We start from the raw sequence: 144,179 nt of genomic DNA, 5'->3' as shown, positions 1-144,179 counted from the left end.
GTTAAAGTCCTGAGGTGGGGAACAAGCTGTGACACACACCAATGTGATCTTGGCTGCTATCCACTACATAATTTATATTTTGTAGAATATAATCATTTCTAATACTACTTGTTTACGGATGTGTCCGGATATTAAAGGTTGCTGAATTCAATCTAATATTTCTGTCCAAATTCAGACATTTCATTTTGTTATGTCACAGGACACTGGAGTCAACATTCTAATGAAGACCCAACTCACCTCCTTCACTCATGGCAGACGACTAATGAACTAATCTTGCTCATCTTTAGGATGTTAGAGAAGACTGGGGTACCCTCAGAAAATTCTCACTGATACCTTTTGTTTTGTTTACTGTATGTCAAAGCACATGGAAGAGCAATTTGTTAGTCCAGTTGTCCCAGAGGATTTTTTTTCCCTGCTTTAACGTTCCTGTTGTAGTAACCTGAATGGTAAATCGTAATTAAAACTTTAAAATACTGGACTTCTTAATATAAGAGCAAAAAGTAAAATCCCAATATATTAAAGTGAAGGGGGACTGTTCCTTTCTGTTTCTTGTTGATAAATTACAAAAGTTGCTCATGTTACACTAGTTCAAATTGATCTGTAGTGATTGGTTGTGTGCTATGCAACAGGCTGGAGTGCCTTTCCTATTCTGTCCCCAGGATACTCTAGGTGACCCTGAATTTAACAAAGAAGTTTTGATACTGGACAGATGGGTGGGTGAATGGAGGTCAACTAAAACCAAATCAGGGTCTCTTAAATATGAAATGATTGTTTTTCCTCTCATAAGAAGTGTAAGTAATTTTTTCTAGACTAACAGACTTACCAAAATAATGAGAGATGTTTTGTTGCCGACACCTGTTCATCTTTCCGTAGAAAATAAGGAAAAACAGATGTGTGAAAAATTCAAAAGCATTCTCTTGGTTGCACATATGGGAAGAAAAAAAGCTATGCATACATTTATAAATTAGGTATACTCTACACATATATGAATTAAACACAATAAAGCAATTTAAAACAAAAAAAAATGCAGACAAAAAATGTTTTAATAGGCTGGAAAGGGTAGGTTAGTGCAATATTTTTATTAAACTTTCATTATTATTATTATTATTATTATTATTATTATTATTATTATTATTATATATTTGGTAGACAGCTTTATCCATGGTGATTTACAAGATCAGTATTCCTTTCAATTGACTGCATACTTTTTCTTTATTGAATGCACCAGAACACACAACTCCGATACACATGCAGAGCATGTTAAAGAATATAATATGAAAGTAGGAAAATTCGAAGTATCAAAAAAACGATAATAGAGATTGCATTAGCACAAACAAACAGAAATTATTACTCAGTGAAATAATGGAACAGCAAAAAGAGATTGAATATATGGACATAGGTGATATGTCAGAAGTATGTAGATATAGTTCGGCATTAAAGTTTAAGTCGGAGACTTGTAGATTATCTAATTCGTGTTGCCATCAGGGAAAAGTAGTGTTGCCTCCCGTATCCGTGAGAATTACAAGATTTGTTGTTTGGTGAAAGTGAAATCCACAAACACTACAGGCAAAATATTCGAGTCTACAATATTCTTTTCACGTTCGCATCATTCAATGCTCAAAATTTAATTTAATAGATTTGTGTAAATAGATTTACACAATAATGGACCATATGCTATGAGAACCTGTGGTCCCGCAACAATTAAAGCTACGACAAGTTTAATTTCGAAGAAACCACAATTAGGTCAGGTTTATATTTATGAACACGGAGAAGCGATGCAACATAGAACTGAAAGAGAATGTAACAATTCCCATTAAAATAACAATCTCTTTAAATTGTATATCCGATTAACCAAACCCAGGGGTGAGCGAGCAGGGGGCAGAGTCCCCTAGTTTATTTAAATGATAAGATTAAACTATTCTCATCAGTTGAATTTTTTTCCATTGGTGCTTGTCCTAACCAACCCTAGATGGAATTCCAGTACAGTGTAGGGCATACCAGCTCATTCTGGGACAATCTGTCATATCATTTTCTAACGCACTTAATGCAGATCAGGGTTGTGCGGCTAATGCCTATCCCAGCTTGCATAGGGCTCAAGGCAGGAACAAACCCTGGACATGGTGTCAGGGCAAACACAGACACAGATACACACACACCAACACACACTAGATCCAATTCAGCATTGCCAATTCACCTAACGTGCATGTCTTTGGACAGTGGGAGGAAACCGGAGCACCCAGAGGAAACCCCCACAGACACAAGGAGAACAGGCAGACTCCATGTAGAAAGGACCAGGGATATAGACCCAATTTAAAATTAGCATTTTGACCCAATTTAAAATTACCAATTAGTTAAAAACGGAATCGGCATGTAGGAGGAAATTAGGGTACTGATAGAACCATATTGCCTACAGGTTGATTAAGAAATAAGGGCATCTTCAGCAAACATTAATCTTATTTTTAAAAATTGTGACAGAAATCCTTTGTTTTGTCCCCTGTACTAACACGGATAAGGTGTTTTCATTTGTGAAGTCAGAACAGTGAAGATGTGCAAATGCAACAAACTGTCTGTGCACTGTAGGCCTGACAATGGACTGGAAGGCCATCTATTCTCACAAACTCAAACTCTCACCCAGACTTGTTCTCTCACTATCTATCTCACTTCTACTTTGCCAGCAGGCTACCGGCATCCCTTCCAGCTCAAGGATCACTATGCTGCGGCCTTTGTTCACCTTCTTCTGCCACTTGAACAGGGTTGAGATGCCTTCAACAGCTACTTAGAATCTTGGCCAGACACAGATGAATTTGTTTCTTTTTATTTTGGTCATGGAAGATTTAGTGGTGGTGAAATCAATAACAAGGATAAATGTATATGTCATCCATTTTATGACACCGCTTCTTTTGATCTTATAATCACACCTTCATACTCCTTCACGGCAAGTTCAAATTACTGATCAATGTAGTATGCGTGTTTTTGGGGCATTAGTTAAAATAGAAAGCCTTTTATTGCCATTGTAAAATAATTTACAATGAAATTACGAGCGCCACTTCAACTGGGTACAAAAGCAAAACAACACTACTTTTGTGAATGACAAACCAATGCTACCACACACAATACAAACAACAAAAACAAAAAAAATATATAAAACAGTAATATTAAATGTAAAAATATATTTTAAAAGAAATGAGTTAAAATAACAATAAAACCAGTAGTAATACAATAAATAATACCATTTCACTGGGCATTAGCTGCACGAGAGCAACAGCAGGAGTCTATTTCCCAGCACTGATCAAAAATTATTTAAATCGCCTTAATTTGTTTATTTTTGTTCAATGTATTTATGACCGTTGTATAGAAAGTGTTCCTGAATCTAACAGTCATTATTTTTAAAGATCTATAACGTCGACCAGAGGGCAACAGCTCGAAAAGATGGTGACCAGGGTGTGAAGGATTCTTAATGGTGTTTGTATTCAAATTGATAAAGCCAGGCATTTCATTAAGGATTTTAGAACTTTGAAGCAGCACCATTAACAACTGCACCTCAGAGCTACATGCAATATTATTAGTGTTACTGAAATGTATAAATCCTGTTGTTGTGAGACTCTACTTTCATCGCTGGTTGTTTTTCATAACGTAGCTCCAGTACATGGTGATATTAACAACTTGTCAAAATTGGATAGGTACGGGAAGGGCTGTGTTAATTAATTAATCCCGTATCAACATCGGGCTCCTTTATGAAGGTTTTCAGCATTGAACAGTATCTCATCTGCTTATCCTGAATCTTCTGACCCTCATTAGTTTCTAATATTGGATTAAAGAAGCACTCCTGAAATTCTTTATGTCCCTGTCTATGCTAATTCTGTGCCTTTTTCATGGCTAAGCTGTATGTTAATACGTTAATAGTTGAGAAAGGGTGTATTAGGAAAAAGCAGAAATTGTGAACAACTAGAGTATCATTAATGTTAGATTTGCCAATCACACCTTTACTGCAAGTCTAAATGAAAGTTAAATAAAGTGTAAATGTTTCTCCCCTACATTTATGTTATATCTAGTAACATGACTGATGATTATGAAAATGTAGAAATCCAAACTCCTTGCTTCTAGCAATTTTAAACGTGTTCACTGTATAATATGAATAATTCAATAAATTACTAAAGCCCCCTAAATCAAATGCACACGTATACAAGGGGCCTAACAATTATGTTTATCTATCATTGAATTACAAATGGAAAATGCATTCAGCCAGCTGCTGAAAATGTCAAACAGTTCAGTGAACATAAGGATACAAACATTTCACGTTGTTGTAATCACTCAAGGAATGCAAAGGTGCTTGAGTGAAGCTGACAGAATTATAATAAATGCACTCCCCTAAACGAACCCCAAAATAGAACAGAATGTGATATGACAGCTGCTTCTAATCCTATTGCTGTGGCATCATTCCCATTATACAGTATTGGAGATACTTGTAAAGATAGCAAATTAAGTAAACAAGAGCAAAATACTCATTGTTGTCAATTTTTCAAAGCCATCTGCAGTTTATTTTTTGCCTAAATTGGATTTTTGCTTTTTTTTTTTTTTTTACTTTTCTTTTTACTGTGTTACTCTACCACAAAGGTTTCAGGTATTGCAAGCTGCTGTGCTCCCATACCTCATATGCAGCAGTACATTATTTCACTCATGTTTGGTTTATTTTTAATTAAATATTGCCAATGGTTTTAGTGTCATGTTCATAACTGGCTCAGCTTATTTTGATTTGTTACTTCTCTCATAGGGTTCTTCACCATCCTAACAGAGTGTAAAAGTAAAATGGAAAGATAAACATGATATACAGCTATGTCAAGGAATGGAAATTAACATTTAGAGCAAGCAGAGCAGAATAAAGCACTTGTAGTGTTGAAAGCAGCATAACTACGTCATGTTTTAATTAAGAAAATAATCAAGTTACTGTAACCTGTAGTCAGTGTTGCATAAAGTATCCAACAGCCATACTTAAGTCGAAATAATAAAGTGACTGAAGTAAATGTTACATGTACCCATGAGCAAACCTAACCTCTCAAGTAGACGTTTTAAAATATCCAATGATAATTGTACTTAAGCATCAAAACTACAAGTAGATTCTCTCAGATTACCTTATTCTTGTTTAGGAGTTGCATTATGATCACTAACATATGAGCCGAAAAACTTTTCTCCATAACTAATGTAAAATATCAACTGTCGACAAAGTGGAATATAACAAGAAATGGTCTATTACATTTCTATAATTGGAAACATCTTTTTGAAATGGGAAGTTTAGTGTTACTTTAGTCAAAAAATAATATGTATGTATTATATTTGCAATAGACAGTACACATGGACTAACATCCCTACCTGGATATGCTCCAGTCCATTGTCTGGCCGGGAGGCCAGGGGAATAAAACAGCAGGAAAAAGGAAGGATTTTCTGTGTCAGAATCTGGTTATGGTGGCATCCCAGGTTCAGGTTCTTTACATGTCCAGTGGTAGAATCGGGGCTTGTTATCCATACTGTATATTTATGAATATTCAGCAAAATGGATATTCTTTGGAACCAATTTGTTCAAAGTCAGTAGGGTTCATGTCAGTCTATTAAATGTGAAGTCAAAATTACACTACAAAATTACACTACTTTTTCCTATTTTATACCACATATGAACTAAGAAAAAAAGCATTTTACTTTTATATATTATATACTGTACAACTTGCTCTGTCTTGCCACCTCATTGTTCAGGACTAACTGAGAAAACAAAAACTCTAGTGGTTAGCCTGTATATAGCATTTTAATATCAGTCAGTCCATTTTAACTTCTAGATTTTTCCAATCAGGGCAACACAGTCATCACTGAATATCCCAAAACAGGTACAAAACATGAGCTCATTAATGGAATGCCCATTATGGCACACATGGATGTACTTGATTAAATCAGAATAAACCAATTAACCAATTTGCAGGTCATTAAAATACTGTATATAGCAAAGTTGTTTAATGGATACAAATCTAATTGCAGGATAGGAATGTCTTTATTGGTACTGACAGTGACAACCTTGTAAGCAACTTCTCAAAGATCAAGTTTTAAATGGTTTCTGCCACTTACAACCCTAAATTCCTAAAATAATCAGCAATTCTTCCAATGTCAGTAATGTGGACTCATTTACATTCTCCCAACACATCAAACAAATAGGCACAGACTTTTTATTCTGGCTCGTGTCCCCGCCGCCATTCCTATGCCATTCCATGGGGTGCCGCCAAGCCCTCTCTCCACTCGTACTTCTGCCATTACTTGGCTCCTCCACAATGGTTGCTCCTGCTACATGGTTGCTCAACAGGAACGATCCCTCAGTCCCCTCCTAAGCACCAGCCACATCCGTCTGCTTCCTCCCGTCTTGAACTCACTCACTACTGCCTTTCTCTCAATTCCTCTTTAACACACTTACACACACCCACACCCAAAAGAAACCTGCACCTTCTTGAGACACAATTATTTATTTAAAAATCAAACACCTTTTTCTGACCCGTGAACCCGCTGTATACCACAAGTACTTATGAAACAACTAGGAATCTCCAATTTGTTCTATGTGTCCAAAATAGGCAATCCCTGATCACATTTCATGAAGATGTACCAAGTTCCTAAAAGAGAAGTGGTATTGGTGAGAAAATAACCAAGGCCCAAAGGAAATTGGTAAAGTGGTTACCACTGAAATTTAGGAAAATTGGCATATACAACCATCTGTAAAAGGTATTGCTCATGTGCAAGATGTGAATGGCCTAGTTCTTTATATAAAACAGTTTTAGGAGTCTTACCTTTTTCCAGAGATTGGCAGTTGTTGCATTTTTTCCATCACCCACACAAGCTTATGCTAACTGTAATTTGATCATTTTGAGGATGTTTTTCTAACTAAATATTAAAATCACTTAATGTCAGAGCAGGAGGTTAAAGCTCAATTGGATGAAGAGTTTTCCACCTTTTACAAGTTTTAGGGTACTAGGACTATAGGAGACTGAAGGAGGTAGATGCAGAGAAATTAGTTCATGCATTTGTCTTTAGTCGGCTAGATTACTGTAATGCACTCCTCTCAGGACTCCCCAAAAAAGACATCAATCGTTTGCAGTTAGTGCAGAATGCAGCTGCTAGAATCCTTACCAGGAAAAGAAAATCCGAACACATTTCTCCAGTTTTGATGTCACTACACTGGTTACCTGTGTCATTCAGAATTGACTTTAAAATTCTGCTTATGGTTTATAAAGCTTTAAATAATCTCGCCCCGTCTTATATATCGGAATGTCTGACACCTTATATTCCAAATCGCAACCTCAGATCCTCAACTGAGTGTCTCCTTAGAATTCCAAGAGCAAAACTTAAAAGAAGTGGTGAGGCGGCCTTCTGCTGTTATGCACCTAAAATCTGGAATAGCCTGCCAGTAGGAATTCGCCAGGCTAATACAGTGGAGCACTTTAAAAAACTACTGAAAACACATTACTTTAACATGGCCTTCTCATAACTTCACTGTAATTTAATCCTGACACTCTGTATATCCAATTCATTATAATAACTATTCATTCAAAATTTGTACTAACCCCTACTCTCTCTTCTGTTTCCTTTTCCGGTGTCCTATTGGTGGTGGCTTGTGCCACCACCATCTACCCAAAGCACCATGATGTTCCAACAATGATGGATGGATTAAAAGCCAGAAGTCTGTATAACCATCAGCATCAAGTGACTCCGTGAGAACCCTAACTACAAAGAGGACTATTTCATTTATGTTAGGTAGAATGCCCAAAGGGGACTGGGCGGTCTCGTGGCCTGGAACCCCTACAGATTTTATTTTTTTCTCCAGCTTTCTGGAGTTTTTTTTTGTTTTTTCTGTCCACCCTGGCCATCGGACCTTACTCCTTATTATGTTAACTAAGGTTGTCTTATTTTAATTTCTTTTTTGTCTTTTATTCTTCTTTTCTTCATTATGTAAAGCACTTTGAGCTACTTTTTGTATGAAAATGTGCTATATAAATAAATGTTGTTGTTGTTGTTGTTGTTGTAACTGGGAAAAAATTGGGCAAGAAAGCCTCTGGTTTCAAAACATTAGAATCACAGGAAGTTAAAGTCATCCAGACACAAGTGAAGGTTTGATCAGTTATAGCCAGCTTGCCTGGCAGGATAGTGTATGACAAAAATCCCAGATGAACCCAGGAATATCTCCAAAGACGTGTCTAGGACCATCAACAGCTTCTTACTTTATCCAGCTGTGCATCTCGTCATTCCAGACTTATGTTGTTCAAACTATATTTTTATATTTTCAGAATGAGAAAGGACACAAAGTATAATCAAAGACAACACTAACTCAGGTAACCATCTCTTCCAATAATCACTATCATTCAAAAAGATGAAATGTTTTGATTTATCTAGGTCTCCCCAGAACTACCTCATCATCACCATTCTCTCAATTCTGACTTTACTTCACAAAGAACCACAGATTACAATGCATACCTATAGCTCTACAGTGGAACCTCGGTTCACAACCATAATTCATTCCAAAACTCTGGGCTTAAACCGATTTGGTCATGAACCAAAGCAATTTCCCCCATAGGATTGTATGTAAATACAATTAATCCGTTCCAGACCATACAAACTGTATGTAAATATATATTTTTTTAAGTTTTTAAGCACAAATATAGTTAATCAAACCACAGAATTCACAGCGTAATAGTAAACTAAATGTAAAAACATTGAATAACACTGAGAAAACCTTAAACAACAGAGAAAACTAACACTGCAATAGTTCGCGCTATAGCACTACCAACCACTGGCTAAAAACACTTTTTTTTAATGAGTTTTAAGCACAGGGAAAAAATGAACAATTGAAAAAATCTGTAATTTAATAAACTGCTAAGAAAAGTAACATTGCAACAATGCATGCTACGAACAGATCACTGTAAACAGAAGTGAAAACAAAATCAAGCCCAGTACATTCTTTAACTGCCTTCCTACCTTATGCATCCAGCCCCCTCTATCTCGCACTGCCTGTGTGTGTGCGTCTGTCTTTCTCTCCCGCTGCCTGTGTGTGTGCGTGTGTGTGTCGTGCTCTCTCGCTTTCTCTCTTTTGCTCGCTGCACAGGAAATGCACAGGGAGAGACTGAACATGTACAAACCGAAAGGGAAACTGGCTTGTTCGTATACCGAGTGTGTGGTCATGAACCGAGGCAAAAGTTTGGCAAACTTTTTGGTCGTAAACCAATTTGTACGTGTACCGAGACGTTCGTGAACCGATGTTCCACTGTATATGATAGATAGATAGATAGATAGATAGATAGATAGATAGATAGATAGATAGATAGATAGATAGATAGATAGATAGATAGATAGATAGATAGATAGATAGATAGATAGATAGATAGATAGATAGATAGATAGATACTTTATTAATCCCAAGGGGAAATTCACAATGATGCCACTGTATATAATAGTGATGGCTCTGAGGCGGGTTGCCGGTTCATATCCTGTTAGTGCCAGAAGGCAACTTTGTTGGGCCCTTGAGCAAAATGCTTAACCTGAAAATTGCTCCAGGTCATGTGAAAAGACGCAATCCCCCTTTGGGATTAATAAATTATAAAAAAAAAACCAAAATGATGTAAAATATTGTATTTGTATTACACACTACGTATTTGTCTCTCTGCATTATGCCATTATTGTTATATCCGTGGCTGTTTCACTAAGATTAATTCCTGGTAACTATAGGACATAATGTTAATTAACTCATTCATCAATTTATGTAAACTAAATAATCATTATAAAATAAAATTTCTCATTGCCAAAATGGTTGCCCTGTCTGCTTCATTTGCTCACAATATTCTTTTGATAAAAATTTTAAAAATTCAAAAATCATTCATAAAGCCTAATATTTTTGTGTGTTGCGTGCATTTAGTAACAGTAAAAGAATAACAAAGGAGCACATCTGTATAATGGAGCTTATAATCTAATAAATTAGCAAGAAAGTTTGCCTGTCCCAATGTTCATCACAACACAATCACCAATTGAGAGGAAGAGTAAATATCTAAAAACTACACTTTCCGTGATTAATAAAAACATTTAAATGCGTGTCCATAATTCGAAAAATTAAGGAAAATCCTTAAAAGTATCTCATTTAACAAAAAATAATATCAAGGTTGTGAGAACACTGTCATGTCATCCACAAATGATCAAGGCTACTATTCTAACTGGAATCGAAAAGGGAGAGGACATTTTCATTCCATGTATACCTATGATTTCCAAAGAACTCCCTTATGAATTCAAACGACTTCAATTTCCAGTACATCTTTCATTTGCGTTGTCCATAAATAAAGCACAAAGACAATCACTTAAAGTTACTCAAGTTTGTCTCAAAGAATTGTGCTGTTCACAGCAGTACATCACCTGTTCCAGTGTAGGACGAAGAAATACTTTATACATTCTTGCTGCTAATGAAGAAACGAAAAATGTCATGTATCATAAGGCACTCAAAATGATTCATAGTAACTATAATCTGTTATTAGTTAATAACTGCAGTTTGACTTTTGAACAATATTCGAATAATAAATTAATTGCCAAATAATAAATGGAAACTGTTTCACTCTTTTCCAACCAGAAAACAGTCAGGTGTCCCTGATAGTTATTGTAAAATACAACAACAACATTTATTTATATCGCACATTTTCATACAAATAATGTAGCTCAAAGTGCTTTGAAATGAAGTAAATATTTTGTGTATTGATTTGTTGTATTGATACAGTATTTATGGATCTCTTTTGCATTTACATTTCAACCTTTTTTTTTAATAATTTTCAAGTCCTTGACATTTTTAATGAATGCCATATGGTCCAGTTTTAAAGTACAAACTAAAGTACATTGGTAGGTAATACAGCATATTGTAATGGCACAATAGTTTTGGAAATTATTACAATTGATTAACTATATGAAGTGCACTGACTGTTTTTTTTCATCATATTAGGAAGTAAACTTTATTAATGCTCCATCATTTGCATATAAATTGCCTTGAATACATGCCATACATTACAGTACACTTGAAAATCAAACAAAATGGATGCATACAATAAGCTTCAGTGTTTCTTTGAAAGGCTAATTAGTAGTTAGTTGATCATTTTAATGTTACACTTCCAAATTATACTTCTTAAGATCTGAATGTGTTGTGCCACAGGAAGAGAATGAAAAGCTGCATTCTTTGTAATTTATTTAATAATTTGTTGTTAATTGCTGCAAATTGTAAATTGCCCTAAGCTGAAAAACAATGGATAATCTTGATTAGCAGAGAAAGTAGGGCCATTTGTCAGTAATAAAAATGAGGGAAATTTTAGCATGACAAGAAAAGATTAAGATAGCCAGAGGCAGATTGCTTAAAAAACATGCTGTATTGTTGAAGAACCTTTAGGCCCAAATCAGTAAGAAAAATAGAAGCATCACAGCATAATTGACTTACTAATTTTATATGAATTTTTGATTAGTAGGTGTGTCGGTGTAAGTGAATTTTTGCACTATAGTTTACATTCTAATAATTTTCTGAACTCTGTTCTCCATCACAGGGTTGTGGTGAGCTGAATCCTAAAACAGGCCGCATTTTGACAACAGGCAGGAACCAATGTAGACTGGGACTACTGCTATTCTCTATGTCATTATTTTGCACATTGTGATATATTATAAAAATTAACCTCTATTAGCTGTTGAGGGGTGTTAGAATATTTATACATCCATTTCATGAACATGCTAAATCTAATTAAGGAATATAGGGAAGCTGAACCTTAATAGCATAGGATGCAAAGCAAGAACCATCTCTGCACTGAACACCAGTTTATTGCAAGGCCAATTTAGAACCACCAATCATCACTTTGAGAATGTCTCTAAGATGAAAAACAGAAGACATGGGGACAGCATGCAAGCCCCCCACAGATAGGACTGGATTAGAATTTGAACTTTGTCTCCTGAAGCTGAGAAGCAACAGCACTGTGCCATCATGCGATTCCAATGGCTCTCATCACAATTCACAACTTTCTTGCAGTTTTCAGTCATAGCCCTCATTTATGTAATCAAAATGAGTCATGAATAGCATGCCTATGACAACCAGTTGTCCAATGTGACATTCCCAGTGACTCAGTCATAGCGCTCTGCAACTAGCCATGACAAAATCACATGGGCCCTTTGTGTGCGATACTTAACAAACCAATGAACACTGAGCTGGAAGTAAAATCCATTTGACCCTGTTGTTAATAATAAAACAAATGTAGTATTTTTCAGGTTTTACAATGTTGTGTAATCAGTCATCCCCTTTGATTCCAAGTTGTTTAAATCTAATATATTTAAGGCAACAGTTCTGCCTTGGATGAAATGTAAGGACTAAAGGTAAAGCCTGAGACTAGGAAATAAAGTCAAAAGATGATAATGGGTAAAGAAGTAATGATCAAACCTGAAAAGGACATGGAATTAAAATAAGAATTGCAAGTTTATGACACAAATTGTTGTCAAAAACTTATTGTGTCCCCCACACAAATGACATAAACGTGATGTGCAGCCTCCAAAATAGTCAGGAAAGCAGCACAGAGTTTCCACTGGTCTGCCCAGAGAGGGAACACTCAACGGCAGCTTGAGATCAAGAAAGACTGGCTGGCTTTGGCCTACACCAAGGCAAAAATGTGCTCTGAAATCAGATTTCAAAAAATATATTGTTGAATGTCCCAAAATATCCAAGAAGGGATAATTACAAGTCATTGCCTAGGAGATGCAAAGGAGCAAACAGATAGTCTTTATAAATAAAAGATTTATTTTACAAATTTGCTCTTAACAAAATAAGGCTCCTCAGAGCACAAGAGGCAAAACCCGAAAAACAAAGGCAAACAAGGTCCAAAACCAAAAACAAAAAGTATAATTTTAAAAAGCCATGAAATCCAAAGAATAAGCAAAAGCAAAAAAGGAGGCACTCACCAACCAAGCGCATTTAATTGCACCTTAGGGAGACTGCAATTTCCATGATCTCTTATAGGGCTGGGAGCAATCCATCAACAGAAACTGACTGGTGGCTCTGCCTACATACACAAGCGACATTGCACACATAGAAACCAAACAATTAACAAAAGTGACAAAAAAATACATAGGTGTAAAATGAACAAGCATAAATATCAATACTGCGGTGGGTTGGCACCCTGCCCAGGATTGGTTCCCTGCCTTGTGCCCTGTGTTGGCTGAGATTGGCTCCAGCAGACCCCCGTGACCCTGCATTCGGATTCAGCGGGTTGGAAAATGGATGGATGGATAAATATCAATAATAACACAAATGGTAATAATTAAAACATTAAAAATGAATGGAAAAGGCATAAAAAAAGAAAGTTAAACTTAAGCCTGACCCTGGCTTGCAGATAACAAAATCGGACAAAACTTGTAGAATCCTAAAGTCTTTAAATTGATATCAACACTCTCTGTAAAAGGCTTGCATTTATCCAAAAATGTGGACAAATGGAAAGCACTTAAATAGCCCCAAGATCATAATGTCATGCATTGGCATTTCTGGTCAGTGGCAGCAACTCTGCATCATTTCAAACAACAAAATGCCTGAATTCACTGGAAATAATAAACATGTTGGCGACCAAAACCCAAAACAAAACACAAAATGGCAATGTGTAATCATCATAAAGAAAATTTAAAATTGATTTTACTAATAATAACATAAGGTTCAAAGCACAAATTATACATAGAAAAATGACTTAAAAGAGTTCAAAACACTAAACTCATGATAGCAACACAACCCAGCAGTGTGACATGTCCTTAGACTCAGGGTTGTTTTGTGTGATGCCAGCCTTAGTGTCATGTCTACCCTATGAACTTATGCATCCCTGGATGCTGATTTATGGTCAGAATAGTCTGCCTGTCTTTAACTTGATCTGTAATGATGTGACTCTGTTAATGGTTTTCCTGGCTTGAAAACAAATTTCTCTTTCTTGTTTTTTTTAGAGGCGTGGGTACTACCAGAAATCTCCATCTTGTTTTTATCGGTGTTGCTGTACAGTTGCTCTCTTGCTGGAATGCATGTAGCAGTTGGTTGGGGGTGTGCATCCAAGATTATAGATAATACACTCAAACAAACTTTAGCAGTGTTCTGGTGTGACATATGTTACTAGTTACAAAATAATATGATTCCTTTGAAGTAGGATTATATATTGATATATGGTGTGTTATTTGATTGCAATTTCTGTCATGTTCGTCATGTGTCACACATGTGCGACTAGGAGTCAACGAAAGGGCCGGAATAATGGCAATTCCACGTCCGACTAGGGGGTGGCGGGGTACACTAACTGTCTTTCTCGATCCCTTGCAGACCATTCTTGGGAAATCCCACTGGGTTCTGGTGCATTTGGTGACGTCACTTTCCATCCCAGCCTCTAATAAGATCATTTCCAGTCACCGCCTCTAATGAAGTCGCTTCCGGTTCCATGGCTCTGATGACGTCACTTCCGCTTCCGGCCTTGATGACGTCACTTCCTACACTGGCCTTTAAAGCAGCCATCTTGATTCAATACTGGCAGTTCTATTTTGGACTCAGTCTTGTGAAGAACTCACAATTTTTAACTAACTTTTTGCAGCCAAGGTACATTATACAGGTGACTGCCCCAAACCTTTATGATGTCTGTTTGTCGTTCTTGTGACAATTCTTAATCATCTTTTCCTGGTAGCTTTGAGTCGGGCATAATGCCACCTCTCTAGCTGAGTAGCCTGGCAACTTTAACTATCAGACAATCATGAAGTAATCAAGATGGACATTTTTAGGCCAGGCTAACTCATTCCAATGGTCTCAATCATTGTTTCTTGGTTACATTTTGTTCTTTAATGAAGCTGTCCACCATTTTCCTTTCCATTGGATTTCTTAATTAATAATTTATTTTGTTTTCCTTTGTCTTTTTTAAGATCTAGATCTATCAAAATAGAAGATCCATTTCTGTTTCAAATGTGGTAAAAATCTTTATTCATATCTTACATATTTTGTACATAGGAATTCCACTACTTGGCCATATATTTATATCAAACATTTATTTTTTTATTCTAACTACATGGTCTAGGTATGAAAGAAAGTGCTGTGCAGTCATGAAAGAAAAACACCTGCTTGCATGATGTGTTTTTGTGCTTTGTTATGTGCGTGGATACCATAGGAGATTTCTAGCTGAAAAGTGAGCTTTTCTCCCATTTTGTGAATTTATTGACATCACATCTATATTTAGAAAATATAGCTGTTTGTGAGAGAATTTCTTTTCTTGATATATTCATTTACAGAGAGATTAGACAATGCTTGTATTTCTTCTATGCACATCAAAGTTATTTAATGTTTGATTAACCTTGTACTATACCCTTTTAGTGGACATGCAGAGAACAATGCAAATAGAAGGCAAATTCATTAGAATAAAAGATTAATCTTATTAAATTGCTGCAATAGGACAGAGTCCTACAATGAACTGATTTCTTGTTCATGATTAGTTTCCACCTAGAAGTCAGTGTTGTCAGGATAGACTACCAACCTGAAAAGGTTCATCTGACCTTGGAAAAATGATTTTCTAGTTCAGAATGGATGTATGTTTCCAGCTGAAACATCCATCCATCCATCCATCCATCCATTTAATCAACCTGCTTAATCAGGTTAATAACCAAGATGAAGGCCTTTAATGACCTCTTGGGCACAGCCATCAGCAGTGTGTCTGTCTGCAGAGAAAGTGTCAACCTCGTTGAGAGGTTTACTTACCTTGGCAGTGACATTCATGTGTCTGGTGACTCTTCCTATGAAATGAGTAGATGGATTGGGAGAGCATGGGGGGTCATGAGGCTGCTGGAAAGGGGTGTGTGGTGCTCCCAATATCTATGTAAAAGGACGAAGGTCCAAGTCTTCAAAGTCCTGGTGCTGCCTGCTTTGCTATATGGTTGCGAGACATGGACGCTATCCAGTGACCTGAGGTGAAAACTGGGCTCCTTCAGTACTGTGTCTCTTCGGATAGTCCTTGGGTATTGCAGGTTTCACTTTGTGTCAAATGAGGCGGTTGCTCATAGAGTCCTGAATGAGGCACATTACCTGCATTGTGAGGAAGCATCAGTTACGGCACTACTGCCATGTGGTGTGATTCCCCGAGCTGATCTGGCTCTCAGGATCCTCATTATTGGGGCCCCAAGTGGCTAGGCAGGCCAAGGGAATGCCCATGTAACAACTAGCTGTGGCAGATAGATGGTCATTTCCAGAGGGTGCGATGGGACCGTATGTCTGCCTAGGGGGCTGCCAACCAGGATCCCAAGCTGTTTGGTGGGTGTGGTAACACACTGTACCAGTGCATGCTCCTCAACCTGACCTATCCTGACCTTATCCAGGACAAGGTTGTGGAGAAGCTGGAGCCTATCCCAGTAATCAGTGGTCGCATGTAAGGAACAACACCTGGACAGGGCACCACTCCTGAAGATGAAATGTTATACATTTTGGTTTAGAGGATTTTTTCTTACTTTTTATTTTTTATTATAAATTAAAGGTAATTATTCAAATAATTGCATAGACAATTATGTAAACTAAGGGGTCAGTTGCAGTGTGCCATTTGCTACAGATGATCCTGTGCTAATGTGATCTTAGTACGTATTTACGGCAACAAGACTAACTTTCAGGTTTAACGATATTATAGCGTGCTTTGAAACTGCAGACTAGCAGCGGATCGAGTCTGGGACTACGTGCAGCTGCAATGTGCTTTTTGGAGTCAGAAAGTACTGTTATCCTGCTATCCTACTGTTATCCTTGTACATGCCTTGGTAACATCTCACATTGATTACTGTAATTCTATATTGGTCGACCTTCCTAAAAAGTTTTTCCATAGGCTTCAGGTGGTTCAAAATTCTGCTGCTCATGTTATTACACGAACCACCTCCAAAGAACACATTACTGTGGTTCTTTCTAAACTTTACTGGCTTTCAGTGAAATACAGTCATATGAAAAAGTCTGGGAACCCCTCTTAATTTTTGTTTATCATTGGCTGAGCTTTCAAAGTAGCAACTTCCTTTTAATATATGACATGCCTTATGGAAACAGTAGTATTTTAGCAGTGACATTAAGTTTATTGGATTAACAGAAAATATGCAATATGCATCATAACAAAATTAGACAGGTGTATAAATTTGGGCACCCCAACAGAGATATTACATCAATACTTAGTTGAGCCTCCTTTTGCAAATATAACAGCCTCTAGATGCCTCATATAGCCTTTGATGAGTGTCTGGATTCTGGACGGAGGTATTTGTGACCATTCTTCCATACAAAATCTCTCCCGTTCAGTTAAATTTGATGGCTGCCGAGCATGGACAGCCTGCTTCAAATCATCCCATAGATTTTCGATGATATTCAAGTCAGGGGACTGTGACGGCCATTCCAGAACATTGTATTTCTCTCTCTGCATGAATGCCTTTGTAGATTTCGAACTGTGTTTTGGGTCATTGTCTTGTTGGAATATCCAACCCCTGCGTAACTTGAACTTTGTGACTGATGCTTGAACATATCCTGAAGAATTTGTTGATATTGGGTTGAATTCATTCGACCCTCGACTTTAACAAGGGCCCCAGAACTAGCCACACAGCCCCACAGCATGATGGGACCTCCACCAAATTTGACAGTAGGTAGAAGGTGTTTTTCTTGGAATGCAGTGTTCTTCTTCCGCCATGCAAAGCGCTTTTTGTTATGACCAAATAACTCAATTTTTGTCTCATCAGTCCAAAGCACTTTGTTCCAAAATGAATCTGGCTTGTCTAAATGAGCATTTGCATACAACAAGTGACTCTGTTTGTGGCGTGAGTTCAGAAAGGGCTTCTTTCTCATCACCCTGCCATATAGATGTTTTCTGCAAATTGCGCTGAATTGCAGAATGATGTACAGATAAACCATCTGCAGCAAGGTGTTCTTGCAGGTCTTTGGAGGTGATCTGCTGGTTGTCTGTAACCATTCTCATAATCCTGCGCATATGCCACTCCTGTATTTTTCTTGGCCTGTCAGACCTGGGTTTAACAGCATCTGTGCCTGTGGCCTTCCATTTCCTGATTACATTCCTTACAGTTGGAACTGACAGTTTAAACCTCTGAGATAGCTTTTTGTAGACTTCCCTTAAACCATGATACTGAACAATCTTTGTTTTCAGATCTTTTGAGAGTTGCTTTGAGGATCCCATGCTGTCACTCTTCAGAGGAGAGTCAAAGAGAAGCACAACTTGCAATTGACCACCTTAAATGCCTTAAATGCTTTTTCTCATGATTGGACACACCTGTCTATGAAGTTCAAGCCTTAAAGAGCTAGTAACCAGTATCGAGCAGTTCCAAGCATTAAAATCAGCAAAATTACAAATTTTTGCACAGCCACTTTTTCACATTTGATTTGATTTCATACAACTAAATACTGCTTCACTAAAAATCTTTGTTCGGAAAACACCCCAGTACTCAGATGTTCCTAGGAAATGAAAGACATACCACTGTTATCTTTTTTGTTGAAAGTAGAGTAAATTATTATGCAGGCTGAGAGGGTTTCCCAAACTTTTTCATATGACTGTATTGTTATTGATTTTAAGAGTTTGCTATTAACATTCAAAACCCTTTATAACGTGGCACCACTATGTCTCTCGAATCTGTTACACATTTATATGCCCGCTTGTACTCTTAGAACTTCTTATTCAAATCTGCTTTTTATGCCTTCTGCTTGTTTATCTACCATGGGGTATAGATCTGCAGCTTTGATTAATTTCCCAATTTCAAATCTAGACTTAAAACTTATCTTGTCAAACTTGCCTATTCCTCTGATTTTGTTTTTTGATTGTATGTGTTTTTGCACTTTTTGACCATAGTTTCATAAGGTTATTTTATTTTTATTGTTTTTATAATACTTTTTTCTTTTGCTTATTGGAAGGAGTCCTTGAGTGCCATGAAAGGTGCATTTAAATAAAATGAATTATTATTAAAAGGGGAACAATGCAAATTTGAAATGTAAAATTGCATACTAACAGACCACGTTGGGTTGTCTTAGTGCGGTGGGTAATGTTACAATAATGAATTCTGCACTCTTCAGAAAGGCTGTTATGGACATGAAAAAGTACTTACATGCCATAAAAAATATGGAAGCTTTACTTTGTTTATATTTGGACTGAAGTAAAGAATGATACTGAATCAAATATATATACAGTATAACTCAATACCACAGAAAAAGACAAGCGATGAATAAATGTATTTACATTGTGAAATATAAGAAATTGAACAATATGGATCTACATACATTTAACCATTAATCTTTGGTAAAAAGATGCAGAGCTTATACCACTAATTAAGAAATTGTTCCACCACATTTCGGAAGTGTGTATTGAAAGCCGCTGCCAGTTTCTTCCATGCTCTGTTCCTTCAGAGTGCCATGGAGATATTCTACAGATCTGACATGAGATCTTTCACAATATGTACAGTATTACACAGAGCTTGCGTTGTACTGCGAAGCTTGTGTTGTGATGAGACATGTTTTATCAATAATGTCCTGCATCTGACTAGGTGTTTTATACGCTTTGCTGACTGCTGGATTAACTCAATTATTAGGAAAAGGTGGGCGCATTATGAAAGACAAGTATTAACTCTTCTGTATTATCTAAGTAATTAGGGAAGATTGACAGCAAGGTCAAATTTAAATCCCCCACAGGCCCCAATGTTTCACATGTGTATATTTACATTCCATGAATATTTCATATCAAAATAAAACGAGCGGGATGGGGGCAGACACCCTTGTAAATCTGAGTGCGGTTGTTCATACATTACATCAGCATTCCGCATAGTACATCTGCATGGAAGCGTATTAAAGTACTGCTGAAACAGAAAAATGCCACCTTTACTTTTTATTGCAATTAGGGCCTCAGGTCACCCATGAATTACAGAGAGGAAATTCTATTTCAGGTATGACTCTAGTAAATTGTACCTGTCACCCTCATTACTTTACATATGTGGATTTCAGGGCCTTAGCATATGAGAAAAGTGAATAACGTTTACAATAATGACCGCAATTTGTTAAATAATTGCAATTATTTTTAATAAGTTTACATGAGGATGATCTTTTTCCCTGTGCTCTGTTCCTTTAAATTGAGTGGAATGTGTATTGGTTTGTCATTAATTAAGATAGGGCAAGCCATTAATTACCATTAACGGGCAATAAGACAGCCAGTTAAGCAAACTGAGCAGAAGCACAGGGCCAAGAGTAACTGCAGATGAGTTCAACTTGGTATTGATCTTGTTCTGCTGTACATTGAGAGAACATTTAGACCAGAAGATCATCACTTCTTAATACCGTACTACGTAGTCTGACCATGATCCACTGTTAGTGTGGTGCTATCTCAGCTACACTGCAGCTTACCAAGGATTTTGATCTGCGACAGGACCAGGTTATAAACTACGTAATACTAGTCTGAAGATGGTGTCAGAAGAACAAAAGAGATGATATTTATTAAGCCGTATTCTATGTGATAATACTGTAGAACTGTAAAGAAAATATTTACATTCGTTCAGTTCCAGGAGGTTTCCTAAGATAAACTTAATTATAAGTATTTATATATCAATGTGAAAATTTATGAGCATACTAAGCATTGTTTTAGATGTAAAGAACTTTGTGAATTAAAGCCAATATGCAGACTTACAACTACTGTAAACAGACAGTTACACAACAAGCTAACACATGTGCTGGATTAAAAGATCTTTCAACTGGTCACCCATAACTGACTGAATATGTCAGTTTTTCTATCACTTTTCCAGAACAGTCTAAGCTGCATATGTATTTTATTTTATTTCAAATCATTTCTACACACTCTGCATAATATTGACTCTACAGTTAAATAAATCTGTGTAAATGTGCATGCTTGGAAAAGTGTTTGAGGAAAGGTGGGACAGTTCTTTCGTTTCTCCAATGGAGAATTGGCTTATACCCTTTTGGAATTCTACAGGAAACTGTAAAAGTTCTACAAAGCCCTCTTTGGGAATATAAATAAAAAGGGGAGGATCAGGAGGCACAACATTAAAATAAGCATCATGTTATATATTAGCGAATCCTCAGAGGAAACATGTGAGTATTGGACATTGAATCAGACAGAAAAATCAACGGGAGTACAAAGTGACATTTGAGAAGTGCAAGGGATTAAATAAAATGTGAGAAATGCAAAAAAAATAAGACTGATGGAATAGAAAGAAATGAAACTGAAGAGTGGATAGCAATTTATTTTTGTATTTGTGACCCTGAGTCTTCACATTGCATACCGTAATGTAAAATGGGGCATATCATTATATTTAAGTCAAATGCCTTTAAATATGTTTTATTTGGTTTGTCTAATATCTAAAAAAACTGCACCTTTTTCTCAACTATTTTCATTTTTGACAAATATTCTATTTTGAAATGTTTCAAATAATCAGTGGATTATCTTTCAGTAGACGCGAGCACCAGATGTTCCTGGCTGTAAGATTTTGAAGCTTGAAATGCAATGGCAGGATACTGCATGGTTCTTGGTATGCATACCCATGTGTACTTGTACTATGAAGGGCTTTGTGACCTTCAATTGAATGTACGTTTCTACCTTACCGGCCACCATTGCACTGAGTGAATTAATTAGTTGTCTCATCTTTATACTGTAAGTAACAGAGATGAAGTCATTGATTTGAAAGCTGAGCCTTCTTCAAATTGCATCTTTTAACACTTACAACTCTTGTCAACTGACACTACACCTAAAGGCTGATTGATACTTCTGTGTTAAGCCAAGGCTGTAGGCTTGCCATCGAAAGCAGTTTATACTTCTGCGCTCCAAGGGCTCGGGCCTGAGCACTAGTTGGAGGTGTTTGTAACACGCAAGAAAAGCGTATGATCCATTAAAATGCAGGCAGTTTTTGTATTCCAGGATCGCTGCTACTCTGGCTACACATTTTCTTCTGTAAGCAAATAAATTTGCCCCTCACATTTTTCCACTTTTTCATACATTTTCCGACTTCCAAACCAATGTTAGCCGATATTTCCTGACTCACAGTGGCCGCCATCTGATTGTCTTTGTAGTATTGTGGTATAATATAAATGTGTATAATTACTAGCTTCTTCAACAAGTCTTTCCTCAATCTTCTATAGGTTTACTTTAGAACATCGGAATACAAATGGAAGCGCATTTCAGGAAATACAGTACATAGTTACCAAACTGGCCAATCAGAGTCAGAGGGGTCTGTGTAGGGTCATAGTCAGCAAGATGTGTAGTCACATTTTTGAGGAGGTGCTATGCCGTAGTTACACTTTAGGCTCTGTGGGCTATGATGTAGGCTCAATGTGGAAACATCAATCAACCTTAAAATTTGGTGCTGCAACATGCAGGGTTATGGCCTTGGAAACAGGGTTATGGCCTTGGAAAAGGAAATTCTGGTAGTTGACCTGCAGCAAGAATGACTCAAGCCAGGTAAGAATAAGCTTTTAAAAGCAGTAGCCTGGATTCAGAGGTTCCATTTTCCTGGGAGATGCAACTAGAGTAGCTACTGTTATTTAGGGCCTAGCTACATTACCTATAAAGTGATAGGTAACAGAATAAATTTAAAAATATTTGCTATCTCTTGCCCAACTTTCAGCTCCTTTCCTCGGTATGTTCGCATCTGAACCTCTCTTGACCAGTGCTTCATCTGTCAAGCTCATTCCTGCAAAGCCTGCTTCTCAGACTGGCATTTCGAGGGGTCTTTCTCACCTCATTTACATTTATTTGCTTGGCAGACACTTTTATGCAAAGTGACTTACAAAAGAGATAAATATAACTGGGCGGCACGGTGGCACAGTGGGTAGCGCTGCTGCCTCGCAGTTGGGAGATCTGGGGACCTGGGTTCGCTTCCCGGGTCCGCCCTGCGTGGAGTTTGCATGTTCTCCCCGTGTCTGCGTGGGTTTCCTCCAGGCGCTCCGGTTTCCTCCCACAGTCCAAAGACATGCAGGTTAGGTGGATTGGCGATTCTAAATTGGCCCTAGTGTGTGCTTGGTGTGTGGGTGTGTTTGTGTGTGTCCTGCGGTGGGTTGGCACCCTGCCCGGGATTGGTTCCTGCCTTGTGCCCTGTGTTGGCTGGGATTGGCTCCAGCAGACCCCCGTGACCCTGTGTTCGGATTCAGCGGGTTGGAAAATGGATGGATGGATGGATAAATATAACTGAGTCACATTAGGCTCAGGCCTCAGCAAGTGTAATAGGACAGGTAACAAAGTTGATTGCCACAAATGAGGAGAGGTAAAAACTAATAATTTACAATCAATGATTATAATCAATAAAGCAATTAAAATTAAACAACAAATTAACGAACAATATACAGTAAACTATCACCAAGTTTTTTTCTCTTTTCAATTAGACAGATATTCACAGAACAGAAGGGTCTTCAATTGTCCACTTTTGTCTCTTGTCCATTTTTTTACTTCCTGTTTTTGAAGGCGACACTCAGTGTGACTCCAACTCCTTAACTCCTCCTTATGTGCCTCACATTAGCATTTCCTTTTACAAGGGCATCACCATAATAGATAAAGAAGTGACCTATGGACTATCACATGTGTGTGAATAGGGAACATCCTTGTAGCACCATTAAGGTAAGGTCACAGAAGCCAGTGACTGGGGAAACATGGCTGCTAACTGCCTCACTTCTTTCTTCCATGGCCTGGGGAAGAAACTCATTGACATCACTTCTGGCCCAGAAGAGCTCGTCTTTCCAGCCCCTCTAGCTACTTAAAGAACAACATTCTGGGAAATGGAGCTCCTTCATAGACTTCCTGATATACTGTAGCCATAACAGACAAAGAGGTATTAACAGACTTGCTACATCCTCGATAATTTACTATGTCCTTATTTACCCTTTTCATTTTTATCCAGCATTAAACAGGGTACCGGCTGGTCCCCCAACCCTTTACCCTCTATGTTGTGTTTTTTTTAAAAGGACAAATGCGGAAATTGTTTCATTAAGTCAAATTTTTATTTTCTTCTTTTTAAATTGGTGTACCTTCCCTCTGGTTTTATTTAAGTACACTCTATATGAGTAAAGTGATTTGAATTCACCAATAAACCAAAGCTTATTGACCTTGGAGATGGTAGGGTGAGTGGAGCTCACTAAAAGAGAAAAAAGTGAATTTGTGTGAGTAGCAAGAAAAGTTACATCTTTTATAATGCACATATGATATATATGTCTTGAGCAGGGAAGTGTAAATCATTGTTGAATCTCTCTTATTTGTAAGATTAATAAAAAGTAACAGGTAAAGTAAAATATCAGTGGTTGTGAATTGTATGGCACTAGAACTATAAAATGACCCATAACACTTTGCATTACCAAAATGCCTGTGACCCTTCAAGAATATAATCTCTTTGGTGACTTTACTCCAAATATCTGAAAGTAAATGAATAGGTGGACTAGTTAGCCGTTCTCATGTGCACCTATTAAGGATAATAAATTCCAAACATAAAAGTTACGGCAGGCCCACTACATTGATTCTGAAACACATAAGTTAGTTCTCAACAGATCTTAAAGAAAGAAGAATGGAAAGTTAGTTCACTTTTGGAAGGTTTCCAGCCTTTGGTTTAGTGCATGCATATTTAGAAATGTCTTCTACATTCTTTTTATCTTCTGGGAAAAAGGGGAATCCCGGAAATTATGTGCAAAGGCCTGCACCTGCTGTGTGGCTTTTTGCATTCCCAGAATCCTGTCTTTTGGCTGACTTTGAGATGACTTTACAACACTCAACAGACATTCAGAAAGAAAGACAGGAGATTTGGTTAACAAAAGAGATGTGACCACAAATGTTATCTAATTAAGAAATTTATTTTCCCCCACCTTTTGCTGGATGATTTTCTCAACAGCATGCTGAAAGCTTTGTAAAAATAAATAGCTTCACGGAGAGTCAGCAAGAGTAAGAGTAGTGTCCTTAAAAATGATCATTTTAATTTAACCAGCCTCAGAAAGTAGCCAAACTGGATTTTATTAAAACTGTTATTTCAGTCTAATTGGCAGTCCTCAAGAAGCCAAGAGATGTGCAAAACTGCTGTAGCCATTTCTTTTTTTTTCCAAAACTGTCTGAAATTAGTAGGAAAATCTGCTGAGTTTTTGTTCTCAAGAAACTACTGATGGGAGTTCAATCTTCAGTCATTGAAGAGCACAGGGTCACTGGAATATAGAAAAGCTCAGGAATGAAAAAAGGCCATTTGGACCATCATAATCAATGTCCCTTTTAAGAGATAATTTCGCATTACAATACCGGTAAGCCAAGCCATCTTACATATTTGAAGGCATTTGCTTCATTATCCCTATAATAGGATGTGGAGCTTTTTCTCTTTACATTTTTGCCAGAGGCCAACACATGAAGCTTTCTACTCGCCATGCAAGTGTTTGATTGCTTTTAATGTTCCTAGTGAGTCCAGGTCAAAAGAAGGTTGTGGTTAAAGTTGTGTTAGAGACAGTGGTGCAGCAGTACCGCTATAATCATACAAGTGACTTGATAATAAACATTGATCAGCCATAACTGTCTTTTATCATGGTGCAGGCCTGGTGCTTGGTCTGTCAAGTTCTGAAGACTTCCACAACTTTTTCCATGCAGCTGAAGAAAGAAATATGAACTATCACTATATATCTTATTTTGTAGATTTGCCTGTGTTGTGTAACAAAATGAAAACAGAAGCCTCATGCTGTAAGCAGTAAAGGAGAACAGTGATATAAAAATACATACACAGGCCTACTGTTGAAAACTTCATTTTGACACAGAACATACACAGATAAATACTGTAATTGTAGGATTTATTCTCTGCTTGTTGATGGAAGAATAAATCGTTCAGGGTGGGCATCCCACACAGCTGTTCCATTGGGCTGAGCATGAATCTTTTTGTGATGACACCTCACGTGTCGTACCTAACACACAACAGTCTGATCAATTATCTTAAATGAAGAAAATGTGTCTGAGTGATGTGTTCCACTTTTAGTACTTCTCTCTGTTCCTGACTTCAAGAATATATGAAGAAGTGATATAAACAGGCAGATGAAAAAAGAATATTCTGAAAAAACTGTAGGGAAAATAAAAAAAGCATGGTCATAAAAATATGAAAGTACCAAATCCATAGCATGTGAAGAACCAGATAGTATGATGGGCCTTCTTTTTTTGTTTTTTTTCCAACTTATAAAAATGCACAGTACTGCCCATAAACCATGACTGATATGAGGTCATCTTTAATTTCAAGTTCTTTGTCTGATTAGATGCATTCTTCACAAACACAAGCTAGGATGTAGCGGTATGTAGCAGTAACCCGGGTGCCTCCTGTGCAGCGTAGGCGCACCGCTTTTAGCTTGGAAGTGTGGGGGCGGCAGCAGTGGCATGTTGACTTGAATGGCTGTTTCAGTATTGGGCTGAAAGAGATGAGAGGCTCTGCCCTGGAGGTCTGGCCACAGCGACCTTCACAGCGTGCAAGAAGGACCATCTGCAAAACAAAGGTGTGGAAAAGCGTTAGCAATATCATTAGACAAGTTAGTTAATTTATTTCCTTTCCTTGGAATGATACACACATGGCAGAGGTAACAGAAGTTCAACCTTTGTTTACATCGAAATAGTATATTGATAGAGTTGGAAGATACTACCAAGTAGGGCTGGGAAGTGCAATACCACAGTAATCGATACTTCGATAATTAAACTGTACTCATTTGGTATCAAGTACCATTCAAAAATGTCAATTACTACTTTTTCTGTAAGAAAAGGCATAGAATGTATTAACACACTTTCTGTGCTCACATACTGAAATAAGCAGATGCGCTGCAATGCAGGAGCACCTCTGTCCTCGGCCCTCTTCTCTTCTGTATTTATATACTTCCCCTTGGCCATATTATTCGTAGGTATGGACTGGGTTATCATTTTTATGCAGACGATACTCAACTTTATTTCAATGTTAAAAGTGGAACTTCATCAGTGCTTTCTCAGCTCACAACCTGCCTCAATGAAATTAATACCTGGATGGAGCAGAACTCTTTAAAATTAAACTGCAACAAAACTGAACTTGTGCAAATTGGGACTAAAGTGCAAATTAATAAAATGAGCTCCTTCCCAGTCCATCTTGGCGGTAATCTCATCAGACCTACCTTACTACTGCAAAGATTCTTAGTGTCATTTTTGATTCCTCCCTTTCTTATTCAGCCCACATAAATCACATTAAGAAACTTTATTACTTTCGCCTCCATAACATATCACATGTTCGCTCCTTCCTCTCCTTTTCTAACGCTGAGAAACTTGTCCATGCTTTTATCACATCCCGCATCGATTGTTGTAATTCCCTACTGGCAAGTGCCCCTTCTAATCTTATATCACAGCTTCAGCTTATTCAAAACTCAGCTGCAAGAGTCCTTACACGGACCAGCAGCAGCGAGCACATCACACCCATCCTGCTTCGCCTTCACTGGCTCCCTGTATCTTACAGAATCGAATATAAAATTCTACTAATAACTTACAAAGCCTTAAATAACCTCGCACCAAACTACATCAGTGACCTTCTCCATCACTATGTGTCTGCCCGCCCACTAAGGTCCTCTGATTCTGGCAATCTTGTTGTACCCCACACTAATCTACACTCCATGGGTGACAGGGCCTTCAGCTGTATAGTGGCCAGACTCTGGAATGACCTACCGAAATTAATCAGGTCAGCTGACTCCATGAATTGTTTTAAAAAACAACTCAAAACTCATCTGTTCAGGAAGGCTTTTAGCTCTAGATGACTTTACTACCCTTCTTTCAGTTTACCTCTATGTCAAGATGCTCATGTAACTTGTGTGTGCGTGTGCGCGAGACCATCAATTATGTTGTCTGTTAGGCTTTTTTTTTTCTCTGAATTTACCGTCTTAATCTTCTTTATTTATTTATCTGGTTTGTATAATGCAATACACTGTATACCCTGCCGTTCTATCTTAAATTCTGTGAAGTGCCTTGAGCATGGGAAAGGCGCTATATAAATAAAATTTATTATTATTATTATTATAAACCCATGTCCCTTGCACAAGCGCAGACTGTGTATGACAATGGCAGAGAAAAAGCATAGCATCTTATGATACCCACTTTTTACAGATGGAAAAGAATACAGCTGTTCAATGCAATATTTATGAGAAGAATCAGCAGTACAGTGATACTTATGAAACTTAAAGCCCGGTGTTAGCATAATGGAGGACATATAATAGTGTAAAGCATCACTGTCAAAGCATTTTGTCATGGGTTCTATCCATTTTGGTTTTTCTGCTAATTAAAATGAATGGTACAATATAACCAATGTACCTAAATTAGAATGTTAAACAGTCTTAACACCAAGCAAAATACTTAATAACTATGCCTAAATTGAAGATGAAAACTTTCACTGAAAGTAGTTTTTCTTTCCGAAAAATAAGTGTGTTTAACTTTTTAATAGTAACATTAATTACTTTGCAGGTTTAGTGGATTTTAAAGTACTTTAATTGCATTAGTAACAGCATCTAGTGTAATAAAATATATATTTTGTTTGCCTAATTTTGTATTGTTAAAATTGTATTGTGCTCCTGTTTCCTCCCACAGTTCAAAGACAAGCAGGTTAGGTGGACTGACAATGTTAAATTGGCCCCTGATATGTGTGTGTGTGTCCAGGTATTGTTCCTGCCTTGCACCTGCAGAGGCAAAATAGGAGTAAGCGTAAAAATGGCTACGTTATTTTTTCTAAATACAAATTTGAAACTTAACTAAATGTAACGTTTTCTCGATAAAACAGAAGGGCAGAATATTATAAAAAAATTCAAATATGAGAATATTCTTTTTTCGTAAATGTTATATATTGTAATAAAGTTGTTATGGTGACCTTTATACTGTGTTAAATGGCCCATTAATATTAGCTATCCTAAAATACTCTCATCATTTGAAAACAAATTCCTATGCTCTTTAAAAAATACTCAGTATCAGTATCGATTTCAAAAACAGTGGTATCGCCCATCACTACTACCAAGCTACTGTTATCTGTTAATCATTATCTGTTCATTCATGTGATATTTGTGTTTAACTAACTTATATTTGTCTGGATGTAGCAGTAAAATAGAAACTCCAGACTGAATTTAATAATAAATCATAATTCTTTTTGTATGCCTTCACTAGAGGAGACAAGTACCAATAGCCTAGGTCGATGATGCTCTTTGCTGTCATGATCTAGTTGTAGCAACTGAAAGCATGATTGGTCCTCTCTATTTTGACTTTTTTTTTCCTTACATGTTGTCTATTCTGTCATAATTCATTTTCAGAGTTACTTTGACTCCAACAGTGTCTTGGACAAGTTAATACGTTGTGGAGGCTAATTTTTAATCTTTCTTGTAATTTGGAATTTTTGCACCCAACTCATGGCCTCCATATTGCCAATTCTAATCAGCCTATATGGATTATATACAGTTAAAAGGACATGTTTATGTGAAACTTGAATACATACTTATATACATCACTTGATAGCCCAATGCACCTATCCACTATTTATAATTCACTAACTAGTTATAATGTATACATAACCAGAAAAGAATGCAAAAGAGAGAGAAGAAGCTTAAATCTAGAGACAAAAAAAAAAAATTGGCGAAGTTGAGACCTCCCTTTCATAATGGAAAATGTTCAATTTCTGTGGAATAAACTGGATTAATTGCAAGCTTGCGAGTTTTGCGCATTATAGCTATTGATGAGTGAAACAGAAAATAGAACTTGTAATAAAACTCTAAATTACCCTTTGCAGAAAAAATTATGCACATTAAGCACATATATTTTCAACTCATCTACAATTTTTTTCTCCATGTTCAAAAGCAGAGTAAAATTTATCCTGGTGCACAGCGTAGAAAATGGCTGGAGAGCACTTACCTACAAGCACTTTGGAGGTGCTGCTGAACTCCAGTAGCGTGAATACGCAGCAAACCAACAGCATCTAGAAGGATACTGGCTTTGATTAATTTACAGAGTTGGGGAAAGTGTTATATCTGACCCAGTTGCAGATTTAGGTATGGGTGACATGAGCAGCATCTTGCCAGAGGTGACATGGGTTGCTTGCATTAAAAACTTCAAAATGGTGATTATAGCCAGAGCCTGTCAATCCATTAGGAGTGCCATTTATGAAAGGGTTGTGCACTCTGGACACTGAGGGAAACCACTCCATTTTGTTATAGGCACTATGCCTTTCCCCTCCCAGTATAGAATTCCAAATGGGCTTTGATTGGCACTTCTCTGACCCCAAAAGAGCAGTGTGAGGTGGAACCGGAGATGTGAATATGCACAGAGGTAGTGTATGAGGCAGATGAGATTGCATTTAGTCACATAGAAGATTGTGAAGATTGAGGTGGTGTTGGAGGGCAACTGCATAATAACCCTTAGGGAGCAATACGTCTTGCTTTCCTATCAAAGAAACTTTACAACCCCTCAAAATGAACTTTTAGTGAATACCACATATCAAAATTGCAAAATCATTTGCACAATGATTTTTCAGGAAAATTTCAGGAAACTTTGTGTGAAATGAAAGTCTGCTGTTTTAGTCATCACTAATACCATCATTTGTAGAAATCTGGCAAACTAAAAATGGTTCTGATGACGAAATGGCTATTTACAGGTTTTAGTTCTTGTGGGTAGAATCTCTGCCATCACATTTTAAATATTTTTGGGCATTTTAAACATTTTACAAGTACAACTGAAAAAGAAATAGGGTATATAACTGCATACAAGACAATCCATTCATAAAGAATCTGCATGCCAATCATGCAAAAAGAAAAGCTGTAATACTAAAATCACAGTTTCAGAAACATCTAAAAAAAAAGTGTAGGTTAAGTCATGAGGAAAGTACCTCCGCAGAGCTGACTTTGAGACGTATTTGGAACACTTCCTGCATATTGTGAACATTTTTATTCTATTTGACTACTTATAACTTGCCAGTCACAATTACAGCATGAGGGATAACATGGTCTGTTATATTGCTGGTGCTGTATAATTGTGTGAAAGAAATCCTTTGCATTGCACTGCATCTACTGCAATACCGATTAATGTATTTTTTTCTTCCAAAGATACAAGATTGCATCTGTGATTTGATAGTGTTGCAAGATTTGTATGGCAAAAATTTGATCTTGGAAACACGTTTGCAGCTTTTTTTTTTCAGGATGCTTTTTGCATTACTCTTTCTCAGATAAACCAAAACCATCCAGATGGAGAGAGGCACTCTTGGAAATTTGAACCCATTGGCTACATTTATAATTTAGCAAAGCACAAAATGATTGACAGTGTGTTTACAATAAGTTTCTGCTTCAGTCAGACATTACCCAGTGATAATGTATGCTTTTCAGTTACCTTAACCAGCGTAAATAAGAAACATATGCATTCACAGTTGAGCTCTCACTTTGCAGGTGGCAGATGTATACTTGGAGAACCATTTTGACATTTCTGGGGAGGTACAGACTAATATTTCTCTCCAGAGGTGATCACCTCGGCACTGCCCCAAAGCAATGTTTACGTCTCGGTAAACCAATTTGTGAGCTGTTACCTCAGTTTTTATACTTTACTTTGGCACAGGTAATACATTTACTTTACTTCAGTAGTGTGGGGGTTTGCACAGTAACATCTACTGACACAGACACATTTCTAGCTTCTTAAAGTTAAATAACATAAGTTGGTAACAAGTTATATTTTAAGATGGAGGAAGAACAAAGAGACATATAGATTGACTAGGCTGCAAACTGATGTTGACCAGTATTTTGTTTTAGGCTTCCTAATAAACATGTCTGTGCTTATCTGAATTGTTAAAAGAGCAGTAAGTAGTGGTGAAAAGGTGGGATTGAATAGTAATCAAAAGTGCTTACAGTATACAATTCCATCAGTAGGAAAATGAACAAAACAGAAAGGAGCCTCGGTTGGCTTCTCTTTCATTACAAGGTGCACTTAAACTGAACGCTAGTGATGAGGTAGTGATTCAAGCAACACTGAATTTGCAGGGCAACTTGTAGTTTGGCTTCTCAAAAAATTTTGCTAAACTATGGTGTTGCTCAAGCGATCAGATTTTACAAAAATGAAACAGGAAGAAAGGTGTTTAACTCCTGTCTAGGAACCTACCCAGGCTTCCTTGCATGCAGGATGAGCCCCCAAAGCCCCACTCATAAGTGAATCAGCTAGGATGAGGTGGAGATGGCCAACTCCCGAGTTCTGATGTGATTTTTGCTGGAAGGAATTTTTTGTCCTCAAATTCTTCTACTATATTATTATGTCATTACATTTTTTTAATGAGTTTTAGCATTCTGCAATTTCAAAATCACATGCAAAATGAACTTTCATGTCAACTGTGCAAAACTTGCATAAACAACCAAACAGCAGAAGTCCATAAACCACACTTAGATGTGGAAAGAGAATAACATCCAAAATCCACACTGTATGAACCTCAGAGGAGAACTAAAATGTAATTTTGGTATCCGAATGATGTGAGACAAATGTTAAACCTTTTGTACCACCATGCTACTGTTAATAGTTTATATTGTGAAAAATGAAAAACAAAAACCTAAAGCTATAGATGTTCAGCCATCAAGTGAGTTTATGGAAGGGCTAGTAAATATTAGAGTTCGGCTGAACCTTTAATTTGCTTCATTTAACTGAAGTGTAAAAGTTACAGAAATGGAGAGAACATGCAAACTTCACACATGGATGTGAATTCTGGTTTTGTTACAAAAAGGCACTACAACACATTTAACTACATTAACAAACCTAAACCAAATTAGACAGTAAAATCTATACAAATAAAACAACACTCATTTCCACTAGAGTTACAGTGTTGTAGGTATGCTATCTTCATCCTCACAGGTGGTGCAGTGGTAGTGCTACTGCTTTGCAGTAAGGAGACTGCGGGTTCGCTTCCTGGTTCCTCCCTGTGTGGATAGCACTTTGAGTACTGAGAAAAGCGCTATATAAATGTAATGAATTTTTATTATTATAGCCTTAACCTGATTTTGTTCACTTCCAGTAATAACACCACAACAGATCCTTGTCAAACCTGCTTCATCCAATTCATGATCACTGGGTGCCAGAGCCAATCCCAGAAGCATCGGGTACAAGACAAGAGTCACCAAAGCATAGTGATCCAGTCCATTACAAAGTGTCTCACATACCGACCCACCATCACACTCACACAAGGCCAGTTTAGAAGTGCTAGACAACTGAAAGTTTTTGAGGAAATAGAAGGAAAACCCATGCACGTCTGATGACAGCGTCCACAAAGACATCACAAAGTCCCATTATGGGATTCAAACCCAAGATTCTGGATCTGTAAAAGCTGTCCACAGCAGCCATGTGCTGCCAGTGAAGACAACTGTCTGAGCTGGTTGACTTTCTCCTCATTAAGAGGCCATCTTACTCTCACTCAGGGTTGTTAAGTAAAAAAGTCTGAAGTTTCTGGGCAGATTTGTTTTGTCCTTAAATGGCTGTTCTTTGAATATGTCAGCATGCCAGTAGAAATGGTGAAAAAAAATTTGTTCACTTTATGAGAGGGTCAGTGCTGCCTTCAAATAATTCATTTGTCTTTAAACTTCTTTATCCTGGTTGTACAATGGCCAACCAAAATAGTGACTTGGACATTAATTTATGGCTTTTCTGTGGGACTAAGAGGGAAAGTGAGTTCTTTTGTAAATTTTCCTCTTATGTTGCTAGTAGGAGTACCCAGGACAGGCCGGTAGCACCAACTAAATGGATGAAACATAGCCTATGGTGTCCCTTGTACAAACTGGGCATTGTGCAGATTTTGGAGGAGATAGGTTCAATGGTGTGGACTAGCATATTGTACATATATTCACCTTTATTTACTAGATTAATGGATTATTCTGTTTGTTTGTAGATTATGAATGTTTTAATGGATTTTGAGTTTTTAAAACATAACCTTTTCTTTTGTTTCTCAATTTCTTAACTAGCTTATTAGTTAACTTTATTTTTTGTATTTCTGTCTCTCCTTGGATTAAACATTTAACTTGAACCGAGTAGCAGTTTTGGTGTTAGTGGGCAAACAGTCATCTGCCTTAATAAATGGACGAGTGTCTGTGTGTCTGTGTGTGTGTCCTTCTGGTTGCTATGTCTCTGTCATTCCAAAAGATGGCGCATCATGAATATTTTTAATAATAATATGCATTGCATTTATCATTAGAGTAGATGGCGCATCACAAATGTTAACATGGCTTTTACAAATTCCATACCAAATGGCATGAAACAGAGACATATGCATGGCTTGGTCCACTGCAAACATTAATGTCTTAGACAGGTAGCACAGCTGATTAACAGCTAAAGCTGTTGGTTCCATAGAACAATTATTATGTAAAAGTTTAAAGTCGTTACAAGATTACATACAGTTTATGGTACTAAGCATTTTCTGTGGAATCGGGAGCACACAGTATCTCAGTAGGCACCAATGAGACATGATAACACCAGCATTTAGTAGGCCATACTACAGGAGTTCAGCTGTCATTTTCACCATCATTTATTTATTTACATTGTGTTATCTTTCCTTTTTGCTTCCTCATTGTCATAATTTCTTTCTAAAAGCAAGAACAAAACCACTCTGAAATCACATAATTGAGAATACTTTATATGTGTGAAAGTTCTCTAATACAAGGTTGATACAAGATATTAATTATATTATTTTTTGAATTCTCCTATTAACTATAAAAGCATGATATCTGTGACACTGAAAATCCTTTCATTCACAGTGGTGGTGGAATTTACATCCCGGTAAAATCATTCCTTTTCCAGTGTTGTAGGAATACAGTAATCATCTGCCAAAAACACATTCATCATCCATTTTAATGTAAAAAATTTGGACAGTTTTATGAGCAGATAATATTATGGAATTGCCCCTTGTTCAAAAAACCAGACACAAGTACTTAGGTATGCTGCTAATAAAAAAAATGCCTGAGTTAAATTGGTCAGATTGACTTTGCAAATTTTCTTTTGTATTACTATTACAAGATGCGTAACATTTTATAATAATAAAAAAATAAATATTCATTCAAATATTCCCTTGTTTTTGGAAAAGTATTTCTTGTTTTTGGTAAGAAATATACAGTATGAAATTCTGGTTAAACATAAGAGAGAAATAAAATGTGCTATACAGTACATCAGTTCTATGTGATTTGGAATAGTTGACATTAGATATGATCATCATTGCAAAATGAAATGCAGCAAAAGTAGTTGTTGCAGGATGTCTATTCTAAGATAATAAAGATAATAAAATTATAAGAGGGAAGTGAGAGTAATCTTTGCATAAAAGAATGCAGGAGAAGGCAAGACAGTTCCAATATGGCATGCAGTGACAGTGTAGTAATTTCATAGTTGACATTTCAGTTGTGCTCAGAGGATTTAGCTTTGAGAAATATATTTTCAGAATTCAACTGTTCCGTTAGTTGTAGCATTACTATTTACTAACAGATTGTGTGTGTGTCTGTCTGTCTGTATACGTACATATGTGTGAGTGTGAGCAATTCAAAGGGAGTTTAGGCAACACTGAAAGTCTAAGGTTACCACCACTCTTTTCATTTGAAAATAGCATTTTTAAACGAAAATGATCTCTGTCCACACTAGTGTTTTTAAATATAATACACTACTTTTCTTAGAATTCATAAAAGCTCTTCTGTGAATACTGTACTGAGCACATAAATATTTTATTACTACTTCTATATTTTTTTAACTTTGACTATACTGAGTGAGTGATTGAGGAGCTGATGACTGTGAGAATGTGTGTGATCACTCACTCCTCACACCCTTTGATTATTGTCAGTGGGATGTCAGCATTGACCTATACACATGCTCTATTTCGTACACTTAGGATTTTTGTGTTTTCACATTTCAAAGCACTGTGGTGAACCGCTGGTGAGAACTGAAAACATGCGTCATCTGGCTCATAGGTAAGCATTTTTTTGTGGGAGGAGCTAAATGGAGAGCTCCATCTGATGGCCACTCTAAACCCGTCTCTGATTACGGTGATCAGTGTGCTTCCCTGGTGATGTCAGCTGCTATCTGTCTTTGTCAGCTCCCACTTTCTGTGTAACACACCAATACACTCCACCCAACCATAGTGCAAGTCTCACCCTTATCACCAACTGAATTGTTGTGGACACCACAAAGCATCTCAGTTTAAACATTTACGCTATGGTGAACTGCCAGTGGTGAGCTGTGAACCTCTTGTTACAGAGGTGAGCGCTTGACAGAATAAGCTAAATGGAGATCTCCATCTGTCAGCCATGCAGAGTCCATCTGTGAGCTATCCGATTCCCTGGTGAAATCAGCTAATCTTTCAGTGTCAGCCTCCACTTTCTCAGTGTAGCGTTGCCACTACAGTGGCCATCCGTTTTATCTGAGTAGTCAGTTAGGTTGCAATAGTACATATTACCTCTGATAACTGGGGTCGGTGTGTGCTAATGCTTTCGCTCTTCCTCTGCAGAACGGAAAATTGATGGCTGTTCAACCTCTGATGTCATTTCTGTTGTCTGCCCCCCTGGACATGCACCTTGCTTCTTGGAACCCATTTGACCAGCAGTTTGTCAATCTTTGATCGGTTCACTATCGGACTCCTGTCTGAAAAGACAACTACTTTATCTTTGTCATTATCCTGGGTGACTGCGGTAGGCTGGCACCCTGCCCTGGGTTTGTCTCCTGCCTTGTGCCCTGTGTTGGCTGGGATTGGCTCCAGCAGACCCCTGTGACCCTGTAGTTAGGATATAGCAGGTTGGATAATAGCTGGATGGATTATCCTGGGTCACAGACTTGCCCCAAATCGTTTTCTGTGTTGGCTTCTTGTTTCACTATATATATTTTTATTACTTATATACATTTTTATTACTCTTTAATTTAATATTGTTTTTTGTTTTAGTATGCTGCTGCTGGAGTATGTGAATTTCCCCTTGGGATTAATAAAGTATCTATCTATCTATCTATCTATCTATCTATCTATCTATCTATCTATCTATCTATCTATCTATCTATCTATCTATCTATCTATCTATCTATCTATCTATCTATCTATCTATCTATCTATCTATCTATATATCCATCCATCCATTTTCCAACCCGCTGAATCCGAACACAGGGTCACGGGGGTCTGCTGGAGCCAATCCCAGCCAACACAGGGCACAAGGCAGGAACCAATCCTGGGCAGGGTGCCAACCCACCACAGGACACACACAAATACACCCACACACCAAGCACACACTAGGGCCAATTTAGAATCGCCAAATATATATATATATATATATATATATATATATATATATATACAGTATATATATATAGATATATAGTATATAAATATGTACATGTATATGGAAGTGAATGTCTGTGATATGGTTTGCATATTTGTAGCTAGAGATGCACAAAGGGAGAAAAAACTATTTAAAAAACTATTTTAAGATACATGACTCGTTTTCTCCCTTGATGGATCTCTACCTACATATAATTCAGTCTTGTAACAATAATGGAGTAAATCAACAAATGGCCCTGTGTGAGTATTGGGGTATGGGGGTCTGGGGATGTGAGGTTGACCCTGTGTTGGACTTGTGCCCTCTCCTGGTTTTTGCCTTTTGCCACCTGCTGTATGGTTAGGCTTAACTAGGTTAAGTTTGAATATACTATGTTATGTTAAAAAATGAGAACATATTTAAGAGCAAATTGCACACTTTTCTGTCTTGCCAATACAAAATAAATTGTCAATATTAGCCCATTAACTCCAGAGACATTTTGTGCATAGACAGATGGTCACAGTAATAACACAAGCCCAGATTATCACGAAACATTCTAACAAGTAAAGTTTAGTCATTGCAATATACAACACTTGTGTATTTATTTTTACTGTGTACTATGTGTTCCATATTTCAGTTACAGAAATCAGTTAGCTAGTATGTCAAGAGTTATTAGTGTATGATGGCTTTTGTGTACTTGACTACTACCTTGCCATAATTTTCATGGTTATTCTTTCTGTCTGATCCAAAACTGCATGTGGAGGTGTCACCTTCCCTAAAGAGCAATGACATCCCCAATCCACATACCTTTGAGGACATGGCATCAAGTCTCATGCTATAATTTTACTTTTAATTTCCAGTATAGCAGTTTTACAGCATGGAAATCTATTCATGTGGCAAAGTGACAACAGCTGTGCAGCAGATGTATCCAAAGGCCTTTATTTTTAGGGCATAGTGCTGCTTTGCAGGTTGTCGGCAATGGGACTAACAAAGAAACAGCAACCCATGAACACCTTTATATTGTTGTTACACATTATTAACACAAAAAGTATATTGCTCATTTACCGTGCATTTAAAGGGGATATTAAATTACTTCTGTAATGAATCCATATGTGAATATATATTTAATTTATTATTACAGCAGGCAATTTCTTCATGTTTTGCTTTTTTTATTTGCCAAAGAATTTTTAGGAATTATTTCATGGCAAAAACTAAATGAGGATATTGTTTGGAATTGTGCAGTTTATACAATTATTTCTTACATCTGTTTTGTTTGATTGATTATGTTTTAACTTCAGCACTGGGAACATTGAGTTCCAAAACCAGCACTCTAATAAGGTAAAGTGGATCAAGCTTGACACATTGCCCAGCTGGCAATAGGTTGCCAGCAGCACAAGAGCCACCAGGATGGCATAGGGCAAGGTAAAGTCCAGCAGCAAACATATAAACCTGAGAGAAAGTCTCAAGTTGGCAAAAAAAGAGCTTGTGTACATACTATTATGGGAATACTGGGCAGCTTGGAGGCAGAAGACAGCTAAGTGAGAGAATGGTGCCATAAAAAAATAGAAGAGACAGCCTCCAGGACTGAGAAGTCAGGATAGAGAGGCCTGTGAAGGCTGTCAAGAGGCTACAAGTCAGAGACCCTAGCAAGGGAAAGCTGGGACAAAGCTGTCCAGTTAAAGAGGACCTCAGGGAGAATTGGCAGAAGGCATTTTCAGTAGCCTTTGGCTACTAATGGGCAACATTTTATCATTGAATGGAAAGATTAGGATCATATGATTAATTTAAGGGAGTGGGCAGTTTTCATGTTGAACTTGGGGTGTTTGAAGCTGCCTCAGGCCAGTACTGCTTTGTGTTTAGATTCAGGAGGCAAAGGATCCATGATGGAAGGATTTGAGAGAAAGATGATCTCCAGTGACAGGGCAAAAGAGAATTTCATGCCATAGTGCTTTGCTATGGAAGTTTCAGACCTGTTTTTGCAACGCTGCATGATATATTAGAAATTATGTGAAAGCCAGGAGCAATGTCTCTTCAGTGGGCTCTGATCAAGGTAAAGGTTCTCTGTTTCATGGGTGATGGGCTTAAATAGAAAAATGAAAGTGCAACTCATGAACTCCAGCAATATGGTACAGTATATGCAATTGACTGATCAAGAAAAATGCACTTGTTGAGTAATTGTTACAATAAAATGTGTTTACTCATTGTTCTCATCAAAACCCTCATAAATTATAGTTTTTATTTATTTTTTTACTTCTGTTTCGGTCACTGCCTTGTTAAGTCAAGTCAAGCCATGTCATATTTATTGCCCTGTGTACATACTATGCAGTGTACACCGCACCATTAAATTCTTAGTTTCATGTGTTAAGAACAGCTGACAAAATACAATAGTGGAAAAAAGGTGGTCCAGAGAACAGGTAGATAAATGGGCACATGTTCAAACTTTAAAAAGACTGGCTCTAACTGCAATAAAAATGCAACAACTACTAACAGAATGCTAATCAAGAAATCTGGTTACATTTTATCAATTCTACTTGTGAGAAAAAAAACACATGAAATATGATGATCCACTTTTATTTAAATCAAAACATGTTTCTTGACAAGCGAAAAAATGATGCACTCAAGTTGCCATTCAACCTCCAGATACAATCCATACGAGAACCCAGGGTAAACTCCATATGGATAGTAAGCAGACCAGAAATCAAACTTGATTAATTTAGATCACTCTGCAGAGATCTGTTTTCACTTTTACATGAATGATTCTGTTCATCAGTTTTAAAAAAGCATAAATGAACCCATTGTAATTGAATGTTGCATCACAATAAAATGTGAAAACTTCCAGGGGGTGGATATATTTTATAGGCACTGCATATATAAAATATTATATTTCAATAATTGTATTTTGGCTTCAGTTTAACCAGGAAGGCCCGCACAGATGGCAGTGCAGCTTGCACCAGTTTGTCCTTTGGATCTGCTGGAACCATTACAGCCAAAAGAGATCAAATTTTTAAAAGTTAAGAATGGGAAATATTTCAGCAGCAGAATTATAGATTTTGGAGAAAAAATATTTCTGTGGCTTTGGGACAAATATTGTATAAATGGGTCAAAGCTGAGTGACAATGATTTTTTTGCCGGAATAGCCCAAATAAGAGATGAGTGAACTCTATTTGAAATTTGAAATTAAAAAATGTTTTAAGTATAGGAAAATTGCAACCGGGATTTGTCTTGAAAATTGTGACCGGGTGAAAACAGACCAAGGATTTGAACAAAATGTTGGGCTACCAACCATGCAACACCTTTTAGTAAGAAACAGAAAAAAGTGACCTCAGCCTTAATAGACCAGAGGTTCAGCACTTCTGCAGAAACTCTGTCTGTGGTGGGGATTGCCTGTTTATATGGTATCCAAGGTGGAAGGGGAGGAGCCATCTCTGGGCATTGTGGGAGGGGCTAGACATCGTCCTTTGATATTTTCCCAGAACTGTAGTGGAAAGAGAAGAGACACTGAGTGCCAGCGCCCCCTCTCATCCCACAGTGGTATCATATACCTTTTCAGAACTGGAAGGTGATTCCCAGGCGTGCATGCATGACAAAATGCTATAATTTTTCTTATGCATGAATGTTAGAGAAATGCAGCAATTCTGACAGGTAAAGTACCTAAACAAAGTCTTTTCTCAATTCTTTAAAATATAAAGGTTGCATTATTCCCTTTTATTACTAATTACAATTTTATCACTCCACATTTCTTGCTAACTTGGTCCTCTTCACAAACTTGCAAAATATCCTGATTATTTACTCCTGTATTTCCACTCTTTTCTGTGCAATGAAACTAACAACACAGTTTAATCACACAGGAAAAACACATAACAAAACTGAATACAAAATCAAATAGATTTATTTTTTAATTCATTTTAAGATCGTTGTCGTAAGTGGAACTAAAATGTTAAGAGTATTATTATAGACTAGCAAAATACCCGCGCTTCGCAGCGGAGAAGTAGTGTGTTAAAGAGGTTATGAAAAAGTAAAGGAAACATTTTAAAAATAACGTAACATGATTGTCAATGTAATTGTGTTGTCATTGTTATGAGTGTTGCTGTCATATATATATACATATACACATATACACACACATATACACACATATACAGATATATTATATATACATATACACATATATTTTTTATATATATATTTTTTATATATATATATATATATATATATATATATATATATATATATATATATATATACATATATATATATATATATATATATATATATATATATATACACATACATACATACATACATACATATACACACATAGATGCACTTACAATAACATAGAAATCAATATAAACAACATTAACATCATTATCATATGAGAATATGAAGTAATATATAAGAAGCACATTTCATATAAATATAAATAATTAAACAGTAAAATCTTCTTGTATAATTTGCTACCGTGGCTTTTCGTTGGTCTGTCCAGGATATTTAAATCACCTGTAGCTTGCAAACTGTTTCACCTATTGACTTGAAATGTGGTACACATATAATACGTCACGTCTGCGATCCGCTTTATGGGTGATGATTGTATTACTCTTTTTATGTTTATTTTATTTTAGAATCAACTCCTATCTGCGCACACCAGGGCGGCCGTGGGCAGATGCGTATGGTGTATTCACTCCATGTTATCGTGCATTGCGCTGTCACTGGTATTTTGATAAAAGAATTTGAACAATATATAAGAAGCGTATAAATTATTAAACAGTAAAACATTAACATTTAAGAAGTAAAGTTACATTGAGTACTACTGCAGTGCCTTCGGGTATACCTCATTTTTTCTTTGCCCATTACATGCTTAAATGTATACATTTTTTGGTGTACCTACCCGAGAACACGCGACATATAACTGACCGTGGGAGAAGCATGGATTTTAAAGAAGCGTTGAGTTCATCTGCTGGTCTCCCTCGTGGAATAACTGGTAATGTTTCACTAAAATCTACAGCGAGTAAAACGACATTACCTCCTTTTTTTTTTTGTACGATCTCTGAGATGTTGCTTTTTTCGGTTCAAGGCTTCATAAGCTCTTTTATGTTCCATGATGTACTTAATAAGTATTAATTATCCCAAACCATCATCTTTGAATGTTGCAAGACTTTCGCCTTGTATGTAGATCGGGGTAATTACATTCATTGCATTCCTAGTCTGAATCACAATCTGATTGTATGGGTGGTTACCTGGCACTGTAGGGTTGCCACCCGTCCTTTAAAATACGGAATCGTGCCGCGTTTGACAATGAAATTGCGCGTCCCGTTTTGAATCAATACTGGACGGGATTTATCCCGTATTTTTGTAATCATTTTTTTTTTAAAGCAGCGTCTCATGCAAATCATCCCACACGCATTTTATGAAGATGCCTCCTTTCCTACTTTTGATTGGGTAATACTTGATGTCATCGTTAGTTTGATTGGTGTTTTTAACTGTCCAGTGAGGAGGGCGTGTCTTTTAAGTACAGTCTGCAAAGTGTTGGCATTGAGATGTGGCGTCAGCGCCATACTTGAAGCCCCTAACGTTGCGGTCAGCAAGTCGGCTAACATCCGCCATGTGCCGTCTTTCAGTTGCGAGAAGCAGATCATAGAATGGTTGAAACTGTTGCCCCTAACGTTGCGCCACGGCGTGTGGTTCGTTTATACTTCGTGTCTTCTCATTAAACTTTTATCTCGCGAATATGTTATTGCAATCCGCAGCGGGAGCGTTTCTATAAACTTTATTTAAACTTATGTTTTACACCGTGGTTTGTTTCCCTTATGAACATGCTTGTATGCTTAACTCGCTCCGTTCTCAATTGTTTAATTAATTTTTTGCTCTTCGCTGTTTGCGGCTGTTCCTCCATTTCCCCCTACTTCGTTCTTTTATCTCGCGAATATGTTATTGTAATCCTTAACGGGAGCGTTTCAATAAACTGATTGAAAATAGTTTTGCATTTACCTTTTTAGTAAAAGGCGAGCTTTTAAGCCTGAGAAATCACCCCGTAAATGCACACGTTTAATTGGACATGTGTTAATATGTATGGTTACACAGTATTAAAAGACAGTGAACAACGTCAGTTACCTTTGTTCCCGCGTTTGATAAAAGGTGAGCTTTTAAGCCTGAGAAATCACCCCGTAAATGCACACGTTTAATTGCACATGTGTTAATATGTATGCTTACACAGTATTAAAAGACAGTCAAAAATTAACGTCATTTACCTTCGTTCCCGCGTGCGACTCGTGCTGTAAATCTCTTCCTTGTTTTTAGTTCACGTGATTACGTAGGAGGCGTGATGACGCGATACGTGACTCTGCCTCCTCCATTACAGTGTATGGACAAAAAATATGTTCCAGTTATGACCATTACGCTTTGAATTTCGAAATGAAACCTGCCTAACTTTTGTAAGTAAGCTGTAAGGAATGAGCCTGCCAAATTTCAGCCTTCTACCTACACGGGAAGTTGGAGAATTAGTGATGAGTGAGTCAGTGAGTGAGTGAGTCAGTCAGTGAGGGCTTTGCCTTTTATTAGTATAGATTGCACAGATTATGATTGATTGTACAGTTGCAACATTATACTAGAAAGTTAAAGCAAACTTGAAAAAGGAACTGTGTCTTTTCATTGTTTCATAATCCCATGTTATACAAGCACTTGATGTAACATGTGACAAGAAAGAAACCATCATTCGTATTTCATTAGTTAGCAGTGAAGTTATTCCAATATTTTTCTGTCTACTTTTGAAAAGTTGTCAGGATTTCCACTTCATTGATATGAGTCAGTGTTTTGTTTCAGATTTCCACTGCCCTTTGTATGAAGAAGTGTTGCTGGGTTTCTAAAATGTTCCCAGGTGTCCCATAGTACATGATTTACTTTTTAAATGGAAGAATCTGGATGGATCAACTTCATCATTGTCTTTGAGTATTTAGGTAAAACTGAACTAAGTTAAGACTAAAGAGGTTTAATTTCCTGAGCCTGTCAGAACAGATCCTTGTCATGTCTTCCTGTTCCACCATTAAATATGTCTTGGTTATGTTCAAGAGTAAAAATCTCACAGGATTATTGTAAAAAGAATTAAACAGAAAAAATACTTTATGGATAAAATCTATCTGCAAGAATTATTCTTGCTTTGTGACTTCCTAATGTGGTAGGATTTCAAAGGCGGCGAGACTTTAAACATGTGGCTTTTAATATGTTGCAGTACAAAGAGAAATACAGTGTAAGGGACGGCCAACAGCTCAACCTGGCTGCGATGCCCAAGAGATGGAAGGATGGGAGAAGGCAGTTTCTCCAGTGCACTGCCTCCCCAGAATGCTAGATAGCAGTTCTTCTGGGTTCACCCAGGGCATCATGGGACTTAGAGTTATTTACCTCAGGCTTGTTGGGTACCGTGGGGTACCGTGAGTATCCATATGGCATGGGGTTTCAACATTACTTGAAAGTGCTTACAGACCACGTGGGTAGAAGAGCAGAAGCACTTTTGGGTTGGCCAATGTAAGAGGACTTGCCAGCCTCACAGGGACGAGCCAGAGTCAGGTGGAAGGTGGATGAAGCTTGCTGGAAGGAGCAGGGGAGGCAGTGACAAAGAGAGAGAAAGAAGGATAATTGTGTACTGTTGTGCTCGTGCATACTTATGGCTGTGGTGGGAAATGCTTTGGGAAGAGTTTCCCATAATAAAAAATATTTTGTATTTTTAAACTTGTGACCTGTGCCTGTCTGTGTTGGGTTTGGAGAGCTGGAGCGCCGTCTAGTGTCCACAACAATAAATGTTTTACACAGGAGTGTCAGCAATATAGTGGCCATATTGGTATCACACTGAATTTCTTTTACAAATGATGTTTTCAGCTGCTTATTACTATGTTTTAAACAATATGCCAGCAAAGTACTCCATTAATGTCCATTAAAGGACCTTGGATGCATGACAGTACTCAACTTGACGAAAGGATGACAAAGTGCTTGCTATTTACACTATATTGTACAATCCATCATTAAGTCTTATTTAATTAAACTTGGTGAACAGCAGAGTGTTTGGTTTTCATTTTGTTCTTCACTATCTGTTGATAGATAACATTTTTACTGCGGATGTGTTCTTTTTATTTACTTTTATCCTTATCAATCTCCTATTTGAAACAAAGAGTACATTTTCTTTACAGAAACCTAAAATCTTACAAGAACTTCTGACTTACCTCAAACGCATACATGCATTATGGCCATTCATCTTTTTTGTGGCTTTCATCTCATTTAGAGCATCACAGGAAGATTAAAAGTCATTGTTTCCTATCCTCTGCACATTCCCATAAGACTACTTAATGTTAAAAGTCATAACATTAAGGTTTTTATTAAGTTACATTGCAGTGACTGTTTTTATGACAGCTATTAAGTCTTGCATTTCAGGAGCCTGATGGCCCACACACTCATCCCATCAACAAACCTTCTCCACATTTAGATCCAACACTACCAGTACAGTCACATGAAGTTCTGTTTTATCTTTTTTACAACACTCATATAACTACACCAGCAGCAGTTCTGACAATTATAAACAGCCCGAAACTCTAACAAAACAGCATGGGTCACTTCAGAGACAAGAAAAAGGAAACCAAAAAGGACCATAGCATGTTCTCTATATCCCCTACATACGTTTGTATAATCAGATACAGCTGAAGAGTAATAACTCCTTTTAGTGCTGACAAATTATGTTTCAACGCTAACAGAAAGAAAGGATCTCTTAATAAGCCTACAGTCCAGATGTCCAAAATATGTATGGCATTTTTGTAAAGAAATGGTTGGGCATGGTATTCTTCCTGAAAGCTGATATGAAAAAACAATAATACTTATTGGTATTTTATCTAAAGATTCTCTGCAATCAAACTACTTTATCTGTCAAACTGGAATTGTGTGAAAAGGAAAATCTGAATGTGATGGACAAGTGGAAACAGTGACATAAAGGAATATCATTAAATTAAGATGTCATTTGATTTTTACTAACTTATTATTTTTTTTAAATAGTGGAGGAAAGTAAAGATAATGTAAAGGATGAAATAAACTTTTTACTTGATTTTAAAATGTAGTATTTTTTTTAAAATGTTGGCACAGATGCTTGTTTTTTACTTTCTTGTATATGAAGTATAGTCGACCAAAGATTCAATGTCGAGATTTTGATGAATCTCAACGTTTTAGACCTCCCTGACTTTCTTGTATATGAAGTGTAGGGAAAGTAATGGAATATTCCAAAAATTCAATTTCGAGATTTTGATGAATCTCAAATGTTTTAGACCTCCCTGAGTCCAAAAATACCATTTTTGGAATTATGTTTGTGTGTCTGTCCTTGCGAGTGTGTGTTTGTGTGTATGTAAACACAATAACTTGAGTATGCTTTCACTTAGGTCAACCAAGTTTTGCATTCAAGTATTAGGTACAAAATGTAGATTTCTATCAACTTTTGGGCTATTTCTGTTAACCTGGAAGTGGTACAGAGTCCGATTTATTCAACTTTACTTTTATAATAATCCATCCATCCATCCATCCATTTTCCATCCCGCTGAATCCGAACACAGGGTCACGGGGGTCTGCTGGAGCCAATCCCAGCCAACACAGGGCGCAAGGCAGGGAACCAATCCCGGGCAGGGCGCCAACCCACCGCAGTTTTATAATAATTGTAAAATATATTATTAGCTTGATTTGATTTGTTGTAGATGGTTCTTTAATGTACATAATATGAAAATATAATAATTATCTTGCGGTTTACTCTTCCATCCCCATATCTGAGTATGTGAGAAAGTATAGGGGAGACCACTCCTGATTTTTTCTTTCATTGTTGCTTAGAAGGCAGCACAACAATATTTTCCCTGTCTGGGGGTTAACGCCTGTGTTGGCGTATTTTCTGGAGCACTCCAAGCCTTTAGTAATATTTTCTGGAGATTTATAGATCCTTTCAAAATCATGGTGATCCAGAGTACTATCTAGTTAAATATTAATCTCTCAACAAAGCAATGGAAAATAAAGTATAAGTCTGTGGTGATGAAAATGAAAGTAACTTATACAGCATCAATCCATTTTTGAAGCTCTTTAATGTAGCATTAAGATTGTTTATGGCTGGAGATTTTTCTTTTGGATTCAGTACCCACTCCCTAATATTGTACATTACCAGGCTGAAGTGACTCTAGTCTCGTTTTTTGCCTAAATGTAACACAAATCTGATGTTTTCGGGGCTGTGTGAATACAGAAATCTGATCTTTTCAAATCAGGTTTCAGTCATTTTCATATGTGGTGCTAGATCAGATTCATGGCCATGTCACATGAATGAGAACAGTCAGATCGGACTTCATGTGGTTTTTAGCCTATATGCATGAGCTGAGCACCGTTGCCATCAACCAGCACCGACAGAGTGACAAAACAACAATTTAGGAGAAGTACAGCTGTGACAACAGTCACAGGCCCACCATTTCTGGTTCCTGTCTCATACCCATACATCTGTGGGTGCAGCAGTGTCAGCAACAGCTGTGAAAACTGCAAAATGTCTCGACATAATCATGGACCCCTGACAAACTGTTTGCCCTCCTCCAGAACAAAATGCCATATGTACACAAAGTACTAGTGTGTTCGTTATGTCAGTTTTAATACCATGAGTCGTCTGAGAAATATGAAGTTTTTGGTTGTTGGTAACGCAGGTGACTCATGCTCAAACATGTCAAAGTGCGCACGCATGCTGTTTCGGAGAACAGATGCTTCACATTACAGTTAGCTACAGGTCACCTTTATTAGGAATGTGAACAGTCCAGATAGGCTCAACAGAGCAAAACTCAGAACTGAGCAGTGAGGATTGTAAAGTGACCATAGCCTTAGTCTGACTCACTCTACTTTGAGTTTACTGTGATGTATCCATATTTTTGACATTCCTTATTCATTTTTTTCATTTTTGGAGTTTTGGTATGTTTATTAATTCATTACTCTTCTGGTAATAGTGTTTTGTGTTTTGTTTTTTGTATGTTCTCCACTGTACTGACTCACAAAAGATGGCAAAAAAAAGAAAAATGATCAGGAGAATTGTACTTAGTGAGCTGGCAAAAAGTCAAAACCCGGAGTCAACACAACTGAGTGTCAAAATCAAAATGAGAGCCAAAAATCAGAATCAGAAAACACGAGTAGAGATTCAGTAACCAAAAAGAGCAAAAATTAATATTCTGTATCACAGCAAAATGAGGGTTTATCTGTCAGACTCATATACCCCAGCACTGTCAAGGACTACCTGATCTGCACCACCACCACCTGATTAAGGCACCATGCAGTCCCTACATTGATCAATTGAAGGCCAGATGTCCACATGACCAACATCATCAAAGTCTTTCACATGAAGCCTGAAAACCATGAGGACTGATTTAGACCATTTATGTTGAGTAGAATGCCTAGAGGGGGTTGGGTGGTCTCGTGGCCTTGGGACCCCTGCAGATTTTGTTTTTTTCTTTAGCCCTCTGGAGTTTTTTTTTTTTTCTGTCCTCTCGGCCATCGGACCTTACTTCATTCTTTGTTATTTAGTATTGCCTAATCTTATTTTTATGTTTATATTTTTATTTATTAGAAACTTTTCTTTCTTCATCTTGTAAAGCACTTTGAGCTCTATCATTTGTATGAAAATGTGCTATATAAATAAATGTTGTTGTTGTTACCTTTAAATATTTGTTCTGAAGATGTCACAAACGAGCACATTGTAGTGTTGCCAAAGAAAGGGCAAATACAAAAGGATCTAAAATAGCGGTGCCATCGACCAAACAAAATGGTGTTGCAGCAAAAATGTAAATACACTATATGCTTATAAAATAAGCTAGATACACCGTTTCCGATTAAATGCTCAAAGCCCTTTTGTAAGAAAACCCCGATTCCATATAAAGATTGCCAGGAATGTAATAAAAAATGAAATAATAAATCTATGAATATTAAAAATCACAACAGCCTTCATTTTCTGACTTTTATTACATGGTTGCCCCCGTGTTGTTTACAGTTACTATGTCTGTTGCCATTGGAGTTCATGTGATGTGCAATCATACTCTACCCGTATTAGATGGCTTATGTTTATTTTCCCCTTTATTGCTCTTTTTGTTGTTTTTACATTATTTTTGTTTTTATGTAATTTTTGTTAATATCAATTTGTTTATTTATTTTTATTTAGTATTTAGTTATTGTGTATTTAAGTTGTTTGGTTATAGGCCTTGTTTTCTGAAGGTGGAACCTCAAGAGACGGGGCCACCACACTGTCCCTTCTGAGGACCACCCACCACCTTTATATTCAAGTGAAGGAGATGGATTTCAACAGTGTCATTGGATCTTGTGAAGTAAAGATTGTGTTGCATTCTGTTTATGATTCTAAGTACTGAATAGCAGATTTGATCTTGTTAGCTTTAGATTGCATTTTTAGGCAAAACATGTTTGTCTTTTTCTGAGTGCCTTCATTCATATAAATAAATGTATTTATTGATTGATTGAATGAATGATTGATAGCCTTGTCTCTCAAGATAGCGGTTTACCCTCTCCCTTGAAAGACTATTTTCTGTATTTTGAACATTTAAAGCATGTTTTCAACTTTAAAAGCCTGCACCTCATTTTCAACTTGTGCATCCTGGAGCCTGTCTGTTAAGTTTGAGGTGAGTCTGCCTGTAGTGATATTTCTAGGCAGGCCATTGAACATCTTAACCTGGTTTGTGGGTCTTTTTAGAGGCCTTTCACCCTTTTCCCCCATGTTTGTGTCACCTATTCATAATAGCAACATGCACGTATTTTTATCTGAGATTTAGAGTGAATTAGGGAAAAGAACTTCTGTTTCTTATTTTATGTTTAGCTTTGTGTTTTGGTGGACAGTGTGACAAACCTTTTGGTTCAGGCCTATGTATTTAATTTTTTTGGCTACAATTTTCTCTCACACTGTATAACATTCCATCTCCTATTATATTTTCACTCCACAAACTATCATGAGCACAAGAAATCTCCAAGGTGTTCAAAACAGCTCACAATTAACCTAACATACGTGTTTAGAATGTGAAAGGAATCCAGAATAAATGTGAAAGCCTCACACAGACAGAGGGATAATGTTGAAAATCCATGAAGTCAATAAAAGGTTTTTAGTGATATGTCCCTAAATATGCACGTCTTCTACCTCAAGACTATGGGGCTATGAGAAAAGTATTTAGAAATATATACAAGCTACAGCTAGGTTTTGAATATGTCTTAATGTGTGATTTGGCTTGATCTGGCTTTTAAAAATTAATGTGTTTTAAAGCTCTTAAAGTAAACCCTTAATGGTTTAATTGCATTTTCCTTTTCAGTGGCCACTGTTCAAGCTAAGAGTTAACCTCCTTGAAGTTTAAGTCCGATCGTAACTTGGGTTCAAAATTCTAGGCAATTACAGTTAAGCCTGAGTCAGGCTTGGATGATGGGTAATGAAATGCTTTATAGTGTTAAACCCAAATAATGCTCAGGACAGTATTCTGCTGCCAACTAGTTGATAAAATAACATCATGCAGTAAAAAAAAAATCTTCTATATTTCTATGCATTCTGCTACTTCATGGCAACTCTATGGTATCTCATCAATATTCATGAACTGGGTGGAGCCTGCAATGAAAAACACAATGGCAAATGAAACGCAGTAATGGTAGTTTTAAAATGAAATGAACTACAGTATTGCTCAAATCGAGCAGTTGTGATGACGATCATGAGACATTGACAGGATAGTGAAAGTGATGCATTATTGAAACCGATGATAATGAAGTTGATGCACAATATGGCACTTTACAACTGAACCACCATGATACACCCGATTGATTGGGTTGCATGAAGATTCACTGTAGTGCAACAGTAGCCCCATGACAAAAAGGCAAAAAAAATGCATTCAAGCGCAAGGACAAGCAAGATATTACACACCTAAGCAAAGTTCATAACATGGCAACTGTTAAATGTTTGTTTCAGAGGAAATGTGGAAGTCACTAAGCCTTGTACTGTGGTAGCCTACAATAACACAACGGGTGTGTCAATTTTGCGGAACAGGCGCTGACATTGTACCCTCTCATGTGCAAGCAACAGAATAAATATAAGTAAACGGCGCAAAGAAACAGGCTTCTATTGTGACATAAGGGTCAAAACATGTCAAATGAAGCATATTTACAGCAGTGGGCACTAGTCATACCCAGGGCTGTCTTAACAGCATTATAGGCCCACGGGCAAAGCAGGGCACTAGGGACCCTACCTACACAACCACTCAGCAAGTCACAACATAGATAGATTAGCAAGGGGCCCCTATGCTCATGGGGCCTGCGGGCAACTGCCCACCATGCCTATGAGTTAAGACGGCCCTGGTCGTACCTTTCCTAGGGTATTTATGTTGATATTTTAATATTTACATGTTTCTGTTACACATAATAATAGTTTTTCTTGATGAAGGATTTTTTCATGTTTGTCCTGTGGTGAACATAATGCTAAGTAGGCTACTGTATATTGATTATAGGAGGCACTGATATTTTGAAAACTGAAGGTAAAGGTCACAGAGGAAAGCAATACAAAATCAAATCACACTGGACAGAGACTTGCAGTGTTATGCTTTCCTGCAGCTCAGATGGACCTAAGGAACTTTGGGTTTACTTAGATTATCATTCCCTATATCTTTTTAATTTTATCAAAGAATTTTAATTGTATATTTTTAATTGTATATTTTTCGTTCTTGTTAATCTATATTTTGCTAGCAAATGAGTTTATACATTTGGTTAGTTAATTGAATGTTTATTCTTTCTCTTTCATCACTATCAGTAGTTATCAGTGTGAATTTGGCTCCTATAACTAATAAAGAATTATAAATTCTGTACAGACTGGAGTCTGGTATAAAAGTGGTTTGCAAGCATGTGACATGGAAAAATACTGAGAAAAACAGTAACCTCCTACTCCCCAATTGTGACCTTCAGCATGTAGCATTGATAAGCTTGCTGGAGGAACATTGTGAACTTTTTGTGCATATCCTTGTCTGTGAACACCAGGTTTGCAGAGGGGGAGGCAGCTGCAGCTACAGAGGTATAGTTGAGAGATATGTTTAGAATATCTCACTCCCAGATATTACCTAGCAATGCTGGCACAGATGTGTTTCTGAAGAAGATATCACAGTTAGGAGACCTGGGTTCGCTTCCCAGGTCCTCCCTGCGTGGAGTTTGCATGTTCTCCCCCTGTCTGCGTGGGTTTCCTCCGGGCGCTCCGGTTTCCTCCCACAGTCCAAAGACATGCAGGTTAGGTGGATTGGCGATTCTAAAATGGCCCTAGTGTGTGCTTGGTGTGTGGGTGTGTTTGTGTGCTTCCTGCGGTGGGTTGGCACCCTGCCCGGGATTGGTTCCTGCCTTGTGCCCTGTGTTGGCTGGGATTGGCTCCAGCAGACCCCCATGACCCTGTGTTCGGATTCAGCGGGTTGGAAAGTGGATGGATGGATGGATGGGTGTTATGATTTGTGTTCTCCCTATCAGGCTGGGAAATATTACAGAGGATGTCAGAAAGAAGATGGTGGCAGTGACAGTGTAGGTGCCTCTCATTACTTCAGAATGGAACGTGGAAGCTGAGAGAAACACGTCACCAACTTTTGTAGACTTTGAAGAACACTTCCTTAAGCTTAAAAGTAACTTGATGTTTATGTGTTGGCCAACATGTATTGTATCATGAGGAAGGGTCAGGAATCCAGTGAAACAACTCCCAGTAATTCCTCAAATGCTACATACATGCTTTTCTAGGCCTTTATGATATTTTTGGTATAAACCTAGGACTGATCGGTTCACTTAGTGGGCTCACACTGTTTTTCATTTTGTATCTACTTTTGGACACTTTGTTTTTTTTTACCCCTCTTTTTAATATTTTTTGGATGACTATTATACTGTATTCTTTAGTATGTTTACCGGCTCTTGTAATCTTTCGATTGTTTCCATTTTTCAACTACTGTAATCTTTGTGGTAAGTTCACATGAGAATTTAATAGAGGTTTTCATATTATCAATTTATTGAAACCTCATATAAATTATATGTTAATTGTGGATTTATTTAACTTTTACAGGTTTCTCATTGTAATTATTTATTAGTTGCCAATTGGGTTTTGGTTTTTGTATGCATTTTTTTTCTTTTGTAAAATCGGTTTCTTTTTTTATAAAAGATAAAATATATACTGTACTGTATGTTTATATGTATATTTACTTCATGACTAGTGCAATTATATATTTGTCGTTTTATAGATTCTTCTGTACTAATTGATTGATTTCAGCTTTACATTTTCTATTTGTTCATGGTAACTTTCTTCTGTGATTAAAGCTTGCCACTTTATAGATATTCACATACTAAGAACTCTGATCTGAATTTGAATAAATCCATCCATCCATCCATCCATTGTCTCCTGCTTATCCGAGGTCGGGTCGCGGGGGCAGCAGCTTGAGCAGAGATGCCCAGACTTCCCTCTCCCCGGCCACTTCTTCTAGCTCTTCCGGGAGAATCCCAAGGCGTTCCCAGGCCAGTCGAGAGACATAGTCCCTCCAGCATGTCCTGGGTCTTCCCCGGGGCCTCCTCCCGGTTGGACGTGCCTGGAACACCTCACCAGGGAGGCGTCCAGGAGGCATCCTGATCAGATGCCCGAGCCACCTCATCTGACTCCTCTCGATGCGGAGGAGCAGCGGCTCTACTCTGAGCCCCTCCCGGATGACTGAGCTTCTCACCCTATCTTTAAGGGAAAGCCCAGACACCCTGCGGAGGAAACTCATTTCAGCCGCTTGTATTCGCGATCTCGTTCTTTCGGTCACTACCCATAGCTCATGACCATAGGTGAGGGTAGGAATATAGATCGACTGGTAAATTGAGAGCTTCGCCTTGTGGCTCAGCTCCTTTTCACCACGATCCATAAATAGTATAGCTATTTGCTAATTGCCCTTTGTATATTACAAGTACAACATAAGGCTGTCATTTTTGACTCCTTTTACTTGGAAGCAAAACATAAAAGCGGAGCATAACGTAATCAAATAAATGAAAATAACATAGCAAGTATAATACTGCAGTATGCTTCGAAGACAATCCATAACATCCGGCAATCTACCCCCCACCTACTGTAACAATGAGACTAGAGAGTCCCATTTAAAGTAGTTCTTTGTAAGAGATGTAAAATAAAAAGACTTAAAACAGGCCCAGAATGTTTGCTTTAGAATTACACTCATGAACTCCAGCCAAGTTCTAAAAGAATTGGAACTGGGGCCTCATGAATAACTCTGTGCGTATAATTTGCACTATAACATGACGTAAGCACAAAAGCAGAAATGTGCTTACACACAAAAAAAATCCAGATGCATAAATCTGTGTGTTCGCCAACTTCCACGTTCTTCCACTACATAAATCCCGGTCAGCGTGAAAAGTAATGCACGTGCACGCGCCTGCTGTCCCGGCCCAACTCCTCCCAGAATTACGCCTCTTTGAATATGCAAATCAATATAAATAGCCCTTAAGCTCAGCCTTCTGTGAAAAGGCAATGGCAAAAGCAAGAGGGAAAACAGAAGAATTTCAGCGAGTACCAAGTGAAGGCAAGGGAAAACTTACTATTTGTTGGTTTAAGCAGTGGTATAAACAACAAAAGGAAGTTGATCGAGTGACATAGCATGTCGGAAAAACTCGAAAGCTCACGTTCACAAAGTCGCACAGTGCCCAAAATAAAAAAGAAGTTATCACATATCAAAGTCACCGTGAAAAGGCGAGACATAGCCCACTGTCTGAGTGTCATATGAAAACTTATTAGGGTACAGAGAAAAAAAAAGGCACACAGTGGGAAAAAAAGCACGAAATGTCAACTTTAATCTCTAAATTTCCACTTTAATCACGTAGTTTATTTTGTCATTAAAGTAGAACATCATAAACTTCATCTTAAGATTGTTTAATTTACTAGTTTCTCAATCCCATTGTAACTAAAGTAGCACGTTAAATGCTTTGTTTTGTATTTGATGTTCTATGTGCTCTATGTGTGTGAATCACTATGTGCTTCCGGGCTTTCTCTTCCTCCGACAGGACACAGAATCCATTACGTTCGTGATATTACACCTCTCTGAGTAATTAAAATACTGAGATGTATACTTGATATCATTTTCATGATGATAGGAGTTAAAGCATGTTATTAAACATGGGAACATGGTGGCGAAGTGATTGTTCATGTCTCACGCAAGATGCTTGCTGCGCCATGCGCGACCTTCGATGAAATACTTTATTGTAGCAGTACTGTCTCCTTCAAACGTACTAACCCCCAATTCCTGTCCTTACTTTTCTTTCTCCAAATACCCAATCGCCACACAATCAGCTCTGTAATTGACGTTAAGCCATCTGTAAGCTTAGAATGCTGATTCTTCAAAACTTTTAAGGAACATCGAAATATCTTCATAGTACATGTTTAATTTTTCTATCCATCTATCCTTCCAGTGTCGCGTCAGCACCAGCAAGAATACAGCGTGAGGCAGGAACAATCCGTGAACGGAACACCAGCGGGTCGCTAGCACTGCGGCACCGTGTAGTTAAAGTTTTATCTGTATAATATAGTAAACATATTTTGCTGCATTTCATCTTAAAAATTATATCGTCATCATATGTAAATACGTGCTTTATAAAGTGGCTCAGGTTGTGCAATATTATAACTGTATCGCAAGTTTACAGTGAGGTAATTGTACTTATAAGTACAAACAGTTCTACAAGGAGCACTTGATGGACTGATTGAGTGCGTTTAGAGTTCTTGGGATGAAACTGTTTCTGAACTGCAAGGTCTGTACAGGAAAGGCTCTGAAGCGTTTGTCATATCAGAGCAGTTCAATAGACAGCACGGCTGAGCCAGCGTGTGCGAGATGCTGTATACCGATAATTCTCTTTCCGATCAGCTGCTGTACAGCTGTGATTCACACTCAGATACAGTGATATAAATACTCTGAGTGGTGCAGTGAGAGTAATATGGAAAAAGAAGATCCGATGTGGGATCCGAGGTGCAGTGAGAGTAACAACGCTAAAGCAGCTATGGTATTTGGAATAGTTTGGCCATTCTGTGGACCATTCTATTGTTACAGGTTAATTACAATCAGATGCATTAAACTAATAAACAATATGCGGTTAATTTCAGTGTATTTATAAAGCCGCGTCAGGGATGTGGATCTGAAAAAAAGAAAGGATAACCATACAGAAACAGTAGCACTGCTTTGATGCTGGGTGCCGCCAGTCTGCAAAACCATGCAGAGAACTTGCATACAACAGGGTATGAGCTACCGTGGAAAAGTGCGTGGCTTTATGCTAAGTTTAGGTTTTATACATCGCGATTAGAAAGTGGAAATGTTCTTGCGCAACATTTTTGTGCGTATGCACCGTTTATACATGAGGCCCCAGATCATTGTAAACAGAATGATTTTTTTTGTGATTTGAAATAAATTTAAAACATTGCTTTCCCACTGAGTTATAGATAATAGTTTTCTTACATTGTAGTCATACACAGGTGTGTATTTTAGACGGGCTGTTGTTTATTATAAACGGGGCAGAGCCTCCAGTGAAAAACACAATGTCATAAAACGTAATATTTATTAATTAAATTATGTGTTTATTGAGCTTCTGTAGAAATTCAAATCACACCCCCCCCAAAAGGACAAATAGAAAGGTATCTATCTATCTATCTATCTATCTATGGTAGCTTGGGATTCTCCCCTTTAAATAAAATAAGTATTTGTAATATTATAAATTTTGTGATAGAGGATATCACAACAAATTTTTCAAGGCACCTTTTAATCTCATCAGATATTAAGGCTGTTAAGGCTTTCAATGTGACTTTACATACAAGGCTATTTTAGTGATATACAAATATGGCTTAGCTGTAGGGCATTCCCAAAATATGTGACCTAGTCATGCAGGCACGTGATGACATTGATCACAGCTTGGAGCATTCCCAGAGTATATTTCATATAATTTTAGATGAGATATGTGTGATCAGTGAAGTTGCATTATGGCAACTTAAGCTTGCTGTTTTGAACTAGAATGTACTTTGAAAAGAGCTGAATTCTATTCCTTTCTGAAACTCATTGATAGATTACTTACCCAGTGTTTCTTGATATCATCAAAGTTTAAATTCCTTAAAATCTCTGTCTTTATGCAGTCTGGCCAGTCTCACCTCAGGAGTACAGATGAAAAACAAGGCAAGTTGCATAGGTTGCATTTAACAAAGTTCCTAATTTGTAAAAACAGAAAAGAGTGTATCGCTGGAAGATTACATATGAAGTATAATCGTTCAAATGAGGAAAATACATTTAATAATATAGAGATCTCAGCATGTCATGGTGCCTAGTAACTTCATCAGAGTGAATGTTAAGGAAGGCTGAAATAAGTGACTATCATGTACTGCATAGGGGCAGAAGATAGGAGTTTCCCTACAAATCTGTCCTACATTGGTTCAATGCCAATACCACTAGGAAGCACAGAACAAAGCATACAAAAAATTGGAAGAAGATTTCCATTCCCTGGCTAACCAAGCAGGTGTGGTTTTATTGACTGTCACTATTTTCAAGCATACATAGAAGAGAAAATGGTGAAGCACCCAAGTTCACAATAAAATTTTTAGACACTAAAGGAAATGCTGTAGCTGGTCACATTTGAAAAAAAAACCGATGCTGTTGGTAGTCATAAAAAAATTAATCCTAACAACAATACTGTAGCGCTGGCACTGAGTGCCAGAATGGATCTTTTGCTTGTTACTTGTCTCTTTAAAGGATAAAACTAGATGGAATTCTGTTTGTAATATTGCAGACTTCCTGTGTTTATAGGTGGCCTGCCGCTAGCTTTGAAGATGCTCATTTGCACAATGGAACTCATCCCTGGCTGATGCAACAATATATCTAAAATTCCTCCAGCTGCATGTTGCCTAATTCTTCATAACTTTCCTTGTTATGAAATAGTTTGAGCACAAAAATCAGATTCTGTAGACACAACAAGAAAAGAGTGAAATGCTGGCTGCAACAACTGAAAAGTTTTTAAAATACCTGCCACATAAAAGTATGTGTATCCATATCATGCAGTTCAGCTCAGCGCCAAAAGCAAATCACTGTGAGCCATATATGCACTTCCTTGGTTGGCAGGTTATAGGTCTCACTAGCTGTTAATTTCATGGCCTGTAATGTATAAAATTCATACATATATTAATATATAAGTATATACAGACCTGCTCAGCCTTGGCTTTATTCAAATGCATACTTTTGCTTAGGATTAACAATAGTTGTGATTATTTTATGTCTATTTTTTGAGCTGTTCAACCTGAAGATACTAGTAGAAATCACATTGTTTAACATCATCACTATGGCAGTTTAAAAGTCAGCATTGCATGTCAAGATTTTGAATAAAATACAGAACAATTTTTTACTAAAAACACAGCGCAGAATTAAGAGTTTGACTTTGTCTTTCTTGTTATGCTTTGATTTCTGGTTAGCAATTTCATTTGATGTCCTGGTTTGACTGATTTCCTGGTTTTGAGTCTGCATGTTTCTGGCTGTGTGCCTGTGTGGCTTTGTAATTTCTCTTTGTGTGGCATAAATACAGCAAATATAATTTTTTTTGCTTTTTAGGCGTGGCAGAGGAATATGTAAAGCTTAATCACTGAGCAGTCAAGTGTGAAACCATAATGAAGTATGGCTACTTGGTCTGATCCAATCAACTGTTAGCATTTTGCTAGATTTCTAGTTTTCATCACTTTGGTCTAATAGCAATACTAAGCGTCTTTGCGCACTACTTTAAATTTTGTTTTCTATTAGAAAGATCTTTATTCTTTCTAATTACTTATTGTAAATTGATCTTTATAAGTCACCTTGGGTAAAGACATCTGCTAAATAACAAGAGAGTAACAATAAGCCTAATAGTACTTGGGCTGTACTTATTTTTTAGTAACTTCACCAAAAGGATACAGTTGGAAGGAGAGTTTCAAGGTAGCATAACTTGTGAAGGAATAAGGCACATTCTTGTAACTCCACGTGTAGAAATAACGTTAGCAAGATATAAGCAATTTCCCAACTGCCAAGGTCTCTCCAGTATTGCTAAAACAGATTCAAACAACAGAACAGTGTGTGCTTTACAGCCAAAGTTATATAAGAGGACTAGGAGGAAGTTGCTGCTCTCCAATGATACTTCTTAACAGCGAGAATGAATGAGGTGAGGAAATAGCTCCAAAACAGCTTGATTTTTCAGGAATTCAAATATACACAAAAGCTTTTCAACAATTTCCATCTGGTAGAAACATCTTGGTATTAGGAAACATTCTGTAACGAGTTCCAGACTTCTAACCTTAAAATCACAGTTAGATTGAGTGGGGCTTCTGTTTAGTTAGTTGGTTTTAATTCCATTAAATGGAGATTAAGTCATTCTAGATTTAAACAATATGTTTCTTTGCAGTAACAAAAATAGTATTTTCTGCTCATCCATCCATTGCTTGTATCCACTTAATTTATTATTGGTTTGGATGAAATTGAATTTATCCCAGAAACAGTGGTTAAAATGTAGAAAGCAACTGTTTACAGAAAGCCAATGTGTATCAAGGTACGTGTATACATAAATCGGTACTCACATCAAGCCAATTAAGAGATCAATTTACTGAAATGTTTTTCTGATGAAGGAGGAAAATGAGTTATCCACAGTCATGAAGAGAACCTGATAACTCTACAGAAATGGTGACTAAACTAGGAACTGAGTCCAAAAGCTACAAGACCCCTTAAGTTACTGCGCTACCCAATTACAGTATTTCTGCACTTGCCAACATTTAATCTAATAGCATGTTTACATGCACTTTAATAACCTGATTAAACACAGAACCCTGATTTCTAAATTGCCATGTAAACCTTTATTCTAATCAGAGAAATAGGGTTACGGGGCTCTGAGAAATCTGATTAACAGAAGTAGATTTCTGAATGAATGGTCCAATGATGTGGCCATGTAAACCCTTTACCGGGTTACTGTTAAGGATTTGGTACTCTGTCTGTTGCACTCTGTCAGAAAGTGCATACATTTGCTTCACATACGCTTTCACCAGCAATGGGTAGAAGTATCCACAAAATAAATTTCCAGAGGCAAATGTTTGGACAATCTCAATATTTCTTCCCCAGGCTGAAATATTCTGTGTCAATATTTCAGAAAACACTAAATGTATGTTGATGAGCTGAACCACTGTTAAACTCAGCAACACAATCTTGAGAGCAGTGGAGTAACATGTTTAAAGTAAGGTGTGTTACGCAGTCTGATTACTTAAGTAACGAGTGACCTAACACAATACTTACTGAAGTAAAAATACTTGCATTATTATTAACACTGAAACACAAATGCTGAATCTTTTGAAGGGCACAATCGCACAGCCAAGCAGAAAATGGTGAGCTGTGTGGAATCCAGGAACATAAACTTGTTAATAAAGCGTCAGTTTGACTAATCAAGGAAATTATCACAGGCATTATGCTTGTTCTCAAATTCATGGTGGTGGATGATGAGGTTTACGTCTTTGTTTGCGCAGTTAACAGATGTCAGAGCATTTCGACAAAGGAGAACTTCAGAAGATTAATCGTACATGTAAACACATATTTTTAAGAAACCAGGTCTCTGTCTTAACCTAGTTATTCACCTTAACTTGATTGTGTGTGAGCATGTAAACACACTGAATGAGATGTTAAAATGCACAGATACACAATATATAAAATAAGAATCCTACTGTACCTCCATCCATGCATATACTGATCGTGTATAATCCCATTCAGGGGGTGACAGGCATCAGTATCAGCAATATCAGCCTCAAGATGCAGAGCAGCTCTGGACAGGACATCTGATGCACATGCACAGAAATATAATGCATCACTTTAAACAAATAAGAAATAAAGAAATGTTGCAGGAATACTTTAGTTGAAACTATCTGCGGTGAAGATTTCATGAAGTTACTCCAATTACTCCATTAGTATGGATCCATCTCAGTTATTGCCTGTGTGGAGTTTGTGAGTTCTTCCTGTGTCTGCTCTGGTTTTCCTCCCCCATTCTAAAATACATATAGTACTTTAAAGGGAGCTCCAACTAAAAACACTCTCATTTGAGTTTAAGAATATAATATTATGTTTTCTATACAGACACACAGTCATGGCCAAAAGTTCTGAGAATGACCCAAGTTTTGGTGTTCACAAAGTTTGCTGCTGCAGTGTTTTTTAGCTCTTTTTATCAGATGTTTCTATGGTATACTGAAGTATAATTACAAGTATTTCAAAAGTTTCAAAGGCTTTTATTGACAATTACATTATGTTTATGCAAAGAGTCAATATTTGCAGTGTTGGTCCTTCTTTTTCAAGACCTCTGCAATTCATCCTGGAAGGCTGTCAATCAACTACTGGGCCAAATCCTGACTGATGGCAGTCCATTCTTGCATAATCAATGCTTGGAGTTTGTCAGAATTTGTGGGTTTTTGTTTGTCCACCCACCTCTTGAAGATTGACCATAAGTTCTTCACAACACCAATGGAAAGGGTTTTTTTGGGATTAATTTCATTTTCATGTCAAAGAGGGACTTTGCAATTAATTGCAATTCATCTGATCACTCTTCAGAACATTCTGGAGCATATGCAAATTACCATCATAAAAACTGAGGCAGCAAACTTTGTGAAAATTAATATTTGTGTCATTCTCAAAACCTTTGGCCATGACTATACACACACACCCATATATATATATATATATATATATATATATATATATATATATATATATATATATATATAGTTTTCCTTGTGAAACAGATAATACCATTATCATGATTGTACATAATGCAGCAGAGAACTTTATTGAATACCAATGATGTGCTTATGAACTACAGTGATCATTTTAATCTTCCAGCTAAATAATGCAGGGCACGTCAGACATTTGGGCTAATAAAGCACAATGAAAGATATCTCTCTATATATAAAATCCAACATCTATCGGTCTGTCTGTCTGTATGTCTGTCCGCTTTTCACAAGAGAACTACTTAACGGATTTAGATCTGGTTTCTTTCTATAATTTGCTTGAACATTCCGGTTGATTTTGCGACTTCTATCATTGCACTATGTATCATAGTTCGCTTGCGATACTAATTTATTTTTGCAAATCCGAAAGACACACAGTGGACTAAGTGGAGGGGTGTGGGGCCCTCCTCACTCACATGTCAGCCTTGGGTCATATCTTATTTCCACTTAGCTAGCGGATGAGAGGATTACTTAACGGATTTAGATCTGGCTTTTTTCTAGAATTTGCTTGAAAATTCCAGTTGATTTTGCGACTTCTCTCATTGCTCTAAAAATGATAGTTCGCTTGCAGGAGCAATATATTCACCCTAATCCGAGACAGAGGCTGCAGGCCAAGGGGAGGGGGAAGCAAGACGTCAGGAGTGGGGAGCCGGGCAGGGACCCTCCACACTGTCCTATTTCACTACTACGTGGGTGGAGTTGTGGGGGACGGTTAATGTACAAACCCAGATAAACATGGAGATGGTTCTGATTTCTTAAGGGACATTGGTAATGTAATCTGTTAACATTACAGATACAGAAGACAGAAAAAGAAATCGAAAGATGATCTTAAGCTTTGATGAAATAAAATAATATAGATGCATATCTTAACACCGAAGAGTTGGATAGAAGTAAGTTGTATAAATGTTTAAGACTTTTTATAACAATTTGGAACAACATAACAATTACTCACACCATATTGATAAAAACACTTCTGTGTAATAGTTTTGAATATGAAGCATAGATAAGATCAAAAAAGGATACAGATAGAACTAAAAACTGTGATGCCTCTATCTTGCAGTCAGGAATGCTATCATATGCACTATTTTGCAACCACAAATTATTGGCATTGACATCACCATTTATGATAATTAAATGTTAAACATCATAGCAATATTATGTAATTAAATTAACTTTTCAGTGAAATTGGATTCGTTCGTCCTCAGTGCATTGAGATTGTCCAATAGTAGAAAAGCACTTTTCCTTAGGTTGCCTGCAAATACCCAAGAAATTCTGGTCATTCAGGCAGTGAGTCAACCAGGGGCATAAAGGTTTAAAGAAAGAAAGAAAGAAAGAAAGAAAGAAAGAAAGAAAGAAAGAAAGAAAGAAAGAAAGAAAGAAAGAAAGAAAGAAAGAAAGAAAGAAAGAAAGAAAGAAAGAAAGAAAGAAAGAAAATGAACTAAAGGAAGCACAAGGCCTGACTTGCTTTACTGAATCTGCTGCATAAAATTAAGAGATCCCTACAAAAGCAGCAAGCACCTTTCATTGTGGCATTTCTCATTCATCCATGGTCATCATAAACTGAGAGAGTAGTGATTCCCCAGAAGATTTTTTTCACGTACCCTTTGGCATTTTCTCTTTGCCTGTTGATTCTATGTAAAAGATCTATAATTACCTGTTGCTTTTTTCCTTTTTTTTCTCTTAGGCGGAGTGGTGGCTCTGAGACTAGGGATCCTTGCCTGCAATCAGAAGGTTGCCAGTTCGAATCCTGTAAACACCAGAAGTGACTCTGCTCCATTGGGCCCTTGAGCAAGGCCCTAATTCTGCAATTGCTTTGTCCTGGGTATAACGTTAACTTGCTTCTAGCCCTTCAAGCAGGTCCTCCAACTTGCATGGAAAACTTGGGGGTTGGTGGCAGGATTGTCCCTCCAGCCACCATAAAAACCTCACACTGTTCCAGTGTGGTGCTGAGGTGTCACCCACTGCACTCGGGTCCCAGTCTGGGTGGTTCGTTGTGTGGTGTGTGTGATGCAACACACTATCAGCCCATGCTCCCAATCTCTCTTTTTTCTTTTAAATGATATACGTGACATTACTGCTACTGCTACTACTACTACTATGACCACTACTCCTACTGTTATATTCCCTGCTGAGTGATATTTTCTTGACGTGACAAATATCGGGTTCACCAGAAGACTTCCTATTTTGCACCATAGGTACTGCATAGGGATAATATCCCAAAGGCCTAGATGTACAAATGTTTATACATAATATTATTCAGGAAATCTTGAGCTTGAAAAAAAAATCATGTGGACTTGCCTGTGAAGAATTTGTGAGTGTACTACCACAAAGCAGAATTAGCAGGCAGAGGTCAGCAGAGTCTACCATTCCTCAAAAACAAAACAGGGGGTCATAACCAAAAAAGACTAAATGATTGTGTGTCAAAGCCCAAAACAAAAGACAGATATCAAGGTCAAAATGCGTACCAAGACTTGCCAATAACTGAGAATTCAACAAGTGCACTAGTGTAAGTTTTTTTTTTTTTTATAAAGAACTTCCACAGACTTGGACTATGAAAGATGCATGATGCCAATGTAAATTCCACCACATGCTGTGACTCTTTCAGAATTGTGCTTCTAGCATTGGCTGACAAACAATAGCAACTGACCCATAAAATGGCATTGAAATATTTTAAAACATAATCAAAAAAATAAAATAGCAAGCCTTAAAATCAAGGTGGGAAGTTAAAGTAAAAGCTAATTCCTCATAATTCAAAAATAAACTGCTCTCAGAGAAAAAAAAAAAATCTAAAGACCAGGAACAGTTTATAAAGCAGTGAATCATAACATCGAGTGATTTACACAAAGAGTACAATAACTGATATTTGGGACTACACCCTGAGGCTTGGCTCTCTTCTTGATAACAGACATGTAACTCTTTCTGCGGTGGAGTAAAATTTTAAAATACATGGATTTTTTAATATGACCTAAATATAAGATTTTAAATTATATTACTAATTGTAAGTTTTGTGAAATGCTCTTTGTACTTACTATTCTAAACATCAAGACCACTCAACCTGTGGTCCATGAGCCAAAACTGGCCATCTGGAACCTTTCTGTTGTCCCACAAGGCACCTTCTGCCATCAATATACACCATAAATATTCATGATCTTCTTCTCCAAGGTGTGCAATTTGCAATAGTCAACAATAAATGAAAACCAGCCCTTCTATCAAGTGAATCATATACCGCTCAGTCAAAGAAAGTCCTTGCCAGCCTTTTCTAGTTAAAAAAATACATTTTTAAGTTGTTTTTATTTAAACTGTAGCACAGGTGGCAGTGACACTTTAAGTGTCTTTTCTGACTTTTCAACTTTTATTATGAAGTTGTAACATTTGTGAGTGTTGACATGCATACTATGAGGTGGTCTAATTTTTATTTTTGCCATTGTTGACTTGATGTGTGTAGAGTTCCACAGTTACGTCTAGATGCAATTACACATATTAATCATTACAAGCAACCTAATAGATTCTCCTTCCCATCCAACTCTATATTGGATCTCTGGGAATCTTGCTACTTTAACTACAAACTAAGCTATTATATGTAAGTGTTAATCAATTTAAGATGATATTCTCAAACCCGCTTACTCCAATTAATCCCAGCAACCCTAGGCAAAAGGCAGGAATCAGCCCAAGATGGTATGCAAGTCCAAGCCCACTAGGTCCAAATTAAAGTCTCTAAACCACCTAAACAGCACAAAAGAGAATGTGTCGAGGAAAACAGGGAGAATATGGGTACTCTACATGGACAACCATCTTAAAATCAAGAATGTGAGGTGGCAGCACTACTCGCCGAAGTAATGCGTACATTCTATAAAACCCTTTCTCAAGATTTCATACTATGTTTGAATATCTGACAAACAGTTCAGAATTTAAAACCTGTTTATAATAATAATGAACTTACCCATTTCGTGTATCTTATGAGGGAAATTCCTGTTCATTGTCAGTTACTGCACATATATAGATACTATATACAGTATGTGCAAATCTCTTATGTTAAATGCCATATCACATCACTTAAAACTTTCGCCAATGCTCAAACAGAGGTTTTCTTTTGTGCAAGCAGTTAGATCGCTTCTCCTTTGCGGCTGAGCATAGACCTTGACATATACAGTCAGTCTGTAGGGGCTCTTTTATACTGTAGTACTGATCTCCAGTTGATCTCTGATCAGTCTGATTGCATCCACAATTCTATGTGTGTCAGTGACACACTTGATAGCTCACAGTTTTCTGTCTCACTAATGACAAGGTAAAATTCTTTATATATGCCTGATACTGCTTTTGTCATTTTTACATACTGTATTTGAATTAACCATTTTTTAAAGCACTTTTTTATGCTTTCAAGCTGCCCCACCACCCAGTTACACACTGTTCCAAATACAGCTTATGACATGACAGGAGAGTCACTATGTAAAATGTCAAGGTGTACCTCAAAAAAAATGAATCAGATTTTAAAGACTTTAATTAGTATTTCAATGGCTACAGCATTAAGTGGCCTGATAAAACTAACATTTTTAGGCAAATCTGTCTATTACACCTACCTTAATTAAAGGAAAAGTGTCTGTGTATCTGTGTGTCTGTCTGATTGCTATGTCTCTGTCATTCCAACAGATGGTGCATCACAAATATTTGTAGCAATAAAAGGCATTGTGTTTTTATTTCAACAGATGGCACATCGCAAACATCTGTAGTAATGCATTTTATTACTACTAATGTTTTCTGACACGGTGGTGCAGTGGGTAGCGCTGCTGCCTCGCAGTTGGGAGATCTGGGGACCTGGGTTCGCTTCCCGGGTCCTCCCTGCGTGGAGTTTGCATGTTCTCCCCGTGTCTGCGTGGGTTTTCTCCAGGCGCTCTGGTTTCCTCCCACAGTCCAAAGACATGCAGGTTAGGTGGATTGGCGATTCTAAATTGGCCCTAGTGTGTGCTTGGTGTGTGGGTGTGTTTGTGTGTGTCCTGCGGTGGGTTGGCACCCTGCCTGGGATTGGTTCCTGCCTTGTGCCCTGTGTTGGCTGGGATTGGCTCCAGCAGACCCCCGTGACCCTGTGTTCGGATTCAGCGGGTTGGAAAATGGATGGATGGATGGATGTTTTCTGATGTGCCATCTGTTGGAATGACAAGTGCTATACATTTTATTACTACATGCATTACAAAATACATACCAATAGATGGTCCACTGAAAACATTGACTCTGAGATCTACATTGATTACTGAGATTTCAACACATCTTAGATGGTTAGCACAGATAGTAATACATTTCCACACTGCAGATATCATTGGACCTGGCAGGCCAGCTAAAAGTAGAACATTTAATGACTGTGCAAGTGTTTTGTTATACTATTGGCTGGGTTTTGATGTTGCCTGAGTATTTTATTGAATAAAAAAGGTTTTAAAACTTACACATAAGGCATTTGTTAGTTTACAGGTTGATAGAACTTTTAGATTTTAAGATGATTTTGTAGAACAAATTAACAGACAGACAAAATATTCTACTAGGCAACACACCCAACAACCCACAACCAAACTTGCCCCTTGTCTCCCTTTGAAAATTAGATCAGAAACTTTGAGCGCCTTTCCTCTAAGCCATGAATCATGCCTTATAAAGACGGCTTTACTTTGGTCAGGTGCTAGTTTGTGTGTTGACTATCTAGGAAAACTATATCTGTAACTACAGTTACATTTCAAGCTGAAGTAATCTTTATACATGTACATTGTGGTGGATGACCGGGGCCCTTGCCTGGCTGGGACGACCCTGTGATGGAAGGACCAGGGGAGAGTACAGGTTCACAGCAATATCTCCCCTGGAACATGAGAGGGCAAACCCCCTGGATTGCACTGGGGCTACAGGCTTGGAGCTTGGAAGCTCATCCCTGCTGGGGCCCATGGCCACCACCGGGGGAGCCTGGACAGTCCCGAAGCCCTGAACTGCAGCACTTCCGTCACATCCGGAAGTGCTGCTGGAACAGGATCAGAGTGCAATGGAGCACTACCGGATGCACTATAAAGGAGGCCACCTCTCTCCGTTCAAGGAGCCAGAGTCGGGAGGTGGAATGACAACACTTGCTGGGAGAGGAGTGGAGGTGGCAAAGAAAAGAAAAAGAGGCAGAGGAGAAAGAAAGAAGAGAAGGAACTGAGCAGTATTGTGTGCTGTTTATTGTGTACTGTGTTCGGAAGTGGGGAGCTGGGGAATAGAGCTGCCCCACGAGGAAAAAAAGCATGTGCTTTTGGATTTGTGTCTCTGTGCCTGTCTGTGTCCAGGTTCCAGGAACGGTACAGCCCCCGTTATTTCCACAACATGCAAAAAAGTACACAAAAGCAAAATTGTACCAAAAGAGGTTTCACTAAAAGCACAATGCTGCATGATAGTATATGTGATAGGGATACTATTAAGAGGAAGCAAGCAAAAATGATTGACCAAGGCATCATAATATTAATATATGGAGTCATGTTATATACAACCAAAAAAAAAAAAAAACCAAAACAACTCACCTTAGAGTTGCATTTGTACAGAGGATGGCTGATTGTGTCCACAAAGTGATGCCTCATACATCTCTCAGGGTCTGTTTCTGGCACATTTCCATTTTCTGTTTTGCTAGCTGTGCAGTTCAATATCAACAGCATGGGGCACATCAGAAAAAAGAATGCAATCCTGGAATTTACTACGGAACTGATGATTTTCATCATAGACTTCAAAGAAAGAAGGCCACTAATAGTCCAGGCGACAGCGATCCTGTACAGTATACTCAAACTCAGGAAGGCATCCTCTTCAAACAACCATGCACTGAGCTTTCCTGGGTTTTCGTGTATGATGTTTCCCCTTTCTCCACTAAGTGCCTTGTCCTGCCCTGTGAAATAAGCCATAAAACGTTGACTTTAACAGTGTATTTGAAAATTACTGCACTGCCTCTTCACATGGCGAGACATTCTAAACCCTGAAAAGCATTACTTTGATGTTAATGTGGAAAACTGGGAGAAGGTCATGAGCGAAGATAAAAGAGGCATATTTAGAAGGAAAAACAGGTGGCGTTTTTCTCACTCAGAGAGTAATAACACATGGAATAGTTTACTGAGGCACAGCCAAGCAAGAAGCTAAACTAGAGACCTTTTTATTTCATAGAAAAGGCATTGACCAAAACATCTCGTGAGAAGTCTAAGAACATGAAAACATTAAACTTGAACAAGCCAATTCACACCATACAGGCTGATGCCGTATTGTTTCGATTATATCTTCTTAAGGCGATATAGCTACTCAAAGCATGAACGTGTAAGTAAATAAACTCCACACCATAGAAGCTTGAAGAAAAAAAAATGTAATGTTCATATCTACAAATAAATTCATATGAATAATAATTTTGCATGGCATAGCCACACATTTTTTTCTTTTGATGAGTGCAACACATCATATTGAGTTTACTATTGTGTAAATTCTCATTTACTTTCCAAATATCATGATTGCTCTCTTTGTACAAACCTTGTGCAATATATCATTTACAGGAGACCAGTCGTGGGATAAAAGAACCAGTCCTCTTGGTTCATGCATTTGCTGATGACATTGTGTTTTGTAGCACCAGAAAAGAGAAAGTGGAGAGGAAGTTGGAAGAATGGAGAAGGGCTTTGGAAGGTAAGAGATTGAAGATAAACAGGAAGAAGACAGAATATATGAGAGATAATGATGATCAGGATTCAGAAGTTAGACGCCAGGAAGAAATATTGAAAAGAATGGACAAATTTAATTTAAATATCTAGAATCAGTGGTAGCCTGAGATGGATTCAATGCAGAGATAACCCATTGAGTGTAGTGTGGATGAAACAATTGGAAGAAGGTATCAGTAGTATTGTGTGTTTGAAGAATTAAGATGAAGATTAAAGGTAAGGTTTTTAAGACAGTTGTAGGACCAACAATCACATATGGAGCTAAGACATGTCCAGTAATGGGAGCGCAGGAAAAGAAGGTGGATGTGGCTGAAATGAGAATGTTGAAATGGATGTGGTGAGTTACAAAAGAGGACAGAATAAGAAATGAGACAATAAGAGGTAGAAAAAATGTATGAGCGTGCAGTGAAGAGCTATTGAAAAGAGTGGATAAGTTTAAATATCTATGATCAGTGGTACCCCAAGATGGAAAATTAGATGCAAAGATAACACATTGAGTGTAGTGTGAATGAAACAATTGGAAGAAGGTGCCAGGAGCATTGTGTGTTCAAAGAATTAAAGCAAACATTAAAGGTAACATTTTTAAGACAGTGGTAAGACTGGCAACGACATTTGAGCTTAGAAATGGGCAGTAAAGAGAGCGCAGGAGAAGAAATTAATGTGACAGAAATGGGAATGTTGAGATGGATGTGTGGAGTTACAAAAAAAGGACAGAATAAGAAATGAGACAGTCAGAAGTACAAAGAAAGTGGGACACATATCTAAGAAAGTGCAGGAAAGTAGATTGAAGTGGTATGGACATGAGATGAGGAGAGACAATGAATATGTGGGCAAAAGAGTAATAGAAATGGAAATATAGGGGAAGATAAAATGAGGGAGGCCAAAGCGGATGTGGATTAATAAAGTAATTAATAAAATGTAGTGTGAAAGAAACAATTGGAAGAAGGTATCAGGAGTATTATGTGTTCAAAGAATTAAGGCAACAGTTAAAGGTAACTTTTTTAAGACAGTGGTAAGACTGGCAATGACATTTGAGCTGAGAAATGGGCAGTAAGGAGAGTGCAGGACAAGAAATTAATGTGACAGAAATGGGAATGTTGAGATGTGTGGAGTTACAAAAAAGGACAGAATAAGAAATGAGACAATAAGAGGTACATGGAAATGGAAGTACAGGGGAAGATAAAGTGAGGGAGGTCAACGTGTAGTTGGATGGATAAAGTAAAAGAAGAAGGAAAAGAGATTGACTGGCAAGGGGGTGCAGGACTGAACTGTATGTAGAAGGCTGATCAAGCACATCAACCCCACATAGAAGTGGGAAAAGATGAAGAAGAAGAAGTGTAGTCAAAACAAGTATTCATTCAACCAGTGCATCCATTTTCCATCTTGCTTTTTCATTTCAGGGTAAAAAGAAATAGAACACAGCTGAAAAGGCTTGTCTTCTCTCACTGACAAAAAATGCACACACTTGACAATTCACAAATCAGACTTAAAAAGAAACTTATAGGAAACTCTGATATTGTAATGTGTGCCCTAATAATGTGTTCTTTTATGAATGATGGATCTTCGTTTCGCAATGGTGGTGATATCATTGATTGAATCCCTCAAAATGGTGGGAAAAAACATAAACCATGACATCTTTTCACTCCAACACCAGGGGCCTCATGTATAACACCGTGCGTAGAATTCACAGTATAACATGATGTACGCACAAAAAAAATCCACATGCATAAATCTGTTTGAACGTCAACTTCCACGTTCTTCCGCTACATAAATCCCGGTCAGAGTGAAAAGTAACGCACATGCACTCGCCTGCTGTCCCGCCCCAACTCCTCCCAGAATTACGCCTCTTTGAATATGCAAATTAATATAAATGCCCTTAAGCGCAGCCTTCTGTGAAAAGACAATGGCCTAAGCACGGGGGGAAATAGAAGAATTTCAGCGAATACCAAGTGGAGGCAAGGAAAAACTTACTATTTGTTGGTTTAACTGTGATATAATCAACAAAAGGAAGTTGATCGAGTGACATAGCGTGTCGGAGAAACTCGAAAGCTCAAGTTGACAAAGTCGCACAGTGCCCAAAATAAAAAACAAGTAGTCACATATCAAAGTTTCCATGAAAAGGTGAGTCGTAGCCCACCGTCTGAGTGTCATATGAAAGCTTATTAGGGTACAGAGAAAAAAAAGGCATACAGTGGGAAAAAAGCACGAAATGTCAACTTTAATCTCTAAATTTCCACTTTAATCACATAGTTTATTTTGTCATTAAAATAGAACATCATAAACTTCATCTTAAAATCGTTTAATTTACTAGTTTCTCAAATCCCATCATAACTAAAGTAGCACATTAAATGCTTTGTTTTGTATTTGATCTTCTATGTGCACTAATTGCTTCTTAAATGAGCTTTCTCTTCCTCCGACAGGACACAGAATCCATTACATTTGTAATATTACAGCTCTCTGAATAATTAAAATACTGAGATGTACACGTGATATCATTTTCATGAAGATTGGAGTTAAAGCATGTTATTAAACATGGGAACACGGTGGCGCAGTTATAGTGACGAAAAGGCGCCTCGTCCACAGATTGTTCCTGCCTACCGCAAGGTGCTTGCTGCGCCATGCACAACCTTCGATGAAATAATTTATTGCAGCAGTACTGTCTCTTTCAAATGTACTAACCTCCAATTCCTGTCCTTCCTTTTCTTTCTCCAAGTAACCAATTGCCACACAATCAGCTCTGTAATAGATGTTAAGCCATCTGTAAGCTTAGAATGCCGATTCTTCTAAACTTTTAAGAAACGTTGAAATATCTTTGTAGTACATGTTTAATTATTCTATCCATCTGTCTTTCCGCAGTGTCGCGCCAGTCCCAGCAAGAATACAGCGCGAGGCAGGAACAATCTGTGAACGGAGTGCCAGCTCCTTGCTAGCACTACGGCACCATGTCCTCACATGTTTAATTATTAACAATATAGATTATTTAAAGAAAGTTAAAGTTTTATCTGTATAATATAATAAAGATATTTTGCTGCATTTCATTTTAAAAATGATATAGTTATCATATGTATCATCATACGCGTTTTATAGAGTGGCTCAGGTTGTGCAATATTATAACTGTATCGCAAGTTTACAGTGAGGTAATTGTACTTGTAAGTACAAACAGTTCTACAAGGAGCAGTTGATGGACTGATAGAGTGCGTTTATAGTTCTTGGGATGAAACTGTTTCCGAACTGCGAGGTCCATACAGGGAAGGCACTGAAGTGTTTGTCAGATGAGAGCAGTTCAAATAGGCAGCATGGCTGAGACAGCCTGTGCTTAATTCTGTATACCAATAATTCTTTATCCAATCAGCTGTTCCAAGTGGTGCAGTGAGAGTAACAATGCTAAAGCAGCTATGGTATTTGGGATAGTTTGGCCATTCCGTGGACCATTATATTGTTACAAGTTAATTACAATCAGATGCCTTAAACTAATAAACAATATGCAGTTAATTTCAGTCTATTTATAAAGCAGCGTCAGGGATGTGGATCTGAAAAAGAAAGGGAAACCACACTGGAACAGTAGCACTGCTTTGATGCTGGGTGTAGCCAGTTTGCAAAAGCGAGCAGAGATCTTGCGTACGGCAGGGTTTGAGCTACCGTGAAAATGTGCGTGGCTTTACTCCATGTTTAGGTTTTATACATCGCGATTTGAGCATGAAAATGGGCTTATGCAACATTTTTGTGCATACAGTACACACTGTTTATACATGAGGCCCCAGATCTTATTTTGCAAAAGTGATTCTCAGTATGCCAAAGTGGCACTAACAGTACTGTTTACTAAACATACACTCTCCATATTGTGTGTAGTAAGGCTCATGAAGATTCATAATGACCCTAGAATTAAAACTTGGCAGCATGTGAAACTCTGATCAGGTGCTTTAGTCACTAAATGTTGTATTTGGTACCTAACCAGAATGACAGATGTAATCATTTTTATCGAAATACTGTGACTACAGCATTTCTTCCACTTTTGACAGGTCAAACTTCTACTGTATGTATGACTGATTTAAGCCACACATATGGCACATCCAAAGTTATCCTCCCCTTAAGATCCAAGGCTACACTGTCCATTAGGGCTATAATTTTATTCAGCAATATTGATAGTGAAATATTTTAGAAAGTGATGGAATTGGTTGAGTGCAACTCCATGTTTAAAAAGAAGTAAAATGACCGGGTGACATTTAAGTCCAATAATGTAAGCAAGCACAATAGACATTTTGGGGATGATTAGAGTCGATTGGAGTATGCAGAAAAATCTAAAGGTTCTCTGGAGAATGTTATATATCACAGCATTTCTTGATTGTAGGGCATATTTTAGTTAAAGGCATGAAGAAAAGTAAGAGGAAGTACGGTAGGTATCAAGACTGAAGTTCTGGAAGTTGACGGAGGTGAGTGTGAGAAGTAAACTTGATGAAGCTTTGGTAGCAATTCTGGATGAGGTTTCAGAAGCATCATGTGTAAATGACAAGTGGGAAGCGATGAAAAAATGTCTGGTTGTAAACACCAAAGGGAATACTGGGACATAAGTACAAGGTAGTGGAATCCTGATGATGAGATGGCAATTGAGAAAACAAGGAAATGCTATAAGGAGTGTCAGAAAACAAAGGTAGAAGGTAAAAGTGAAATCTATAAGCAGCTTCAAAAGTGTAAAAAGCCAAGAGATTGAAGTTTATAAATGAGCTGCAAAATGTGGAATGAAAGAGGAATTTGTCAAGTTCTGTAAAGAGATGTCAAAAGAAAGACAAGATGGAATAGCTGTAAACTCCTTGAAAAACACTCAAGGGAACATCACGAAAGAGAGTGCCTGGCTTGCAGACTACATTTTATATCTTGATCTTTCAATCAAAAAAACTTGTCAATGTCAATTTCATGAAGTATAAAAGGAGAACCACAGGCTCCTCCTGGTTCCAAATTTTGAATTCCCCAAATAAATCACTGTTTCTGGTGTTACGAGTTAGTTTTCTAAAGGAGTTTTCCAGGCTAAGGACTTTTTGAGTCTTCTTTTTTACTTCATTTTTTGAATACAGCATTAGGCTTAATTAATTTACTCAAAATAGAGGCGACAGCATGAAAACCACAAAATGGCAAAGAGATGTTGCCAAAGTCAAAAGTATAACAATAAAAAATAAGGCAAATTGATGAAATCCACACAAAAACCAATATCAGTGAATTAGGGGAGTTAAAAATTCAGACTCACAACAGTCACTGTAGCTCTGATCCCTCCTTTTTGTCTGTCTCTACCCTTCTAAATAATGGTTGCAATAAATGGTTTAATAATTGAACTATATGAGTGCACCATTCACGGCTGTTTTGTGCCTTGCACCAAATGATGTCAGGAGAGTCCATGGGTACCTTATAACGCAGGTTTGAAAATGAACAAATGGATTATTCAGATTTGCATTCTACTTTATCTTTCGAAACTCCTCTACTTACCTGCACAGCACAAAGGAACACCTCGACATCCTGATGACACTATTTCATTGCTGTGTTCAAGCAAAGGTCCTCAAGGATTGCCTTTCTGCATCAAAACAACATTGGGATCAGTAAGCCTTTTTAAAATATTGGTTTTGTAATGTCTCTCACACTTTGAAAAACTCTTGTAAAGGACATATCAATTCTATTTTAAAACAAAATAACATTCTAGGGATTTTTTTCACTTTAGAACACTGTTTTATGTGGGAGATAGATAGATAGATAGATAGATAGATAGATAGATAGATAGATAGATAGATAGATAGATAGATAGATAGATAGATAGATAGATAGATAGATAGATAGATAGATAGATAGATAGATAGATTAGTTCATTATTTGTCCCCATGGGGAAAGTTGGCTTTTTATAGAAGTTATTTAAATATGATATGATTGTGAATAAATAAGTTTAACTTGAGAAATATAGCACTTATCCTTTAACACTTTACTGAGTGTAGTTTTCTGGCAGATTTACATTATTTTTCATACTCAGGTTTTCTTGAGGGAGCTTACTTTGATTGGAAGTTGGAATGTTTAAAGTTTTACTTCTTAGCTCAAGTTCTTATATAGAGAAATGGAGTTCAAGACTGTCCGTTCCAGGAGTAATTTCCATTGAACATTAGGAGATCTGGGACTAGCAGGAGGCACCACTTATGGAGTATTAGTATCAGTTACATAATGCATTCCAGCCAGATCACAGAACACACCCAATTCTTATGAGAATTTAGTATTCAGAGTCACAATACAGTGCAAACAGAAATAAATATGAACGGAGGACGCGATACAGCAAAATAATACAAGTTAGAACAAATATACACATATAACATACTTTATGTATGATGTAAAATCCCTGAGTTTTAAATTGTCTTTACACATAACCTTTGGTGATCAGAGCACAGGGTCAGCCATTGTACAGCGCCCCTGGAGCAATTTTTATGTTAAGGGTCTTGCTTAAGGGCTCAACAGAGTAGGATTGCTTCTGGCCGAAAGGGGATTTGAACTGGCAACCTTACAGATCCTTAGTCACAGAGCCACCACTCCACCTAGTGTTACACTCACACTGGTTAACTGTTTTGAACTGTTTTAATATACTTCATTAAAGAGACAGGTGCCAAATTGTGTTTATTAAATAATTTTGTTAGAATGAGTCATATAAAAAGACAGTAATAAGGTAATTACATGTATTAGTAGAGTTCATAAAATAAACATCCGCCAATAACATTTTACAATATCATGGAGTTACAAACCGATGGCAAACATGCCTATGGTGACTGAAATAGCTTTAATTGACTCCAGCTCAAGTGATGTCAAAATTGCACTGGTTGATGTACGATTATTAATTGTTGGTTGTGGATGGTTTATGGTTGATTGTAGTTCATATTTCTTAAGCTTACATTATCCATTGGAGAGTTATAGTCTATGTTGAAACTGTTGTCTCTGAAAGACCATGGTGGACAGCAGGTCACCATGGGGCTTTGCCAATGTATTATAGTGGAAATTAAATATCGAATTATTATAATGTGCAGGTATACTCTCTTAAAAATAAGGTTTCCAAATTGGCACTCTGTTGTGATGTGAAATTTTTCATACAAGTTGATAAATGTTTTGTATGTCTTTATTTGTAACTTAGGCAAAGCAATGTAATATTTGTGTTACATTAGTGAGAAGCATTCATGTTTACACCCCCCCCCCCCCCCTTTTAGGAATGGGTCTCTTTGAATTTTACGACAGGGTTTGGGGAAGTGCCTCAAACCAGTTTGGCAAATGTTTCTCTGCTAAAGTCTCTCTCTCAACCCCTGTAGGAAAGCCAGGCTGCCTAACTGCCAAGCTTTACCTTAACATATGGTTTTGGGGGGTGGCAGGTGTGAAGATGTTTTCTGTTCCCCCATTAGTCTGAAGTATGGCTGTTTGGAACTGGCTTGTATCAGAAGCCTTAAAGTACCACAACGCCCTATTGGCTCTAGGAGTTGGACAGAAAACCTATAAATTTGCTTGCTTTACCTCACTCACTCTCTCTTTCTTACCAAACTGATGAAGACCATCTCACACCATGAACTGAAAAGGACAACACAATGAAGAGCACAGCTCGGCAGCCATACTGAGACAGGCATGTGGCCTGTTCTAAAGAAAGCTGACCACCAATGATGCCTTAACTAGAGACATTTTTAAGTAACTAACAAGTCTGTGTGCTGCCTGAAACTACACACCACCATTTATCAAGTTGTATGGTTGCCAATATTCAAATGTACTTTGCATATTGTTATTATTTATGAATATTATCAATAATACATTATTTTATGTGTAACTTAACTCCTGCTTGTCTTTTACTACAACCTGCCTGAGGTTATAGATGTAGAAGGGAAGGTGGGGAGAAGTTATATGATGCAATACCTTAGAAAGTGCTAAGTCTGTGAGATTTGAGGCATTCTAACAAAGGCTACATATTAATAATACAAAAGGGAAAAGTAGAGTAAAATATTACTCTACCAAGACAAAACACACTTTATGGTTCTTTACTGGATTATGTGGTTGCTCGTTGAGCTATTGTTTGGCAAAGCACTATTTCTTTCAAGCAAAGATTCTTTGCATAATAAGTTGTTTTTTTTTGTGCTTTGAATAACTTCCTAATATGTAAAAAAAACTTAAAAATTGAATGGAGGGTAGTCTACCTAGCAGGACACTACGAGATTAAAAAAATCTGAGCTTTACCTACCCTATGTATTGTCACAAACGTGCGATTAGGAGACAACGTCACGGCTCACTTGATAGTAATTGCCCTCCGACCAGGGGTTGGCGCTGTCATCAAATGCCTCTCTTCTGCCTCCCACTACAGAAAGAATGATGTCATTCCTGGTATCCAGTCTACCAAACTCAACTCTTCCTATGAGTGTCCTACTTATACTGTCATCTCGGGACAGCACAACAGCAACTGTCTAAAAAAGACTTGTTTTGTTCTTTTTTTTCAATTTTTGTTTCCATCCTAATATAAGGGGATCACTTTAGTGCCCCAAACCTTTTTGATCTCTCTGTTTATTCTTTCACAGTATTGAGCAAGAGTACTTTTAAAATCATGACCCATTGGTATTTCACAAATCTTTTACCATCTATTCATGGTTATTTACTGTACTGTTACGGATAACAAAATAAATAAATGTTCTTTCTGGAACTTTCATGTGGGTGGGTCTTTTGGAAACTAAAAATGGTTCCCCTGTGGCATCTCCCTAAAGAACATTCTGGCACTTTTATTTTTAAGAGTTTAGTGCAGTGTTTACTGAGTACACGTTTCTTTGGTTTGCACTGGCAAAGTCATGCTTATATAGCTTATTTTTAAATTTTTGTTATTTTTTTTATTTTATGTTTCTACAAAATATCCAAGTATATATCTCAAGATAATTTTGAAACATTAAATGTCTCTGTAATTGAATTTGTACAGAATGTTTCTCTGATTTATGTTTGAATATTCACCAGTGCCACTAAAAGGTGCTTTAGGGAGAGTATTTTATGCAGGTTCCACCTGCTCCCAGGGTATAATAATGCGCTGCTGGAAGTAATCCTGGGACTTACATAAAAGAAGCCACTCAACCTCATCTGGGTGAGTCCGTTTCAGGAGCTCTACTTGAGGGATGCTGCTGTCTGCCGTACTGGCCCCGAGAGACAGTCATTCCCTGTCCTTCTATTATATCTTCCCGTACAGTAAAGGTATCCACAACTGTCCCGGCTGGCCGCTGGTCCATCCATATCCTTCTCTTATGGCCTCCCATCCAAGTAAGGAACCACCCTCCCTCCTGGTCAGGTTGCCAGTCTGTCCACCTTGCCACCTACAACATGTAATGCTGTCCCTGTTAAACATATATAATTACTTCGATCAAAAATGTGATATGACACGTTTGATTTCCAGTCTCTCAACAGACTAACACAGTAATACTTCCATTTTACTTATTGCTTAATGTAAGCTAAGTGAGTAATAAAGAAAAAAATTTAACTTGTACAGCATTGCAGGTCATCACTTACGCCTGATATTAACTTGAACAAAATGCATCAGTTTACACTATAACAACAAAAAGGATTGCTTTTGGTGTTAAAATAATAATAATACTGCACATGTTGCCTTATTTTGATGGCAACAAATTGATTTTACTTTAACTGACAATAATTTGTCAAAAGAATCATTTTATCTCCATTTCATTTCAAACATTTTTGATGACAAACACTTCCTTGTGTATACATTTTTCTAATTTCATTTATATTTTATTAAGGATGTTTGTCTTTTTGGTCTTTTTGCATTAATATGAAATTAAGCAGTGGCTGGTTATGCTTTTTAAATGACATTAAACAAGTTAGTTATTTTGTTCTACTGCTACTGTTTGTGTGTGTGTGTGGGAGTGGGAGCAATCTGATTGGTCAATTTAACTTTGGTGGCTCAGTGGTAAGGTTAATAGCACAATACTTTAGGGGTCTGAAGTTCAATTTCTGATTGTGTTTTGTTATTTATTTTTACTAAAAAGGAGTTAAAATGGAACATTTCAATGACAATAAAGTGAATTCCGTACTGAGTGATGTTGAGTCACTAAACACTAATGAGGTGCAACTCTGAGTTGCATTTAAAAACAGGCAGTATTTATAAGAATACAAAGGGTGTTTTTACAGTAAGTAATCTACCCATATATAATTGGTGGTAGTCAAAAAGCGGACAGGAGACAAGCAAGGCACCTCAACTTGACAGAGAATGAGAAGGAAGCTTTAAAGGAATTTGATCGATAGAGGAATCACCAGGCAAGCAAAGCTGAGACACACAAGGATATCAAGGAAGGTGTAAGAAGAATGCTCAGGGTACATGTAGAACAAGAGACATTAAATCTCAAATATTTTCAAACTTGACAGGCAAAGTATCCATTATAATCAATAACACCCAAAATATAAAAGTGGATCATTGGGATTCAATTGATTCTGAAACTGTGGCATATTGCTGTAATAATCAGCTTTAAATGGATGCAAAATCTGTTATTTGAGGGGAAAAAAATCTGTAGCTGTGTCTTTTCCAGGTTCCCAAAATCGATCAGTAACTTAGTTGGCAAGGTAGGATCTAGCATGAGTCAAATATGTAACAAAGAAATGTCTCAGTCCAAAAGGTTTATTTCAAACGTTTAGTGAAGATTTAAAAAGGAACAAATCTAAAAAATGTATTACACATGCAGAATAAAAGGCAAAAGAGAAAAAAAAAAGTTTCTTCTCTGTTTCAATGCAATCTGAGCTGGAGTGGTGGCTCTGAAGCTAAGGATCTGCGCCAGTATCTGGGAAGGTTGCTGGTTCAAATCCCCATTACTACCAAAAGGGACCCTACTCTGCTGGGCCCTTGAGCAAGGCTTTTAACCTACAATTGCTCCAGGGGCACTGTAGAATGGCTGACCCTGTGCTCTGATCCTAACTAACAAATTCCTAATACAAGAAATTGTATAAAGTGATATAAAGAACAAAAAAAAACTTTCTCATGTTAACCTTGAGTTACTTACTATACTAACAGTCATGTTATTTCTCAATGGCTAACTTACGTAGGCTTCACATAGTACATTCTGTATGTATAGTTAAAAACTGTTAGCCCTCCATGCCTTAACAACTGAACTAGTCTGTAGTCACAGGGACAGGAAATAATTAGAATATTCCATTTATAATTTAGCTTGTAGGGGTTATAAAAGAACTTCCCACTGACTATGCACTAATAAAACAGAGACAGACATTTTAACATAACTAAAAGAATACTTCCATCAATTTAACATAACCTAACTAATAGGAGAGGAATAAATATATCATCATTAAAATTCTTGCTTATCAAAGGATGTGACATTGTGTGCCTTCATGCTACCAGTCCCTGCTTTCTGAGGTCAAAGGTTACCTATAAATTTGATTAGTTGAAGGTTAGTGATTGCCCTGGAATGAGAACTTTGATGTGGTTGATGGCGCCACAAATACATTTTCCCAGTACTGAATTGAATTTAAAATATGGGAAAACATACCACATATGTATGACAATAGCAGATTATTAACTGAATTAATATTAGTTGTTTATAGAATGAATTGAATAAATATTATTCAGCATAGCATAGCTTTTGAAGTGGTATACAGTGAGTGAAACTTAAAACTATGACTGAGAAACTAGAATATGCTAGATGTCCAGTATTTTAAAAGCATAGTGCAGATATTCTTAGGTTGTTGTTTTATTTATCTGAGCATGTACAAAGAACAAAAATGAAACATTAATTTTTAATAAATATCATTTGATGAGGGCAACACAGTAATGAAGGATTTTGCCCTGCTGTCTCCCAGCTTCACCGTACTAAGTTCAAATTCTTGCCCAGTGACTTTTTATGTGGCATTTCCACCTTCTCTCTGCATCCATTTGGATTATCACTGCGTTTTGGCACTTGAAGTCGATTGCCCTCCATGTCCAGCCCTTCCTTGTGCCCAGTGCTGATGTGACAAGGTTAATCTGCGTACCAGCTTGAATCAACATAAGTGGTTTTGGAAAATGAAAGAATGAGCTTTTAATGAAGTGTTTTACATTTAGTAAAATGTTTTCTCATCTGTGGATTTTCATGACCCACTTGCTTAATTCCAGGCCTTAGAGAGGATGTCAATTACGACTCACCAAAATGTATGAATTCCTTCCTCAAATTCAAAGGTTTGAAAAGTAATAAAGTATTACGTATGGAGAAAATACTGCAGAAATACAAAAGGCACAATTACTGAGCTTCATGGAGAACATGCATGAGAAAATTTGCATTACAGTAAATATAATAGAACTGGATTGTCAAACTTTTTAAGTATTCCAACTTAAAAACGAATACAGTCACAACTGGAAAGTGTAATATCTCTTTACCCTGCAAACTAATACCTGACTTTATTAGTTGTTTGTGACTGATAAATGAGATTATATCAAAATGGTACCTGCTATAAACTCTTTCATATAAGAAAGAAAAAACAACCAGTAAGGCACATGCCAGGTTTCCAGCATTTTTCATGCTGCATGATGGAAAAATAATATTTAAAGGTATTTGCTGATTTTATTACAGTTTTTCTCCTTTTTTTATATTTCCTTTCACGTCAGACTTATCCCAGGACTTCAGTCCAACAAGTAAAAAAATGAAAAAATGTTTCCTGTTTTCAGGCAGATTTATTCACTTTGGATTTTACACAAATGTCAGCCATTAGTGTCTGACTTTCTACTTGACAGCAAAATCGGTTTCCAACTAGCCAGTCACTAGCTCTACTCATAGCATTTCCAACTCATATGGAACCATCTTAGTTAACGAAATAATACATTAATGCAATATATTCAATGGCCATTTGAATACTGATCTACAGTATGAAATGACAGCCAAGTGTCACTTTTGAAACTGGAGGAAAGTTAGAGATTCGATGACAACCATTAAAAATCACCAGTTTGTCTAACAGTCCGAGCGTAGCTTTACAGGAGTGGACTTTAGGAAAGGAAACATTCATTTTCTGAATTTCATAAACTCCAAAGAATGCAGTGTAGCAATAGGAAAAAGAGATTCTTCAGTGGTCATTTAGAATGAGGAAAGTTAGATGATAAATGGGTGATGTGTCCAGTATGGAGCAGTTACTTCATTGTCCCAGTGTGAATTCAAAGTGCAGTATTTTATTGTGCAGCCGAGAAATGTAATACATTCATATACAAGCAGAAGGTGGCTTGATTCCCAGAAATGATTTTTTTGCAATAAACAAATGACTTCTCAAATATTTTCTGCAGGTTGTACAACAACAGCCAACTATTTGTTTTACTTTATTATCCATATGTAAATGCAAAATATTAAAATTATGCAAAATTCTCCCATATGTTTAGTAATAAGGACTGAGTTCATGAGCGGGGACTTTTCTTTTGTGTGCCACAGCTTCTCTTTCCTTGTGCATTTATATTTTCTATACATAATTTGACTTTATGAGAAATGCCATCGGTAATATAAAAATGAAAAATATTTTCAATGTTTCTTCACATCCAAGTACTGGTGAATGAATTAGATTAAATTTTACTTTAGTATTCAAATTAGAAACAAAATCTCCCTTTGCTGGTAAAATTGCGTTTTTATAATGATTTTGCCAGTAGAGCTAGAGTTATAAATGATGAGCATTTAAGAAGTCCTCAGAGAAAAAGAATGTACCATTAAGACCATTCATTCCACTATGGATGAGTAATGTAATATACTGTATATTTTTAGTACACTGACTTCTGAAAATAATATTACATGTTGTCTAGACAATACAATATTCCACGTCTTCTCAGAATGGGTTGCAAATTTCATTTGTAATAAAGAAAAATCAGAGAATGCAAACCAACTATAATTGCAGTCCTAGTTCTTTTATTTGTCACCCGTGATTAATGCAATTTCTTTTATTCTCTCAATCTGTAGTACAAGTGCGGATAAGTTAGCAGTGAAGATCTTAATTACTGGAGTATATGTTGTGTATCTGGAGGAGACTGGCTGTCACTTCATGTAAAGGAAAACTTTTGTCTTGGCATATTTACAGTTAGTGTGAGGTGGTGCCCAACTTACAAGTGGTTGTCAGGAGAAAGGGTGCCATTATGATGGCTAACGGCATCCAGGCGAGAGAGCGTAACAAAGAGACATACTGAAGGAATGGCATGGAGTGATAGGGAGTAGTTATGTATATGTACGTTGTGGAATGAGCCCCGGACACAGACAGGCAGACATGTTCTTTTGCACCACCACACGTTTATTTACACTATTACTATTTACAATGTCCAAAAGTGCTCCACAAACACCAATCTTCCCCAAAGTCCAGGCCAACCACACTGCCTCTTCTTCAGACCGCCTCCTTCTCTCTCTCTCTCTCTCTCTCTCTCTCTCTCTCTCTCTCTCTCTCTCTCTCTCTCTCTCTCTCTGACTTCGTCCTGGTACCACTCGACTCCAGCCTCGAATGAAGGGAGGCGGCCCTCTTTTATCTCCACCCGGATGTGCTCCAGGTGTGCACCGGCAATCTCCCACAGACCCGCCCCAGTGTGGCGGAAGTGCCAGCTGTTTTCCCGGAAGCACTCCAGGTGTCCTCTCTCTTCTTCCCCCCAGCACTTCCTGGTGTGGCTGAAGTGCTAGAGTCCAGGATCCTCCAGGCATGGGCAGACACCTTTAGGAGCAATGGAAGATTTAGATGTGCCCAGACACCAGAAGTTGCTAGAAGGTGTTGTATCCAGGAGTCTCTGCAGCAAATTACTTCTCACTTGATTCTACGGCTCGGTGGAAAAGTGACTCTTAGAGGTTGTTCAAAGCCAATTCCTTGCCTGAGGCAGTTGAAAGCAGAGTTGAGAGTGGAGTGGGACAAAAGCTAAGCTTGTGGCAGGACAGAGTTTAGAAGAGATTAACAGAGAAAGAGAGATGGAAGATGAGAAACTAGTGTTGTGTAATGTGGATGTGCCATTCCATCAGACAGACACGGTTTTGGTAACCTGCCGTGCAATTTTTGTTGTTTTCCCTTTTATATTTGTATTAAGATGTACTCCCTCTCTGTGTTTATTTTATCATAATTATGTATATTTCTGTATATTTTGCTTTACTTTTCCTATTGTCACACATGCACGTCTGTGGATCATCCTCCAGGTTCTTCTACAACCCCAGGTTGAGAGGGGACACTCTTGCTAACCTCCTCTTCTTTTGTTCCCTCTGCAGTACAGAGATGACGCCCAGTGAGGGCAACTGAGTCTACTCTTCCATTCCCCACCTATAAAATCCACAGCTGCTGGAAGGAGGCGTTCAGTTTGGAATAAACTGCAATGCAGGATGCAGCCCCTTCCACCCTGACCAGAACCAAACCTTTGCTTAGCCTGACGGTTTTCTTGTTTTTCTTTTTGAACATTGCTTTGTCACAAATAGTGGCCCTTTTTCGTTATTTTGTTGACAGAATTAATTGTGGCCCTATAACATTTATCATTAGAGCTGCTGTGCTTTCCTCAACCACATTCTCAAATTTGTTATAAGCACTTCTCTAAGACTCTAAACAGTAATAGTGGATATTTAACCACCATACTGTAAAGTTTTGGCTTTTGAACTCTGACACTCTTTTAAATTTCTCAGGCAAAGCAACCAATGATGTATGACAATTTTTTTATGATTAATGGAATACCTAAAAGAGGGCGGCACGGTGGCGCAGTGGGTAGCGCTGCTGCCTCGCAGTTGGGAGACCTGGGGACCTGGGTTCACTTCCCGGGTCCTCCCTGCATGGAGTTTGCATGTTCTCCCCGTGTCTGCGTGGGTTTCCTCCGGGCGCTCCGGTTTCCTCCCACAGTCCAAAGACATGCAGGTTAGGTGGATTGGCGATTCTAAATTGGCCCTAGTGTGTGTTTGGTGTGTGGGTGTGTTTGTGTGTGTCCTGCGGTGGGTTGGAACCCTGCCCGGTATTGGTTCCTGCCCTGTGTTGGCTGGGATTGGCTCCAGCAGACCCCCGTGACCCTGTTTTTGGATTCAGTGGGTTGGAAAATGGATGGATGGATGGATGGATGGAATACCTAAAAGATGTCTGAAAAATCACATGAATACTTTGCATGTCAGGAGACTTCACTAGCTCCATATTAAAATAACATTTTAAAGTAACTAGAAGAAATGTGGCTACTTGCCATATTTCTCTTCATATTATATATTTACATTGTAGTTTTTCATTTTTGTGAATTTTCACCCACTCCCTTGTTTGTTTTTTGCTCATAAGTTTTGTACTAATTGTAATTCTACCATTATTAATATAGTAATTGCAGCAGGGCATGATGGATGCAACCAAACACATTGCCACTATTAAATCTAACAAAAAACATCTTTAAAATACAAATAACATCTGTGCTACAGCATAAAGTACATTATGACACTCATAGCCACTTTGATTTTAATTTTCCATTGTGGTGCATTGCCTTCTGTCTTAGAATTGTAGTGTAAGAATGATGCACAAAAGGTATACACAAAGGCAAAATTTTTAATTCTCAAAAACAAATGTTTTGAGGTAAGGTAGTTATATTAATTAGCACATGCAAGTGAGAATTTCACTGCATACTGTACACATAAGAACCACAACCCTGTAGACCAGGGATGGGCAGATTCAGTTCTGGAGGGCCACAGTGGCTGCAGGTTTTTGCTCCAACCCAATTGCTTAATAAGAAGCACTTATTGCTCAAGCAACACTTCTGCTTCACTTTAGTTGTCTCGCTCGTTAAGATTTTGTACACTTATTGCTTATTTTAGTCTTAAACAGCTGTAGTCTTGGTTTTTAATTTCTCCTAATTAACAATAAGATGCCAATGACAAAAGAAACCAGTATTTCTCCATTTAGCTTGTTTCCATTTACACCTCTGTGTATTTAACATGCACTATTGGGTTTAATTAAATACCTGGAAGGAAAGTGAAGAGAAAAAAGTGAAGGACTGAGAATAACTCATCTGTTTTAGACTTCTAATCATTTGGATGATATCCTTAGAAAGGAAAAAAAATCTAGGATATGAGAATGACTTGACATGGCAGAGTTAAAGCACTAGCAAGTCATGAAATTAAATAATTGACAAGGATTGGTTTTTAATTAAGCAACTGGGTTGGAACAAAAACCTGCAACCACTGTTGCCCTCCAGGACTGATTTTGCCCACCCGTGCTGTAGACCCATAATACGACCTTCACGTGTGATCTAAGGAGGCCATTTAAATGAACAGTTTGTTGTTGAAACTTTAGCTAGCCTGACTATGTTGCTCAGCACAACTTTCAGTTCTCTTTCTGGAATTTAATAAGTCTTGTTGTTCTTTTGAACTCTTTGTCTTTTTTTTTTGCTTTAATATTTATTTACTTAGCCAGCACCATATCACAGTGGTAGCACTGCTGCCTCACAGTAAGGAGATCAGTAAGGATTTGCATTTTGTGTTTTCCCTGCATGGACTTTGCATGTTCTCCTTGTGTCCGCATGCGTTTCCTATGGGTGTTCAGGTTTCTTCTTGCAATCCAAAGATTTTACCTGTACTCATGGCTTTATTTTAAATTTGTTTTACACGTTTCTTATACATTCCACAAAGCCTGGTGCACTCACACTTATTCCATTCCAGCAACTCCTCTTATAAAGTTCCCTAAACTGAACAGCTTGACTAACACAGATCATCATATAGTAACAAAGGTTGAATATGCAGATGTTCCTAAGAAAGAAAGCGATGTAGCAGTGGTTCACTGGGTGTATGAATTGTCCCTTGCCATATAAAAGGAGAGTAAAAAAGCTATATGCATGACTTCCATGCAGAAACTTTGGTAAGAAGCTTCTTAATCTGAAAATAAAAACCCTTTTGATTTCTTACAACTAGCGGTGAGCAAAACAGACAGGTTTTAATTTGCATATAGCGGACACTAAAATTCTTTTCACTGGTGATTTTGCAATGGTGAAACACGAAACTCACTACAGAGTTTTTTGGGAGTTTTAAAGTTTTTTTGAAGTGGAAAACAAGGGATGTTGCCCCATAAGGCTTTATTTTGTGTGTTTTGTGTACTTTACTGCAGTTAAGGAATGCATGTAATCTGTCACACACCAGTAAAGTCAATTCTGCTTATGCCTCTCATTCATATCATTGTGGAGGAGTACAGTGCATTTTTTAAGTGCAATATGCTACATATTTTCCAAATGAAGACACACTAAAACACACCATTGTGCACATTAATGTATTTTCTCCACAGGAAAATCTTATATTCCAACTCAACACCACTTCCCCCCGTGTTGCCGTTACCTATCTACACTCTTAAAAATAATGGTTCTTTAATGGCATTTTATGGTTCTTTACTGAGTTGTGTGGTTTCTCATAGAACTATTGCTTGGCCAAGCATTCTGTGATGGGTTCTTTACATATGAAGTTGGTTCTTTGTGCTCTGAAAAACTAACTAATGTAAAACTAATGTGTGGAAAAACTTTAATGTAAAGTAGGCTACCTAGCAGGACACTAACAGAATAGCTTGTTATTGTATGCAGGAAGAGTCCTTTTAAAATAATGACCTGCTGGTGTTTCACAAATATGTTACCATTGACTCATGGTTATTTACTGTGTGGAACCTATTATAGATCTAAATAAATAAAAGTTCTTTCGGGAACATTCATATGGATGGGTCTTTTGGGAACCAAAAATGGTTCCCCTATGGTATCGCTCTGAAGAACGGCTGTGGCACCTTTAATTTTAAAAGTGTATGGCCCTTTGTTGTTTCTTGATTCTTACAGAAGGGGTTGAGGATATACATTCTTCAAACGGCACAGAGCTTCAAGTTTGTTTCCTCACTCTGATGCATCTTTAGGATTGTGATCGCCAAGATTGTCATCATAGTTGGGGGCTGTACAACAAGAATATATCTGGGAGTTCAACAAAATGTCTACATGTGTTAGGAAATTACAATGTCTTATTTCATTACAGATCTTTATTTAAATACCAAATGGAAGAATTAAAGTTTGCAAGACTAGACATCTTCCTCTTGTGTAAATGGCATGGATTTTTGTTGTGAAGCGAAACGCCATGTTTTGCTATACATTCAATTTTTCTCTAATCGTTTCACTCTTCACTACTTTATAGTACATCTTATAATTTGACTGTATTAGTCTTTTCCACTATTTATTATGAAACAAATGTAACATAAAAAAGTAAAATAAGTAATTTGAAAAAAAGAGTATAAAACAGCACAACTCTTAACTCTTCTGAACTACACATCCAACATTTGTCCATTACTAAGACAAATCAAAATAATTGCTGTGCGTGCCTGAAATAAGGTAAATAGTGTAAGAATTAGAACAGAGAGACCTTTGCAAGGGACTGTGTAGTTGAAACAACATACAGGAACAAAGAGACAACAACAGTACCCAAATAAACTAGAAAAAGCAATGCTTTTCAACAAAACATCTTACAGAACAACTGCATATAGTAAGTCACAGAAGGAAAAAACTTTTAATTGCTGCAGTCAAGGATCCATTAAATGATGTGAACAAATCTGTTAATGAACTGTTCAGCATATAAGAATCTATGCAAAAAAAATCAAGAGTCTACTCCAGGACAAATTTGCCTGAATAAAGCTTTAAGAAGATCTTAATATGTTTAACCCTCTTATATGCCTAGCAATTGCTTTATTTACATATTGATGAGTTTCATTTAATGGCACAATACAGGGATGTTGCTACTGGTGTTTTAGCTGCCATTTTCTGGCCATATGAAGTACTCAATCATTTCCAAGTTAAAAATCTTTTTCTATATGTGATGCCACAAGGCCACTGCAAGCAGTAAGAGATTAGGTGGCAGTGTTGTGAGTAGTTGTTGTTAGTAATGGCAATTTCGATGCAGTTTACTGAATTGATTCATATGAACTATGTACATACACAGTATGTATAAAATATAAAAAATTATATATAAAATTGATTGTTATATTTAATTAATCATACATAAAAATAAATAGAAATGTTTGACCAAGGATGTATGAGGCAGAACTGAGCGAAATAGATGCATCAAGAATGATAAGATAGGCAGGACAAGTATGGACGACTCAAGGACAGCAAGAAGAGTGGAAAAATGATTTCTAGTAGGAAGAAGGAGAGCAAGAAGGCCAAGAAATAGGTGGTTGGTATGATGATAGAGGAAGTAAGAGACAGAGGAGTAAGGGGTAGAAACCTGCGGGAAGTGATACAGGATAGAGAGAAGCAGAGGAAGCTGGAGACATAGCAGTAAAGATGACGGAAGCATGGCTATCTAACTAACTATATTTAACATGGTAATTTATATGCGATTGCCCTGTTTCTGAACACAAAGCATGATAATACACTTAAGATGTATAATTAAAATGTTACTTACAGAATCACAAGTGAATGGGAATTGTGCAACTCGTAATAACTCAGTAGAGTAATTCTCAGGTAGTGACTTATTCACGAATCAAATGAGTTGAGACTCATGAATCAGGCAGATCTTACACATGCACTTTTCACATTCACCAGCAGGCAGCCAAACGAATGATGAAAACAATGTCGTGCAGGACTAACATTAGTCCTGTTGAGCTCCACTGAACCAATTCATTCAAGTTTATGAATCGATGATTCACTGAAAAGAGTCATTCAAAAACTAGTTGTTGTGAACAAGCTTTTCAACCTTAATAAAAGGTTAAGTGTCTTTGTGTCTGTCTGCATGTCCATACAGTTTGTAGGTCTCCATCATTCCAAAACATGGTGTATCACAAACATTATTAGTAATAAAATCCATTGTATTTCTCATTCAGACAGATAACACATCACAAACATTAACACTAATTTTACAAATCCAATATTAAATGACACATAATGGAAACGTATGCATTTTAAGGTGCACTGCAAGCGCTAACGCTGAGGTTAATGTTGATTGCTTAGATTTTAACCCAGGTAGCACAGCTAGTTAATATTAGAACAGGATAGGATGGACTGGATTTGAGGAATGTTGTGGAGGATGAAGACGGAATTTTTTCTTATTTGATTCATATACATTTTATGAAAGGCAAAGTGTGACTTTGTAAATGGCTGCACTGATAGAAAACACTAACTCGACTAAGCTCAGCTCTAGCACTATTTAAGATGGAGTTCACGTTTATTTTAATTACACATTTCATTTCTCCGAGACAGGTCATGACTCATGGAGAGTTCCAGAGATCACCCACTTTCAACATTTGTAGCTTTACATTTATTACAGCTGCCTCAACTACTAAGGCTTAGAACAGAGCTCTATTAGACTCCATGTCAGCAATCTCTCTTAAGATGTGGAGGAGTTCCTCTGGAGGTGAGAGTTGAACTCATTTAGATGAGATGCATCCACTGTACCGTGAAGTGTTTTAAACATAGGAAAGGTGCTATATAAATAAAATGTATTATTATTATTATCATTATGTATCATTATTATTATTATTACTGGTCACTTCCAAAACCCCAGAAATATCTATTAGTGTGTCATAAGTGTACCTTGCTATTTCTTAAACTATTTTATTGAGCTCATTGCCAAGTGGTGATCATTTGGATACTTGGCTTCTTTCTTTACCGAAGTGTGCAGATCATAGGCTCTTAGGTCAGAAGACATGTTTAGACAGATGATCACTGATCTTTAGCACAGGATGTTCTTGTACTGTACTAGGTACATTTACAAGCAAACTTGCATTTGTTACAAACAATTCTGAACTAGCAAAAACAAAAACCAGCAACAATTCACCATTCAGGTGTTCCAGTAGGAATGTCATTTTAATCATTATTAGCATGAGCAAAGAAGCCTCCCAAGTATTTGTACAGAGTTTTCAGGTAGTACTCTTTCAAACCATCAACCTACACACACACAGTCATTTTTCAAAACCAGGTTAAGGTGAGTAACCCAGTTAAGACAGAGAAATCCATTTAAATGTGCAAGTTCACTTATCGAGTTCACCATTGAAGAAAAGCTCCGACAACATTACAAAATGTAAGCGTCATCATTGTTCGCCATGAACCTGAAAACAAGCATGGAATGTGTGTCTCTCGGGCAGTGCTGGGTTACATTACTCATTACTTACATAAAAGTACCTAAACATGAAATTTAGCTACTTATTATAAAATGTGATGCATTAAAAACTATTACTATTGCATTACCTTTTCTTCTTTTGTATATAAAACTGCCCATTTGGCTGTTATTAAATCCTAAGCCCATATAGGATCCTTCATAAAACTGACAAGAATCACAGCTAAATCTGATCATTTTCCTGTGTTTTATCAATATGTTTAGTCCTTCATTTGCTGTGAAGTAGTTCAGATTCATCTCCTTTTTCTGTGCCCAAAGAGAACCCCTGAAGATTTACAGTATAAACGCTGGCTGCTATGCCTCCAGATCACACTGTTTCAGCATATCTATAGGAAATAGCTGGATAAAAACTAAATCAACACTTTATTTATGTATTTCTGTTACTGGATTGCATGCAGCAAAGCCCTGTAAAGGAGCAGTGTAATGGTAGGTTTGCTTCTTACCTTACACCCAGTGCTGCTGGGGTAATAATAACGCAGGCATTTTTACTTCCGTAAATTGAGTATTATGTTAGATTACTCTTCACTTTAAAAAGTAATCACGCTGCATATGCATGCTACTTTTAATGCGTGACCCTCAATACTGTTCTTGAAATTGTGCTTCTGAGCTTAGCACTGTATGTTCAGCTCATTAGCATAAATTTAGCGATTTCTGAAATACTGAGACATATTATTTCAACCAGAAGGGATAATGCGATTGCCAGAGCATTTGCCTATTGAAGTTTATCTTTGTAGATTTTTTTGCTGTTTTGTACCCATGGCTGCTGGATTGTGTGTACAAACTGCAAAGTAATTACTGGTGGCTATGGACATGCACAGGGTAACAGAGTGCAATGGACATGTGCAGACTATGAAATTCTTAAATGTAACCTGGTTAAGAGTTTACTTGCAGATAAATCTACGTCTCCTAGAGACCAATATCCCAGTTTCTTACTGAGCTCATCACTAAATGGTGTCCAGTGTGCAGATCACAGAGCTACAAATATCTTTTCTGTCTCTGATGTATCTTTTGGATTGTCATCATCAAGATTGTCATCATAATTGGCAAAGTTGAGGACTGAACTACCAAAACATGCCTGGGGATAAATCTGTGCATGTTAACCCAATTTCTCAGAGACCAATATCCCAGTTTCTCTTACAGGAATAAGGATAGGCATTGCATTTTTGAAAATGGTTTTCTGCGAATAATCAGGTTATTAAAACATATGTAAACACACTCAATAAAGAGAAATGACAACTCAAGCAGTTTGGCACTTAGCCCAGCATTTAAAGTATTCCCAAAAACTACCAGTGCCCTCACTTGTGGGACTGCTTTAAAATAAGAGAGAGGATGTCTCCAGCAGGGAATGTTAGTTTCTGATGCAGGCAACCATTGTAAGCAGTCTTTATGTGACTAGGTATAAAGTTTTTAATATAAATAAATTAAATCTATTAGCAGTTGGCCACATTACAATTTAGAATTAGGTGAAATTATAATCATGTGGTCCTGTTTTTTTACCCTTCCATTAAAAATTATTTTTGAATCTTTGTGTTGCTTTTGAAATGTGAGTAATATTGAATGTGAGTAACTCGATTTGGCTGGAGGATTTTAGTTTTCTCAAATATCATTCACCCTAACATCAGTTTTCCTTATGGACTCAACAGCCTTGGAATGCAATCATCAGGATTGGTTTGCATACCATAAAGGAAGGAGTTAGATGAACTTTTGGTACACTTTTCTACACTAGCCAGACACAACAGGACAAGATATATGCTGTCAGTCTCTGATTGATTCACTGATAAATAATATAAGGGAGTACAATATATATAATAACTACATGCTTAGTAATTTATCATCAGTGTTTCTGGTAAGGGTTGTGGGTGCAATATGGTGCACTGCAGATTATGCGAATTACTGCAGAAGACCTACAGATTGTTGCAGGACAGGACTTACCTGCTTCTGATGTGTTAACAGTGTGAGCTGAGGATGAACACAGGGCATTTTTAACTTCATCTGGCTAAAACAATTGAAGATCACTTAGGAAACAGTGCTGAGGTCAATCCATTTCTCAGCAGTCACACTCATATTTTAAAATTGCTAAACTAATCTCCCTCTTTGGAACCTTCCTCCACGTTTGATATCCCTCTTTATTCAGTTTAAAACTCTACAGCTTTTATGCAGTTTAAAAAAAGAGTTGACATTAATAAAAGAACATGATTGAGTTTTTAATTTTCCAACCACTATGGAAGCAGAATCATTGTCAGGTAATTGTGTGTGGTGTTGCTTGGTTCACTTTAATCTCCCAGTCCACACCCTGCCTACTACATTTCTCTTCAACAGCCCCACTCATATTTTAAAGCTTATCCTTTTTTATTTATTTTTTGCCATGCTTTTATACATCTTTGTGCCGTTTTCCCTCCTTTTGAAGTGATTTTCACAACCCCAATAAGCTGCAGTTTTACGGACAGGTGAAATTTATCTTCTACAAATCTGACTCAGGTAACTCCAGATGAAAGGAAAAAACTGAACTGTGAAAGTAACAGATAACTTGATAAAGTCCAAATACACATCATCTTTTGAGACTTTATTTGACATACACAGCTTCTTAGTGCTGTTTGAATGACTATTTTCAGAAGTCACCACTTTGACTTTCAAACACAGTGGAATGGAAAGAGCACCAGTCAAGCATGAAATACAAGACTGACACCAGTGTTCAAAATACCCACATGGTATTGCTGCAGTGGCGCTCCAGTTTTGTTGGCAGAACGCTGAAATCTTACTCTAGTGCTATTGAATATGCAACAATTTAGTTTTGGAGAATGTTGTTAGTTAGGGCAGGCATATCTTAAGTAGGCTAATCACATCGTGCATTCATAATCTGTAAGCAAAAGCCAGGCCACCTTGTACTTCGGATCATAGGACTACTTTTTATCTGATATGTGCAACGCTGAAAGGGATGATTCATGTTGCTGATCACGATAATTCGCAATACAGCCATAGACAAGTGCAACTAGTGGGCTGTGTTTCCATTTTGGGTAGTTTCCCAGGAAAAAACTTCAGGGATTTAATTTAGTGGAACCTTAAAAAAATCCCTGGCATGTTTAAATGTTATTGGCTTTATATTTTTGCCCTGTGGTGAAATACCCACTGCTTTTGAAGAGTTTGCAAGCACTCTTATAGTTAAGGCATGTAATATCAAAAAACTTGGAAACTGAAATGTAAAATGTGTTTTATATGTCAGTGTATGCATGTCTAAAATGTAATATTGTTGTGTCCTGCAAGATGAGGTGCTACCACTCAAGCATCCCACCCTACCTGTGAGGAGCTGTCTGCCAACTGCTACAATATTTTCTTACAAGCTCAGCAAAGGACACCAAATCATTTATATCATGTTTTTAACAATTATTTTCAGGGATATTTTTGATTTTTAGTATTTATTTATTTGTTTGTTTGTTTGTTTTTACTTATTTATTTATTTTCATCATTTAGTCACTTCTACAATTACTTGGGAGTTCACATCAATGAAAAGTTGGACTGGTCTCAGAACACAGAGGAACTGCATATGAAAGGGCAGAGCAGGCTCTTTTTCCTTAAGAGACTGTGTTCCTTTATTGTGAGAAGTGACATCCTTCACATCTTCTATAACTCTGTGATGGCCAGTGAGATTTTCTACCCTGTGGTGTGCTGGGCTGGTAACATCACTTCAATAGAGGCTCAGTAAATCAACAAGCTATTGAAAATGGCAAGCTCACTTATAGGATGCACTCTGGACTGCCTGGAGATCAAAGGAGAGAATTAAAACAAACCTGAGTGTCATTATGATCAATGCTACACATCCTCTCTCTGCAACATACTAACACTGAGGACTTTCAGCTAATGAATTATTCAGCAGAAGTGTGTCAAAAAACATGATGGGGACTCATTTATACCAGCAATATGCTTGCATAATTCCTTTCTCTGACTGTGAGAGCCAAGTCAAAGGTTTTCTTTAATTTCTTTTTAATTTTTTCTTCCTGTTTAGTCATTCTGGTCTGTGTTCAGACCATATTGTGTGTGTATATTTATTTATTTATCTGTCTATCTATTTTTGTATTCATTTATTTAAAGAGCTTCTGTAAAAATCCAAATTTCCCACTAGGGACAAATAACATTCTATCTATCTATCTATCTATCTATCTATCTATCTATCTATCTATCTATCTATCTATCTATCTATCTATCTATCTATCTATCTATCTATCTATCTATCTATCTATCTATCTATCTATCTAGGGATCCAAATTAATTAGTGGGTTTCCAGACTGCATGGGAGTTCCCATAATTTGCACCCTGACTGACACTAAAAATCAAGTGTGCCATCATGAAATGCAAAATGGCTACCATGGCCAATAAAACCATGGGACACAATGAAGCTGATATGGAAAACCTACACACAACACATACACAACAGTTAGTTAAAAAATTGCAATCAAAAACCCTGAATAATGAAGCAACAGCACTAACCACTGCACCAGTGTGACACCACTTTTAATGCATTAAACCGGTGCCAGCCAGTGTACTTACTGGGATTTAATCATTTATACATACTTGGGCATGGGAATGGTTTACAGTGAATATCCTATTCAAACATAAAATTGATTTGTCATCATTGATTTGCTGTTTCAAAATATACTGTAAATTAAAAAATCACAACACATTGAACTGAATTATATAGATTGTTTTGCTTTTCAGGACAAGATTAATTATTGTTTATCAGTGAATACTGGATTTGCATAATGTCACAATTAATTTTAAATTCTTTAAAATCAAAAAGATGACTTTTAGATCTGCAAAGTCTATTTTAGACACTTATTGCATAATACATGTTACTCAACAACATAATTTGCTGTTCCTCAGCCTTTTATGTTTCATATTATAGGGAAACAGCAGTTGGTGATATGAATTATAATTCTGACCCATGAATAACATTCAGGCATGAACTAAGAAAGACAATAAATAAAAAAAATTTTATTAAATTTAGTATTTCGGTATCATGTTTTAATTTTATGTATTGCTTATGTGAACAGGACTATGTTTAAACAATGGCTCTGTTCTTTTTTGTTTTTCATTTACCCATTATAATGGTGAGCTGGTCATGTTTAAGACCATTTAAAGGTCAATACTCACCTTATTGGGTGTTTTCATGATATATTTCCTATTAATCATAAACAAATCTGACCCTAATATGTGTGATCTATAGGTTTGAATGCTCTCTGAGCTCTAGTTAGTGAGGAGCTCAGAAGGCAGCATCATGTTATTTTAAGGGTAAGCAAGTATTCCATAAACACTCAGTATCACAGCATTAATAATCTCCATCACCTTCTGATATCCACCTTCACACTCTTCAGTATCATTAAGATCAAGGTAAGCACTAAGGCTTGAGGGCACTCCTACTTATCTACAGTATTTCCTATGGCCACCTCTGCCCTTATTCTCAGATTGTCCCAAGGATTACGTAAGGATGCACTCCAAGTTGTGCTGCTGTCACTCAAGCATCTACTGTAAGGTCATCTTGCACTGACCTTTGACTTGCCCAACTTTTCATTAATTACTTTCCAAATGTTTGTCTGACAAAATTTTGTAATTCATTTGTCTGACAAAATGAAATCCTTGACTTTTTGAACATTTCTGTGGAAGTTGCTTCCACAGGCCATCCAATGTGAGGGTCATCTTCAATGAACTCTCTACCCCACTTAAACTGCTTGCTTGCTTTGACAATAAACATACACTCTGAATATGTTGTGAGAGATTGCCGGCAGTGTATCCCGGCCAATACCCCCAAGCCGCCAGATAGAGTCATTCCTGCAACATGGAGGTGCCCCGAATTCCAGCAGGGCATCATGGAACTTGGAGTCTTTCATCACAGCCCTGCTAGATAATGTGGGGGCTGCCAAGGGACGCTGCAAAGATGCCCAGGGACGTGTATTTTCCTTATAGCCCGGAAGTACTTCCCAGTCGAGGGGACGGCAAGAATGACATACTTCTGGGCTGAAGAAAAGAAGAAGTTTTCACCTGACCCGGAAGTGTTATAAAGTCACATGGACTGAGGAACAGAAGCACTTCTGGGTCAAGAGATATAAAAGGACTATGGGAAACCCCAGAAAGTTGTGCCGACTTGGGAGGAAAGGTGACTGAGCTGCTGGGAGTGGAGGATTGTGATTGTGTATTAGAATATTGATTTATTATTGAGTATTGTGGAGTGGGGGTGCTTTGTGCACTTATTTGTATTAATAAATAATAATATTTGGACTTTTATCTGGTGTCTGATGCATTTTCTGAGGGTTCAAGGGGTCGACAGCACCCCTGTCTGTCACAATGTATATATTGTTACTGATGTATATCCATGTATCCATTTGAATTGTGAGTGCACAAGCACTGATTCCAATTTCTCCATGAAGGAGATGGTAGCTCAACTTCACACACAGGTTTCTGGGTTGTCTACCTTTGTGCAGCTTACCTGGCTGCTGCCGCTGGTCTACACGTTTCATTTGTCTTATACATTGAATGAATTATTGTATGTGGATAGAAAACTGATTTGCATTTACATTTGTGTGAAAAGTTATCACTGTCTTTTTATGGCCAACTACAAATGTAGTCTGTGTTATTCATCACCCAACTTTTTATTGTGGTCAAGTGCTGTCTGATCCTGATGCAGGAAAAACAGGTGTAAACCGATTCACTTTGTTTTAGCTAAAAACCCTCGCCTGTGTCTGGACTTATGGGATGATGTCATTTTTTAAACCTCCTTAGCGTTAGACCCAAGCATCACTCGGACTGTAAAAACAGTACTGAAAGCATTAGTCCCAAGCGTCACTCTGGTAACTGTATAGATGCATCTCGCATAAGCGTTAGACCTGAGGATTACTCGGGCTGGAAAAGTGTTAACAGCATTAGTGCTGAATGCTGCTCGGGAAAAAATATAGGCATGTCTTGTGTAAGCAATAGGCCCGAGTATTACCCAGGCAATGGTGCTGACACGTCTTCTCCTAGTCTTATAATGGCATCTCGTAAGAAGCATTCTTCAGCAGCACAGGCATTGTACGCTCTTGACAGTGATACGAGTCGTGATGACAAAGTGAATCTGTCTTCAGGCAGTGAATTTGGACAGTGAAATAGAAAGTGATTCTGATGAATCCAAAAGGGATGCTTGTGTCAATTGCACATGTGCAGTGTGCTGTTCAAAAGCTAATTGGTCTGGAAAGAAAATTCGCAAGGGATAACGTTACTATTGTCCTGACTCTGCTTCAAGATATACCACACAAACAACACATTTTGACAGTATATACAGTATTAGCATTATTTTTATTATCCATCCATTATCCAACCCGCTGAATCCGAGTACAGGGTCACGGGGGTCTGATTTTTATTATCATTATTATTAATTATTATTATTGTTATTTGTATCATTATTATACTTTATACACTTCTGACTTTGTACTTTTGGTGTTTTGCACATTTTACATAAGTAAGATTCATCCATCCATCCATCCATTTTCCAACCCGCTGAATCCTAACTACAGGGTCACAGGGGTCTGCTGGAGCCAATCCCAGCCAACACACGGCGCAAGGCAGGAACCAATCCCGGGAAGGGTGCCAACCCACTGCAGGTAAGTAAGATCAGATTTAATAAATAATATAATTTTTTAAGCAAAAAATGCAATGCTTTTTACATGTTTTTTTCAACTCAATGCTGATTTTGGTCCTGTGGCTGTTGGTAGTTCTCCTAACCCACTGCAATGTCCAAGAAACAAAAGCTGATAAAATTTAAAGACTGTTTCAAAGACAGACCTAAGGCAGAATACATGGCTTTGATGAGCAGAGAGGTACCTGTGTGTCTTGTTTGTAAACAAAATGTGGTGGTAGTTGAATGTTGATATATTCCTGTCCACACTGGGTATATTGAGTGGTATAGTTGGCCCTCTATATAGTTGAAAATGATATCTCTGATGTACATAGAGCTTGTTTTAATAATGGCAGATGGCATTAAATGCAATTCTGTAAAAATACAAATTCGTTATGATGTTGCTGGAGTTAACTGTATGATACATTTTATAGAAGTTCTTTCACTATTAGTGAAATTCAGGTTAAGATACTTATTGATATTAGTAAGAGGAGATATGATTGAAGTGTCTGAAATTATGACAGGAATTAGTACGGTGGATCAAGACTGTTATTTTAAAATGAGTTCATCAAGAACATAGGGACACAGTTAGAAACTTGTTAAGGGTAAATTTTCCACAAACATTAAGATGTTTTTCTTTACACAGAGAACCGTAGACACTTGGAATAAGCTACCATGTAATGTGGTAGACAGTAAGATTTTAGGGACTTTCAAAACTAGACTTGTTATTTTAGAAGATGTAAGTGGATAAGACTAGTGAGCTTTGTTGGACTCAATGGCCTGTTCTTGTCTAGATTGTTCTAATGTTCTAACACACATTTCTGAATTCTTATAAACAGATTGAATATGTTTTATTCAATGTAAAACATTAAATGACACTAACAGTCAAAGTTGTATCTTGCCTGTTATTCACATCTCTTTCCCATTCTCAGAAAATGTAATTTTTGCTTCCAACCAATAAATCAACTAAACAACCTGCTTATAATGACCCCCTTCGTTGCAGCCTTTCAACTTCACCTTTTGTTCACACAGCTTCTTTAAATCTACACAATCCTTGTTTCTGAGCAGCTGTTTCCTTTACCCTTGGGACACAAGCTTAGTCCTTTTCCTCATCTGCCTTGCCCTCTGTAGTTCTCTATAAATGTCTGATTGAAGCTCCCACAGAAATGCTCAACATGCACTGTATAAATATTTATTGCATTAGTCAGCACTTTTTTTTGTTTGTTTCTTCCACAAAGTATTTGCAACTGAAGCCCTCACCTCTGGCTTTACAGCAAAGAGATCACATACCTTCAGGAGCTGTCATACATTAGTAGCTCACTCCCTGGATGAGACATTACATCAGATTTTAGATCCTAGCAGCTGTCCCCCTAAAAATCCCAAATGACACTAAGGTCTCTCTTTTTACCAGTCAAAACATCGTTCTGATACCTTTGTCACTTCAGTTTTAGCTGGGCCCCTTCTAAGACTTCCCTTTTACCCCTCTGTAGGATGTTTTGTTATTTGAAAATTGGTATATGACCAAATGGAATAAAGCTAACCTCCCTCTCACCATTCGTCCACTGCTGTGAATACTACACCCACTCATCAGTGTTCATTGTTTATGATGATAACTCACAGATCCTGGATTCGACTATGGCAAAACCTTATGAAGTTTACTCCTTTTTCTCATATCTGAATGGATTTTCCTCCCACATTACCAAAGACACTCAGTCTACATTGACTCTTTGTGGGCTTATGCATGAATAGAACCTGCAGGGACTGGTGTCCTGTCAAGATCTGTTTCCTGGCCTGCACTGTGTGCTATTGGGATAGGTAGCATCCTCCTTTGTGAACTTGAAAGGGATTAGAACATCTTGAAAATGATATGTTATGTTGAGAAGCTAGAAGCTTTGTAGGCTACTCATGTTGTAGTGCTGTCCATTTGTCATATGGCAGTTCATGTAATGTAGAATACAGGCTTTTGATGGTACTGTATACCTTTTTCCTTTTTTGTGATCATTATTTATAAATAAATTAAAAGAAAAGCTATATCCAAAATGAGAAGCAAAAGATATATGAAATATACCCAAATGGTACCCCTCTACCATCTCCCACCCCAACTCATGTCTGGCACCATGCCACCAGAAACAGTAGTGGTGTCAACCAACCAAACCACTACTCAATTGGTTCATCATACAGACAGCTCCAGAACAATCAAATTAAAAAAGGGAGACAGTCAGTTCTTCAGTGTTTTCATGTCTGTGGTCTTCCTCCTAGAATGAAGGAGCAGTTTAGCCGGTTCTGTTTCATAATATAAGAATTTATGTTGCTACACAGATAGAGAGTGATGCCTGAAACGTATAGAGGTATAAGAGTATATGGCAAGGAGGACTAAGAACTGAGAGCGCTGAAGAAAGTGAGGTGGAGATAAGACACCAAAAAACAGAACAGAAAGATAAAACCAATGCATGTACATAAATGTCCCTGGAAAGTAATCGAGGGGATCTGGACTGATGACGATTGAATGTAGTCTGTGAAGAGTAAAATATAAGCTATGCACAAATTTAAATTTAATAAACTTTGGTTTCTTGATTAAAATTTCTTATTTTTGAAAATAGTATCCCAGCAAAGAGGAGAGGACATGTGAGATTCCAAGACCATCTAGAGATGAAGATTAGAGGGAAGTTTTGCATAACAATGAAATGAGAAATAAAACAGGCTGAGAGGAGAAAATAAAATTAACAAGAGAGAGAAGAGGATGATAAGGTGATAGAGATGTAAGTGAGAAACCATAGGCCCTAAACACTAAATGAAGCTATAAACTGTAGGAAAAGGTGGAAGAAGGAATGCTAGAACAAGACTGAAAATTTTGGAATGATTCAAGGCCAGAATCCCCAAAAAGTTCACCCAACACCCTGGTACCACCATGCATCCAGGTAGACAGAAAACTGGGAGGACCACCTTATAGCAAAGTATTATTAATAAAGATGGGTGAGTGTATATTCCACTGCGGCACATTTCCTATCTTACTTTCAATTGTATTCCACATTTGAATTGAACATGTCATAATGGGCACCAGGTGAATTTTGATGGTCTTAAGACTGACATTGATACATACTGTACAGCTAAATTCAACTTATATGGAGTGTAATTGTTATGTCAATGGGAAGCCAAGCTGGCAGGACTGAAGGGTTTATTTGGCACCAGACTGAATATAACACATAGGCCTAATGGTATAATTCTAAATCTGCAACTGAGACACATGCATCACACCTTTCCCGAATTCCCAGTATGCTTTAGTCTTGGTGTCCTGCCATTTCAAATAAAACTGGAGGGTAGAGAGCGAACCTCTGACCAGTAAGAAGTAAGAGCGTGAAGGGGAATCATTGAGCTTTCAAAACTAAGTCTGGGAGCCACCTTCATTTTCACAGAGGCCAGATGGACCTGAAAAGACATTGGGATACTTGACCATGATAGGAATTCATGTCTACAAAGACACATCAAAAGTTTAGAGTTAGAATTGGTCAATGCTCAAATACTGGTCAGCAATAAGGATAGGCGCAGGGAAAGCTATAGAACAGGTAGAAGAGTTAAGTGGCAGTAGGGAATATTTCAACCAATTAATTTTATTCCCTGACATAATTTCAAAGGATTTTAAAAGGTCTAAAACATATGGAAAATAATTTGGAGTGTTCAATAGATAAAGGAGTATGTCATCAGCATAAAGAAAATTGCTTTGTAGTGAAATTTGAGAAAGTAGGTAAGATATATGAATAGACTAAAATTAAAAAGAAGAAGGAAGAGAAGACAGCTCTGTGTGGAACTGTTCTTAATAAGAAAAGGAGAAGATATGTCTGATTTGTGAGCAGCACAGCTGAAGTAGTAAATCTTAATGTCTTAATCATTCAGCAGTAAATCACATCTTGTCCAGTACTGTACCTGTCAAAGAAATATCCAATTTAACAGACCAAAGGTCTTTTTAGCATCAAGGGTGCTACATTACTTATATGAAGCAGTCTTCTGACATTAACTGAGGCAAAACAAGAGCAGATAAAACCATTTTGTTGAGGGAGGACCAATTTTTAAATAACAGTCTCTGTGTCAAGAGTTTAGCAAAGAGTTTCACATCTGAATTCAATAGGAACGAAGGCCTGAAATTCTGACAATGTATAGTGTCAGCATTTCGAAGAGAAGTAAAGAATAATATCCCCAAAAGTCTGAAATCAACTCAGGAAGAATGCCATCAGTGCCTGTGGCTTTTCCTTTATTTATAGTGCTCAGTCTGTCCTTCAGTTCATCCAGAGTTATTGCATCCAAGCACAATACTTCCTCCCCCTCCAAAAAAAACACAAAACCTTAACATCAACCATGTGAAAACATCACTTCCCAAAACACATTGTTAAGTGCAATATTGCTCCATTGAAAGTCGAACAATTCTAGTAAATATAAAAAAATGTGCAAACTGAAGACATGGGCACCTCAGAAAACAAGACTAGAGTAGCTGAGAAACTAATATTTATTTGTTTAGGTTCATTAATAGTCACACTTTTGTCTTAATAGAAGAGATTGTAGCAAAAGACTCATTATGATGGAGACAAAGGGCTAAGAGCTTACTGGACTTATCCACTGATATATAACAACAATGTGATGTATCTGAAATTCTTCCAATTTACCACAAGCGTGGATCTACTTTAACCTTAAAGTTGAAATTGCAAATTCATGGTTTTTTTCTAGTAAGTGAGAGAGAGACCTCTCCAAGGCAGACAGCTGAGAACCACATTCAACTATCTTTTGATATTTTCAGCAGTTTAGATATGATGAAACAGAGACAATAAAGTCTCAGATGCAGCCTTTGGTGACTTCCCTGAGAATTTCTGGATCCTCCTTAAAAATTTCCTTAGTTTAGCAACTAATTGATCAGTATATCAGTGTATACAGTATGTTATTATTTAATAATAACATGTTGAATCTGCTGGCAAGAGGTTGCAAGTTAAGGATGATAACATTTAAAAAGTATTCAGTTTTTCTCTGAGATTGAGAAGGACAGGTAACAGGAACCTAAGATAATTGGGACCAACATTTGAGAGAAAAATAAAAAAAAACAATATATTTACTTCACTTTACAGTATGGAGAGAAGAATGAGTTTTCACTTGCAGATAGATTTAAAATATGAAAATTACCTACCAGACTGAGGTGTTCACAGACTCTGCAACTACAGCAGGTTAATTGAGGAAGACGAATTTGGACTGGAAAAGGGGACTTGACAGTAAACAGATCTATAACTGTGCTTGCATCAATGCCTGTACACAAGTCAAGTCATGAAAATTGTGTAGCTGAGTGTCTAAATTAGGGAGGAAAGAGTCTTGATAAAGTAAAGATGTGTAAATGTTTGTATTTTCTGTCCTTCCATCTCTGAGGATAGATAGCGAAAGCACCCCTCACCCCAAATACAGTAAGCTTTGCCTATAAAGACTCCTTAATAAATAGAAGTACACCATATAAATAAAATGTATTATTATTATTATTATTATTATTATTATTATTATTATTATTATAAGAAATACCCCATATTTACTGGTAAGGAAAGGAAGGAGGCAGTATCATGATAATATCTATTTTGGCAACGATCAACATCTTTCGCCCTTAAGTGAGTTTCTTGTAATAGCAAAATGAAACATGGCAATAATGTAAAAAATAGAAACGGCATGAATGGCGATTCTGGGAATTCCTATAACAAACACTGCATGAGGTGACAGAAAGAAAATTCATAGTTAATTCATAGAAAATTCAGATTCACAAACTGGATTTGGTGAAGCAGTAACATAGTGATCAATAATCACTTCACAGAACAACAACAGAAAGTACAGTACAGTAAGTGTATCATCTTTCTCTGAGTGTTCAGGTAGGCCTACAATTTTTCTGTGGCCATGGTACTCTTGGTTTGTTAGCTTAACAGCAATCTACTATTCCTCAGTTTTCTGAGATTGCTGGGATTTTCTGGGATTGCTCAGACTTGATACCAGAAATCTCTGTCCTCAACTAAGTAAAGTGTGTTTGTTCCATTAATAGTTTGCTTTTATGTTTTTCCAGTATTAAATGCTGGATTTCCCAGCATACTTCGATGACTTCTTTGGTAAGGCAAAAAACTTGAGACCAAGTTCTGTAAACACAATGAGACATCTTGTACACCTGTCAGGATGGCGAAATCACTTGCCTCATAAACAGGCAATTTAATATTTCAGATATAATACTGGAAACATCAAAGAGTATACAGGGCAGTCAGGGCACAATCACTAACTGCCATTACAAAGGAAATTTCACATGATACCCTTTTCTTAATAGAAAACATTAGAGCCTTTCAACATAACTTCTCTGCTGCTTTAAAAAATCAAAAATTTTAATTACTACTTTAGCAATTCCATTTCCTCATTTTAGGTTACTGTACTAGCATTTATATCTGCTGTTCCTCAGTCAATGCATCTGCTATTTAGCATTTCTTTGATACAACTTCTTCTAAACACATATGGGTGGAAAAGTCCATTTTTTACTGAACCCATCTAATTCAACATTGTGTTAACTGAGAGCTCATAACTGAAGAGTTCACCAGTCTATAACAGTTTAGAGATGCCAGTCATCTAAAACTTCACAACTTTAGGAAGTGAGAAGAAAATAAAATGTCTGGAAAAAAATGAATAAGTACAGAGGAAGAACATACAAGCTCAACAGAGACAGTGACTGGAGCAAGATTCAAAAGGAGGCATCGGGAGATGTGAGACAAGCTCAAAATATATTAAAAAAATATGAAATAGCAAGTGCTTTTTTAATTAAAAAAAAGTAGTTGAAATGGTATGGTAGCCTCATATTGGCTGATTAGCTACAATTAAAATGTATTGCTTTGTTTGTTTTTGTGCTTTTGGAAATATGTTGATATTTAATTGGTTGATTTATGAATTGCCTAATTGATTGATTGTCTACAGCCCAAACCACATGCATAGTACAAATCTGTGACTTCAACCTTTCATTAAAATTTAAAACAAATAAAAAGTCAGAGCCTCCGTCTTTACTTAGCTGAACCACAAATTACTGCAGTTACTGTAACTGGAGACCAAGCTCACATCAAACAAAATAAACACTTCCAATCTCACAATTAATACCAGAAGAAGAAAAAAATATACAGTTTTCTATTTTCTGCTCCTTATGCTTTCTTTTTTAAAATATTATCTACAGCTACAGAAAATACACCAAAGTTTTAGCTCCCACCTCCAGGACATTGCAGTTACCTGCTCCGTCCTTCTTATCTCATCTTCTCCGTGTGCCCATTAGCTCTCCTTCCTGTTTAGGATTAGCACACACCTATCTTTCAATTAGCAATAGTCACTTTTCTCCTGAGAAAATGAATATAAACTAAGTAAATAAACAGCAGACATTGAGAATCTGGGCAACCCTCAGTGAGAAGCTTATGATTAAGCAGTTGTTCATCTACTATAACTAGCCAGATCGTCTTTAAAAATGAAAGCTTTTTGTTTTGCCCTAAACAGCGCCCACATTACGTTATATTCATAAAGGACACAGTTCTGTAAAGGCAATCCATTCAATCGGTCCTTGCTTTAGACAGATGTTTTCACTGGAGCCGGAAGATTACACTCCTGGTCCTGCTCTCTTATTTGCTATTGTTTCAGTGGCTTTTAATAACCAAAGGGCAGATTCCTCTTGGTGTCCTGCTTCGCCTCAGGGACCTGTGAACGGCATGTGAATCCCATGTTGGGTGCAACTGCTGGAGACAGACGGTGTACTACTTTTACTTTTGTGGTGGCCAGCTAAGCTGAGTGCTAAATATATCCTTAGTGATAACGCCAAGACAAACAGCGTTTTTTAGCAGTGATTTCTGCCAATTGCTGCTGTGAGCTCAGTGTAACTCAGGGCTAACTTGATGCTAGTAATATTACTTTCTTACAAATAATAATATGGCAAACATTCAACATAAATGAACTGTGAATGAGAAAAATGATCTTTGGTATTAACCAAAGTTTATAGGTTGCAAGCTTTGACTGATATTTTATTTCTTTTTTCTTAAATATACACATTGCCAATGAGTATTTGGTTATTTAGTCTCCTTACCTGAAAATATAATCCCACATAAAAGAGATTATCTGTAAAGTAGACTCTGAAATCTGCAGTTTAGCTCTTTAGATGTATGAGTATACAGAGAGATAAAGGTATTGTGGCTGTGTAGCTGTCGTTGTGCCTGCCTATCTTTTTAGCAAAGAAATAACCTTTTGACTTAATGAGTAGGGGAGCTGGGAGTTGAGTATAGGAGCCCCAATAATTCTTTGTGAAACTGAAGCCCTCCTCTCCACTGTGTATTGGAAAATAACTGCAAATTAAAACTCGCCATCGGAATATAATTGAAGTAACATTTTCAACAGAATGCCATCTGCCACAAAGTATCAGTACTCAGGATGAGTATTCATCCCCCAATTTTCTTAATATCATTGCATTTCAAATGTCTATACCTCCTTGTCTGTATCTTATTTGTGACTAGTGCAGGATGAGATTTTGAGAACACTAGCCACAGCTGCTTCTCAGATGGCCACCTTTACCTTGCATTTTAAAAAAAGATGAACGGCAACAACAATTGTTTACTTGTGCCCCATCACAACTAAAAATGGCATTTACACATTTACAAATGCTAAATGATTAATCTATGTATTATTCCCTTTGAATGTTTAAATGATCAATCGGAGCCTAGAAGCAATAAATTATACACACATCAGATTTCCAAGAACTTCTCTTTAGTAGCCCAGTATACAAATTTCAAAATGACTGGCACAATAATTGATCCAATTTCTAAACTGCAGGGTTGCAGGGAAGCTGGAACATATCCCAGCAAGCATTGGGTACAAGGTAGGAACAAGCCCTGGAAAGTGCAAATGGTACAATAATATTCCCTTAAAACTGTTTCTAATTCAGCATTTAATTTAGCATTTACAAAGGCCTTTAACCTATTCAAAGATAGAATGTATATATATATATATATATATATATATATATATATATGTGTACAGTAATCCCTCCTCCATCGCGGGGGTTGCGTTCCAGAGCCACCCGCGAAATAAGAAAATCCGCGAAGTAGAAACCATATGTTTATATGGTTATTTTTAGAATGTCATGCTTGGGTCACAGATTTGCGCAGAAACACAGGAGGTTGTAGAGAGACAGGAACGTTATTCAAACACTGCAAACAAACATTTGTCTCTTTTTCAAAAGTTTAAACTGTGCTCCATGACAAGACAGAGATGACAGTTCTGTCTCACAATTAAAAGAATGCAAACATATCTTCCTTTTCAAAGGAGTGCAAAGCAAGTAGTCAAAAAAAAAATCAATACGGCTTTTTGGCTTTTAAGTATGCGAAGCACCGCCGGTACAAAGCTGTTGAAGGCGGCAGCTCACACCCCCTCTATCAGGAGCAGGAAGAGAGAGAGAGCCACAGAAAAACAAATAAAGTCAAAAATCAATACGTGCCCTTTGAGCTTTTAAGTATGCGAAGCAACGTGCAGCATGTCCTTCAGGAAGCAGCTGCACACAGCCCCCCTGCTCACACCCCCCTACGTCAGCGCAAGAGAGAGAAAGAGAGAGAGAGAGAGAGAGAGAGAGAGAGAGAGAGAGAGAGAGAGAAAGTAAGTTGGGTAGCTTCTCAGCCATCTGCCAATAGCGTCCCTTGTATGAAATCAACTGGGCAAACCAACTGAGGAAGCATGTACCAGAAATTAAAAGACCCATTGTCCTCAGAAACCCGCGAAGCAGCGAAAAATCCGCGATATATATTTAAATATGCTTACTTATAAAATCCGCGATGGAGTGAAGCCGCGAAAGGCAAAGCGCGATATAGCGAGGGATCACTGTATATATATATATATATATATATATATATATATATATATATATATATATGTATGTATACGACTATATAGTACTATACTATGCTACTACTATACTCTATATATGTGTCTATATCTTCTTCACTCTCCTAGCACTTGTGCAGCACTTGCATGGGGTCTGCTTTTCAGTAACTCAGTCTCAATTTGGGCATCTTCACATATATGTGTTATATCATATGACTATAACTATAAACCTTGCTTCATCACAATACTTCTAAACACTTCACAATCCCAACAACAACTAAGTCACACAGAAGGACTCACACAGAAAAGTGCACAAATGAAATTAATACCTTTTCTTCTCTTTTACATTTGATAATGTTTTTTACTAAGACAATTTCAAAAAGCTAGCTGCAAAAATGATACATGTGGTCTAAACACGCATACTTAATAGTGACAGCCTTCCTGGATTTGCCACCTGCATCTTAACGCTTGTTTGCCTTCAAAGAAGTGAGTTTTCTTAAAGACCTAATAGAGCAGTTTTGTAGTAAATTTGTCGAAACAGCATGTGGATTATGGTATGAAATAATTCCCCCTTAGGGGGCTAGGAGAATGTGTCTGCCTCCACCTCTCAAAGTTCTTATCTTTTAAATTACTTGTTTATTTTAAATATCCCTTACTATGTAGAAAAGTGACATTTTTGTGCTTTCTGAATTATAGCCACAACATAAAAAGAAGTGTGTTAACAAAGCTAGATAAAGCATTAGTCCTGCTAATACCTAACAAGAGAAAGCCATTGTGCGTGAACAGAAAGCCCCCAGCATGTGTGAGCTGACCCAGCCTTAAAATGGACCTACCTGCACTGCAGTGAGTAATCCAGCTCACATATCCGAGTCCTGGCAGGATTGGAGATTGTGGAACATCAATTGGTTTTATGCCTCTCTCTCTCTCACTCTCTCTCTCTCTCTCTCTCTCTCTCTCTATTTTTGCAGTTTCCTCCTCCCTTCACCCGCCCCTTTTCTCTGTCAGTCACATGGCTTTCTTCTTTTATAATCTATACAAAAAAAAGTTGATGCTCTTGTTTGAGAATGAGCGTCAAATGGGATACGTGCCATTGTAGTCATATATCATCCAGGATTGCAGTGCATACTCAGGCACACTTATGAGCACTATTTCACACACACAGACGCACACACACACACACACACCCACACAACAGATATATGCTGCTACACTTTCCCCAGACAAATGGTATCTCTAATGACACCAAACAACAGAGAGTTGCTGTTATCTAACAAAGTCACAACACCCAGCACCCAATCTCCATGAACTGAGGGTTATAAACTGGAAATAAATTTAGCTTATTTCACACAAGTGACATCTGAGCCTGCTTGATGTATGACATACTGTAGGCCAGCAGTTCACGATGGTAGAACAGAGTGCTGTAAAACTCTAGCCTAGGAGACACAAACAAATAAAAGGTGATTCCCAACAGCTAATGTGTCACCTCATTCCATTTTAAATAGTGATGCTTTATACTTAGGATGCCAGATTTTTATATTCTATAAAAGTACTTGTCTTACACTCCTATTTGATGAATGCTCACATGATTTTTATGGTTCATAATTTAGCAAAGGCAATGGATATTGAACAGTCAATTCAGTTGTTTTTTAATCAGCTTTATTGAGTATTATCATTTATCAGGCTTTCCACTGATTTTTAGAGAATGGGTCAAGAGGTACATCCTATGCATTCAAATGCTGAAGTGACTCCCCACTGTCCATGTAAAGCACTTTGAGTAACTACAAAGCACTATATACATGTAATCAATTATTATTATTATTATTAAATATAAAAGAAAACAATACTTACCCATTCCTTTTCTGTTCCATTTGTCTCACAGGGGATCTTAATCTTCTTATATGATACGCTACTGTGGCTGTCTGTTTGTCTGTCCAGGATTTTAAATCACCTGTAGCTCGCACACCATTTGACCTATTGACCTGAAATTTGGTACACATATACTACATGACGTCTAATATCCGCTTTTGCGGTGATGATTGACCTCCAAGGTTATTCCTGTTTTTATTTTTATTTAATTGTAGAATCGACTCCGGGCAGTGGCCAGCAGGGCAGTCGTGCGGCGCATGTGTACAAGCGCCATTCTCATCCCTACCACCTTCGCTGTCACTTCCTCTACCTCTTCATATCTTAAATCATTCTTGAGTCAGATTGAAGACTTAAGTGCCAGGTTAAGTGAAAAATTAAAGAAGTCGTACTAAGTAATTGCAACACAAACACTGACTTAATCAGTTTTAATGCGAAAAGATGCCGACAAAAGAAGATAAGAAGTGGGCCGCTAGGGTGAAGAAAAGAAGAGCTGCTCAGGAAGCAGCAAGCGCATCAACCTCTGAGCAAACGAATGCTAAACATACAGAGAAAGAGCGAGAAAACTATGAATTGCTCAAGTCAAGTGCATTCACTGCACAATATTGTGCAGTCTGCCATTACTGGTATATATATAATATTTGTGTAATTCCTTTTTTTAAGAGTAATGTCAATTTTCTTTGTTTTGATGTTGTAATATAACACTGATATTGATGGAGTGTTAAATTCTATGTCCCTCCCTTTTAATACCCCTCTAAGTCCAGTTTAGGGGCATGGAGCATATTGCAGAAACAACAGTTGAACAGGGCACCAGCCTACCCCAAGACTCACTGACATACTTACTCATATCAGACCAATTTAGAGTAGTTAATCAGACTCTTTGGGACAAACACCTCATTGTCTTGTGAAACATGCAAGGGGACATGGGGAAAACTCTTCACAGACATCCTTGGGCTGGGATTCAAATTTAGCACTGTGGAGCTGTGAAGGAACAGTGCCAACTACTGCTACACCATATGCTTTACTGAATGCTAGAAAACAACAATTAATTGGCTCCAAAGAATCACCAAGGCTGTGGGTACTTTGAGGAGTTTATATAGATGTAGAGCTGTCAAGACAATGGGCGAGAGATTCTGTGGAAATGGCTAACGAAGTCGAGTTGATGTAGTGCAAGAGTTGTGAGCTAAAGCTTTAAATGAATTTTTAAAAATGGAAATGTGCTGAGTAAAAGCTGCTAGTTTCTGATTAGTAAAAAATGTGGAAGAAATATTAAAGCACACCACGCACAAGTGTAACAGTTCTGAATCATTTTATTATGTCATAATAATAAAGTTTTCAGAGGTACTGTAGCATAGTGGCTCAGTCCTCACTAAAGTGACATGCATTTATGACTAAACCTAGGAAGCACTTCTTTATGCAAAGAATTGTTAGACTCCGGAGCAAACTACTGAGACATGTAGTTGAAGCAGAAACCTTGCCAACCTTTAAGAAGAATTTGGATGAGATATTGGGACAGCTTAGCTATTAGCTAAACAAATGGGCTTGATGGACTGAATGGTCTCCTCTAGTTTGTCGGATATCTTAAGTTCTTATGTGACTTCTAGTTGAAGGGTCACACTTGCTCACTGAAGTTGCTGAACTTGTTGATGAACCATGTCAATTTACATGACTGAAAATTACTGAGCATGTAAAATTTAGTAGCTGTGGAATGACTTTCCACACAGTTGTGTTTGTCCCTTTATCTGACAGCCAATCGTGAGCTGCCTGGGGGAGCCAGTGCTTTAAGAAGGATTAACAGCTATGGAGAGTTCAGCCACAGTGTCTACCCTTTTTTGTATCTTTTTTCCATTCTGCTATTGTACATAAAACATGATACATCAGAGAGACAAGCTCCTCTTCTGTTTGTGTAGTCCAAAACACCTGAAATCCTTATTCCTTCTTGCAACATTGTATACATTATACTTCCAGGTGAGTATTTGTGGGTTGTGAGCCCTCAAGCATGCAGAGTCCACCCCATGACTGAAAACAAGATCAAACCTGTTTGATTTTGTTGGGGAGAGTCACTGACTAGCTGGAGTGAATCGCTGGGTATGTCAGACTAGACAATTGGTCTTCACAGTAGCGCACCGCCGACTGCCTCCAACTTGAAAAAATTACGTAAATAAAGGTTTCAACTGAAAATCTATAGAAAAGTCATCTAATGTGATATGACCTTTAGGTAATCATGTTTGCCAAATCTGAATATGTGTTTGTCTGGTATGCAAATCCACACTGTTGAACCTACTGAGATTTTGCACTGATTCCCTATTTGTACAGGTTAAAACTATAGACTATGTTTTATTCTGAAATGTAGTTAATGCCCACAACGTAGATAATCCCAAGTACCCTGCTAATATATAATAATATTGCTCAATTTTGGTGAAAGCATTTCATTTTCTAAAATCCTTATTTAAGGTCCTCATGGCTGTAATGCTCAATAGATAGAATGGTGGATGGCCATGTTACATACTATGGGAATTGCAGTAAGCAATCTAACACAAACTGAAAGATATGAGGCAAGCCTAAGAGCAAATATGTGTGGCAAGCCATTTTAGTATTTAATGCTTTGCTAGTCATAATGACATTTCGACAATTTAGAATTAAATTTGAGATATGTATCCATCTCTTCGCTCATTTTCCATTCCGCTTCATTAAAGTATACACTCACTAGCAATCCCACAATGAGCCAGTTTAGAGTTACCAGTGAACCCAACCTGCACATTTTTGAGTTATGAAAGGAGGACAGGGAGTACTCAAAAATATACGCACATCATATGCAAAACCCGGCCACAGGGGATGCACAAACCAGTGTGCTGGTCCCAAGCCCAGATAAATGGGGAGGGTTACGTCAGGAAGGTCATCCGGTGTAAAATTTTGCCAAATCAATATGCGGACAACAATACAACAATACAAATTTCCATACTGGATTTGTCAAGCCCCAGGTTAATGACGACCGCCACCAGTACTGTTAGTCAACAGGGTGCTGGAGGAAATTGGGCTACTGTTGGCTGAAGAAGAAGGAGAAGAAGAGTGGGGAGACGTGTCCGGAGGCGAGAGGAGAGTATACAGAGGAAGAGGATGGCAAAGAAGAAGTGGGATAGTCAGAGAGATGCAGAAAGTAGACAAGAGTGCAAGGAGATAAGGAGCAAGGTGAAGAGAGGGGTGGCGAAGGCTAAAGAAAAAGCGTATGATGAGTTGTACGAGAAGTTGGACACTAAAGAGGGAGAAAAGGACCTGTACCGATTGGCTAGGCAGAGGGACAGAGCTGGGAAAGATGTGCAGCAGGTTAGGGTGATAAAGGATAAAGATGGAAACGTTCTCACAAGCGAGGAGAATGTGTTGAGCAGATGTAAAGAGTACTTTGAGAGGCCGACGAATGAAGAGAATGAGAGAGAAGAGGTTGGATGATGTGGAGATAGTGAATCAGGAAGTGCAACGGATTAGCAAGGATGAAGTAAGGACAGCTATGAACAGGATGAAGAATGGAAAAGCTGTTGGTCCAGATGACATACCCGTGGAAGCATGGAGGTGTTTAGGAGAGATGGCAGTGGAGTTTTTAACCAGATTGTTTAATGGAATCTTGGAAAGCGAGAGGATACCTAAGGAGTAGAGAAGAAGTGTATTGGCGCCGATATTTAAGAATAAGGGGGATGTTCAGGACTGTAGTAACTACAGGGGGATATAATTGATGAGCCATAGCATTAAGTTATGGGAAAGAGTAGTGGAAGCTAGGTTAAGAAGTGAGGTGATGATTAGTGAGCAGCAGTATGGTTTCATGCCAAGAAAGAGCACCACAGATGTGATGTTTGCTCAGAGGGTGTTGATGGAGAAGTATAGAGAAGGCCAGAAGGAGTTGCATTGTGTCTTTGTGGACCTGGAGAAGGCATATGACAGGGTGCCTCGAGAGGAGTTGTGATATTGTATGAGGAAGTCAGGAGTGGCAGAGAAGTACGTAAGAGTTGTACAGGATATGAACAAGGGAAGTGTGACTGTGGTGAGGTAGGAGTGACGGATGCATTCAAGGTGGAGGTGGGATTACATCAGGGATCGGCTCTGAGCCCTTTCTTATTTGCAATGGTGATGGACAGGTTGACAGACGAGATTAGACAGGAGTCCCCGTGGACTATGATGTTTGCTGATGACATTGTGATTTGTAGTGGGAGTAGGGAGCAGGTTGAGGAGACCTTGCAGAGGTAGAGATATGCTCTAGAGAGGAGAGGATTGAAGGTCAGTAGGAACAAGACAGAATACATGTGTGTAAATGAGAGGGAGGTCAGTGGAATGGTGAGGATGCAAGGAGTAGAGTTGGCGAAGGTGGATGAGTTTAAATACTTGGGATCAACAGTACAGAGTAACGGTGATTGTGGAAGAGAGGTGAAAAAGAGAGTGCAGGCAGGGTGGAATGGGTGGAGAAGAGTGTCAGGAGTAATTTGTGACAGACGGATATCAACAAGAGTGAAAGGGAAGGTCTACAGGACGGTAGTGAGACTAGCTATGTTATATGGGTTGGAGACGGTGGCACTGACCAAAAAGCAGGAGACAGAGCTGGAGGTAATAGAGTTAAAAATGCTAAGATGTGCATTGGGTGTGACGAGGATGGACAGGATTAGAAATGAGTACATTAGAAGGTCAGTTCAAGTTGGACAGTTGGGAGACAAAGTCAGAGAGGCGAGATTGCGTTGGTTTGGACATATGCAGAGTAGAGATGCTGGGTATATTGGGAGAAGGATGCTAAGGATAGAGCTGCCATGCAAGAGAAAAAGAGGAAGGCCTAAGAGAAGATTTATGGATGTGGTGAGAGAGGACATGCAGGTGATGGGTGTAACAGAACAAGATACAAAGGACAGAAAGATATGGAAGAAGATGATCCACTGTGGCAACCCCTAACAGGAGTAGCCGAAAGAAGAAGAAGACTGTAGACATATACAAAACATGCAAACTCCACAATGCTCTTGGTTAGAATTCAGACCCAGCCTTCTAGAGCTGTGATACACAAATTGGAGTTACTGTAGCTACAAAAGATTTCAACTCTTGTGGTTTTAAGTGATGCCTTAGAAAAAAACAACAAACTTCATTCTGAGAGGGCAGCTGCTAAACCGCAACCACCAATTCCTTGTTGCCCTCCTGAACAGCCTAGTATGGTAGCATAAACCAGTAATCCCAGTGTCTCTTGATCAGATTCAATTTATCCTCAAAATCTGATGGCTCCACTCTCTTCTTCTACCACATTTCACATTCAAGTCCAGGTAAAGAGAAACTCCTGCCCATCATAACCTTAGGGTTTCCCACACCAGGAGATAACTGGCCTGCTAGATTTTACAATATTTTAAACTGTCCAACTGCTTTTTTATTATTATTCATTCTTTGATTCTTGTAAAGTGAGTAATTTGTTCGAATTGCAGTAGCAGCAGTCTATCCCAGCAGCATCAGGCACGAAGCTGGAAATGACTCCAGAAAAAGCACCAGTTCAGGGCTGACATATTTACTTACACACCACACTTACCAGGCCATGTGTTTAACATGTGGAAGAAAAACTATAGTGCCATTAAAAAAAAGAAAAACAATGCAAACACAGGGAGAGCAAGCATCTCGCCATTGTTTAGGACCAGGCTGGGATTAGAATACAGAGTCTTGATCATGGTGGTGCAGCTGTTAATCCAACTTTGCTCTTACTACCAAAAAATGTTCTGAACTTTTTATTTTTAAGTCATCTGTCAAATATATATTAATCCTTGCCTCCAGGGTTCAATTTGAAACTGTGTTGCCTTATGTGGAGTTTTTGTGTTACCTCCAAATTCAACGCTTCATTCTCACTTTATAAATTCCAGTTGTCAGGTCAGATGGCCAATCTGAATGAACCCACTGTGAATATGAAGTGCTGTTTTGAAACATGCAATTAAAAGGCAGTCCAACCAAGTTGTATTCCTGCTCCTCAACCAATGCTTCCAGAAAACATTCTGTCCCCAACTCAATATCACGCTGTGTTAAAAAAAATAAATAAACACTAAACCAATTTATTAGTTCAGACATTTCAATGGTGATGAGTGGATTTTCGTTTTGGCAGTCAGCTATATTAGAAACTAAATACGGTTTAAAATCAGGTATAATTTACAGTATTGAAACTGCTCAAAATGATTATATGTAAAGTTGCAGCTGCAACAATGAAATAGAATAGAAAATTATTGTTAACTAATTAAGTTGATTGGTTGTGCTGAGACCAAAAGTATAAATGATTTTAAATAATATTTATTATTAATTGTCCTAAAAGAGTAAGTGCAATTATTTCAACAAGCAATTGGTTTATATAATAAAAACATGTGCCCCCAAGGTGCTGTGAATGTCAGTTTACCTTCCTTTACAGGACTCTCAGTGGATAATAAAGCTCCATTAATGATCAAAGACCCTTACATTTGCCATCCCAATAAAATGTGAATAAAATGTTAATAAATGTTTATAGAGGAAAAATGTAGTTAAACTTTTTAATATTAAAGTGAAGTGTGGGATTATTTCCCTTAATGAGAAAAGTGAGAGCCTGGTGTAACTAGAGTATTGTGGAACAGATGCACACAAACTACATATTGGCAAAGAATTTTGTCTCATGAGAAGTGGGCACATGAGTGTTGTGATGTTAAGTTTGGGAAAAGAGATGAGAGGAACTTCTCAATAAAACATTAAATTGTTCAACTTGGAAATATGTAGCTAATAAACATTCTGATTATATAGTCTTATTAGGAAGAATGGGTACAGCACTTTAAACTGGAGCACCTTTGGATTCTTTAATCCTACTGGGGCACTTCATTTCTTAGGGGGTGAAAGACTAAGACATTATACTGTAAATGGCCAGCTTCTTCTATATGTGAAAAGTAAATTGGTACTTGATTTATGTTGTGTCTGTTCCTCCTGATAGCATAGATAAACAGAGGAGCATTAAACTGTCAAATGGACATCATTTTTAATTTAGATTCCCTAGGTCAGGGGTGTCCAACTCCGGTCCTGGTGGGCCGCAGTGGCTGCAGGTTTTCATCCTAACCATTTTCCGAATCAGCGAATAGTTTTCACTGCTAATTAACTCCTTTTCCCTTCATTTTAATAGCCCTGTTTTTAAGAATTCAGTCCTCCAAATTGATTTGTTTCTTCATTAAATAGCAGCCAAACAGAAATAAGATGTGAAATGAGCCAACAGATAAAGGACTAAATTGGACTCCACACAATTTCACTCCAACCAGTTTCTTAATGAGAAGCCAATTCTTGCTGTTAATTAAAGCCATTATTGAATATCAGGACTTGTTGCTGCCCTCATTCTGCCACAGCAGACTGTTGATTTTCTGTTTTTTTCTAAGACCACCATCAAGATGTTTTGGTGACCAGAGTAGGCCAACATGAATGAGACCTTCACCTTTATTTATTTTCAGGCTAGCTGGTCATGTGGCGGCTTGTTTTGTGTCTCATTATTGTTTGGCTGCTCATGAAGGAAAAAGAAACAACTAAGAAGTCTGAGGCACGTCAATTAAAACTAAGGCAAAACAAGTTCATCAGCAGTCAAAAACAGCTCACTAATTAAGAAGATGGTTAGAATGAAAACCTGCAGCCACTGCGGCCCACCAGGGCCAGAGTTGGATACCCCTGCCTTAGGTGAAGAGGGATATGCTATGAAAACTAAAATGAGCAGTTGAATTTCTTGGTAATTCTAAATTAAAGCTTCTACTTGGAATTAAATCACCTTTGACCTCTAGAAAACCTTCACCTGTACCACCTGTACCTTGGGTGAGGAGGGGTGTAGATTATAAATTGTGAATAGATTTACTGTATATTCAAGATTTCCAAACTCAACTTGTAGGTCCTGTAGCCCATGACTAGCTGTGACTGACCATACAACTGATGTGTTACTAAGTCTCAAATGATATCCTTCCATTGTTGTTTGTTGAGGGTTACTTCTCTCCCAACTACTGGTTTGAGTCTACACTCTGCCAAATTATTTTTGACCTACTGTAACTAGGTTTTCTTTGGTGCTGCACTTTGTGTTTTCCACTCTACTCGGCACAACCTCTACAACATATGGTATGGAACATGCTGTAGGTCCATACAGTAGACATGACCAAAACTATTTTGGTCTAACATTTTCAGATCTCCTCATCGATGGAAAGTTGAATGCAGCATAACTTCCTGACAGATTCATTCTGTACTCTGTCTTGAATAGAAAACTTTAGAATCCTTTGTAAGCAAGGTATTTGGAATATCTCAGGCTACTTCCGGTCAGTTTGCATTACTGTCCATGATGACTAGAAGGACCAGTGATTACCAGTTGAAAATTTTGGTAGGTATGCTAATGTCACTTTTACATCAGAGGCACCAGCTCAACACTTCAAATGTCACAATCTGTCCAATTCAACTGGTAGTATTTTCTGTGGTAACTACCTTTTGTCCTTGAAGCGTCAAGCCCAGATACATGACCTCTTGTACTTGTTCCAGCTGCATGCTAGGAATGTGTGCAATTACTGGGAGCAATCATATCTAAACACCTTGGTCTTATTAAGGTTGATGGTCAAGCCTTATTCTAAGCAGATAAATGTAAATGTAATGTTACTACATATAAAGAAGTCTTGATCTTCCAGAGGATTTCTGAAGCTTCCTCATTGTTAAAACTTTGCTGTCATCAGTAAACATCAAGTCCCTGATCTACTGGCATTATCCAAACTTGACTCCATTTTGACCATCACAAACTTTCTTTTTGTCTACATCCACAACGATGTTAAACAGCAGTGGTGATATTTCATAGCCCTGTGTAACGTATGTGCAGACGGGGAAATCGTCTAACATCTCACCATTCAAATGAAAATAAAGTAGCTCATTGATCCTTCATAAAAATATTGTACTAATCAGATGATCTTCACAGACACATTTTCTGTAATAAGCATCTTTAATAAAGTGTGATGGTGGATGTTATCAGCTGCAGTTAAGAAGTACATAAACACAGCATCACGTTGCTTCCCATGTCTAATGTACTCTTACAGGATCACAGCATCCACATTCCAATCAGAAGCCAACTTTCTCCTCCCTGGCTAGTTCTTCCCGTTCACACTTGCAGCAACATTGCTTCAGTATGCATTTCATTCTATTTTTTAACAAAGGCAAACTTCTTTGCTAATTTGCTGGTGTGTCTTATCAATGAGTTTCCTTAAAAAACAACATACTGCTAAATGCATGACGATCAATAGCGAAACCAACAGCACACTGCTTACTTGCCAATAGAGTAATACAAGTATGTCTAGCTGGCACTATTTGGGTTTAAACTTGCATATTTATTGAGCCAGTGAGCCACAGTTCACATATGGAGGCAATTAAAATTTCATATTGAAGAAACCAGGGCGGCACGGTGGCGCAGTGGATAGTGCTGCTGCCTCGCAGTTGGGAGATCTGGGGACCTGGGTTCGCTTCCCGGGTCCTCCCTGCGTGGAGTTTGCATGTTCTCCCCGTGTCTGCGTGGGTTTCCTCCAGGCGCTCCGGTTTCCTCCCACAGTCCAAAGACATGCAGGTTAGGTGGATTGGTGATTCTAAATTGGCCCTAGTGTGTGCTTGGTGTGTGGGTGTGTTTGTGTGTGTCCTGCAGTGGGTTGGCACCCTGCCCGGGATTGGTTCCTGCCTTGTGCCCTGTGTTTGCTAGGATTGGCTCCAGCAGACCCCCGTGACCCTGTGTTCGGATTCAGCGGGTTGGAAAATGGATGGATGGATGAAGAAACCAATAATAGTTTTGTGCTGCTCAATATGGACTCCAGTGCCAACATTCCAGATCACCAGCTTCAGGAAATTCTTTGGTCTCGTGATTTTTCCATATTGTTGATGTTCTTGTTCTTGTAGGCCAGTAGAATACTTCTCATCTATGTCTTGACCCTATGTATCTGCCAATTCCAATATATAGGATAAACCCCTGGATGTGGTAGCATGTTTTTGATGTTGTTTAGCCATGGTAAATTGATGCCTCAGTTTTACAATCCCTTATCTCAGAATCAATCCTCCACTTTTGTCAGGACTTAGGAGACAAGTTGAACTTACCCCCAGATGGAATATGTTATGTTTCAGCCCCTGGCAGGGGTTCGAATTTCTAATTTATGTCTGCTTTGTTCATATGTCCATGCATCTTTTTCCATGTGCCATGTGTTTTCTGAGTGTTCCCCCAAGAGACAGGAACACCTGCCCAACACTGTCAAGGGACTGACTGAGCCCTATAATGGCTGAGGAAAACCAACAGTCCCTTGCAGTTCATTGAATGTGCTAGGTGGTTGGTGGGTTCTTTTGTGTTTTTTTATTTTTGAGTAATTCTTAATGATTTTCTGGAATTTTTAACTTTTGCTCTGTTTTTGGACTGTTCTTTGGATTTGTATATCGAAACTTGTTTGCCTCTGGATTGTTTTTGCCTTTTCTGCCAACTCCTTTTCCTTTTGTGCTCCTTGGAGCTTTTTGTGCCACAGAGCATTTTTTGTAAAAATGTACCTTTTTATTTATAAAGTTTCTGTGTTAGTTTTTTTTTTGTGACAATCCAGGTTTTGATGGTTTCCAGCCCGCATTTTGGGCCATTGTTTGGGACTAATTATGCTTAAGAAACCCCTAGTTCACAACAGAAATGTTCATTGGTAGAAGCAGGTGCAAGAAGCTCTGGTCAAAATGATAATGGTACCTCTAATGAGCCAAACCAAGAATCCATTGATAGACACCAACACCATAGGAAGGAATTAAGTTAAACAAGGTGAATTTCTCTATACAATTAGAGAAAGTAGTTATAATATAGATTGAAAAGGAAGGTTGCTTGTATGGAGTGTTTAGTAAGGCAAATTTAAAATGTCTTCAGGCAAACTTCAAGAGATACTGGTAAGCAACTCGTTGACTCAACAAGAGTAAAATTGCTGTTGTTGGCAAAGGAACAAAAGTGTGGATCTTGACTGGGAAGGAAACACTTTGAGGCAATGCTGTGAGCATCTAGCTGAAATGTTTCAGTGTGGTGGTTCATAGTAACAAGACTGTGGGAGTGAATAAGACTCAACCTGAAATATCTGTCATGCCTACAACCCACTTCTTCCTGTTTCCAAAACATAAATTTAACTTCCTTGAACAAAAGGCCATCTTGTATGTCCAGACAAGCAGAAGGAAATAAACCTAGAAGCTATGAAATACGCAACTGTCCCATAAAATATGGAATTTCCTGCAAATGGAAAGTAAAAGGTATGTTCTATATTGAACTGATACAGAACTTGATTTATTCCGCATTTTTGTACATTCCCCTTCAAAAACTCCAAGGGGGACAAACTGGCATGTGTTATCTTTAAATAAAGCCATATGTATTATAACATCACACCTTTGGTAAGTGTTGGGGGGGGTTGTCCCTTATTATTTTATTTCACCACATTAAAGGTGGAAACTCTAGCAATAAGTACTAAACAACAAAACCTTACAACCTACCATTTCACAAAAACAAAAAAACCCCAGCACTTTCAGGTTGCTTCTCGTCTTATTTTTTCACACTGTCTTGAACGCATTAGCTATTAGAAAGCACAAAAAGTAAACCCTATGATGAGGACAACCAGGATTAAAATAAAAACGCAAATAAGAAGTAAAAAAGCAGGAGAACATGTAAGTAAACATCAATGTACTAAACATACCAACAAAGAATACCAAATAATGAAATAATACAGAGGAAAAAATAACTATAATGATGGTGTCAGCACTTGAACACCATGTGCACCCGTGTGCCATATTTCCCACAAGCATGATCTTTGTATTGAAAATGTAATGACTGTTATGGGGTGTCAAAAAACACCAAACTGTAACTGAGAAAAAAAAGAAAAGAAAAAGAAAAAAGGTAAAAAAATATTGTTAAAAACTGTTCAACCTGACCATTGTAAATACGCTAGGGATAGAGAATGTTGCAGTGAATGAGGAATCTGTGCTTTTCTCTTATTCTATTATACTTATGTCCATCACCAAAAAAAATGTCAAAAGTTGCTCCTAGAGAAACAGTAAAAGGGCACAATACAGTTTCACATTTTTTAAAACACCAGCAAGTGAATCAACTGTGAGATTTTCAGAATGGTATACTGTATATAATTAAGTTAGACAAATTAATACACCTGCTCTGCAATGGACCAGCGCCCTGTCCGGGGTTGGTTCCAGCTTTGCACCTAATGTTGCCAGGATAGACTTTGGCTCCCTGTGATCCTGAATTAAACTAAGGGGGTTGAGAATGTTATGTGATGAAAATTTGTTTCTTTTAGCGGAATGAAAACATGGTATCTTTTTCAATTTATCCGCAGTGGTGTCTCATTTTTTAAAACCAGTTACTGCTGGGAGCCAGCTTGCTTTAAAGACTCCCAGCCTGCCTCATTAAAGTAATAGGCAGCTAACTGCAGAAAAAAGAACACTTCAAAGCATACATTTTAAACACATTAAAATGGTTTTGCCTCCTGAAAAATCTAATTAGAAAATATATTTACCTTGACAAATTTTGTAATAATCCTAGAACAAGGCATACATGTATAAATTATAATATGCAAGAATAGCCTAAGGGAACACATTTTTTTAAACTGTCAGTTTTAAATGTATGTACTAAGTATTTACAAACTATCAAATATGAGGATTAATTATTTTTAATGTAGTAATAGACTTAAATTGATATCCTTGATTTGTTCCTCAAGGAACTTTAATAAAATATACTCACTAAGGTGGCAATTAAAAAAATACCACTTTCATAATATCTGACTCAGTTTAAGAATTCCAGTACAGTAAGTTAAGCATAAATATAGATTATTATTATTATTATTATTATTATGTTCTCTCCTACAAAGAATTATGTTGTTTTAACTGCATATATTTTAATATCATTTTCAATTAATACATGTTGTAGTGGCTGGTTGCCTGCTGAGGCGGATCCAGGGACAAGATTGAAAGCAGTGAGACATACAAGCTAAGGGAGCATTCTTCAGGGAATCTTTGAATGACAAAGGTAGATGGGCGGAGTCAGAGTGAGTCAGGGGTTAAATAGGAGCCAGCACAAGGAAGGAGGGTCTTCTTCTGAAGAAGTAAAGTTGAGAAGGAGGGTGAGATCTATCAGTTTAGACATTAAGGAGTTTATCAGACGTTTCTTGTGGCCAAAAAACAACAGGAAGGAAATATTTTTTAATTAAAAAAATTTCATTAACTTAAAAGATTTGGAATGGAAATTCAAATATTTTGGCCCTAATGTTCATATACTATGTAAAAAAAGGTTGTTATACTAACATGTTATTGTGCTTTTTGCCGATAACATTGTGTTATATAGTACTAGAAGAGGGGAAGTTGAGAGGAAGTTGGAAGAATGGAGAAGGGCTTTGGAAGACAGAGGGTTGAAGATAAACAGGAGGAAGAAAAAATGTATGAGCGTGCAGTGAAGAGCTATTGAAAAGAGTGGACAAGTTTAAATATCTATGATCAGTGGTACCCCAAGGTGGAAAATTAGATGCAAAGATAACGCGTTGAGTGTAGTGTGAATGAAACAATTGGAAGAAGGTGTCAGGAGTATTGTGTGTTCAAAGAATTAAGGCAAACATTAAAGGTAACATTTTTAAGACAGTGGTAAGACTGGCAACGACATTTGAGCTGAGAAATGGGCAGTAAAGGGAGCACAGGAGAAGAAATTAATGTGACAGAAATGGGAATGTTGAGATGGATGTGTGGAGTTACAAAAAAAGGACAGAATAAGAAATGAGACAGTCAGAAGTACAAAGAAAGTGGGACACATAGCTAAGAAAATGCAGGAAAGTAGATTGAAGTGGTATGGACATGAGATGAGGAGAGACAATAAATATATGGGCAAAAGAGTGATGGGAATGGAAAAACAGGGGAAGAGAAAGCGAGGGAGGCCAAAGTGGAGTTGGATGGATAAAGTAAAAGAAGATCTGAAGGAAAAGAGCTTGACTGGCGACGAGGTGAAGGACCGAGCTGTTTGGAGAAGGCTGATCAAGCACATCAATCCCACCTAGAAAGGGGAAAAAATGAAGAGGAGGGAGAAGAACAAGATACTAATGTATTAAGTGCTTTGGGATGGATTTCTCACATAAAGTAGACATCCTTTGCATTTTCAAAAGTGTTTGTTCTTCTGTGTGAACTGTGCAATGTTAAACACACAACAACTGATAATTGGAAAGAAATATTTAGTATCTCCTATGTGTTGTGGAGGTATCTGAAAAACACCACTCAAACAAACCAAAAAAGAAAGCATTAAACAAAGAAGCAGTACTACGTTGCAATAACTTAAGTAAAAACAGATTGCCTGTAAAGCTCTTTGTGATTATGTTTAATATAAGAAATACACAGTTAATTGCAGGTTATTTATTGATTAATTTAATATTTGATTGATTTGTATGAATTATTGATTGATTAATGATAGCTTCCTCTCTTTTTTAATATGAGCAGCATATTATTATCCAACTGCTCTCTTTTGACAATTAGTGTATTCCCTAGTTACTACTCAGTTAATTTAAAACTGTTCATTTCTGTTAATTATTTTTTAAAAAACAAAAACAGTTGTCATAAACAGGCAACAGCGATTAACCTTTAAAGAAGTGCAGTAAGCTTTAAAGGTGTCGACAGTAAACTGATGAGTGAACAGTTTTAAGGATGCCGCTATTATTATGTCTCATGTCCTTCTTTGGTTTCACTTCTGCTAAATTAAACTTTAAGTCAGAATAATACTATACCACACAGTCTTCTAACTTACATAATCCTGAGCAGAGTCACAGGCAGATGGAGCCTATCCCAGAAACACAGCATGCAAGGCAGGAACAATCCCTTGACAGGGTGCCACTCCATCACAGAGTGAGCACACACACACAGGCTATTTTAGTGTCGCCAGTCCTTCTGACCTGCACAGCTTTGGACTGAGGGAGGAGTTTGCAGCAGCAGAGAAAATCCATGCTGACATGGTGAGAAGATGCAAACTCCATGCAGGGAGGACACAAGACTCAAACCCTGGTCTTCTTACTAGGAGGCAGCAGTGCCATCATGATGTCCTCTAAGTCGGAATATGTTTAAAGTGATACATCAACCTAATTTCTAAAGATTATACATAATTTTCTTCTGCATAGCTCACACTGCAATAATATTGCGTACAGATATATTTTTAAATATTTTTAGGAACCCTTAAATACATTGTATGAACACACTGAACATATAAGCTGTTCTTTTAAAACATGATGGGGCTGTGGTGACAAGCTTGCCACACATTTTCCTTCATAGTGTCTTATTTGATGAGACTGGATAGATTTGTAGCATTAGAATTATTTCTGTACATAACATCTTTGAAATGCCGATCCTTTAGATTGTACACAAATTACATGTTTGTAAACATCACAATGAATGACCAGAAGATAGCTAGTAAGTAGTTAATTATTCCAATTAGGATTAAATATGATTCTCGTTTAAGTACAAAAAATGTTTTAAATCTTAAATCCTTAAATAACAGAGATGGATACTTTATATTGTAAGAGCTTTTCAATTCTAACTGCCAAACAGTAATTCACTCATTTGCCTTTGATTTTAAACTAGGGAGTGGGATGAGTGAGAACATCTTTCAGACATGGGAGTTAGTTTCCCATCTTCAAATTTAGCCACAACATTTGTACCATAAGACCCTCCGCACTGCTGCCCATTCAGCACACTGAAGCCATTCCCATATTCAGTCAACCACAATGAGAAACAGCAGGAGACAGCTTGGAGTGGTCCCACATGGTGGGTTTATAAACATTTCGTCACTAGTGATTGATTTATTTATTTGCTTTTCACACTTCATAAAATGTCAGTAAATTAGCAAAATCATGCACGACAATGGGAGCAATACTGCACCTCTTTAAAAGCAAAGCATTTTCTTGATCAGGCAATAAATGAATAGGTATTAGCATTGTAGTTTCACAGCTTTTCTCTTTATTTTCTGTCATTGTTTTGAATTTCACTGTAACTTTAAGAATTAAAACTGTGGAATTTCTTGTGGATACTTCACACTCATTGCTTGAACCTTTCAATCTCTATAGCTTGGAATTTTGGAAACAGCAAAAAGTGCAGGTATGCCCTGATTGTTTCAATAAATTGGATAATCCATTTCCCATGAATTTGTAGTGGACTGGCCATTTTTAGTGAAGGCTCTTTCTAACAAGTTCATACAAAACATGAAATTTCACATCAGTTGTGTGCACGTAAGTCATATGTGTGATGTGTTCTATCTATCTATCTATCTATCTATCTATCTATCTATCTATCTATCTATCTATCTATCTGTCTGTCTGTCTGTCTGTCTGTCTGTCTGTCTGTCTGTCTGTCTGTCTGTCTGTCTGTCTAATAATACCTTGAATTTGCATGATGTCAGCAGCATCCCCTCCTTACAACATCCTGCCACACCTTTGCCTAAACCTAGAGTTTCCCCTTTTTGCAGTTCAGGCCTGAACAAGCCAATGAGACAAATAGGGGATTCACAAAGCAGAAGAGTCTTTTCATTGAAATCTGCCTTTGAGATATATCTCACGATTAAAAATTTTCAGTCATTCTTGTCTGCACACCCTGAGCTTTCTCCTAGATTGCATTGCAAATCTGCTAAATAATGATAAAAAATATAATTATGGTCAATGATTCACGCTAGAATAAAGTAATCAAGTGTTGTATATATTCAGATGGTATGACAGCCATGTGCTCAGTGCTCATTAACATTGATAATTAGTCACTAGTTTTATTCAGGACACTGGAATACAGTACACCTAAATAAGGCTATTACAATTAGAGAATTTTCACTTTGAATGACTCTAATTTCCAGTGTATACATTGCAGTTGTAGTCATTTTAATTGTGTTAGCACTTAGCAGTTAACCCTCCATTACCTGCAGGATAACAAAGTTAATAAATGTTAAGTGCATTACCTTTAATGATTCAGTTGTGATTTTGCTGAGGGCTATTGAAAATGATTCTGTGGTCATTTTTGCTTTATGTTGTACATGTTCGCTATTACAGGAAGCCTTATAAAAGGAATTTGAAAAGACTCAGCTGCAAAATATTCTTCTGGTAGTTACACCTGCAGAGAAACAAAATGTGTTCAGTTTACTTCTCATAAAAGTTTCACTTTATCTTTAAACAGCTGGTGACTTTTCAAACGCTTCATGTGTATACTGTAACAGTGTTACAGTTATGGTCATCAGCACTGTGATTCCAGTAAGGTTATACTGTATGTGACAACCTTAGCTCATAAACTCTTTCTGTAAAATATGACTTTGGAAAACTTTTCTTTGTACATAACATCCACCTTAATGAAAGGATAAGTGTCTGTGCGTTCTTCCAGTTGCTGTCTCTGTCATTCCAAAAGATGGTGCATTACAAACATTTTTAGCAATAAAATGCATTACATTTGTCATTCCAGTAGGCAGCACATCATAAACATTAACAATCCTTTTACAAATCCCATACCAAATGGCATATAACAGAAAAAACTGCATTGCATGGTACACTGCAAACGTTAACGCTGAGGTCTACGTTGATTACTTAGATTTCAATTGGCCTTAAAAGGGTAGTACAGCTAATAATATATAATGTAAAATATATAATTAGTTTTATATTCACTGAGTGGCCACTTTATAATATACATCACATCCTCAATCTACAAATGCCTTTTCCAAGGATTTAGTTATCCACTGTCACAAAAGTGTAACCCACTCATGATATCCATTGTTTACTTATGTCTAGTCACAGCTATGTGCAGTTGAAAAAAAATTCCATGAGGCCAATTGCGTAGCAGCAAATTGTGGGATTGAGTAATAACAGGTCTGTGATGCCCTTAGATGTGTGGGTCAATCAGTGTGTGTTTACCTGGCCCAGAGAGGTGTGCATAAGCCACTGACCCTCAATCATAATGGGGAACTGGGTTAGATTAACCTTTAGGTAAAATAAGCATGTGCTTTGGGCATCAATGGAATGGGCACACCACAGAAATTTTCCGTTGCTGGATTTATCATGATCCATATAGTGCAAAGCTGCAAATAGTGCAGCTGAGCCAGGTTCCACAAATAGGGCTTCATACATTAAATGAATAAATTATATACATATATATTCTAGCTGCCCGGGAGGGAAATAAAGTGTTTTTTTTTTTAATTGTTAGAGAAAAATATAATTAAAAAAAAAAGAACTTTAAAAATAAAAATAAATTATCAAACAATGAAGACTCACTAATGTGTTTGTCTTGTGGTCTTGTATGTATGTTATCATCCAGTTGACGCTCAGAACCGGCCAACTCTATTTAATTTCAAAAGCAACAGGGGCGCGGTGCTGCTCAAACATAAAGAGTGCTGGCAGTCACCTCCAGTTTGCCCTCTGGTGGTCGTTCCGAGTGTCAACTGGATGATAACGTGCATACAAGACCACAAGATAACCCCCCGCCCTACCCAGAAGGGGGTGGGTTAGGGTTGATGTCACCCTATAATATTTTTAGTCGACCAATGAGAAACATGTGTACCAAGTTTCATGTAAATTGCTCCAGCCATTCGGAGGTGATACTGGAGCATGCATACATACATACACACACACATACTGTACATTGGCTTATATATATATATAGATTTATATAATGTATGTATTTATATGTGTGGTCCTGCTCATAAGTGGTGCTTTCAAGTTTCAGATTTATGCATTCATATCTAAAATTTTTATTTTCTACATGTATTTCCTACATTTACTGACATTAAATTTTATCTGCCACAAATTTGCTAAAGCCTGAATGCTGTTCAGTTCCCTCATTAATGATTCAACAAATTTTAGATGATTTGTCAGTCCAACTAGCTTGGTTTCATCTGCAAACTTAACCAATTTGTTGTTTATATTTCTATACAGATATTTTATGTATTTTAAAAATAGCAGCAGCCCTAGCACTGACCCCCTGAGGGACACCACTCTTAACATTTCCCAGTTCTGATAAGGCTTCTTGCTCCATCACCGTCTACATTCACTATGCCCTGAACTCCAACTTCTTTTAGTCTGATGCCCAACCTCTCATGCAGGACCTTATCAAATGCTTCCAGAAAATCAAGATGAATAATATCATATGTACCACTCTGATCATATCCTTTTTTTGTTTCCTCGTAGAATTTAAGGACATTAATACAACACAACTTCTCCCATCCCATACTGGCTGTTCCCTAAAACTCCAGCTCTTGCCACATGTTGTTCACTTGCTTTCTTAATAATTCCATTAATTTACCTGTAATGTGCATTAAGCTTACTTGCCTATAGTTACTGGGATCTTTACAATCACCCTTTTAATGTAACAGGATAATATCTGCCATTTTTCAGTCCTTAGACTGAGTGTGCAAGGACTTTCTAAAATATGCATCTAGGGTTTATATATGTACTCACTAACCTCCTTAAGAACTCAAGGATAAATATTATCTGGTCCTGGTGATCTGTCAGATTTCATCCTATTTAATCTAAGCAGTACTTCTCCCTCTACAATTTTCAAATCCCTCAGTACCTCCTTAGAAGTTCATGTTACTGCTTGAGGGATTATCCACTTCCTCACATTTGAAACCTTCAGAAAAATGTAAATTAAACCATTCACTATTTCACTGTCTGTATATTTTATTTCTCCCTTACTATTCCTGATACCCATCACCTTTTCCTTGACTGCTTACTCCCTGTCATTCATTGGTCAAAAGTTCTGTCTTCAGTTCACAAAGTCAGTCCCATTAAACTTTAGGTTTCCTATTTATGTGTACGCTGATAATTCTGGATGTAACTATTTAACAATATTGTTCCAAAAAATTAATTTTCACATTTTGAACAAGCAACATGTGTGATATGCAACATGAATTTTTTTTTTTTATTTCATGGATGTTTTTAACATTGTTTGTCATTGTATAGCAGTGGCCACCATTGAGTTCATTTATGCCATGAATTATTTTCTTTCCATTCTGCATGAAAACATGAGATTCATTTTTTTTTTCAGATCACCAGCACAAATATAAACTAACATAAAAAATATATATATAATTTATAGGTGGATTACTCTTTTAAGTGTTTTAGAAGTCATTAAATTAAAGTGAAAGTGTCCTAAAGTAAGGCTTCAGAAACTTAAATGAAAAAGGTTACCTGTAACAAAAAACAAAAAAATAAAAATAGTCTCTTTTTAAGAACAGAAAAGACAGGAATTTCTCTCACCAGGCCTAATCATTGTTAAAAAAGAGTTTGCAGTGATGGCTCCCCAAAATACTCCAATGCAAATCTTCAGCTCTTTTTTCTATTGGTCTTTTATATACTGTAGTACCCTCCATGCAGGGTATTTGCAATACTCATATTTAAACCATCCTACCACCAAGTGTCTGGCAAATCTTTCAGTCCATGAAAGTCTTACAAAACTGTTTTTCCCCAAACAAATATATAGTATCCCTTAAATGTTGGAAACATTTACCCCTTTTACCCTTGTAATTGTCAATGTTATACAAAAACCTCAAAATTAGAACTCTCTTCTTATGCACAGAGCTCTCCTGACAGTTTAGTTTTACCTAATAACAGTTTAGTACCTAACAACTTAAGAAAAAATAAAGAAACGGTGGTACTTCAAAATTAGTTAAATTTCTGAGGGTGGAACGCCATAACAAAAGGTTGAGACTTTCTTTACTAAAGCTAAGAAGATTTCAATCTAAACAGACATGGAGAGAATGTGAAAACTCTGAAGAGAGAGACTTCTTGAGCTGGAATTTCAAGGCAGGACCCTAGAGTTGTAATCGAGAAGTGCTAATTACTGTACCACATTGATGGGTAGAAAGCAAATATCAACGGGCCCACCATCCATGAAAAAAACATCTTTACCATTGTTACATTGGTTACCCATTGTCCTTTAGAACTGACTTATCACAAGATCCACTGTGCTGAATCCTCTAAGACAAAACTTAATAAAACAATATAGAATGACTTAAAATGCCCAGTGAGGGACTGGGTAGTATTTTGGCCCGACCCTGGCCATTTGACCTGCCAACTTAAAAAATCAATTCTGTATTTAAGGACTCTGCTTCTCTTAATTATACATTTTTCTTATTTAAGTATGCATTATTTATTTATCTTTTGTATACTATTTATGCATTATTTTTCTTACCTAAATTAATGTGTTTTTCTTTGCCTCTAACTACTTCTTTGACATCTTGCAAAGCACTCTGAGCTACATTATTGGTATGAAAATATCCATCCATCCATCCATTTTCCAACCCACTAAATCCGAACACAGGGGTCAGCTGGAGCCAATCCCAACCAACATAGGGCAGGAACCAATCCAGTGCAGGGTGCCAACCCACCGCAGGACACACACAAACACACCCACACACCAAGCACACACTAGGGCCAATTTAGAATCGCCAATCCACCTAACCTGCATGTCTTTGGACTGTGAGAGGAAACCGGAGCGCCCGGAGGAAACCCACGCAGACACGGGGAGAACATGCAAACTCTACGCAGGGAGGACTCGGGAAGTGAACCCGGGTCCCCAGGTCTCCCAACTGCGAGGTAGTAGTTGTTGTTGAGTAAAAAAATGACACTCGTGTCCTGTTTTCTCCTCCTCCTGGTCAGAGTCTGTTCCTTTTATATCCCAATTAAATGTGAAGGATGGCATTTTTGTGAAGGGAGACAGGAATGGTTCTTGGGATGACATTTTTTTTTTCTTTGCACTGTATAAGTGCATAACTTCTGAGGTGACGCTCTGCTGCTTTCTGTGCTTCCTTGAAGGCAATCTGCATAGGGTTGGATTGGAGATCTCATTTCAGACAGTTATTCACACCCTGTAGTCTGTGAAGCCATTGCTTTATGGTAAATATTACGCTTCCTAAATACAAAGAAATGACACTCAGGTATTGAATGGTCAAGTATATGCAATCGCTTTTAAGTCATTAGCATTTTGTGTATTATTAGACTTTAGAGAAAATAAGTGTCCAGTAAGTATTCTTTTATCTTCACACGCTGCAAAAGCCAAACCATAGCAATTTTGCTTTCTCTCATCAGTCCGCCCAGATCTTGAATTGTTTAGCCTTATACACATTGTTATTTACACTGCATTGCATACCTGAATAGTTATGCCTTTGTCATTGTAGTGAAAATATCATTTGTCACAGGACCGTCTTAATAGTATCATAGGCCCCCAGGCAAAGTAGTGCCCTGGGGCCTCTGTTTCGATAGCAAAACAGAAACATACATAAGCATCAGAAACATCGTGGGCTCCCTATGCTCCTGGGGGCCCCGGTCAGTGTCCATTGTGCCTATATGTTAAGATGGCCCTGTTTAACACTTAAGTTACAAAAATAATATTAGATCTTATATATAAATGTCTACGCATGGAAGTGTGTGCGTCTGTCCGGCTCAGAAGTGAGAGGTGGAGTCGGGGTAAAGGCTCCGCCAGCGAGGAAACAGAAAACCTGCTTAGCCACTAATAACACAAGCAGGACCAGAACGTCAGCAAAACGAAACCTCAGAAGAAAGACAAAGTCACTTAGCCACTAACATCGGCAAAACAGTATCCATTTTATTTTTCCTCCCGTTGCTAATACACAAGGGAGACGAGCACATCGGCAAAACTAACCCTTCTAGGAGAGAGAAGCCCAGAGTAGTTCCTTTTGATTACCTGACATCTCTATATTTCAATTTTTTTTTCTGACGATTTCAATAGTTTCCAGGACCCCAGGCTTTTTACAGCAGAGTCTTACGCAGCTGGTATGTAATAACAAATAATGCTCCTTTGATCTGACAAATCCCTCACCTGTGCTGACCTTAAGGTAAACCCTTACATTTTCTGTTTATATTGTGTACACTTTGCATAACGGTGTACAGTTCAGAGCATCCAACATGAATCTTCTATCTATTCAGAAGAGTAAAAGTACATCCAGTTTGGTGAAGTGTATCGTCAGAAGTCTTACCTTGTATCATTCACCATCTTTGAGTGATGTCTCAAATCCAGTCAAGTGAAACAGATGTTAAAGCCACTTTAACAAAAGTGGCACTACATCCTGCTACATCTCCTGCCTTATTTATTACCTTTTTCTGACAGGTGTCTAAAAACACCCTTACACTGCAAGTACCAAATATCAGAAACGTCTGGTTTTTAGTGACATTCTTGCTTCCACAAAAAAAACAGAACTAGCCTCACTCCCTGCACAGAACTTTTTTTAAAGCTTTGGCGAGCATGGTATGCACAGAGCCAAAATTTAATGAGACAGTTTTATGAAATCTGCTGCACTGCAGTAATGTAGGAAAACTGTTCCTCAAAGCATGATAAAAACAGAACAGCATGGAACGAAATAATGAGAACAAGTTAAAAATGTGACATTGATCCATTCATACTAAAACCTACACTCCCACCTCAACCTAGGTGTGCAGAATTGCTGGGAAGCAAAAAGTCCATAGTGTCCACACATTCTGCAAACTCAAAGCACACTGTGCTCAGTTTGGGATATTTGCCAACTCATTTGTCCTTAGAATGCTTGACTTGTTTGAAAATAGTGCCGTCTAATCAATTTAGGAAATGAAAGCGGATGCGTATCCTTTGACGTTTACCAGAAATAGCCATAGCAAAATGATAGAGGAGTTTTTAAGCTTTTGTGTGAAGCACTGAAGGGAAGAGCATACGAAAGCATCCTGAAAGAGCATTTCAATAGGCATTGTGTGCACATGTGAAGAAATGACAGCTCTATTGGAAATACGCACTGAATCATTATCTTGAAACAGCTTGTTAACATGTAAATATAAAGGCAATCTGGGAGTTTTCTCAACAACATGAGCACCCTGCTATCAAATTCATTCTGAACTGGGACCAAGTCTACAATGAGCCAGCTCCAAAGAAAAAAAATAGCTATGGTCGTCAGACTATTCAAATCTCAAAGGTAATTCAGGCAATTCTGTCACTTGAACATAAAAAGGAGCAGACAATAAAGGTCCTTTTTAGAACAGTGCAATGTGAATCTAAACACTTTGCACACAGAAAATTATACAAAGAGCTCTTTGCATGAATTAAAAGAGAACAAACATATGAATCTGGTGATATCTCTCAAGCCCTCTTAGGAGTTCGTTTGAAGTAAAAAAAACTGAACAGCACTCCAGACATTACATTTAGATAGATAGATAGATAGATAGATAGATAGATAGATAGATAGATAGATAGATAGATAGATAGATAGATAGATAGATAGATAGATAGATAGATAGATAGATAGATAGATAGATAGATAGATAGATAGATAGATAGATAGATAGATAGATAGATAGTATTTTATTTGTCCCAAAGGGCAATTTACTGTGTTTACTCAGTGCCAATGTGGCTCTAATAATTCTTTACTTCTAACATTTTAATGATACCAACTAAAGCACACTATTGGCCCATTCTGGGGTGGCCCTACCTTTCATCTCATTCCAAGTTTTTGCAATTCTAAATGTAATTAAATGTGTTTTAAAGCAGTTTGATAATGACGTGTTTCCTCATAACCAGAATAAAGCCAGGGAGCACAGATATATAAAAATTAATGTGTTAACAATAGAGTACACATAAGGGAAATCACAAAGAACAAAAGAATAGGATAAGGGATATTTTGGGTGGCATTGTGGTACAGTAGTGTTTGTTGCCTCGTTACTTTGTGGTCCTGATGTTATAAGAATAGACATCATCCTCCTTGAAAATTGTTTCTGATAATGGTATAATTAAAAGATGATGTTTTGTGATTTCTGGTATATAGTTATATTTATTGTGTGATGCTTAAGATGTTTTAATTATTATCTCAATACTATTATTGCTTTAAACTCACTAACCTCTGGCACATCAGGCTAAGCCATGAACCCCTTAATGAGTCAGTGGTGGTCCTCTTGGACCATAAGGACACATCCTCAACTCAGTTATCATGAAACTGCAACTTAAGTAAAATATGCTTTTTGATTTTAAACATACTCTGGATGTATGAAAGTGCTCAGTCACTGTGCTTTTCTTCCTAGGATTACAAGACTTTGCGAGTACTTCAGTTTCTTCTCACATCCCAAAGTCTAGTTAGCTTATCTGATTATTCTAAATAACTGGGCTGGTAAGGGGTGAGCATAACAATGTGCATAAGTGTGTCAAGTTATACAGGGATGATGCCAGCGTAGATTACATACTTGATGGCCTTATAATTGTGGTAAGTGGACCATTGTGCTGTGTGAAATGTAAACAAATAATCGTGCCCCAAAAACTGTAGGCTCCAATTGGGCGCAGGTGTGTGCAAGTGCGTTTCACTGCGCAGTTAATTAAGATGCCGGCTTACTGCACCAAACACATACGTACAGAGGCAGGTTGCTCGGTCAGGTGTCTCAATGGTGCCACGGAGGAGGCAGCTCATCGCACCTGTGCCAATTAGAGAGGCAACATAAGAGGAGTCTGCCCAGCATAGAGGGGAGATGGAAGGAAAAGAAAAGAACAGAGAGAACAGAGACAGAGCTGTGAGAACAGCATTGAGTGGAGAGGAAAGATGAGCCAGCCAGCCAGTATGTGAGAGGCAGTATGATCATTGGCCCTGTGAAGGAATGAAGGATTGGAGTTCCAGGGGCAGATCGTTCCAACTGAATATTTGTTGAGGAGTGGGTGAAATTATGGCGGAGTCCTCCCCAGGGATCCAGAACACGGCAGTGTATCAAGAAGGCTGGCGGAAGTCAACCGACCTCGATCGGTCTATGGTGAGGACTGCGGCTGTTGGATGAGCGAGTCATGGGTGAACTGCGGAGACAATGTGGGAGTTGTGCTGGGCTCATCAGATGGAAAAATGACCTGATTACTGTGTTGTTGGTTTTTACTCTCATTTTAATTTTGTATTTTAAACTCACAGATTGTAACTGTTGTAACGGATTATTTATTGATTGAAGTTTGGACTTCAATATTTATTTGGACACCATTGTGTTTTTGGATTTTAAATAAAAGCACTTCTTCACCTTTTTGCACCTACTCCTTTCTATGTATATGTGTTCTCATTTGCCCAGCTTCTCTCGGTAATGTTATTGATGGTGGTGGGTTCAAGAAGCTCCTGGGTTGCAACAGGAGTGTGGAGCTAACATGCACCATCACAATAATGAAAGAAGCAGGTTCAGAAAAATCAACGGATTGGTGAATGTGAGAGAAATACAGATAATGTTGACACTTTCTACGCAGGATTACAGTCCTGATGATTAATCAGTTCACACACACACACACACACACTTTCTTTAAATGCCTCAGAATCTATTTTCTCTTCATATTGCAAATTTGCAATATTGCCAGGCACCTGTTACCTCTGTCTACTATTCTCCCTTTCTCCCCCTATTTTGCCCTGCTCACCAGAGACTACATTTTTCTTAGCCCTGATTTCTTCTTCTATTTTAGCTTTTGAAGTTCCAATCATGTCTGCATGTGAGAGTACTCTATACCATGCCATATGTCTTTACCAAATAAACTCTCATTTAAGGGCTTCTTGTTCATTCCCACAAAGTGATCCTGTTGTTTCCTTTCAAATCCTACAATTGGCCACTCTGTGTAATCTTATGTGAGGGATGTGGTTATCTCAAGTCAAAATTCTCATTGTATAAGTAAAGTTGATAGATAGATAGATAGATAGATAGATAGATAGATAGATAGATAGATAGATAGATAGATAGATAGATAGATAGATAGATAGATAGATAGATAGATAGATAGATAGATAGATAGATAGATAGATAGATAGATAGATAGATAGATGATTGCCTTCTAATGATGACTTAAATATACTGTACATGTTTCTGTCTACTTTCTACTTCTTTTATGTGCTGTCCTGTTTACTTGCTACACAGTATTATTCTACTTTTATAGGATTAAGCATTATAATAAAGAGACACAAAATGATAAAGATCACCATTTAATATGAACTTTTCAGATTACAAACTTTATGTCTCAAATTCAGTAATGAGGGCTGCTCTGTTGGAGATCCATCCTCCAGGTCAGATCTGGTCAATGTGACACTGTTTTTCCAGTAAGGGCATTGTTAAGTAGTCTGGTTGGATCATAATTTACATCAACTCTCGGTGGGGCGGACTTTCTCTGTCCTAGAAATGGTAAAGGAAAGAAGAGATTTATAAATGGTAACTGCCCCTCTCCAGTCCCCCTGGACTCCATTAAGACACTCACAAAATTCTTGTGTTTGGCAATACATTAGATGTACACTTTGAGACTTCCTAGAATATCATAAGAGGGGTGGGCAAAACTAAACATTGAAGAGTGAAAAGTAAGAAAAAGAAAGGAAACAAAACCTAACAAAAGAATGAAGAGACAGAAAAGGCTGTTAACAGAAAACAAGAGGAAGTTGAAGAATTGAAAGAAATGGAATTAGAGAAATACAGAGATGCTGTAAAGAGGAATGGGATGAAAACTCAGGTGGTTTGCAACTATAATGGAGAGAATAAGAATGGAAAGTGAACCTGTGAACAGATGAGTTAGAAGTCAGGGGTTCTGTTAGTATTTAGAATCAATGAGTCAAAGGGATCGTTGACAATAGACTGAGATTTTGGGAAAGTCCATCTATCTATTCATTTCCCTATCCCATTTATCCAGGGCTGGGTTACAGGGAAGCTGGAGTCTATCCCAATTAATTAATTGGGCAAAAGGTGGGAACAATCTCTGAGTGTGGTGTCAATCTATCACAGGGTGAACACACACACACCCATAGTCACTCACTTGAGAAAAGGCAAACAATAAAACATAAATCCAGTTTCAGAATAAATTAAAAATAAACCATTGCTTAGATTGAGAGATTGTCCTGATAATATGAATTAGTCATTAGACATTGACACAGATAGTAAAACTCATTCTGCAACCAAACCGTCATGATATGCCTGGTGAATTTGGTCATTAGGGATCACCATGATGTAACAGCAGTTTTGTGGCAAAAAGGTAAAATGATTGTGATCACGTTCAAGGACAAGAAGGATGTTAGTCCCTAAGAACTGTTCACAGTACAGTACGGTAGCTGTCAGTATGCATGTCTGTGGAAATGTTGGAAATCATTCCTTGCTCTGTGGTAGCCTATAATAACACAATGGGTACGTTGATCATGTGGATCAGGAACTGACATTCTATCCTCTTATGTGCTGGCGAAAGAAAAAATATTATAGGAAAAGTGTTCAAAACACACTTCCTCTATCTAGATTGCAACATTGGGCTGTGTGTTGGTGACTATCTTAAAACATGTCACACAAAGAAAGTGTGCTAAATCTGCATCAGAACACACAGTGGACACTAAACATACCTTTTCTACTCTATTTATGTGTGCAATCTCAGAACACTATGCCTATTGGTGTTGGCAGCATCATGCAATGGGACTGCTTCTGTTCTATGGGGAAAAGTCTAGATCAGGATAGAGGGGACATGAATAACTCCCAATGTCAATATATTTTGTCATGAAACCTGTGGCCCTCTGCCTGAAAGCTTGCCTTAAAGAAGACTATTACCTGTTAGCATGACAATAAGGTGAAGCATAGTTTAGAAAACAGGAAGACATAGTAGAGTATCCCACTCAGAGCCCGTTTCTTGTTCCTATGCAAATTTTTAAAACTTCCCTAAGGGGTGGGGGGCAAATAGATTCCCCTTCAGACTGAGTTTCAACTCTTCTACAAAGAAGTGTTGTAACAGATGTAAATTGCAGATGTGCCTCGCACCACTAACCTGTTTTCCATGTTGCTGAGGCAGATCTTTTCAACTTTGTTTATGTTTGCACATGGGCAGCCTGAATTTTTCAGTTCTTCCTTCCAGCTTGAAGGTTAAAGCCCTTTTAAATGACCCATAGATTAATTCATTAGGGCGAACTTGCACTTCTCGCTATTTTAGAGCAATCATCTTTATCACAAATCACAAAGAATACATACATGCAGCAGGATTTAGCACTTTGCCTATTGAACAAAAATTGAAAAATGATAAATATTAATTTCCATTTTGGTTTTTGGTGTTGAGTATTTGATATTGATGTTAAGATATCATTTAATGTCCATATGTAAGTGTACTGTGCGACAAAATATTAACTTAGTAGACTTTCATTTTGTGTATTTTTATGACGTTATTTAACTGACATTTTATCATCACTAGTGATGATTGTGTGGGATACTCATTTTCAGTCCTGGAGGTCCACAATGTGTACAGATTTTCATTTCCAACCAGTTTTATAATTAGAAGGTCTAGCAGATAACAAAACTTGATATTTAACTATATGTTTTTTAGTGCTTTAATTTTTTCAAAACAAAGCTTTATCATTGTAGATTGTTTGTTTTCTGAGAACATTATCCATACGTTTTGAGGTCCAGAACAGATTTGTACTTCTTGGTCCTTCCTTTCTCTCTCATTTATTTCAAAACGTTGTATTAACACAGATACTTCATGATGCATATACAAAGGTTTAAATGGAAGCACGCTAGCTTGAGAAATGGTTGATCTTTTGTCTTTTACACCTCATTATTAACTGATGGCTGGTTTTGAAAACAGATATTAATTTAAACCTAAACACAATTTAAACTTAGTTTAAACTAAAATAGCCAGTTAAGGGTTCTGAATTGCAACAAATGAGTTAACTAAACCTAATCCCGCAAAAACATATTTCTTTAGTTGTAAATAAATGGGTTCTAATTACAAATTTAGTCAAAGCGAAAACCTCCAGCAACTGGGGGCCTCCAGGACCAGAATCGAGTACCCTGTGATAGCCTAATGCATTGTGAAACATCTCTCACTTTCTCTTTCACGCAAGGTTTTCTGGAGGCAATATCCTTCCTTGGCCTTTAGCACCACTGCCACCACTCCAATAGTCCTTGCCTCTTTCCATGCACCTCCAATGATCTTTTCTCTCCTGTGTATAATCACACCACTGGCTCCACGTCATACCACTCACTTGGGGCCAGAGTCAACAACCTTCTGCATTTTCCCCATTCTGCAAACCAATCCAACTAAGGGTCCTTTATGAGACTCAGTGGCAGCCACCAACCCAGGCCTAAGGATTTAAGAAGAGGAGCAGGTCTTGTAAGTTCTGCTCTTTAAATGTTTGATCATCTCTCATTCTCCCTTTCACTTACACACTCACACTCTACTGTTACAGCCAGCGACTCAAGATGGCTCCCACCCTTCTAACAGAGTCTCTCCCCCAGGTCTGTGTGGCCCCACTAGAATTTTCATGTTAAAAATGCCACTGAAAATGATCCATTTGTTTTTCAATTAAATATTGTTGGTTAACAGTTCATATTGGTTGGTTATATTGACTCACATGATTTGTTGTGATTTCAGCCCTTATATCAGAGGTGTCCAACTCTGATCATGGAAGGCCACAGTGGCTGAAGGTTTTCCTTTCAATGATATTCTTCATCAGTGTTCAGTTTCTGCTTTTACTTGACTTTTTTGCCTTCATTTTAATTGCTTTGTTTTATAAGACTCTGTCATCTGCATTGCTTCTTTATTCCTTAAATGGAAGTCAAAGATAGATGAGATGTGAAGTGAGCCAACAGATGACCAGGGGCCTCATGTATAAATGGTGCGTACGCACAGAAATGTTGCGTACTCCTGTTTCCACGCTCAAATCGCGATGTATAAAACCTAAACTTGGAGTAAAGCCACGCACATTTCCACGGTAACTCATACCTTGGCGTACGCAATTTCTCCGCTCGGTTTTGCAGACTGGCGGCACCCAGCGTCAAAGCAGTGCTACTGTTCCTGTGTGCTCATCCTTTCTTTCTTAGCTCCACATTCCTGACACGGCTTTATAAATACACTGAAATTAACTGCATATTGTTTATTAGTGTAATGCATCTGATTGTAATTAACCTGTAGCAATATAATGGTCCAGGGAATAGCCATAGTATTCCAAATACCATAACTGCTTTAGCGTTGTTACGCTTACTGCATCTTGTTCTTCTTTTTGCTGCTCCCGTTAAGGGTTGCCACTGCGGATCATCTTTTTCCATATTACTCTCACTGCACCACTCGGAGTATTTATATCACTGTATCTGAGTGTGAATCACAGCAGCAGCTGATCGGAAAGAGAATTATCGGTATACAGTTTCAAGTACACACTACCTCAACCACGGCAAAAAGCGTCAAAGCCTTTCCTGTACGGACCTCGCGTTTCAGAAACAGTTTCATCCCAAGAACTATAAACGCACTCAATCAGTCCATCAAGTGCTCCTTGTAGAACTGTTTGTACTTATAAGTACAATCACCTCACTGTAAACTTACACTACAGTTATAATATTGCACAACCTGCGCTACTTTATAAAGCGCGTATGATGACAATATCATTTTTAAGATGAAATGCAGCAAAATATATTGCTTATAGTATACATATAAAACTTTAACTTAATTTAAATAATCTGTATTGTTAATAATTAAACATGTGAGGACACGGTGCCACAGAGCTGGCTAGTTCACGGATAGCTCCTGCCTTGCGCTGTATTCTTGCTGGTGCTGACGCGACACTGGAAGGATAGACGAATAGAATAATTAAACATGTACTACGAAGATATTTCAATGTTCCTTAAAAGTTTTGAAGAATCGGTGTTCTAAGCTTACAAATGGCTTAGCGTCTATTATAGAGCTGATTGTGTGGCGATTGGGTTTTTGGAGAAAGAAAAGTAAGGACAGGAATTGGAGGTTAGTACGTTTGAAAGAGACAGTACTTCTGTAATAAATGATTTCATCGAAGGTCGCACATGGCGCAGCAAGCCTCTTGCGTGAGATATGAACAATCATTGCGCCACCGTGTTCCCATGTTTAATAACATGCTTTCATTCCTATCATCATGAAAAAGATATCACGTATACATCTCAGTATTTTAATTATTCAGAGAGCTGTAATATCTCGAATGTAATGGATTCTGTGTCCTGTCGGAGAAAGAGAAAGAACGGAAGTACGTAATGATTCACACACATAGAGCACATAGAAGATCAAACACAGAACAAAGCATTTAACGTGCTACTTGAGAAACTAGTAAAATAAACGATTTTAAGATGAAGTTTATGATGTTCTACTTCAATGGCAAAATACACTATGTGATTAAAGTGGAAATTTCGAGATTAAAGTTGACATTTCGTGTTTTTTTCCCACTGTGTGCCTATTTGTTTTGTCTGTACCCTAATAAGCTTTCATATGACACTCAGACGGTGGGCTACGACTTGCCTTTTCACGGCGACTTTGATATGTGATTTCTTTTTTATTTCAGGCACTGTACGACTTTGTGAACTCGATCTTTCGAGTTTCTCCGACACTCTGTCACTCGATCAACTTTCTTTTGTTGATTATACCACTGTTTAAACCAACAAATAGTACGTTTTTCCTTTGCCTCCACTTGGCAGTCGCTGAAATTCTTATATTTTCCCCTGTGCTTTTCCCATTGTCTTTTCTCAGAAGGCTATTTATATCGATTTGCATATTCAAAGAGGCATAATTCTGGGAGGAGTTGGGGCGGGACAGAAGGCGCGTGCACGTGCGTTACTTTTCATGCTGATCGGGATTTATGTAGTGGAAGAATGTGAAAGTTTGCGTGCGCACAGATTCCTGCATCTGGATTTTTCTGTGCGTACGCACATTCACGCTTTTGTGCTTACGCCATGTTATAGTGTGAGTTCTACGCACGGCGTTATACATGAGGCCCCAGATGATTTGGAGCCTTAAATGCCAACCATTTCCTCTACAACTAGTTTCCTAATAAGAAACCTTAATAATAATAAGAAACCACTGCAAGTCCCCAGCTCTGGGGCAAACTGCAATGGCACCAATCCCAAAAGTTTGTCTTGTTACCATAAATACGTACTGAAACCAGATCTCAACAGGATCATCCCGAGCTTATAGTACACTGCAGCTCACCTGTGTTGTGTAT

General features: G+C 37.6%; 1 protein-coding gene across 1 annotated transcript; it reads right to left on the bottom strand.

Moving 5' to 3' along the window:
• Positions 1-24,840: 24,840 nt before the first annotated feature.
• On the bottom strand, positions 24,841-110,323 carry ndp (norrin cystine knot growth factor NDP). The gene is made up of 4 exons (XM_028799761.2): positions 110,215-110,323; positions 75,254-75,338; positions 68,615-68,970; positions 24,841-26,502 (listed from the first exon to the last, which is right to left on the bottom strand). Exons 3-4 carry the CDS (start codon positions 68,807-68,809, stop codon positions 26,278-26,280), a joined length of 420 nt encoding a protein of 139 aa, XP_028655594.1. The 5' UTR covers positions 68,810-68,970; positions 75,254-75,338; positions 110,215-110,323; the 3' UTR covers positions 24,841-26,277.
• Between the last annotated feature and the right edge of the window lie 33,856 nt (positions 110,324-144,179).

This window comes from Erpetoichthys calabaricus, chromosome 4 (genome assembly GCF_900747795.2).
Source record: "Erpetoichthys calabaricus chromosome 4, fErpCal1.3, whole genome shotgun sequence".
NCBI lineage: Eukaryota > Metazoa > Chordata > Cladistia > Polypteriformes > Polypteridae > Erpetoichthys > Erpetoichthys calabaricus.
Note: the sequence above shows the minus strand (reverse complement) of the source record. Positions and strands in the feature narration are given on the sequence as shown.

Excerpts from the sequence above, each read along its gene's own strand:
- ndp (XM_028799761.2), bottom strand. The coding sequence starts at position 68,809 with ATGATGAAAATCATCAGTTCCGTAGTAAATTCCAGGATTGCATTCTTT. Across the intron at positions 26,503-68,614 it reads TGTACAAATGCAACTCTAAG|ATGGTCCTTCTTGCACGCTG; the intron begins GTGAGTTGTTTT and ends TTTGTTTTGCAG.